This window comes from Scomber japonicus, chromosome 18, assembly GCF_027409825.1.
Source record: "Scomber japonicus isolate fScoJap1 chromosome 18, fScoJap1.pri, whole genome shotgun sequence".
NCBI classification, from domain to species: domain Eukaryota; kingdom Metazoa; phylum Chordata; class Actinopteri; order Scombriformes; family Scombridae; genus Scomber; species Scomber japonicus.
Genome location: NC_070595.1, coordinates 11,578,498 through 11,684,556, shown reverse-complemented (window position 1 = coordinate 11,684,556; position 106,059 = coordinate 11,578,498). Strand labels below are relative to the sequence as shown.

The 106,059-nt window shown below is 41.6% G+C and overlaps 5 protein-coding genes across 9 annotated transcripts; 3 read left to right on the top strand and 2 right to left on the bottom strand.

Annotated features, from left to right (window-relative positions):
- Positions 1-13,715: 13,715 nt before the first annotated feature.
- On the top strand, positions 13,716-47,501 carry LOC128378434 (trinucleotide repeat-containing gene 6A protein-like). 3 transcript variants are annotated; one of them, XM_053337952.1, is made up of 26 exons: positions 13,716-13,875; positions 16,103-16,154; positions 23,080-23,179; positions 30,226-30,535; positions 31,401-31,448; positions 32,907-35,000; positions 35,090-35,288; positions 35,413-35,882; positions 36,095-36,226; positions 36,376-36,549; positions 39,323-39,511; positions 39,707-39,876; positions 40,110-40,187; positions 40,458-40,625; positions 41,972-42,091; positions 42,665-42,802; positions 43,105-43,224; positions 43,347-43,521; positions 43,705-43,851; positions 43,954-44,124; positions 44,220-44,360; positions 44,969-45,076; positions 45,334-45,564; positions 46,153-46,223; positions 46,577-46,716; positions 46,890-47,501. In XM_053337952.1, the coding sequence occupies exons 5-26, from the start codon at positions 31,403-31,405 to the stop codon at positions 47,236-47,238; spliced, it is 5,631 nt and encodes a 1,876-aa protein (XP_053193927.1). In that variant the 5' UTR covers positions 13,716-13,875; positions 16,103-16,154; positions 23,080-23,179; positions 30,226-30,535; positions 31,401-31,402; the 3' UTR covers positions 47,239-47,501. The 3 variants fall into 3 exon arrangements, with proteins under 3 accessions (XP_053193927.1, XP_053193926.1, XP_053193928.1); XM_053337951.1 differs by having other exon boundaries at positions 45,331-45,564; XM_053337953.1 differs by lacking the exons at positions 13,716-13,875; positions 16,103-16,154; positions 23,080-23,179; positions 31,401-31,448 and having other exon boundaries at positions 30,428-30,535; positions 45,331-45,564.
- A 6,854-nt stretch (positions 47,502-54,355) lies between these two features.
- ndufab1b (NADH:ubiquinone oxidoreductase subunit AB1b) lies at positions 54,356-57,938 on the bottom strand. Its single transcript, XM_053339033.1, has 5 exons — positions 57,740-57,938; positions 56,146-56,265; positions 55,558-55,645; positions 54,743-54,858; positions 54,356-54,627 (listed from the first exon to the last, which is right to left on the bottom strand). The coding sequence occupies exons 1-4, from the start codon at positions 57,908-57,910 to the stop codon at positions 54,767-54,769; spliced, it is 471 nt and encodes a 156-aa protein (XP_053195008.1). The 5' UTR covers positions 57,911-57,938; the 3' UTR covers positions 54,356-54,627; positions 54,743-54,766.
- A 420-nt stretch (positions 57,939-58,358) lies between these two features.
- Positions 58,359-61,719, top strand: dctn5 (dynactin 5). Its single transcript, XM_053339032.1, has 6 exons — positions 58,359-58,511; positions 58,691-58,759; positions 58,862-58,980; positions 59,614-59,725; positions 60,513-60,615; positions 60,728-61,719. The coding sequence occupies exons 1-6, from the start codon at positions 58,464-58,466 to the stop codon at positions 60,823-60,825; spliced, it is 549 nt and encodes a 182-aa protein (XP_053195007.1). The 5' UTR covers positions 58,359-58,463; the 3' UTR covers positions 60,826-61,719.
- Positions 61,720-65,079: 3,360 nt separating this feature from the next.
- hapstr1a (HUWE1 associated protein modifying stress responses a) lies at positions 65,080-70,937 on the bottom strand. The gene is made up of 5 exons (XM_053339031.1): positions 70,555-70,937; positions 69,368-69,448; positions 68,684-68,751; positions 68,259-68,469; positions 65,080-66,537 (listed from the first exon to the last, which is right to left on the bottom strand). The coding sequence occupies exons 1-5, from the start codon at positions 70,748-70,750 to the stop codon at positions 66,221-66,223; spliced, it is 873 nt and encodes a 290-aa protein (XP_053195006.1). The 5' UTR covers positions 70,751-70,937; the 3' UTR covers positions 65,080-66,220.
- A 9,770-nt stretch (positions 70,938-80,707) lies between these two features.
- usp7 (ubiquitin specific peptidase 7 (herpes virus-associated)) lies at positions 80,708-104,169 on the top strand. 3 transcript variants are annotated; one of them, XM_053339026.1, is made up of 31 exons: positions 80,708-81,151; positions 85,349-85,453; positions 85,629-85,827; positions 87,389-87,527; positions 87,898-87,986; positions 88,087-88,195; positions 88,394-88,524; positions 88,962-89,016; positions 89,110-89,190; positions 89,504-89,594; positions 89,758-89,840; positions 90,144-90,253; positions 90,996-91,173; positions 91,970-92,114; positions 92,352-92,482; positions 93,340-93,474; positions 93,861-93,962; positions 94,239-94,344; positions 95,341-95,433; positions 95,599-95,666; positions 95,959-96,059; positions 96,613-96,766; positions 96,934-97,001; positions 97,775-97,883; positions 99,027-99,104; positions 99,917-100,017; positions 100,258-100,357; positions 100,734-100,853; positions 101,085-101,156; positions 101,279-101,369; positions 102,009-104,169. In XM_053339026.1, the coding sequence occupies exons 1-31, from the start codon at positions 81,070-81,072 to the stop codon at positions 102,113-102,115; spliced, it is 3,333 nt and encodes a 1,110-aa protein (XP_053195001.1). In that variant the 5' UTR covers positions 80,708-81,069; the 3' UTR covers positions 102,116-104,169. The 3 variants fall into 3 exon arrangements, with proteins under 3 accessions (XP_053195001.1, XP_053194999.1, XP_053195000.1); XM_053339024.1 differs by having other exon boundaries at positions 80,930-81,151; positions 97,781-97,883; XM_053339025.1 differs by lacking the exon at positions 80,708-81,151 and adding an exon at positions 84,281-84,322.
- The last annotated feature ends 1,890 nt before the right edge of the window (positions 104,170-106,059 follow it).

The window sequence follows — 106,059 nt, the reverse complement described above, 5'->3', positions numbered from 1 at the left end:
CAATCAACAGCACCAGTTTGCAATATTTTGTTTTTGTTTTAATGCTGCCAGTGAGAGTACCCGGTGGCTCACGCTGGTTTGTTCTGCTTAGATTACGCAGAAGACAAAATAACATTCAGTTGTGTATCATTTCATCTCATTCTGCTTCTTTTCTTATTTAAAATATTAAAAGTATTTTTTGTAAATGCATGTTTTGAAATAAATGTTTCTTCTGAGGGGCAATGGCTCCATAAGGAAGCTGTAGCTGAGCATAGTGCTATCCCCCCCCCCGCCAAGGTTTAAGTATATATCCACTACACTATATAGTCTGTCATGTTGTTTAGTCTATGTCCACCTAATTGTTAAAATATGGGTATGTGGTGATACATATATTTTCATCTCTTGTTATCGTTTTTTGGCCATCGTTTGTCCATGTGAGAGAGTGCAACACACAAAAGTAAGAGTTGGGTTTAGGAAGTAGAAGAAAATGTGTGTGTGTGTGTGTGTGTGTGTGTGTGTGTGTGTGTGTGTGTGTGTGTGGCTGCTGGTGTGAACCAGCTACTTGATTGTCCTGCTGCCATTGATATGGAGATGGAGAGGGAAGACAAAAACTCAGCCTCTGTGTGTGTCTGTCTGTGTTTGTGTGTGTCTGTGTGTGTGTGTCTGTGTGTCTGTGTGTGTGTGTGCCTAACTATATTAAAATCGCAGCATCATAAAATGTTTAGAGTGTTGTAAAAAATCGACGACATTTGTTAATGTTATCCAGAAGTAGATAAACAACACATTTGGGATGCAATAGGCAAAGCAGTAAATCAATAAAATGCAGAAATCAGACCCCATCATATCATAATCCACTGTGCTGACACTTTATCTCATGTTACTGCAATCACATTTAACACTGAATCCCCAAACGTGCCATACAATACAACATTTAGCACAGTAAAACATAAGATGCACAATGATAAGTGTGCAGAAACTCAGGCTTTCAAATGTCTTCACGCTATTATATTGTCCCAGATCTTCTTTAATTCCACATAGACATGGCAACTTTTCAACCACTCTTCTTCAGCACATTGTAGATTTTTGTTGCCCAGCACATGTAAAAATGTCCGGATGTGCCCATTGATGATTGCGTGATAAAATATCTGAACATAGAAATATTTACATGTGAGGTCATAAAAAAGTAGTGCCATGCTCCTTTTCAAACAAGTGAACAGCACAGTATTTACAGATTAACATGCATGTATGAAAAGGTGTTAACAGAGGAGGAGTGTTGGGGAGTGTGGTTGGTAACTGAGGGGTTGGTGTAGATTCACTCTTTAGCATTAACAGCATGCGCATCACACCATTTGTATTTCTGAATGTAAATGAAAATGAATGACTCCCACCTCTCATTGTAAAACTCTCACCCTCATCTCACCCTCCCCTTTATTTTCTTCCTCTCTTACACTCTCCATTTCTAATCTCCACTCATTTCTTGCTCTGTGTCTTCTGTGCTCACTGAGATGTGAAGTCTGTGCAACCCCTTCCCAATGTTATTCTCTCTTTCTCTTTCACATTTTCTCTCACCTGTCTGTTTCTCTCTCTCTCTCTCTCTCTCTCTCTCTCTCTCTCTCTCTCTCTCTCTCTCTCTCTCTCTCTCTCTCTCTCTCTCTCTCTCTCTCCCTCTCCCTGTCTCTCTCGCTCTCTCTCTCTCTCTCTCTCTCTCTCTCTGTTGCTCACATGCTCTCTCGCTGTCATTGCTGGTCTTTTGTTCTTGGCAGAATGAGAACCAATTGCAGTTTGGCACCGGGCCAGAATCCAGCAGAGATGGGGAGGGGAGTGCATACACACATACAAACACACACACACACACACACATACACACACACATATATATATACTTGCACACAAATGAAAGAGATTCTCATTAAGTCTGAAAGTAGAATATTAATGATTCAGGAACTGTTTTGAAGTTTAAAAGATCAATCTATCCATAGAAACGGCATGCAGGCATTCTTGTCTTCATCTTATAAAGACTGGAGTGAATAAATTTCAGGTGGTGGGAGCTGTTTGTTGTAGGCAAATATATATGCGTATACTTATTAAAGGTGCTGCTGAAGCAATTGATCAGTGTATGTGGCCATTAATACACCACTTAAAACATGCATCTTGGCACTCATAGCTCACAGCTCAGATCTAGAGACGTGCTTACTGTGACAACAATGAAGGAAAAAAAGGAAGCAATATTATTAATAAACACTGATGGACCTACAGCTTGAGTGTCACAACACCTCCCACACATTTTCTTGTCCAGGAAGGAGAGAATTATTGGCACAGTTGCTTTGCTGTCCTTGCTTAATCGACAAGTCATGCAAAGACTTGAATCTGCCCTTCTTCAGTTCTTTATATTGAGTCTGACTGTGTAACACCTCTCCAGGCTTTCAAATCTCTTAAAAAAACATGAGCAAGCAAATTATATGTTTGTAAGACATGCTATACATACTTGTGCAATACGTGATTTACACTATGAGAGGTTGTGGCCTCTGTTGCACTTTGCTCAGGTGAACAGAGAGATAGAAACCTATAAATAACAAATAAATAGCCCATACGTCCATGAGGCACCTTTATATTCTTTAACAGATTTGAGATGATATGTTGGGTTCACTGGTTGTGGCTCTTACTGTTTCCAAGCAACTACAAAGAAAATGTTTGAAGTACACCACAGATTCAGGCTGAAATGTGTCATGGATAGAAAAATGTTCTCCATGCAACAATATAAACACATTTAGTAACAACTCACATTAAATCCATCTGTACTGACACCAGTAACTGATACGGATTATTTCTGGTTGTAGAAAATGTTCATTTTTTTGATGAAAGAGCTCATGCAACTTACTTACTTCCTCCCTTCCTTCTTTCCTCTGTCCCTCCTTCCTCCCTCCCTCCCTCCTTCCTCCCTCCCTTCCTCCCTCCCTCCTTTCCTTCCTTCTTTTTCCCTTCCTTCCTTCCTTCCTTCCGTCTTTCCTTCCGTCTTCCTTCCTCCCTTCCTCCTTTCCTCCTGTCCTCCTTTCCTCCTTTCCTTCCGTCTTTCTTCCTTCCTCTCTTCTTTCTGTCTTCCTTCCTCCCTTCCTCCTTTCCTTCCTTCTTCCTCCCTTCCTCCCTCCTTTCCTTCCATCTTCCTCCCTTCCTTCCTCCCTCCCTCCTTTCCTCCCTTCTTTCCTTTCCTTTCCTCCCTTCCTTCCTTCTTTCCTTCCTCCCTCCCTCCCTCCCTCCTTTCCTTCCTTTCCTTTCCTCCTTTCCTTCCTTCTTCCTCCCTTCCTTCCTTCCTTGACTCGAGGACAACAGGAGGGTTAAAAGAAAAAAAATCTACTTTTTCTTAAGTCATGAAGACAAACTTCAAAAAAAAAAGTTGATCTTGATCAATAGAAATCATTGAGGCTAGCATTTTCTTCACCGTCTACAGACAAAAGTTTGGAAATGAGTCATTTGGATCATTAGTCTTTGAGACACTGCAGTTTAAAGTAAGACTAGTTTGTTTGTATGTTGCATTTTAAGCTAAATCATTTATTGTTGTCTGTGTGTCTCATGAAAAGTGTAATATCTGTGACTAGCAGTTTAGACTTTTGTACTTGACAGACTGCATGAGTTTTGGGAGGTTGGTCTGTTCATTTTGCTTATATAACAAAATATAACAAAATGTACATGTTGGCACCAAAGTCATCCAATAATATATCCAATAGATGAAAAATTATTTGAACCCTCTTCTGTACTTATACACACTCCAAACCTTGAATACTATGATACTACATTTCAGCCTCAGATCAAATGTCCTCAGCTATCAGACAGAGTGCTTTAACATGGAACGCTTAGTAATTGTAATGAATGTGGAAAAAAACACTGGAGAATCACACTTACTGTACAACAGATCTTCCCAACATGTTCTCCTCATGTAACATCTTTAGATCTCACCATTAAAATAAGTTTAAAGTTGAATTTGAGTGAAGCTGCTGTGAAAATGTTGGTGTGTGTGTTTGGGCAGACTGTAACTCTACACTGTTATAAATAAGTCATGTAGACACAACCTCTATGTGAACACCCGTCTCCTTGCATACACACATCAGAACTGATACGTACTTTTATCTCCTTCTTTTTTTCATCTTGTACACCTCTCTCTGTCACACACACACACACACACACACACACACACACACACACACACACACACACACACACACACACACTGGGTCCTCTTCACTGTCGGGGCTTAATAGTGTGAGTAACCAGGGTTTATTAGAAGGCTGCTGGGAATTATCATGGAGGACAAGATAGAGGGGAAAAGAGAGAAAGGGTGAGGAAGAGATGAAGGGAAGAAATGGTGAAAAATAGAGATACGTGATGAGAAATGAGTGATGAGTGATGAATGCGGGGATCTGCAGAGGGAGGAGAGAAGAAAGGAGAGAGTTGATGATAAAAGGCAGACAGGGACAAGATGAGGGAAATGTTAGGGGAATGAGTGTGTGAGGGGCTTTTGGGATGTTACTTGTGCACTGTAGATGAAAAAAATTATTGTCAAATACTTACTTAGGTGCCACAGTGGAAAAGTGTGAAAGGAAAGAAACCACTACACAACAGATACTGAATGTTCTATAATGTATCCCAAAATCGATTTCATTCAAACTCTCTTTGACTACCATGAGCAAAGTGGGAGGTTACACTTAGATCCCTCTAATTGTTAGATTATGTAGCTCCCATGTTCACAGTGTTGTACCTTTATGTTTTTCACTGAATCAAAACTATTACAATGTTGAAATGGTCAGTCATGTAAGAGCCAATGGAAAAGATAAATATGATCCAGGAAGAATTATCAATAAACTGCTATATATCAAAGTTAATGTTGTAAGAACATTCCTCACAGAGAGGAACATCATCATTTACTGTAGGTAGAAGGAGTAAAAGAACTGTTTCCTCTGAAAAGGTTTTGCAAGTGGATGCTTCACTGTGTGCGCATGCACGTGTGGTGTGTGTGTGTGTGTGTCTACTGGTGTGCGAGTGTACAAATGTGTGTGTCCAGATGATTGCTGGAACCAGACAGCCAATCATTCATCTTGAAACAGACGATAAGAAAAGGAGGACTGAATATTTAAATCAGACTTGGTCCATCATGATAAAACTAATCTGCATTGCTAACCAAAGGTCTACTGCCAATTTAGCCAATTTAGTGTGTGTGTGTGTACGCATGCATGCATGTGTGCATGCGTGTGCATGCATGCATGTGTACGCGTGAACACGTGTGCTCATGCCTGTGCACCATCCTGTAGAAATATGATGCATTGCATCTGGAACCTGCTCTGGCGTTGCCATGGTAACGCCCGTCACGCTGGCAGGCCCCCGTTGTGCATTCAAACACACATACACACACACACACGCACACACGCACACAGTGGTAATGAGAGACCGAGAGACTGGCAGCATGCCAGGACAATCTACACACACCCCTTCCCCCCATGCGCTAGAACATTCTGAGCACACACACACATTCGCACTTCATTTTGGGCTGCTGGCATGGGGGTTGGGGCAGTGTGTGTGTGTGTGTGGGACTGTGCGTGTTCGGCAAAGGTAGAGAAAAGAGGAACATAGTAAATTTCTTTAAATGAAAAAGCAGAATAAGAAATGGAATAATAATATTCCATCATCTCGTTTTTTTAAGCCTAAACTAGATTGAGAATAACCTTCAGCAAAATAAATTTAACTGAGCTCTTTGTGGCAGAAATACACAACAGGAGAGTTGAGAAAGAGGTCGATTAGACTTCTATGACGGCATTTAAAGTGATGAAATCCTTTACTGTCACCTTTGCCAGCCTCTCACTGTCTCTCTTTCCCCCTCTCATCTCCTGTGTCTGACACTCTCTCCCCTCCCATCACATCATTCTCCTCTTTGTCATTCACACTTTGAACTGCAGAATCACACACACACACACACACACACACACACACACACACACACACACACACACACGCTCTCTCCACAAGGGGTCTGCTGGCCCGTCCAGCATTAACAAAAGGCCAGCAGTGGCTCTGGCTCTGTCCATGACAATGGCTCTCAGGTCAGCCTGCATGCCACACATTACATTATGACCACAAAACTGTGCTTTCTGTTACAAACTTCCAGTAATGCGATAGTAATTGGCCGGCCTCCATTAGTCAAATGCTTTTTGACTTTCAGTACAAACCAAAGTTTCATTTTCAAAATCACACAAAGATTAGAAGGTTCTGTACTAACAATTTAAGTAAATACTTATGTTTAATGTTTTAAAAATTGTATTATTTCAACTCAAATGCTTCATTCTTCATTCTTCATTCTTTTTGTGTTAAATTGTACAAACTATTCATTTGTTTGGTCTTTAAATTTAATTTCTTGTGAAAATTGATGGTTCATATTGGATCAATAGTAAAAGTGAAGTTTCAAGCTCTACGATCTTTTTCAGACTCATCACAGACAGCATACATAATGTGGTTTAACTTGACTTTCTATGCTGAAATAAAAAAATAATAATTCTCTGTACATATTTACTTTGTAAGGCAGGAATTCTCCATCTCTCTCTATCTCTCTGAGTGATTCATCCTGCCATTACTCTGTTTAAATTTTTCCATGGCAGGTTAGTGATGAATTTTAGTTTTCCACAGAAAAGGGTGACCATTTGTGGTTTCTCTGATACGACAGCCCTGATTAGGAATAGCCTGATAAAGAAACATTTTGAGTGAATAAATGTCTTTGACTGTACAGTGCCAGCTGCTGTCTGCGGTTTTATCAAAACCTGTTTGTCTGCTTGCCAATGTTGCAAGTTGTATTTTTAGGGTTAAATGATATGCTGGTAAAAAAAGAGACACAGTCCAAATAACAATCTAAAAAAAATCTTGTCTCTCACACTGATATGTTACCTATGTGACAGCTTAAATGAATAGTTCAAGTGGGAAATATGCTTATTAACTTTCACTATGTCTGTTAGCAGTTGGTTTAGCACAATCAATGGAAACAAGAATAAAAAGCTAGCCTAGCTCTGGCCAAATGTAATAAAATCTACCTGGACCGCCACATCTAAGAAGTAGTCAGCATGTAATCCAGTGTAACACCTCTATTTGTCATCTCTACACTGTGGTTTGTGTGTAGATTAAACAACAAGATATAACTTCTTGATTAGAGAGCTTTTGAGGTGCTGGTAGATTGATTTTGACCAGAGCTAAAATGCCTGTTTCCGGTCTTTGTGCTAAGCTTAAGTTTCAATCTTTTCCTTTAATAAGCATATTTCCTCAAATGTCACACTATTCTTTTCATATTAAGTCTGGAAAAGTTAAAGTGGACTTTTCTGACCATTTATCTAATATACATTTTAAGATTAAAGTTTAGCTTATCTGAAGTCTTCAAAAAACAAGTTATAAAAAGTAACACTGGCCCCAAAAGTGAGCTCAGGCTGCATGCTTTTCCACTGAAATGCGCAAAGTATTTTGTGTTGGAGTGGCTGGCCTTTGAATGTAGACTACTGAGCCAAAAGGAGATTCTTCTTTTACCTCATCTCCCCTCCCCTCCTCTCCCCTGACATCAACCCCCACTCCCCAACACCTACACATGCACTCCACTGAATGAACAATACAACGGTGCCAGAGCTGTCTTTTGGCACTTTCATGGACTGATGTTAGCACATTGTGGGGTGCAGAGTTTTAGCATGTGACTGTATGTGTATGATTTAATGTCTCGGTGTGATTCCTGTACAGTGTGTATCAGTGTGTTTATGTATGCCAGAGATGAATGATAGTAAGACCAGCCAATCACTGTGCCCTGTGACCACTGATCTGCATGAGCTGCTGTGGTAATAGAGGAGCAAGGCCAGCATTGGATCAGTGATATGAATATAAATGAGGGGCAATTTGAATAAAGAGGTACATTAGAATATGTTATTCTGTCACCCAGCACACATATCAAGACTATCTGCATAATCAAGGCCTGGTGATGGATTATAGGGGCCTAAATGGAAAGATTTGCTAGGAAATAATGCAGTAGCTATCTTTATATATTGCAGAATAACCTGTAGTTGTGTGTATGTGTTGTGTGTGTCTGTGCAAAACAAAGTACACAAGGGTGAATGAAAGTCATCTGTGTGTAAAAATCACAAGCAAAAGAGTTGATGGATTAGGTTGGTATTATGTTTGTTGATGTGTGTGTGTGTGTGTGTGTGTGTGTGTGTGTGTGTGTGTGTGTGTGTGTGTGTGTGTGTGTGTGTGTGTGTGTGTGTGTGTGTGTGTGTGTGTGTGTGTGTGTGTGTGTGTGTGTGTGTGTGTGAATGCACTGAGAGCAGAAAGGATGAATGTTCAGGTAATTGGTTGAAGACCAGGTGCAATTTAGCCACAACAAATCAATTTCAAATCTTGGATCCAGTCAGTGAGAGAAGTTTAGAGATGGAGAGACACAGAAAAGGGCTCAACAGAACAAAGAAAATATCACATTTTGTCTCTTTTTTTTAAAAGTCTGTACAGTCAGTTTATTGCTGCAACTGTGCCAAAAAAAAAGAGTTCAGTTTCTTGTACGGATGAGAAACTGCTCTTGTGTTAACGAGATACTTTTGTATCAAGTATGTCATATATCAACGAGATACTTGATACAGCTCAACAAGATGTTTTTCAAATCACTTCACATTAATAACCACGCGGTTAGGCTGGAGGTGTAATAGCACAGTCACATCTACAAAATTGCATAGACGAGAATCACAAAGCCACAATCAGAAATCACATATAGCACAACAGTTACATGCAGATTAAGCAGATGTCAATGAATGGCTATTTTGCCATTAGCTATGATATTCTCATTATTAAAAAGTCAGTGCCTAATGATATTGTAGCCATTGGTTAGGAAAAGTGAAAATAATGGTTTATATGGTTTGATTAAGTTCTGTTTCATGCTTAGGATGGGTTTCACCTTAGGGTGTCCCAGTGTTGTAATTCTTTTGATATAAGGTCAATTGTCAAAAAACAATGGGGGTTTAGTTCATTGTTGGATTTAGATACTATAAAATGTCAGATGTAAAATAATCTTTAATGTCAAGGTTTCCCCTTTTGGATTGTAGCTATAGTTTGAACTCGTGCTGCACTTTGAAACACTTTTGACTTTACTGTGAGTTTGGTGGGTTAGTGAGATTTCTGTTTTCTAAAATATTACGAAATATTGCGAAACAATCATCAAATGACACCTACGTTTTTTTTTGTTTTAAGTTGCAGCTAGCCCAAACTTGCAGATTTTCAAATTATGATAAACTGTGTAGCGTTTGGAAAAGGCAAGACATATCTAAAATGTGATGTGACCAGTTTGTCTTATTTTCAGTCAACAAATACTAACTGACCCATCCAAACTTTAATGGGCTCTTTACTGTACACTGCATCGCCACACATTCATTTGAGATGGGAATTGCTGTTGAATTTGTTTGTTGTTTTCATGACGTGTTTTTATTTTTTTATGAGGGCCATTCATATTTTTAAGCACAGGGAAGATAACAGGGAAAAAATAATTAAGAGCATCAGAAATTCAAAGAAAGATAGAGCATAAGTCAGTGTGTGAGTGTCTGTGCATACTCTTGTGTTCATGTGTGTGTCTGTGCCGATAGAAGCTGAAGGAGGAGGGTGGAGGCAGGGAGACGATAATGACGTTGGAGAGGGAAAACATGAAAAATGAAAGGGCTGTAGTGGTGGTGAAGTGTAGACTGGATGGGGGGTGGTGGTCTGAAAGAGTGATGATTAGGATCAGACTCAAAAGAACAGTGAATCAAGAGGCTGAGCGACATTAGCATCACTGGCACACTTACACAAACACCCACAATACTATATATATACATATGGATTGCAAATTATTACTCATTTGTGGTTTTGTACATGCTTTAGAAACGCAGCAATAGGGGCGGCAGTGATTCTGAGAGGTGCAGTGGCAGCTAGTTTAGGCTGGATGGCTTGCAGAGGAAGTAATGCACTGCCTGCACATGCAGTGCGCTAGACACACACACACACACACACACTCTGCAGCACTATGAACACTGCAGCTTAGTAGTGTGCGTGTCTGTACTCAGGACAAGCCTATTACTACTTGACATGCAAATCTCTTTTCTGACCTTCTTCTGTCTGTCAGTCTGTCTCTCTCTCGCACTCTCACCCCCACCACATAATCTCTCTCTCTCTCTCTCCCCTTGCTAACTTTATTTTCCCTGCCCCTGCCTGCTCACTTTCCCTTTTCCTCTCCCTACATTCACATTTCAGTTCAATTTTCTATGCCCCTTTCTCTCTCTCTTCAGTTCAATAGTCTTCCCGTTTTTACACACTCTCTTACTCCTGCAGCTGCAACTGATCACTGTGCCCTGTGTGTGTGTGTGTGCATAACCCACAATAAAGCCACTTATGTGTGTGTGTGTACGTGCATATGCATGAAAGTGCATCTAAGGTTTTGTGGCAGTTGTGGTGATGTGTACACATGTGTGCAATTGCATAACATTATCGCTGCCTATGCTGTGTCAGTAAATGTGAGCAAACATGTCTGTATGCATTTGTTTGCCCAAGTAACCACAGCACTATTTCCTACATTTTAACTGTGTGTGTGTGTGTGTGTGTGTGTGTGTGTGTGTGTGAATGATTAAACCTTGGCTTGCTCTGTATACACGGCTCTGTCTGTCAAGGTGACTGCCTTGTCACAGACTATTACCAAACTCTTCACTGCCCCCAGTAAACCTATTCATACGTACATGTGCACGCACACCTAGCTGAGTTTCAAAACTGTAGATTTATTATTTTTTGTGACATGTGGCCAAAAAGTAGTTATTTTAAAATAAAAAGTATAAGCTAAAATATAGTTCTTAGTGTTTGTACTTGATGTTTCCTGAATATGTGAAAATGTTACTCTTTTCTTTAGCAAAGTGGTATTTTGCTCTACTCCATTCTGTCTTGTTTCGTCAAGGTTTTAACTACGACTGTCTCTGGACTTTTCTGTTTTGTTAGCTTAATCTCATTGTAGTTTGCTTCAGTACATCCTAAAACCAAAAAAACATCCCTTCTTCTTCTTTAGTGTGGTTGACCTAATGTTTAACCTCACCAAACTTCTGGGTTCCCATACAACTTGACCATAGAGAGCAACTTCCTTAAAGCCAACAATTAAGTTGCTCTCAGCTCTACAAAGGTTACCGGAATTTTCAAATTCATCTTCACCAAACTTACAAGATACTGAGTTTGACTTTTTCCTAAAGTGTAGTTTCATTTGGCACCAAATTAAACAACCCCCCGCCCTCCAAAAAAAACCCCCAAACATTACTAGAGTTGTGACTTCTGTGACCATCTTCTGTCACAAGCTGTTATTACTTTGTGATAGGTTTGTGAACTCTGGAATTTGTTTGCATGCTTGTGTCAAAGTGCCCCAAACCATCTGCTATCATGTCAGTTTGTCCAGTAGACTCTTGTTATGTTTTCCTGTCTACCTCCAGCATACATTCAGAACAACTGTGGGATTTGCAATGAGAGTCAGCCAAATAACATTGATGTGGGATGTTTGGATGAATTTATGAATCTGTTTTAGAAATTGAAATACAGTACAGTATGCTATCAAACATGCACTAGCATCCTGGAGCCTTCAGGTTGCCAAGCAACTAATGCTAAAGCATATCAATGTATGATTATTGTCATTAAGAAGTTCTCTAAAAGTCATGACTCCACGCTGAACTCTCAGAAAGATTTCAGTTCTTGACAACCTGCCATTACTTAGGAATGACGATGAGATAACAGCAGTAAAAAAAAAACATGGTAAAGCTGTTATACCAAGGATTTCGTTAGCAAGAAATGCCCCAGTTTCAATTAGATGACAGGTGGTTTATTTACAGTATAATCTAATCTCACTGTCTTTAATACCTGGTCAAATAAAATCATTACTTGGCAGTAAATGAACTCTGCCTCTCTGCCTCTCTCTCTCTCTCTCTCTCTCTCTCTCTCTCTCTCTCTCTCTCTCTCTCTCTCTCCCTCACAGTCAAATATACACAGATAAGGGAGGCAATTTGTGCACAAGGTTGTGGGTTGTTTTTGCCATTGGTGGGTCAATGGTCACTGCTTTGTTGAGCAGGCGACACACAGACACATAAACACCCACACACATATCACTGGTCTCTCCTGTAAGCAGCCATAGCCTTTGTGTCATTGGTGAAACGTTGGCAGATTCCACTCTGTATTTGTTTCTCTGCTGTTCAGGCATCTTTCTCATCTCTTTCCTCTCTGTCTCTTTAAAAAAAAAACTCATTTTAATGGTTGTTTTCTTATACAACCAAAGTCATGCATGGACAGTGGAGACAAGCTTATGAAAACAGTCCTTCAGTCTAGGTTTGTAAATGTCTCTATGTGTATGTCTGTGGCAGATATTTGCACTTTCCTTTTCTACTGTGCATACCTTCACACTCAGCACACACACACACACACACACACACACACACACCAGGTCATTTACATTTTGAGGGTGAGTTACAGCTAATGCAATTAAACATAATGACAGAAATGAGACTCATTATATAACTGTCGAGGACATTCTTATTTCAGGTGATATCTCCTCCACAGGGAAGTCAGAGGTCAGAGGTCACCATTAGGGATTTGGTTTTCTGCTCAAGGACACTTGAGCAAGGCGGATGCAGACTACTAAATGTCAATATGGGGGTCTGACTCAGGGTCCTCCTGCTGATGGTCTGTCTCCCCCTACTCTTTCTGAATAAATTATTAACGCTATTGTCTGGAATCTGTTGCCTGTGTTACCTTATGTAGTTTATGTTTGATGTGTGTCTTGCCGTCTTTCTTTACATTTCTAAAGGAATATTTGAATATATTCATTTTTTAAAAGACAATGTCTGTCAAGAGGAGCAGATTGGCATAAATGTGTGCAATTTGATGCCAACACATCCAACACACTGGTCCTTTGAAACATTACATTTGACTTCCTATGACCATTCAGTGTAATATGTTGAATATTAGCTGGACCAGGGCTGCTGCTACCATTTATGACATTGAGGTCCTATCTTCTATTTATTTATTTTATTCCTGGCAGTGTGTGGAAGGTTTTAACAGCATTTTAGACCTCCATTTAAAGGAAATAAAAGTACAGAAATTATATTGAACCATTAACTCAATAAGCTATGTGGAAAAAAACGAATTATTAAAACATACCTTCTTAAAGCCTTCCTTTTGGTTCCTGGTCATAACTATTTGATGGTGGTAAGGGGTGTTGAGGGACAAGAACACCTAAATGTGATTTCTGTACCTGATAAATAATAAAAAATAATCGATGGCTTCTGGTATATCTATTTCTACATGTTTCTCAGCCCTAAATGTTGTCTTTATTACATATGATTGATTTTTTAAAATTCTATAAGGAATTACAACAAAATACACGCTATTGTTTCCCTCTGACGCATTTGGTATCATGATTACGTTACTCACAGCATTGTTAATTTTAAGTCACAGAGCTGCTTTCCTTAAACTCTCAGGATACACTTTGCTTTATAAGCTTTCGATTTTCTAATTTCCCTTGTTACCGTTCAGTCACTTTTGGATGTGTTTAGCTTTCACAGTCAGAGGATGTGGTAGATGCGTTTCCTGCTCAGAAACACAGGCACATACACACAGAGAGAGAGAGAGAGAGAGAAAGAGAGAGAGCGAGCGAGAGAGAGAGAGAGAGAGAGAGAGAGAGGAGGGGAAAGCAGAGCTCCAGCGAGAGAAGGTTAGCCAGCAGCGAGTGAAGAAAATGGCGATCATGCAGGACGAATGCCTCCCCTCGTAGATGCTGCAAACGCGTTGAATTTTTTTTTTTAGCCTTACAGCCGGCTTTCATTTCCACTCTGTTGCACTTTATACTTCAATGAGGTGAGGTCTTTTTGATTGTGTGTTTGTTTGTCGAGCTAATGCACCATTTAAGGGAGCAGAGAGACCCGGGTGAGAAGTTTTAGTTGTTTAGTTTAGCCGCGACTGAGCTAAAGCTAACACCGGGTAAGGCGGCTCGGTTGCATCGCAGTTTGCAGTCTAAGTAACAAACGCATAAACAGGCTAATCAACGGATTGTGTTTGCTTGCAGGTGACTGTCAATTTTTAATAGCATGCTTGACAGGCGACGTTTGCCTTTTGTAGGCAGGTTAACCCAATTAGTGCTAACTAGTACGAGCATTGGTTAACCTTAGCTCGCCAGCTGTGCGTACATTTCTGTCAAAACGGATATTTCGTAAGATATTTTTTTTCCCATGGACTTATTTAGCCATACGCCATCATTGTTTATGGATTTCATGCTGTTGTGTTTATTAAAATAGCGGAAACGTTACATTTGAGGTAAAACGGGGTATGGTGGCGTTAACTAGCCACTTCGTAACGTTAGCTTGTAGCTAGCATTAGCAGTCATGCAAATTTGACGACGCAGGTTGATTCGGCGGAAACTCAAACAACTAATTGTCTGGCGTATTGGTAACATGCAGATAGGACACAGCTGTACAAATGGCGATAAATATTCAGAAGTGTGTTGTGAGTCGTACTATTGATGTAAATTTGGTGGGGGAATTATTAAAACCCTGCAGGGTTGTAATTCGGTTTAACACCCTCTGTCGGCAGAAAGGCTCAACATTAGATCTTCGATATGCTGGTTTTGCAGTCGTATTCACCTAACTTTTATGCACTGGTCCGACGACGCTGCAAACACGGTTAAGCCATATAAATGAGTGTATCGACTGTAACAAGACGCCTTGGCGGGTCTGTTTGTTAGTCTTGGTTGCGCTGGAAAAATACCAGGCTCGAGAGAAGCCATGTTGGTTAAGCTGTAAGTCAGGCAACAGCTGAGATAATGGCCGATCAGGACCCGAGCTGTAACTCTGACCTACACACTCACACACTTTCTTTATCTATCATTCTCAGACACAGATACAGACACACATACTCTCCATTCACCTTCCAGGCCCTGGTCGTGCATTGCCCTGTTATGTAGATCAACCTGCATTTCCACATTGGCTTCTTGAAATAGTTCTCATGTTACCGCAATTACTGACGAGTCTCAGTTTGTTTGTGTTTGCTTGCCCTTGCGTAGACTGTGTGGGTGAGGTGCACCTCTGTTAACCTGTGCACCACAAAAAAAATAAAATAAACTTGAGGCATTTAATGGGAGTTATGGTTGCCATTTCACTTAGCAGAGATGAATCAGGGACATCGGTCTGCGTAATCCTCTCCCATGTAGTTTTTACAAGGTATTTCCTAATCATAATAAACAAATACAACTGCATCACACACAGTGCCAGTGTAACAGTACATTAAATTCGTGTTTTGTTATGTACCTTAAGTCATTGTTCAATATGATTTTGGTTCAGAAGGGAATAATAGAAATTAATGAAATAATATTTTGGGCTTTCATTTTGAAAAAGATGTAAACATCCAACAATTAGTTCAAAACTATTTCTGAAACGGTTTAGTTGTGCTGTAGTTGAAAAGGAAAACAAACCGTCTGTTTCCTGCATGGACTCAGGACACCTGCTGACAGCTGTTTTATGCTGATTTATGGTCGCTCAGAACCGGTTGTTACGACGTGCTGTTCAACCACGACGGAAATCAAATGTGTTTACAGTTGTTTCAAACAGTTTCACTTGAAGGCGAAGTGAAAAGCAGAGAGTGGTTGAGGAAATGGTATACATTTGAATACATGAAAACAACACTTATTTCATTAATGATGATCACAGCGATGATACATGAGCATGGGTATCCAGGGTAACTTGTCTAAACCGCCCGAACACACATCCATGAGTGTGCTATCCACATGTTACAGCTGAGCAGTGCACAGCATGAACATTGTGGTTGGAACTGAAGCGCTAAAACTATTGTTCTGCACATTGGAGTTACTGGATTAAACTTTTGACAGTGATAGTTTGGGTCAGGGAGCGTACCAAACCAAGGAAAGTCACATACCAAACTGAACATCCTGTACCAAGTGGTCTGGGATTAATACACATACCATTACACCCCAAAAACACGCAGGCTGGGTTTTCCTATTTGTGATTGTTGTTTGTTGTTGTGGTAGTTCATATCTAAGAGATTAACCTTCTTGCTTATTCTTATTTTTCAGAGATTTGGAATTGGAAGCTGTTGCCACCAAAGAAACTGAAGCATCTTAACAGGTGAGTGTGCCACCATAAACACGTACACACACTAATTTGTATCTCAAGTGTGTGAGCTAAGGACCAATTTAGGTCACATTTCTAGCCACTTCTCTGTGAGTGTCTGTGTGTGTGTGGTGGTTTACCAAAGGGCCTGTGTGTGTGTGTGTGTGTGTGTGTGTGTGTGTTAGGGGGACACGGGATGGGCATCTGCTGCTTATGCAAGCACATGCAGTTCCGTTTGAATTGAATTGGAGGGTCTGGGTTGGTCTAGGCCGCATTGTGCTGAGTAAGCTCTGCTGTTTTAAAATCGCTAAATGAGAAGCCAGAGTCCTGATGTTTTGTGTGTGGAGAGGTGTTTGTGCAGCTCATTGTTTCCATACAGTTGGTCTACATGCAGCCGCACAAAAGAGCCACGGAGCACAACTAGTCCATCACTCCGCTCCAGTGGCCCTGTTTAATCTGTTTTCTGTTTATAGATCCTAAATCTGTTCATGAATCTTGTTATCATGTGCAATTTCCTGAATTGTTTTTTTTTTTTTTTTTTTTTGGGATTGTGCTGTAATTATAGACCACCAGTACATCAGCTCTTTAACAAGTATCACCCAACAATGTCGGTTGTCGTCAGTGTTCCACTAAATATCCACCCAATGTGATGTAAAACAAGTCAAGTGCCTCGTTTTTTAATGCTGATTCAGCCGCATTTCTCTTCAAATATATTGGTTGCGTGTCATGGTTTTAAAATATTATTGGCCAGTTGTCTTTAAGGTATTCTATTATGTTGGTTTGTGTTGTTTTTTCTCACATTGGGACATAAGTCTCAGCTGCATGCATGGAGTGACTGCTGCTTATTAATGAAGTGAGAAACTATATTAAATGAAATATTTTAAAGTCATGTTGCATTTGTAGTTTTATCGCTCCTAATTTTCCCACACTAACATTCAAATGATTTGCCTCTCAGGAATTATGTTTCATTTGATCTGAAAGAGAAAAAAAACTGGATACATGAGCCTAAAATACATTTCCTACAATTTAACTCCAAAATAACATTTGTTAGTGCCTAAATTAAATGGAAACTCTGTTTTTGTTCCATGAACAAAACCCTGCCAACCGTGCAGTGCTGCTTGAGGCTATTTCAGTTTCATCTCATAGTTTTTGGAAAGTGGTTTCACTTTAATGTTTAAAAAAAGAAGTCCGTCCTCAAGTTTACAACATTTGGTGGATGCTTCTATTTAAGTCAACTCACAGACAGTACATACATGTAATACATTTATAGCAATGGCACCAGTGGGAATTAAATCCTTCAGAGCAAAAACGGAATAAATCTCCAGCACTACTTCTCTGAGGCCTCCGAGTTATTCAGAAGAAATGTTTTGAGACACAGACTCAACATGCAGAATGCTGCATGTGAACATTTATTATTATCATACAGTAGGAAAATAATGTGTGCAGTTAAATTTGTTGTGACTAATCTTGCATTTTTACAAACTTTGACTTCATGGAACAATGTGTGCTGCATAGCTTGACTTTCACTTTTGATTTGTCATAGTAACAAAGTTTTTCACAAGTTTGTAATGTACTGACATCAGAGTACACTTATAGTCTTAAGTTGGATCAAAACATCCAACATTTACTCATTATTTGTAATTGAATACTGCAGTGCAGCTACCTTGGAAAAGTATCAGGTATTCGACCATTGCCCATGCTAGCAATAAGGCCACACCTGCAGATGGATTATGAAACTGAAAAAATCAAGGAGCCAAAATTGAGCAGTTCTTGCTGTTGACCTCTGCAAGCTTAGGCAGGATGCACAGTCCATTTTACACACGCATGGATGGGAGAAAGTGTCTTTCTGTTTTGAATTTATTTAATGTAGCTGATATAAGCTGTTATAAGTATAAGCATTTTCATAATGGTTTTGACTTAAAACCTGCATAACAAAAGTATCATATTTAAGTCTAATATTTCATTGGACTCCTGTCTTTCCGCTATTTAGCATTTATGTTACTTGACGCTGGTTAAGTGTAATGGCCTTTAGGAAATATTTTAACGGCTTGCCCCACCCTCCTCTGCCAGCATCAAAATTAAATAGCTTTTCCAGCCAGAAATATCATATTGCCGTTCTTAAGTGACCATGACCTGAAATGAACCGTCCTGATTTTGCCTGTTCTGTACAAATGGGTCATTTAAAACAGATAGGCTGGAAATGTCACATCTTTCAATGACGCCTCACAAAGCCTCCACTGTTTGTGACGAGGAGATAACGTGTTGTCATCCCCTAATTGAGTGATGGCTTTTCTGAACGGGCCTCCAGTGTTTGGCCTCGGTGAGAACATGCTAATGCAAATTGATGCAAATGATGCGGTGTTGTACATGCAAATTAGCCACGCGACTATCCTCTGTTTTTTTTTTATTCTTCAAGGACAGACAAACCCTTGTGAGTGTATGCGTATGCAAGTGTGTATGGGTTATGTTTGGGTGTATGTCTGGTGTGTTTTTGTGAGAAAATGACTACTTCCAGAAAGCTACAAATAGAATCGATACTCTCTTCCATAAATTTAAAAAGTCCTTGCCGACTTCACTGCATGAGTCAATACTGGGAGTGAAAAACACTCCTACGGGGTCTTAAGGATGGAGTAGTCTGAAGCCTCTGATGTCTGATCTCTACCTCCTCAGAAGCCCAAATATAGTTTGATTATTTTTAAAGTGTTTCAGCTTTATTTGACAGCAGGCAGAAAGGAGTTGACAGAAAGGCGAGTGGGAGGCAGAGGTAGCTTTTAAACTGAACCGAATGTAGCTCGTCCCCCAAAGTTAGAGTTGAAAGAAATTAAGCATAATATGTTGAATAAAGCAAAGGAATAACATTTTTTATTTTTTTTTTAAAATGTGAACCAAAATACTTTGAGAACATGGTGTACTCCAGTTCTCTTTGTTTTCCAGGACATGCAGGTTACCCTAAGTTGTTGAAGAAGTTATTAGTTTAACCTACGGTGCCGCGGTGCCGCAGAGCCGCGCATAACATCGCTAGTGACCTTTCACAACTATTTTCCTTGTCTTTCATCTGTCAGCTGCTCTTTACTCCCCCCCCCCCCCCCCCCCCCCCCAAGATGGAAAAACCAAAAGGTATTCGCTTAATAGTGGAATCAACTGTCCAGATTGTTATTTTATCCTCTTTAAACACGACAAAGACCATATTTAGAGACGAGATATTTTTGGAAAGCATCTCCTGTTCATCAGTCTGCTGATGTGTATGTTACAGTGAAACTGGCTACGCTTTGTGTTGTGAAATAATGCAGGACCTTGGTGATGGTTGTACGGGATATAAGATGAAGTGATGTTTTATAGTAGAGTTGAAAGTGAAATGGACTATTTTTTGCTGAGTTTCATGTTGAGTGAACTTGAAGTAAATGTTTCCGGTTGGCTTGATGGACTGACACAAAGATGAACCCATTTTAGGCAACTTGGACAGAGCAGAGTATAATTTAACTTACATTTTACTACAATGCTTCAAGAATATAATAGCAGTGACTATGATAACTGCAAGTTTATATATGCAAAGATTACTGCAGACACAGTTGTTTCTTCTAGCACCTTTCAGACAAACAAGGAAGGACAATTCATGTTTATTGCTTCCCTAATGTGTTTAGATTTGTATATTAACAGACTTGTATAACAATAAAAACAGAAAGCACATGGTCAGTGGCTGTACTTATTAACTTTGAGGTAACCTAGATTAAGGAAGAAGTACTGGTAATCCAGGTTAGCATGTTTCTAAAGCCACAATTTCTCCATGTTTTGAATCATGACCCACATATGGAATAAAAAGACAGAAGCAGTCAAAGTACAACAATTTTAGTAGATTTCTGAGGCAGTAAAAAAAATTAATAAAACCAGGGTAATTACTATTGAAGTGACTTGGTAGTCCTGGAAAAGCAAACGTTGCTATTAGTCCACCTTCCTGAACCCTGACCCCCGTCCTGAGGTGACTGTCCACAAGGGCTGCGTTCAAATCATAAACATTCATCCATCAAAAAAAAAATGTAAGAGACTGTGAAAGTGTGGGTGTGCTGCTACAGGCTCCAGTGAGATAATGAAACACGAACCACAAAGTCCAGCTTGATAAATACGACAACAAGTTTGAAGTCTTATCAGATACCAACACTCCACTGAGCTTTATAAATACTGTGAAACAGGATTTATCATCTCTGGAAAGTCGTTCTCCTCCCTCTCAATGATTACTAGCTAAATAGAAGAAATGACTCTCAATTAATCACGGAGTTTACTTACTGTAATTGCTGTAAGTGATAAATAATAGCCAACTTGCATTTACATGTAAAATTTTAAAGGCTCAATGAAACAGAAGGTAGAGTGTCTTTAGCTTGTGCACTGTGACAGATCTCCCAGTGAAACAATATTTTTGAGGTGCGTAGTTACAAGACGGATTTTGCTATCATAGTGGGCGGAGTATAGAGTAAAGTGTGATGTAGAGGACTGTTAACTCCACACACACCTCCCTCACCTGTTGTAAGACCAGGAGGACCTCTATGACATTGTTTTGGAAATTAAGTTTTCTTCCTCACTGAAATTCAAACACACAACTCTTCTTTTTTATCTCTCCATCTTACTTAAACCCATAAACGATGAAGTGTGGTTTTATATGATCAGTGTGTTTAGCTTCTGGCCCAAAGTGACATTTGATTGGATGCGTTTTTGTAAACGCCCTTGAGTGCAGGATGAGTCATCAAACATTTGAAAGTATTTTACAGGGAGAGAAAACACATAGATTTTGAATGGAAAAATACTGATACTGATTTTTTTTTTTTTAATATAATGAGACAAATGGATAGTTAAAACAGGGACACAGAATTAGAACCGGAAAGATGTATTTTTCATTTGATGGGGTCTTTACGACATGGCAGACGTATCCCTACTTTAAGATAATAAATATTTATTGCTCCTAATTGGACAGTTAAGTAAATAGCTCTCAGGAATAAAAACTTTTAGTTGGATTCATACAATAATGCATTTTACACTTTTATTATACTGATTGTCAGCTGTTAAAATGCAGGTTTAAATTTAGGTTTGTGTTTTTTTCTCCCTCAGCACCATCTGGCACTAGAATAGGATAAAACAAACCATAAAACATATTTACAATTGAAACTTTGATGTCTCCTGTTTCTCGTCCTTCCCTCCCCCTGCTCTGACTGCCTTGTTCTTCTTTATCCCTCCTTTTGCTTTTGGTGACTTGTGGAGCCCCCCCCCCCCATCCCTCTGTCAGCTGTAGCTGTCGGGGGATGGGCAATTGTCGGCCCATTCATAAACAGATGCTGTCCGTGGTGTGTGTGTCTGTGTGTGTGTGTGTGTGTGTGTGTATGTGTGTGTGCACTCCAGGAGGGCCCCCACCATGCTCTGCTGTTGTTGTTGAACCCAGAACCATCTGCTGAAGCACTTGATGGTTGGGAAGGAGCAGGGCTGGGCAGGAGACGAAAGGGGGGGAAGTGTGGGAACGGAGGGGGGGTGGTGACTAAAAGTCCTAGCAAAAAAAAGGGAGATTCTGTGTTAATTTACTGTTGAATTATAACAGATGAAACCAAACGGCTGATGATTTCAGATTATAGTAAAGGGAAAACATTTGAAAAGTGTCTGACTTTAACCACTTTTTATTAATGCAATGTATGTGGCTATCCCATTCTTGAACTGGTATTAAACGTTATTCTCTGGTCACTATCAGATTTATTGCAACTGCTGTTCTACATGCAACACTAAAACCTAAATAAAATGTAAAAGGCCTGTTTCTCTCATATAGATGTCCTATGGATATACAGAAGGCAACATCATAATCACTGATCATAACTCAGCTACATTTTCCCCCGTGCATATCTGAATATGTAAAACAACTGGCCGCAAAAAAGCTTGCATCACTGATTTATGCTTAAATGATCTGTTTTCTGATTTATTGCAGAACACTTTTATCAGCATCGTGTGACAGTTAGTGACATTCGACACCAACATTTCTTTGCGTTATCAAAGTCAAAAGGTGCCAAATGATCATAGGTTTAATGTTGCAGTCGTCGTTTCAGTATCTCTGTACGTCTGTCTGTTTATAGCAAAGGTAAGTGCTGTGCTGTAATCCCATTAACGGATTAGACTGCAGCCCGCAGCTTTCTCCTGCAGGCTAAATGGCACACCCACAGGGCCCAGTGCAGCTAAACTTAACACTCACTCAGGGAGAGCTACAGTCTGATTACAAACTAATAGGACACTGATAAGAAGATTTCCAAAATGAGCCTAAAGTAGTGAAAATGTTTTAATACAGATGTTTAAGGGTAGAATTCTCTCTCTAGTCTTTCTCTAGAAACCAAATGTCTTCATCTTGTTTTCATGTTGTTACCAGGCAGTGTAAGCTTTTCAAAATAAAGTCACAAATAAATAGTAATTCATGTGAAAGCGCTTTATCTATTAAAGCACAGCACCATAGACTGAAAAATGAAAGGGATTAGATTCATTCTGGATTAATTTGTCAAACCTTTTTTGTTAATAGAATGTAATTAATCAATCAAATAAAAATTCAAGTCGACTTTGAGTGGTTTGTTTTTTTTTGTCTGATTGATGATGTTGGATTTGTGAAGCATGAAAGATATCACTTGCTGTTGTAGGATCCCCTCATCTGTCAGTTGTCATGACAGTTTTTTTTGGTTCTGTATAAATTGATATTGCCCTTGTTTGGATTTCTGCTGCTGGATGTTGTCGTGTTTGATGCCAACTTGTTGCAAAAAGAAACCATTCACTCCCTTAAGTTTGGTTTGGGTTAGAGAGAATTGAAATCATCAAAAATAACCCGTCATCTCTGGTCCACACGCTTTCTTTCTCACACGTTGCCATTGTGCCTAATTAACAATAGCAATTAAAGTGCAAGTAATGATTCCTCCTCTCATATCATCCACAGGGAACACACCCACAGAGGGAAGAACAGTGGATGGAAGAGAGAGAGAGACGGAGTGTGTGACGAGGAAAGGAGGATAAGAAGATACAGGACTGGACAAAAGGTGAGAGAAGTCACGGCATTGTGTTTCATCTTTTCAGGAGCTGTGGGGGAAGTTGAATTTGTATTTAAAGTGTGAAATAAAACCTTCAATCAGTAGTTTAATTAATTTTATTGACATTAGAGTAGGTCTTGTTGTTTTTATTCATTTGACATTGTAAAGGAAGTTTGTTGTCTTTGTGATTTATTAGCAAACACCACTTCTAGGACACAAACATCTGTTCACCTTGCACAGAGCTATTTAAATTACCAATGTGTTGTTTAAAAAAAGTATGGTCCATTTGTCAGTGCTTTCTCAACGTGTTCAATTTTGCAAAGCACTAAATACAATTCTGCTGAGAAACCAAAGGATATAATTAATGTTGAATATCGACCCAATTCTAGGTAATATAAAAGGATCACAATAAACTTAAAATAGTATCACAACCCTCAGCGCTGCGGTTGTGTGGGGGACTGAATCTGGCAACACATGAGGAAGGAATAAGAATTGGCACAGTAGCAGAGCATGCTCCACTCCCTGAAGGCTTAACAAAGTCCACTCGCTGCTTGGCTCAAAAAACTTGAAAGAGAACGACCAAAAACACTCCAATTGATTAACTATTAAAATTGTAAATATTAAACTGCTCCACCACCCCCCCCCCCCCCCCCCCCCCCGCCCAAACAAACATTTCTGTCCGAGTGTTATCCCTATTTGTCTGCCCCTGCAGTGATATGTGCTTTGCTCTAATGACAGAGAGAGCTGGTGTACTTTGCCATGTGACGTAGTGCTGTTTTCCATTTGAATTGCTGTTACAGTTTCCATTGAGTCGTGTTTGTACGAGCTGACTACTGTTACAGCTGCAACTACTGTCATGACCGGCCCAGCCAGGAAGCCTCTATCTCTGACCTTGAGTGTGCCTTCATGTTTCAGTTGCTCTTTCTCAGTCATCCTGTTGTGTCTGGGGCTCTGTTTCGCCCTCTTACTATATTGTTAGATTTGGGTCTGTGTCTCAGTACAAACAGGCAAGTAGTTCAAGTGTCAGTTTTACCACTGATTGTGAAGTAACCATTCATTGTCACGGTGGCTCTTCCCTCCAGATAATTTGGTTTGTCTGACAAAAACAAGCAGTTTTTGATGTTGACTGTGGGATTTGGCGTTCGCTATTTTGTCATTTTATAGACCAAACGTATAATAGGTTAATTAAGTAAATAACCATTAAATTAGTCAGTAATGACATGAATCATCAGTTCTATACACTAGAGAGAATCAGGACAAACATGCATAACTTGTTCTCAGTGGTTTGAATGCATCTGAAGTGTTGAAGTGTTTAATCAGTGATATGAACATGTGAACAGATGCGAGTACAGCATGATAATCAGCAGGAGTAAAGCTGATTGATGGAATCCCCGGTCATTAATTAATTTCAAGAAAATATAAAATAACTTCCCAACACAAGCCTGTTATCTGCCAAACTGGCTGTTAGAGCAGATATGAGTTATTTAAGCTTAAAATAATTTCACAACCCTCAGTGCTGCAGTTTTGTGCAGAGACATGAATCTGGCAATACATGATAAGAGTTGGCGCAGCATGAAATAGCAAAGCATGCTCAACTCCTAGTCCACACACTGCAAGGCTCAAAACATCAACCTGATAGGTAAAAAAAACAACATTGTTATTGATGAATTTTTAACAGTGTCTAGAGAAGTTCCTGAGAAAGCGAGGTGGAAAGCACTACCACTGGCTGTGGGAGGACAGGTGACTGTAGAGTGAAATAGATGACTGATTAATGAGGACAACCTAGCAAATGAGTCATAAACAGAAACCTTAGGCGTGCACGTTTGCACATAGTTTCTTACGTGTGCCCCTCAAAACCCCTCCCATAGTTGACATGACATCAATGGGGAGCATGACTAGTACGCTTATCTGCTACTGCACATTTACTGCAAAAGCAATCTCATGTAGTGCATACTGTTTTGAAAAAGATGCAGACATACACAATACACCACAACACAGTCACATGTGCACTCCCGTAAATTACACCTTCTCTTCTCTACTCTTCCTCACGCTCTTCAATCTTTCATGTTGAACTTGTGCGAAACTAGAAGCCGAAGCAGAAAAGATGCAGACTGCTCGCTTTCACTCCCAGGTTTCCCCGCAGACTTCTCTATAGATTAAAATGAGGTTTTATATGCGAATGAGACACTGGCATTCACTTCTCGTGTTGTTATCTTGCTCGGACAAGCCCAAAGGTGCTGGGAGTGTTTGGGAACGTTGCCTTAACAACAGGGTCTTCCCTAACAAGAGCTCTTTTTCGGTTTAGTTCAGTTCCAGAAAATAGATTAAAGGTTGGGCAGCTCCAACAAGGATTAAATTCAACTGAGTTTACGGATAATCACATTTTTTAATCTGTCAAAAGTACTGTATAGTATGACCAGGTTGAAGACACGGAAATACACGCCTCAAAATTAAACATGTCGGTGAGTATGAGGGATGTTTGACAATTTGCTTGTCTGAGCTAGAGCAGATTTTCAAATCCAGCAGTACAGAGGCAGGATCAGAAGACGAGGAAACATGGCCATGTATGAGGAATGTTCCAGTGTGTATTACTGCCCCAATTTTTGTCAGACATGCAATTCTGTGCTGACCAAAACCCGGGAGAGACTCAGCAACCAGACATCTCTCTGTTTAGGAGCAGCTGAGATTGACACAAAAATGGCAAAAGCAGGTGCACCTTTAAAGGTCAGTCCACGTTAAGTGAGCCCGGACAGGTTAGGCTAACCCATTGTCGCCAACTTCCTTCACTTTTTAAGCAGTGTGGGAAGCAACAGACGAGACCTTTTCTTGGTCTTTAGCCTGTACTGTACATTTACTGTGAGATTAACAACTTCCTGCTAACCTTTTCCTCTGTTCCGCTCACATTCACCGTCTTTTCTCTGCCACTCGTACTTGCTTAACCCCACCCATGTTGCACACACACATTACGCACAACCCTGTTCCTTAAAGCAGCTACTCTGCTCTTATAACAGCACCTTTCGTGTACATGATTGAAGAATGAAGACAGGGAGGATTCTGGGATTGGATGGTAATGTAGTGTGTTGTCATGGTTGCAAAATATGAGTGAAAATCTTTTATAGTCCATTTCAATTAATGGTTGCGTGAAATTTTAGCAGTGGTGCTCACTCTGCCACTGCAGAATGAATACAGGGGAAACACTATCAAGTGAGTCTCTTTTAAGTTACAGATGAGATGAATTTTACACCAATACAGGACAACTATCATTTATCTCCTCGGGTTATGTTTATTTATACTAGTTATATCAGCCACTCTCAGCGCAGCCTTAATTTTCTGATTTTATGTCAGTGAGGTTTGTTTTTAATTAGTGGTGCTGAGGTTCTGATGTTTTACTGGTATGCAAATTATTTAAAAATATGTCAACTTTTTGACGACAAAGCATCATGCTTCAAATAGATTTTGCAGTTGCTATGCAACTGCAGGACACATGAAAAGTGCCTCTAGCTAAAACCAATGTTCAGTTGACTGTCACTAAATCCAGTGTGTTTTTAAAACTGTGCAAAGCTTGTACAATTCATCTTTTGTCCATATTGGTGTCTTCAGTAATTGTTTGGCTTCACTTTCTAAACTTAGAAGAAATTATCTTAAACTTTACCCATTTCAGGCAAATTGAGCTACCCCTAAACCCAAAACACACTTGTTATAAATGGGGAAGGAAAGGGATCAAAAGATGGACCTTGAGAAGTTTGAGATCATTGAAAAACCAATGAAGAGTCAGCAGCCCGCCTCAAATGTCCTTATAGAAATATCTGCATTTATCACAGGGTTTGTCTCTGTTCAACAGACATTCATTCAAAAAAAAGCCCACTGTGTCTATTCAGATGTATCTTGGTTTAGATTCACCTCTGTTCCCCTCCTACTCTGCAGGTTAGTTTATGTAACTGGTGAGGTAGACAACAGGCTCGTAACTCTTTCTCATTGCTTCATTTTATTGTTCCTTCACTTCTATCCAATGTTTCAGCATGTTGTCCACATTGTTCCTCCAACACTGGTTTCTTTGCTTCTTGCTTTGTCTGTTAAACTGAGTACACATTGTACTGGATACATGTGCCACTGACTTCAGGAGTTTGACCTCTTTGCTTTTTATACATGTTAGAAGCTGCAGCTGCATTCCTCTTACATCAACCTCAATGACAGGCTCTCATCGCCTCCCCGTCCCTCCTTTTTTCACATTCCACTTCTCCTTGTCTTCTCCTTTTTTTCCTTCTCTTATTCTTTTGTTCATATTTCTTTCTCTCTCCCCAACTCTCTCACTCTTTCTCTCTTTGTGTCTTGTCCCTATACCCCCCCCCCCCCCCCAACACCCCTCCGCCCGCTCTGTCTGTAAGATGATAGCAGCAGTCGGGTAGCTGCCAACTCCAGGGGCCTTAATGAAAGCCATTCTCAGATGGAAGCAGGGGGAAAGGGGAACAAACTGTACACTATGTACTGAGCTGCGGCAATGATCATGCTTATGCACACTAGGTTTCAGTGATGTTAATAGTGATGTGCGGTGTATATAATTTCCTAACTAGCTAAACAGATGACTAAATAAATTGCCCATCCAAGTAAAAATCCTTTCAATTTTAAGACTTACCTCAATGTGTAGACACATTACACCATACTGTATAAACTGGGGATTTTCATGCATGGAAAATAATTGCTCAAAAATATTACCCCAAACTATACAGGCATATCCAATAATGTCTTAATATGTGATGAGCACCTCCCTTTATGTGAAGTGTTAAATGTCTTTCTCCATTATCTTGATTTGCAATGCCTTATAAGGATAAACACTTTGCCTGCGTAGCTGCACTGAATCAGATGCTTTGGGGTTGACAGAGGACTTTCTGTGTAAGAAGGTTGAGTCAAGATTCTTTGAAGTAAACAACTCGGTTTTCTGGATGGGCCATATTACAGCTGGGAACAGGTGCTGGGAGGGGGCAGATCTACCGTGTGGGCAATGCCCTACCTCTCTCCTCTTTCTTGTTTTTCTTTTGATTATTTCTGTCTTTTGGTTAATACTTCCCTTTCTTGTGAGTTTTTTTGTGATGATATCATTGTCCTGTCTTTTTTTTGTTTGGTTCCAGAGGGCGGCTAAGCAGCTTCTGGCAGGCTTTATGTTTAGATGCTGGCTGTATGCCCAGGTTTAGCTAGTGAGCTGTAAGTTAATAAAGGTGGAGTTTAGCCTCAGTTAGGTGCGTCTTGTCAACGTGATGTTTTTATCGCATCGGTTGCTGGTTTACATGAGAACTTTTTCATATTAATTGCTATAGCTAGATTACATTGACTTAAATAATAATAAGGTTTCTCTTAGCACATTAAGCTCACCAGCTGGCACTGAATATCAAAATCAATAAAGTTTGTAACGCAAGCTCCAACCTTGTAACACATGCATGCTTCATTGGATCAGCACACTTGCTCATTGTCCACACATGGGTTTGTTTGTTCACTTATCATGTTGGCTAGTGAACATAGTGGTTGCTATTTGAACTCAGGGTTTATAAATAGACCTGTGCACTGCTGCTGCAGGCAGAGAGTGCTACCACACTTGCTAACCTGCACTAAGGAAAGGTCAGGAGACATGCACACGCTTTTCTCCTTGCTGTCAAATACACTGGTCCACTTTCACTGAAGGGTGTCTGTGTCCCACTCCTCATTGCTGATTCGTGCCTTCCTTCCTCCTTTGATTGTCTGCTCCTCCCTCCCTCACTTTCCCTCACTGCCTTTGTCCCCTTACTATTGCTCCAGAGTAAGAGGACGGTGTTGCCAGCTGTAAGCCTGTTGTGTAACTCTAATCAAGCCTAGTCTATACCCCCCCCCCCCTCCCCCGAAGGTGTGTGTGGGGGGGTCTCAATCCTCCAATCACTCTTTCTTCATGGCACATTTTTGACAATCCTAGCTGACGCACAGACTTGTCTCACACTCTTGTATCATAAGCAGGCGATTAGAGATGGGAACTAATTTGACTGCTTCAATGGGAGAATAGGGAAGAGAACAGAAGGACGGGAAAGGCTTCAGGTGTTCAGACTGCAGTAATATCACAGACTATTTATCACCAGTGCGGTGGCACACTGGAAGTGCTGCCACAAAAAATTCTGGAAAAGCTGTAGGCCCTGGCTGCAGAGCAAACACCAGTTGTCCCCCCAGGGTAGAGATCAGTGACTGCAAAGACGACATCAAGCAAACCAAAGAAGAGCACAAGAATTTACTTGAATTTTGTGCAATTTAGTAGTTCAAGACATGATTCGTGGCGATCATGACTGGATCACAAGGAATGAGAAAAGTACAATGGCTTACATCAGAGTTTATAGTGCAGCAGAGAGACTGCTCTCCACTGCTGGAGATATGACGTTAGTAACACAATGGAGCACTCCGTCTCCCCCTCATTTTGTAATTCTCATACAGGCAGGAGACTTTTATTTATTTATCTATCCATTTATCTTGACCATTTATTTAATTGCAAGTTATCTATGTCAGTTTACTAAGGACACCAGTGAATAGTTTCGCACACAGTATACTGGAGCAAGAGACTGTAGTGCCCTCTTTTCTGTTCATTCAATTGAGAATTGTTTTGAATCGAGAAATTATTTTGAATCTATTCGGACATCCAAGAATTAGTCTGGTTGAATCCTCAGATTCCCAAAGATTTACATCCATAATCACTGCAGTTACTCAGGCTATTGATGATTGCACAAAGCAGTCATATTTTCTGTAGCTTGATCAGGTAAACCCTACCATCGTCACCGCTTTACAAAGTTAGTAAAATAACATCTGCCTTTTTAAAGTGTATGAATTTGTGCGTCACATCTCAGTTGCTATGGATTAATATGAAAATATGTTTATTCTGTGAGAAAGACTAGTTACCTTTCATAAACACTGGTGGGGTGGATTGGTGATGATGTGACTGAGTGATTCACAAACTATATTATAGTATTGTTTTTTTTTTTCATAATGGACACACACTGTATGATGAATTAACCTACCTTTTTCCCTCTTTTCTCTGTTTTAATCTGCAGTGCCAGAGTATACCAAGTCCAGGCAGACTCCTAAATCTTAACCACGCCCCCCCTTCCCCCCCTCCCACACACAAACACACACATTCAGTCTTCAGCACGTCCTCAGCGATGCCAAGGAGGCCCGATCAGCCTGCTGCCCACTCTGAAAAGCCCTGCCTCTTCACCCCAGACCCTTGAGGCTGTGCCCTCTGAGATTTGACGATTGACCTCCCCCTTGTCGACCTGGGAACCAGAGGTCACCTGTTCTCCACTGAACCCGGGGAGGCCCTCCTGCCCAGTCAGGAGCCGCAGCCACGTGCCGCACTCACAGGTAAATTATGAAAAGAAACAAAAAAGCAAAAGCAAACACACTGTGCATTACATTCAAAATTAAATCTGTGTCTCTAGTTGCATACAGAGATGCTAGCCCACACAAGCACACTGTCTGCCAATAAGCACAGTGTTGGATAAGCAAGGAAACAATTGGATAATTACATTTAAATGGCAAAAAATGTTAAAAATGTGGGTGTGTTCTTGCTCACAGACCATGATGAGGTTTGTCATCTACTTCTATCCTGAATGATTGGGATATCATTAATTCAGAGAGGTGGCTTTTCTGAATGGCATCTTTCACGTGATTCACTTGTTTTGAAATTAATTTTTGGCTTTTGAATTAAAACACATTAAAATTGCTGTAAAAAGTTATTTTAAGCAGCATTTAAGGTTGGTTTGCTCTGAATTTATATCACAGCTGTAATATTCACATTGGAACATTGTCTTAAGTGTGTTTTCAGAAACAGTCTGAAACAGGTTGTGCTGAAAGGGAAAAACATTCAAATCGGTGATCAGCATCACCAAATTCAGCTCAGATTCATCACTGCATGCTGAGACCCAGAGTTACTTCACTTCAAATAGTTTATTCATTACTTTGTATTACAATATGCATACACAACTAACTGCCAGCAGCCAGCTGTGTCTGTTTACTAATGCTCTGACTTGCAAGCCCTTCTCACTTTGAACCCCTCTGACTGTAACACTCATATTTTCTCCTGTTTGCTTGATTCCAATTGAATGATCTTTCTGTCTTAATTATTTTCTTTTTTGGTCATGCACATCTCCCCACTCTGTTTGTTTTCTGTCATTTTCTCTAATTCCCTCTAAGTCTGTTTGACAGTCTTTCCTCTCTCTGTTTCTAGGCATGGCTCCCATTCGGGATTCCGTCAGCCACTCCCCTAATCAAACAGGTGACTACACATTACCTATCTTCTTCCCCCTTCCTCTGCATTTCATTCTTCATCCCAGTGTCTTACTTTGGCTCTCGACTGAATAGACACAGTCTGACCCGACCTTGACTGATTATGTATTTTATTCATGGTATATCAGAGAGACAGAGAGACATAAATGAGTGTGAAAGGGTGCGAGAGGAGACTTGGCAGCCGAATAGGTTAAGGGCCACAGAGAGCTGGCAACCGTATTATGTGAAAGTGAGAGACACTTGGAGTGAAATGGAGGAAGAGATGGGCTGCCAATTGGTTCGAGGGACTCGTGGTTGGTAGGTCACAGTTTTGGTCTCAGCAGCGGACAGCTGGTGAGGAAATGGGAAAGTGAGAACAGAAATAAGCGGTAGATGTTGTCATGATGGAAAAATATGAGGACTTGACCATGAATTCTTAAATGAAAGCCGGTATTTATGTGATGAAAGGGTGCTTAGCAGCTTCAGAGCCATTGCTTTGGGCATGTTGGTCTTTTATACTTTAAGTCCAGGGGACAGGGACATCAATAGGGGGAAATCTGGCACCTCTAACTCCATCTTTCTTCCTTAGTTGCTTTGTGTTTTTTTGGATGCTCTCCTTTCAATTATTTTGTCCTCACAGCATTTCAGATCACCAACTTTCTGGCAAAAAACGTGAAAGAATCATTTCTATTTAGTCTGTTTGGCAAAAAAAACAACCTCAACTATATTATTATCTAACATTGTTTTCAACACTGACAAAGGTTATAGTACTGACAAAACATTAAAACACATCTGTTGTGAGTTATGATCAATAACATCTTTAGACATTAAAAATTAGCTTACCACAGCAAATCATTGCAAGAATGCTGACAGTATACTCAGAGAGTTTCTGTGGTACTGAAATTCAGGTAGTCGCCATTATGACTGATTGTGTGGATAAAAACTATGAAACCAAGTCTTTATCTTTTCAATCGCCACCGCCACGTCTACTCCATTTCCTCTCATCACTCCCTCCATCCTCCCTCCCTCCCTCTCTTCACACTCAATTGCCATCTCCCCTATGCCCTCCATCTCTTCTCTCCTGCTGATCTCCGTCCTCCGCCTCCCTGAATCCTAGTTTATAGCTTTGGCATGCTTTTGGGTCCCGCTGTGGTGACAAAATGGTGGCAGCTGCGTCCAGACTCAGGCCTGGCGCTGATCACACCCTAAACAGTTGGACAGCTGAAGCTTGGAGCGAATGGAAGAATATAAAATCAACTGTGAATATGAGGAAATTTAAACCACTTTGGTTTTATCATTTTAATTTTGTTAATTATAGTACATCTCATTGATATAATTTTTTGACAATAATTGAGTTCCTTCTGTCAGTGCTTTACTAAATTTACTCAGATTTTAGTTTTCAGCAGCGAAAGAGATTTAGTTTTTTTAAATCGCTAATTGAAGTCATGTGCACCGTTTCTCTTTCCAGGTCTTGAGCATTCGGGCTTGGATTCGCAGTATGAGCCTTCTCCCTGGTCCTCTGGCTCTCCCTGCAGCAGTGACAGCAACAGCAACTGGGGAAAAGTCCTAGTGGACGGAAGTACCGACAAACCCAACAACCCTTCTTCAACTAACTCTTCCGTCTGGCCCCCCTCCTCCTCCTCATTCTCTTGCTCCTCGTCTTCTTCCTCCTCTGGCTGTGGGTCAGGATCAGACCCTGAGTTGGCATCAGAATGCATGGACGCAGACTCTAGCTCCTCGATCGGCTCAGAGAAAAACCTCGCCGCTGTTGCTGTGACAACAGTGATGATGATGTCAGCAAATGCTTCTTCCTCTGTGTCTTCTACGACTTCTTCTCCCTCTTCTATGGTGACTTCTGCCATGATGGTCGGGGTTTCAGTGAACGGAGACAGCAACGGCAACAGTCGTCAGGTTATTAGCGGAGGAATGGGAACCATCAGTGGTGCAAATAATGGAAATAATAACATCACGGGCCCCTCCCACTTCTCCGTCGCTGGGTCCAGCAGTATTGGCAGCAATAACATGGGTAACCACAACAACAAGCTTGTCAATAACAGTGGTGTATGGGGTACCCAGTCAGGCAGCAACATGATCACCACCGGCGGAAGCACCCCCTGCATCAATGGAGGGTTAACCCAAAACACTTTAAACCCAAATGCCAACCACGGTGCCTGGCCACAGAATCCAACCCCAAGCCCAGTGTCCCAGGGCCAACGGCCTCCACAGGCTCAGGGGATGAGTTCCAAACTGGGTATAGCTCCCCAACAGGGCCCCTTGCTGGGCTGGGGTGGCATGGCAGCTCCAGACAACAGCAGTATGATGGAAGACACTGAGGTGAATAATGGTACAGCAAACAGCAAGGTGTTAGGAAGCAGCAACAGTGGAAATGGTGGCCTGCAGCCTACCAACCTTAACACTGAATCCAATGGACCAAATAACACTATAATGATGAATACTACTACTACTACTACTAACGCCACAATGACCTCTAGTCCACCAAACTCTACCGCCTCACCCCAGCTCAGTGGGGACTGTTCCTGGGGCTCCATTGGAGGAGGGAGTGGGGGTCCGCTGGCCAATGGAAACCCCACATCAGCCCCCCAGCACCCCCAAGGAGAGCTGGGAGGTCCTGGGGCCTTCGGTACGCCTTGGGGCGCAACTACCTACCCTGGAGACAATTGTCCCCCAAATGCAGACACTGTGAACCCCCAAAACCCTGCCTTAATGCAGGCTGGGAACCCCCAAATCTCCTCTACTGCTGCTTACAAGAGTAATAATAACCACAATAACACTGGGGCTCCACGCTGGGACCAGGGGCCTGCCAACAACCCAAACCAGCCTCAGAGCAGCTTGTCCTGGGGTGTTGGCTCAAATCAAATCCCAGCCTCTGCAGGCCAAACACCAGGAACTGGGAACCAAACTACAATGGGCCCTCCAGTAGGGATACCTCGCCCCTGGGGAAGCAGCGCATCCTCTTCTTCCTCTTCCTCATCATCCTCTTCCACATCTAACAACAAGATGTCAAATGGAGAATGGGGATCAACAATTCCTGGTAACAACCACACAGATGCTGGAAGTCATAAAGGAAGCGCTGCCAACAATGGCTGGAAAAGCCTGGAGGATGACGCCATGGGCATGGGAGGCGGGGGTGGAGGAGGAGGAGGAGGAGGAGGTGGTGGAGGAGGAGGAGGAGGAGGAAGCCATAGTTTAGGCAGTGTGACTGGAGGATGGGGTCGCTCTGGAGGAAGTGAGGGAAGTGGCGAGAGCTCTGGAGGCCGATCCAGCTCAGACAGAGACAGCAGCCAGCAAAAAGGGGTAAACCGCAGAAAAGGTAACCTTACTCCAACAATAGTAACAAATGTGAGCAGGGTTGATCTGGACCCAAGGGTTCTGTCCAACACTGGATGGGGACAGACGCCCATACGGCAGAACACCGCCTGGGATGTCAATTCTCCTGCTAACAATCAGCACCAGGCTTCCAGGGGAGACGAAAGAAAGCATAGCAGCGGAGGCTCCGGATGGGGCACAGCAACACAGGCAGCTCCTTCCCAGACCTCTGGAGGTATGTGTGTAATCTGTGTGAAGCTTGGTTTTTATGGACATAAACAGAAACATTGAAAATTAATTGACCTCTTTCTTATATATTTGCAGGTTGGGGAGGTGGGCCAGGTAGCTCAGGCCCAGATACAGGAGGTTCTGGCTGGGGAGAGCAAAGGTCAACCTCTGGTTGGGACAGCAAAGTCCCAGCAAGTGGAGGAGGTGGGCAGAGTGGCTGGGATGATGGTTCCAGCTACAAGGGGGGCAACAACAACAGTAACACCTGGAGCAACAACATAAACAAAGATGACAGGTAATTTCAGTCCATTATAAAAATACGAATTATAGATATGCAGAAATGTTGTCTGCATTGAATTTAAGATATTTTAGTCAGTTGTTCATTTTATAGTTTTAAACAAAAAAACTTTTTTTTCCAGATCCAATACATGGACTAATGCACCCAAACCGCAGCAGGGCTGGGGTTCCAGTACTGGAAATGGAAGTGAAGGCTGGGGTAATGGTGGAGATAATCCTAGAGCCAGGGCCAACAACCACTGGGGGGAGCCCCAAAAAGGTGCAGGCTCAGTGGGCTGGGACAGCGACAGTGACCGATCTGGCTCTGGATGTTGGAGTGAGCCAAGCCGAACCAACACCAGCAGCAGTAACACCTGGGTAGGGAGCGGAGGATCAAATACTCCAGACCAGAGCACTCCAAACCCAGGCTCCAACTGGGGCGACTCCCACAAAGCCAATTCTCAGAGTAAGAGCCAGGGCTGGGGTGAGCCAACCACTAACAACCACGGAACCCAAAACTGGGGTGAGCCGAATCCCAAGACATCCAATGAGTGGGGAAAAGGTCCTGAATCCAACATGTCCAGAGGCAATCAAGGCCCTAACAAGCCCACAGGTAGTTATAAAGTTTATTCATCAGAACCAGTGACTGGAACAAACATTTCAGTTTGTTTATGAGCCTCATTGTTGCATGTGTATTTATTTAGTTATACTATTTAGTAAGGGACACTGTGGTGCTCCAAATATGGATTCTAACTGAGTTACTGTATATTAATGCTTTTTAGTGGAAGACAGAAATTTGATGAACCACTTTCATTCTTCTTTCAGGATGGCTGGGAGGGCCCATTCCCACAGGTGGTCAGAAGGAGGAAGTGGCGACTGGGTGGGAGGAGCCTTCTCCAGAGTCCATCCGTCGTAGGATGGAGATCGATGATGGAACTGCAGCTTGGGGAGACCCTGGTAAAAACACTCACAGCACTGTAAAATTCTTTTTAAAAAAGCTGTGCGAGGTCTGCTCAAAATCATAGGAATTTGGAGGCTGCTTATTTTCAGCTGACGACTGTCATTTTTAGCTGATGACTCACCATCTAATTAAACTTTCCTCCTAGGTAAATACAGCGGTGGATCTGTCAACATGTGGAACAGGACTGGCCAATCAGACCAGGAGGCGATGGGTCCAGGCCCATCCTCTCAGCACCAGTCCCACCCAGCACACAACACAATGCATCCTCCACCACAGCCAATGCAGCAGCCTGTCGCCCAGGACAAAAGCTGTAGTTCTGGTAAGTGGGAATATGTGTGCATCTACGTACAATAATAAATTAGTTCTGATCAGTCAGGAATAGATGTGGTTTTAAATATTTATAACTATTTACAGACTGTGTGAGCTGAAATGCACAAGAAGCCTAATTCTCCTTCACAGTAATTCACTACATGTTTACAGTCAGGTGGGAAAGTCATTCAAATATGCAGTGATTAAGTTCATATGGAGGAATAGTGACATTAACTGTACCAGAGGCCACCACATTTGGGTTTTTACAGCTAAAATGTTTCTTTTGGGATCTTGCTCCCGGACCTGCCTAGCAGGCTACTTTTTTCCACTGGCTGGCTTCTCCATATCCTTGTGGAAAGCCTTGCTCTCCTGAATGAGAGTTGCAGTGAAATCTTACGCTTGTAGTGACAGCGGGTTTCATTAGCTTTCAGGTAAACATGGATGCACCCACACATTGTTTTAGTTATAAGATACAATATTAAAATGCATTTGAAAATGTATAAAGTTACCAGGATATAAGCCGGTTTCTACATGTTAAAGCAAGCCCTCTAGTGCAGTCTGTAAGCCTGAAGAATGGATAAGAAGGTGCAAGACCCTCTTTTTGGTGAAGGACTTCAAAGGATTTCAATTAGACCGTGCAAACACAACATGGTTGGATGCACTCACAAATGCATACAAAAGCATATACAATTTTCACAGAGGCATGAAGAAAAAACAAACACGCACAGCCATTCTCCTTCATCTCCCTACGGTGTTGTCTATGTTGAGGGCTTTTTGTAAAGCCGGTTGAGTCATCCCTTTGGAATGCTAAGAGCATCGATTTTTCTCGTCTCTCACTTGCCTTTTTTTCTCCTCCCTTTCTCTCTCACTCGCCAATTCTGCTAGCTGTAGAAACGAAAGCTTTTGTGAGGTTTCAGAGAAAGAGAGAGACCATGAGAGGGTAAAGGACGAGGTCTGGTGACTGAGTAATAGGAATGGCATCAATGTAAGAGATGGGAAAACTAAAACGAGTAAGGAAGCTTTTTTGTAGAAGTGGGCTGAGAAGGGGACCAGAAGGAGGGTTTATTAGGGTTATTCAAGGTTGCTGACTAGTGAGCTAACTGGAGCTGCAAAGTGGATGGATAGGAAGGGTGGGGTGAAGTAGACAGCTACTTCATGAGGGAAAAAAATCCAGTTATAGATTTTTTTTTTTTTTAAACACTGAAAACAGCAAGATGGCTAACTTAGAGAAGATTATATGGGCAATAGATACATACTTGGACACACAATTGAAAAATGGGCTCACTCTTGTACACTAACATGTTCTGTCTTAAAAATACTTAATTTTTCATCTACAAATGGTCATACACACACACACACACACACACACATACATACATGCAGAGACAGACATTGTGTTTGTCATTCCCATTTTATTCTTGTGATCGCTGATTCGCCTACATACACAGGAAAACATAGCTATAGATGCTGGCCAGGGTTACAGATTGTCAATTGGTGTGTGTGTATTTATCTGTGCACTTGCACAGAGGGTCCAAAAATAACATCCACCGAGTGCCAAAGTCAGGTAAATGTTCCGTTTGGCAAGTATGACTCAAAGTTTATCTGCAACACTGGCTGGTAAATGTTTGTACCAAAAAGTGTTTATTAATTTGGCTGGTAGGAAAGATGCTTGCCCAGTTGATTTTTTCATCTACCACTCCCCTGGGTAGGTGACTCAAAAAGTTGATTTCAGACAGTAATAGTCAATGGTTACATTAGCGTCAGTGAATGAATGTATGTTACAGTCAGTATACATGTGTCTACCTCTGTGTGTCTGTCTGTTTAGCTGTGTGCGCATGTTTCTTTGTGTTTGTATGTGCAAGCACTTGTGTTTGTGCATGCCCTGTCACATGAGGGACACTGGAGCCCGAGGCCACCCCATGATCTGTCCTATTTTTACAGGGAGGTATCCCTGGCATCTCCCCAAACGCCTCTTGTGGAGGGAGAAAGTAGCGGGTCTGGGTGGTTAGCTGTAACAGGAGCCTTTTGACCTCATACAAACACTCACATCAACACAGATAGTCTCACATTTGAAAGTGTATAAGGGCCCCGCACACACATCTACATACCCACAAGAGTTAAAGTAATCAACACTTACATAAGCAAGTTGACACGGGGTTCCCCACAGACATGAACATGGCTCTCTCCTCAAGCTGTGTTCTCTGATTCCAGCAGAGAGAAAAAACAATCAACTTGCATGATCATTGTAGTGTAAATATTAAAATGTAAGTTTAACTCCAATAGTGAATTTATGCATCTACATTGATGCCACTGACCTTCCAACTCGTGACCAGACATGCCTGATTTGGTGACTCTGAATGAGGAGAGCTGTGATGAAACAAATAAATTTGTTTTTTTTAAAACCATATCAAGATTATTTGATAGTGTGAGAACATTCTGACATTTATTGTTGTTGCTGCTGCTGACTGACCGTGTCAGACTTTGTGTACAGTGACATCACATGCATACTCTATATGGTAAAAATAAACATTTACATATATAGGAAAAAGCAAACGTGAGGAAGAATGTTTAGGCCCTCTGTGTATATATCAGCTTTTGGATCTCAAGATAAGTTTTGTCCTAAAACTGGTCGACAGTTTTTATTATATGAAATCCATCCACTATAGGTGTTTTTCATAATAAATTAAATTAATGCAAAGATGATGTTTAGTTTAAGATGTTGGTTTAAGACTCTCTGAAAGTATGTCCTCCTTCTCATGTTACTTGCTTCTCTTTTCCTCTAGGTTGGGGTGAGCCCTACCCCCAGCAGAAGGAGTCCTCAACATGGAGGGAGCCTACCACTGCTCCGCCTGTGACAGTGGACAACGGGACTTCTGCATGGGGGAAGCCCATGGACAGCACATCCAGCTGGGATGAACACAGCAGGGAAAGCAGAGAGTCTGGTTCGGGATGGGGCAACCAGCATAAGTCTGGTAGGTGCACACATGAACATGAATATTCAGCAAAAACCTGAGTCTGAAGAGAATTCTTAGGTTAAAACTACTGTTAACTCTGACCCGTCTGTGGAGAGTAGCAGGAGAGAGAATTTTTCTTCAGGAAGTGCATTAAAAATTAATAACTGAATCGCTGACTAGTATTCAGTTTCTAACTCTTCCCTTCCACTTCAGTAGCTCCAGGTCCCAAGCCCATGGAGACATGGTGTGGTGAGGAGGTGTCCATGAGCAACAGCTGGGACCAAGAAGAGGAGGTGGAGATCGGCATGTGGAGCAACAGCCAGCAGGACAACAGGTCTCATGACCAAAACACCTGGAACTACAAGCATAAAGGCTCCAACAAGGTTTGTCACCTTAGTGTTGCACATTTGTTCATCTCAAAAAATTAAAACATTTACCCCTGTTTGAAGCAAACACTTGCTGACATGAAAATAAAGCAGTTTAATGTAAAATGTGTACTTCTCTTAACCATGTGAATTTCTGACAGAATAGCAGTAGTTTCATGCTTGAAATAAATGATGCTAATGGGTGTCTGCAGTTACTTGTATTGTTAATAAATGTGTTTGGTGTGTTTCAGATGAACAAATCAGTCAACAAACAGGATGAACCATGGATGAAACCTTTCATCAACCAGTTCAACAGCATGAACTTCTCTGTGAGTACTGATTCTTATTGTCAGTCATATTTTTAAATGACTGCGTTGTTCTGATGTCTACAGATCTTATGTAAAAAATGTATGTTGGAAACAAAAACAAACAATATTATCATGGCAGTAACTTTATATTCATTTTCATTCAACTTTATATGCAGAAGTGTGATTTCTGTAGTTTTGTAAATGTATTATTATTATTTAAGATGATTGTTGGATTATTATTTTTGCTTTTCTGTTTCTATAATCCGATATCCTTGTCTTGTCCCCTTTCAGCGAGACTCTCCTGACGACTCCATGAAAACAGGAGGAGGGATGATGCAGGACAAGCGTATGGACCTGGGCGGTATGGGAGACTACAATGGAGTGATTGGGAAGAATCCCGGGTCTCGACACCAGCTCCACAAGGAGTCTGCCATGGATCGCAGCCCTTACTATGACAAGGTAGGCAGAAACACTGCTGTTTGCTGGGTGTATTAGCAGTGGGGGTAAAAACATTAGTACACAGAGGATTGGTCCTTCTGCTGTTGTGGTGATCATGAGGTAGGTCTAGAGCATAAGACGGGTCTCTGAAGACATCTCGTCTATGAGCTGCCTCAATTGTGTGCCACTCTCAGCCCTGTTGTGCCCCATAGTGGTTGTTTTAACACACTACATTTGATGTGAAGACTATTGAAAGGGATGTTTCATTTGGTACTTTGTGTTTGCATGACCTTGTATCTCATCCCTGCTTTACAAATGATACAAATGATGCTTTGTTACTTAAAGGCAACAAAAACAAACGAAAGATGACCACTAACATGCTACATTCAGGGCTTAAAGGTCTCAGGCACTCTCACCTGATTTCAGGAATTTTTATGTTTTAAATGGATATAATACTTTTTTCAGCACATTGTACACATTTCCTCCTGGAAAACTTTTCAGGCTCACAAATCTTCCTCATCTTTAATCCCTGTAAATTGTTACAATAGCAATTGACAGTTTTGCGAGTGATTTTGTAATTAGGCAGGTACAGTAAAGATTCATTCCCTTAGAAAGCTATCGTGGGTTTGTTTGGCTTTGCTGCTTTTACTTCTGCGCTTAAAGCTGCTTGCTCTGCTCTTTCACGCTTTCCTTCACTGCTCACTCTCTCTTTTCTGTCTCCACACTACTCTCTCCTCTTACTCCCTTTTTCCAAAATTAACTCTTTTCTTCCTTTTCTCCTTCCCTCTCTGCCTGATGATGTGCTTCCTGTCCCTCTATGCTTGCCGTCCATCTGCTGTGCACCTGGCCTTGCTTCTGCAGCTGTCTGTTTCCCCCTCTACTTACGATAGTCCAGCTTCTGATGGGCTCTCCTCCAATCAAAGCGTGAGCTTTCCCCCTTCCAATTCTGCTAAGCCTATCCCTTGTCACGACTCTGGGCCGTTTCCTGCCCACTCTAGTCCTGGGGCTGCTCGACAGGTGAGTGTTGAAGGATGAAGAGGATGTTTTTCGTTAGGCCTTGAGTCTGTGTTTACGCTCTGCCAAATACTCTTGGGATACTAATATCTGTCACTTCCACTTAAAAAATCGACATGAATTGAATGTGTTTTTGCTTGCATTTTATATGGATGGAACTCCAGCAGGGTACCCATCAAAAAGTTGTTAAAATGTCATTTTCAACAATGTGACATTTAATTTTTTATTGTACTCCCTAACGACTTCATTAACAGCCTGTGCTCACAAATTGTTCAGCTTGTGTTTCATTACATTGAATGAAAAAAAAAGTGTTTCTTTGTTGACCTTTACGTGTTTGTGTCTTCCCTGCTTAGAATGTAAACCCTATGTTGGGTGGCAGCAGTGTAGCACAGGGCCGTGGCGGCCCCCAGTCCCAGGTCCCCCCCCAACCCAACCTTCGTAACCAAGTGCCTCCGCCCATCCTGCCCTCTCAGGTAGCACATATACATAAAACACATTTCTTTTTTTTACATTTCATTTATTTTTATCTCAACTGTGCAGCAACATAGCTGCCATTGCATCTTCTGCTCATTATGTTTTAGGCTGCTGAGATTTCAACTCAATAGTTAAAATTTCGGTAGTACCCAAGTCTGTTAGGAGAGAAGGTTATGATCCAGAGGACAAAAACAGTAAAAGAATGATCTCATTAGTTCATGATTTGGGTTATTTTATTCACAGTCAATGATGTCAGTTAAAGATTCAATGTAAGAAGCTCTGACAAATTAGCGTGTTTAGTCATCAATTCATTATATAATTATTGACAAATCAATTTGACAGTGCAAAGCAGTTTGATAATGGTGAGACACCTGCTAAAGAAGGTGTAAGAGACAAACTGCATTCTCTACCAGACAATAATCCATTTTGCTATTCACTTTCTCTTCGCCCTCTCTCTCTCTCTCCTGCTCAGTTTGATTTCATGTAAACACAATACAATACAACAAAAAAACCAAAATGATTATGATGATTGTAATAATGGCCACTTAAACAAGAATCTTGTCTGTGTTCAGGTCCCTCCATCCCTGTTGAAGTACCCAGGAGGTAACGGAGGCCTGAACCCTCTGTTTGGCCCTCAGCAGGTGGCTGTGCTCAACCAACTCTCCCAACTCAACCAGCTGTCACAGCTCAACCACATCAACCAGTTACAGGTAGAGTGATGGAAACACTTAAACACACATATACACACACAACCATGGAGAAAATTAAATGAAAATTTTTGCTGTCTGAATATATCAAGGTTTTAGATTTATATTCAGTGCTGTGTTGCCATGAGATGCTGCTCACTTGGTGCAGTTTTTAGGCAACACAGATCAGACAATTATAACTGTGTTACAGGATTACAACATCCATATTTGTGGTACCTAATGAAAAATGTTCATTTCTATGAACTGAAATGAGTCAGATCAGCTGTTATTTACTTTTTTCCACCTTAACCTTCCTCTGTCTGCAGCGTCTTCTCCTCCAGCAGCAGCAGCAGCAGCAACAGCAGCAGCAGCAGCAACAACAACAACAACAACAGCAGAAGGCTCAGAGCCAGAGATCCATGCCTGTGGGACGACAGACTGAACCGGTATGTGTGTGTGTGTGTGTGTGCGTGCGTTGTTTTACCCACAATTAAAGGATTTTTATTGCAGAATACACCAGTGTCTCTGTGGGGTTGTCTCATTGGTTGTTTTCATCTCCCGTCCTTAGACACGTCCTATTGGTTCGTCTCCATCAATGATGCAGCCGCCACGGCACCTGGACCCCTCCCTGCTAAAGCAGCCCCCACCCCTCAAACCGTACATGGATAACTACATGTCCCACAATACCCCTGACATGCAGAAGGATGCTGCAGCTCTTGGATCCTTCAGCAACTTCCCTTTAAGTATGTTATCTATCATTTTTGAAAATGAATTAGTCATTGCATGCACAGTACCAGTTAAAATTTTGCTCAACAAGAAATTCTTTGTAAAATATCTATTATATCATACATTTGAATTACGTAAATTACTGACTGTGACATTTCCTCTCTCTGCTGTTTCTTCTGTTCCTCCATCATTCCCATCAGGCTTGAACTCTAACCTGAATGTATCCCTGGACATGGGTGTTGGTGGTGGTAGTAGCGTAGGCGGAGCTGTTAGCTACAAAGAGCCACCCCAGTCCAGAATGAAGAAACTTTGGGCTACTGACCCTCTGGAGCAGAACAGCAAACCTGGTACAGAAGAACCTATTTGTGTTTGAACAGTACATGCTTGTAGCATCAACCGAGAAACTCAAAGTGCCAAGTTTTATGCTTACGAAATGTTTCATCCCACAGGTGCTATGTCGTCTGGGCTGCGTCTGGAGGACTCTCCCTTCTATGACTTCCTGTCTCCTGGCCCATCTCCCCTGAGTCCTCCCGGCCAATCAATGGGCTCGGTGGGCGATGGCTGGCCACCCCGTGCCAACTCCCCCCCGCCCCATGGAAACACTGTCACCTGGCCCCCAGGTACACCAGCTTTCACATACAAAAACACAAATACAAGGAAGATGTTTGCATTGAAAACCGCTAATCGCTGTGTATGTGTTTGTGTGTGTCTGTAGAGTTCCGGCCCGGGGAGCCTTGGAAAGGTTACCCCAACATTGACCCTGAGACTGACCCTTATGTGACCCCCGGCAGTGTCATCAACAACCTCTCCATCAACACCGTCCGCGACACAGACCACCTCAGGGACAGGAACAACGGTAGGTTATGCACATGGCAGACTATGGTTGAGTTTTAATCGGGAGTTACATTTTGCAACTGATACTAAGTTGGTAATCTCTTATCCGATCTGGATCCCCTTTTTCGTTTCATTAGCAGTGATCAACATCTAACACTTAAAGGCAGTGAGCTTTTCCTTTTAGACAGGAACTTTATGTTTTAGTAGTTGAAACTGTTATTGGATCGACTCTAGCTAACTCACATTAATTTCATAAGTTGGTCAGTGAAGCCAATGTCTGCTCAGCCAAAGATTGTTTATTAGAGAACGAAACACCACTCACTTACTCACTTTGTACCATGGCTGGGAGGTCTAATGAAATAGTTAAATTGAAGCAACTGCTACACTGCTCAGATGTCAGGTTATAACTGGGGTTTATTTCAGATCTCAGTTCAGTCTGCATGTTTTATAACTTATAAGTTATGTATAATTTTCATTGCATAAAAATGTTGGAATGCTAAGACTTAATATATTTAAGAGGTTTGAAAGCATTGAAGGTTGAGGAGCGATGTTGATGCTGCATTCAGATTTTTAAACCAACAGCCTAAAAACACACTGATGTGCACTAAGCCTTCTCTTTATGTCGCCCAGGGCCATCCTCATCACTGAACACCACGATGCCTTCTAACAGTGCCTGGTCATCCATTCGTGCCTCCAGCCACAGCGGTTCCCTCACCAGTACAGCACAAAGCACTTCAGGTGTGCACTCCTACTTGTTATTCAGCTCTTGCAATCTATTCCGATTCCCTTCGCCTCTCAGGGCAAATCATTTTCACAAACTTTAAAACTGTTGAATCAAATCACATTCATAGATCTGTTACCAGAGGCCAAACCATGTGAGACATAAATGATTAGATTAAAGCTTTCTCACAGCAGAGGGAGGTCCAGCTCACTTCAGACAGAGTCCCTTTCCCTTCATATAAAAGCCTTCACTTTGCTGTCCTCTGTCCTAGCAGCCAGACCCAGTGAGTCAAAGTGGTCTCCCAGCGGCGGTTCTGTGTCTAACTCCTCCCTAGCCCATGAGCTGTGGAAGGTCCCCCTGCCTCCCAAGGCGCTGTCTGTGGCGGCCCCCTCCAGACCGCCACCCGGCCTCACCAGCCTGAAGACCAGCCCTGCCTCCTCTGGCTGGGACAGCTCTGCCCTAAGACTGGGAGGGTGGGGCTCCACTGAGTCCAGATACACACCTGGTAAGAACAGAGACACACACACACACACTATACTGCTACCTGCATAGTACCTGTATAGTACTTTTGAGGCAGACTGTGAACAAGAGAAGTAACTCACGAGCCTTAGATCCACACATCCACAAATAACTTATTATTGTTACCGTTATTTTGTCCAGTGTCAGTTTAAAGAACACTTAGAGGGATTTCAGAGCAACATCAGCTATATATGAAAAACACAGCCGTCCCTTTTAAGATGCATTAATCCTAAAGCTTGCGTTCTCATTATCACACCAAATTGTTATGCATGTCCAGTATGTGCTCAAGATTATTAGAATGTATTAACTGCCTTTGAAGATTCATCTTAATGTCTGCACAGAAAGAAAAACGATCAAGTTCTGATTAATAAGACTTGCTTTCCAGACAAGTACCGTGAATAAGCCTGTATGAAGATCCTCTTTAGGTAGACATGCAGGAGTACTTCCTCTAGGTGTGAGCCAGTTGCTGTATTTTAGACATGTTAAATGACGGGAGGACACTTATAAGTTGTACTCGTGACTTGTTAAACCTTTGTGTATTTGCACTAAAATCCAGCTTTGTGTGTGTTGGCAGGTTCCAGTTGGAGTGACAGCAGCAGCTCAGGGAGAACCCAATGGCTCGTTCTGAAAAATCTCACACCTCAGGTACTGGCACCAAAGTGCTCACACAAATACATGAATGCATATGATAGATGTAACACTCTCATGTGCATCACACTTTTAGATATGTGCTTTCTTCCCTCTGGTGAGTGATTCTGTGACACTAGTATTATTATTAGTATAGTGAGTATTTTAATGTTTTTTGAACACTTTTCAGTATTTTAGCTGTATCATTTTTCAGTCATCCGTCTTACACATGGATCTGCTTCTTTGTTAATCAATACAGCCTTTCATTACAGGCTTCACTTGTGCTATTTGTGCTTCAATTGTATTTTCTTCTGTTTAATGTGCATGTAACAAACTGTTTATCCTTTTGTCTCTGTGTGTTTGTGTCACAGATTGATGGCTCTACCCTGAGGACCTTGTGCATGCAGCACGGCCCTCTGATCACATTCCACCTCAACCTGCCGCACGGTAACGCTGTGGTATGCTACAGCTCCAAGGATGAGGCCGCCAAGGCCCAGAAGAGCCTGCACATGTAAGGACATCAGATGTGCCTACAACATAAACCCTTTAGAACTGTATTAAAGCAGCTATTCAGAACTTACAGCTCATAATGACATTTTGACCTGCTCATTCAATACTTGACTCAGTTCTGCTCTTCCTGAAGCTGATGGCATCATTACTCATTGTTGTATCATATCTCTGCAGGTGTGTTTTGGGGAACACTACTATTCTGGCTGAGTTTGCCAGCGAGGAGGAAATCAACCGTTTCTTTGCACAAGGGCAGTCATTGGCCACTCCCTCCTCTGGCTGGCAGACCATTGGCTCTTCTCAGAGCAGAATGGATCAGCCCCACCCCTTTCCCAGCCGCGCTCCTGAACCTAACCAATGGAACAGCAGCGATCTCCATAGCTCCTCCCTCTGGGGCGGGCCCAACTATTCCAGTAGCCTGTGGGGGACACCCAGTGGCACCGAGGCGGGGAGGATCAGCAGCCCTTCTCCAATCAGCTCCTTCCTCCCGGTGGATCACCTGACAGGGGGTGGGGACACCATGTGAACCGCCTGCCAATCAAACAGGCTGGGGGAAGGGTCAGTAGAGAATTATCAATAATCAGCAGAAGAAAATATTGAAAAAAAAAAAAAAAAAAAAGTAGTTATAAACGCAATGGCACTAGTTGGACTCTTTCTCACTTACAAGATATTCAACAAAACGGGGTCTCCCCTGTGGAAAACAAGTTACGTTTCTCTCTGCACATATGTCCACTTTGTTTTAGCCCAAAAACATATCAGTCGGAATACTTGAATCATGCAGGCCAATTCTATAATGTGAACGGATGGATATTTGCTTCCAGGTAGTGCTCTTTCAGACCGAAAAAAGCTTCAATCGAGCTCATTATTATATATATATTTTTTGTTTCATTCGTCATGTTTATTTGAATTCCAATTTTTTTTTATTTTTAACGTTTTCTTTTTGTTTCGTTTTTTGTTTTTTTTTTCTTTTTGTTTTCTTTTTTTTTGCATTTGTTTGCTGACAATGTTGGAGAATGAGCTTTTTTAACTTTGCACTGAATGTGGTTTTTTCTCAGTATATATAATCTGCAATATAGAGGGAGCAGCCAGTTTTTCCAGTGTAGCTGTTTACTCATTGAGGTCCTTACCGTATGTGTGTATGCGTGTGCACGCGCACCTGTGTGTGTGTGTGTGTGTGTGTGTGTGTGCGTGCGTGTGTGATTGCGTGTGTGAGAGTATGTGTGCGCTCCTCTCTGCCTTGGCACGCCTACCTTACTGCGTTGTCGTGGAGTTCAAGATCAACAGATAGTTAAAAGAAGAATAAAAGCTGACTTAGGAGGATTATCTGGTGATAGTAAAAGTGACATTAAAAAGTATTGCACCAATTTTGTTTTAAAACTAAAGAACGTTGAGCTCTGCAGTGCAAAGGACTGTAGCCGCAGCTGGGACTAGCAAGCCCCGCCCATCCTAATGTAGGGGGCGGGGCCTATCTAGCAAGCCCTCCCGCAAGCCCCCTAGTGGGCAGGGGGGGAACAGCACTTTCAGAATAGGCTTTCAATGTTTTGGAGGTGCCACACTGCAACCTCTTGTTTACAAGACTTAGGAGGCGGAACGTGTGTTCATTCTTCATTTTAAAGAGAAGATGGAATAAAATAGAAAAAAAACACAAAAAAAGAAGATAAAACAATAAAAAAAAACTTTAAAAAATGCATAAAACGAATTTAAAAAAAAAAGGACAAAAAAAAATTTAAACTCTTATTGAGGATGAAGACAATGCTTTGTAACTCTGGGAATTCGGATCAGTGTTTTTGGCCATGGCGTTGGTTATTTGAACTATTCCTCTTTGTCTGCTAAATAACCAGCAATGGTTCTCAGGAAATCAAGCCAGTTTTCCCCCCCTTGTAGTTGAATAAAAAAAAAAACTACTACTCCTTGTAGGAAAGGAAAATCCAACTTCTAGCACTGAAAACTATGTATAGGTCTGTAAGTTTTTTTTTTTCTCTGCCAAATAACTGCTTTAAGCTGGAGAAGCTCAACACACTGCTTTCAATATGCTGTCTTTTGAGGGAGGGGGGATCCTTGAGTGTGTTTGGGGAGGGGGGGGGTTGGAGGACGGGCTTTATAAATCCCAACGCTCCCTCTCTCCTCCTCCTCCTCTCCTCCTCTCCTCCTCCACTCCTCCGCTCCACTGATGTAAAAGAAATCAAAGTGGGGAGTGTTTATTGTGTGAGTGTGTGACTGTCAGTGGAAATGTTCTGTCTTGTCGGACTTATAAACCAAGAGAAAGGCGAATCTGTATCTATGCATACTGTAGCCTCTCACATGGCCTACAGAGAGGCGTTTTTTTTTTTTTTCCCTTTTCTTTTTTTTCCCATGTCTCTCAAAAATGTTTTAAATGTTTCATTAAGAACAACAAAATGCGAACTATGACTTGCTTTCATTTTTTTTCTTTTTCTTTTTTTAAAATCGCTCTCATTGCCACAAATGGTGTTTTGAAAAAAAAGGAAAGAAGAAAAACTTTACAAATCTTGTTTTGGTTGAAGATAATATTTTAACAGTGCAAAAGTCGTCCACATTTCATTGCCTTGATCCTAATTGTGTCCGAAGATGCAACAACAAGTCAAGTGGCTTCTACCTGTTTACAAATAGAATATGATTGTATTGTTGAACTGTTTTTTTTTCTGTTTTTTTTTTTTTTCCTTTTTTTTTTGTTCTTTTGGGAGGGGGAGGGGGGGGTACTCATCTGAAGTTCTTGACCTGATGAATTGTGTGTGTGTGTGTGCGTGCGTGCGTGTGATAGGATGCTCTGTACCGGCAGATGTGAGGTCTACCGCTGGAGGGGAAAAAGGGGTTTAATGCGGGGGGAGGGAGGGGTTGCATGAGTGTGGTAGAAACAGTGTGAATGTAAATCCACCAGTGGTGTTTGTCAAAAATGAAAATGGAAAAAAAAAAAAAAAAAAAAAATACATGTGTGAAATAATAGATTTACCTATCTAGCAGTGATTGTGTAGTTACTACGATGCACAAAATATTCGGGGAAAAACAGAAGCTTCAGAGAGTGCGTGAACGAGAAGTCAGCATTAGCGAAGCCATGGACCTTAATTTTCTTTTCTTCATTGTGAACTGATTCTGTTTAAGCCTGTCGTGTGTGTGTGTGTGTGTATGTGTGTGTGTTTTCCCCCTCCAGTATAGGTTTTTATTTCAGAAGTACTACAAACGTTGGCTTTAGTTGTGTTTTTAAGTTTAGTCGTGAATATTTAACAGCTTCAAAGCATATGTAGTGAGACAGAATCTTGAGTATTAGCCAGACTTGACAGTGGTGTGTGCCAGTATTGAACTGCTCTCTACCAAATAATTCAATCATACAAAATATTAGTTTACTTAATTCCAGTTTTTTTGCTTAAACTATATATTATCTCTTATTTGTGTTCTATTTTCCTTTTTTTTTTTTTTTTTTTTTTTTTGGTTTAACAAATGTTATCAAGTGGAACATCTGAACCATGTTTGTCATTTGTTTTTGTTTTTTTTTGAGTAACTTAATTGACAAATTGAACTTGAGGAGCCTTGGATTTTGCACTTGGGTGGATTAAAGGAAAAGGCAGAGCGAGTGGGGAGCAAAGCCCAGACAGGAGGGTCAGACAGGCGACAGCGGAGTAGTTTGGTTTTTCAGGTCTGTCTGAGGGGACTAGGTGCGTCTGTGACAGTATTGTGACAGGGTAACGTGTGTGTGTCTTTATGTTCTCAACTGAAGTGGAAGGTGTGTGTGTGTGTGTGTGTATGTATGCGCGCGCTGTGGCTAGAGAAGATGGTGCTTTTGTTGGTCCCAGTGAGGGAGTGAGAGAATAGGGAGGGTGTGAGTCGCCCTCTCCTTGTTTACTTCTCTCTGTTCACTGGGCCGGCCAGTCAGAGCGGCGACCTCGCCACGCCGCCCGCGCTGAGCCAGAATGTAGCTGAAAACGGTTTTTAAAGTATACGCGAAGGCCGAAGCCTCGATCTGCCTTCTCCGGCACCTGATCAGCCTAAAAAATTTAAAAAAAAACATGGAACCACCGCACAGAAAATCAAACACAGTAACCGACGCTCGTCGTTTTTCATATTCGAAATAAGTATTCAACTACTGCTTTGACCACACCTTGGTTGTCATGGTAATAGATTTGGTTGGCTGTTCCCGTGTTGACGCTCGCATCTTGAGCTTGACTGAAACGAGGCGGGGCTTCTCGTTGGCCTGGTAGTGACTCAGGCAAGGGGAAGTGACTTGTGATCGGCTGGTTCTTCCTGGCTTTTCAGGGACACAGGGTTACACTTGCCTCTCTGCTGGCTTATCCAGGATCAGCTCTCTCTCTCCAACTCCCTAAGCTTAACTACAGGAGAGGAAACCCACAAAACTGACAGGAGGCAGGTTAACTCTATATAGTCTTTATTCCCTTTCCGCTCTTGATGAAATTATTTTACACTTCGTTCATTCTGATTTTTGGCGATGCAGCTTTCCTAGCACTAATCCGGGAGCAGTTTTGCCCCTCCTCCGTATCCTTACTTTCACCATGAGTGGGACAAAACTGATCCCTGGTCAGCAGCTGAGGAGGCAGCACCGCTCTGCTGTTAGAGAAGGGACAAGCAACGTCTGTAAAATGCCTCTCATTGATGTTCATGTTACTGTTTAGGTTCCCAGCTTAATCTCGCCCTGTTTCCGTCTCGTCCGATCTACTGTTAGTGTATGTGTGTGTGTGTGTGTGTGTGTGTGTGCGTGTGTGTATGGGAAGATGCAAAAACCCAGTCTTGTGCAGAAAAAGTGTATGTTCAAACACATTATCATGCCAAATTGAGGAGGGAGGGTGAGAGGGAAGGAAAGGGATTAATACTTTTTTGGGGGGGTGGGAGGGGAGGGGGGTTGTTGTTGTGTATGTGTGTGTATGTGTATTTAAAAAGCTGGACAATGTTAAATGCTTGAAGAAAAAAATGTCATTTGCAAAAGGATGATGTGAGGAAAAACCTTTTTTTCAGTGAGTGAAAACCACCATGAGCAATGTACAATCCCCAGGGCTGCCAAGCAGCTTCCCGACAGGGCCAGACGAGGGGAGGAAGGAAGGAAAAGAGTGTAGGAGAGGAGGGAGGCTGGCTGGTGATACTCTACTACTTTTTAATATTTAAGAAAAATAATGTGACTCTTTGTTTTTCTCTTGACTTAACTATCCTGTGAGCAAATGCTATATATCATAATACACACCCAACGGCTCCTACTGTCGATCAAAAGCGCTACGGCTATTTTTTTTTTTTTTTGTGACTTTACACACATTAAAAAAAAGCAAAAAAAACAAAAAAAAAACAAAAACTGTGAGAATCTGCTGTCTTTTTTGTCATTTTACATTTAGTATGAATACACACAAACCCTGAAAAGCTTTAGTCTAACCAGCACAAAGATGTGGGTGGGGCGGGTGGGATATCGGGGTGGGAGGGTACAGCGTTAGAAGGGGCGGGGTGGGTGTCGCTCAGAGAGACTATGCAGTGGAGTGTTGAACCCAGGCTTCCATGTCCACCTTGGGTTTTTTGCTTTCTTTTAAAACAAACAAAAAAAAAAAATCCCAAAAAAGTTTTTAAAAAAAATAAAATACAGCTGAGATGGGATTCCCAATAATATTCCTCAAACATGTTGTGCCATCGTTGAATCGTACTACTAGTACTACTACTACTACTACTAATAATAATAATAATAATAATAAAACTGAAAAAACCTTTATTACCTAGCAACCGTCTGGCCAGTTGTAGCAGGAGAGGAGGACAGGTTAAGATTTGCAAAGTCCATTTCTTTACTTTCACAGCTTGTCTCCTCGATAAGCCGAGAGGAGCGAGGCCGGTGAAACTGCAAATTTTACACAACTACAATGTTTTTTATAGAGATTCTATCAATTCACAGTGTGTAGTTGGATCACCTGTAAACCTATTATGCACATTGCTTTGGGAGACTGTTGAAACTATATATATATATATAATATAAATAAATATATATATATATACATTATGAGAATATAAACGTACAGTGTCTATAATCAATGAGAGGAAGTCTTCCTCTCTCACAAACAAAACAGGAAGTACCTTTTTATTTTCAAATGTCTTCCTCGGGTCATCAAAGGATTTTATCTTAAACTTCGGGGGAAACTGCACTTTTTGAAGGACAATCTTTATTTGTATGGGTATAACAATTGACAAAAACGAAGTCGCCTGATATTACAAGGTATAGAAAACCAACTCCAGTGTGCTCTAATAATGAATGTCTCCTCTGATGCTGTCTATTTGTTTGGTTTCATTTAATCTTTTTATTCTCCTTCCTTTGTTGCTTGGTTTGTTCTGTATTTTTTTTTTCTCCTTTATTTTTTTCTGGATTTTAGTGCTCTTAAGAGAATCTGTACTAAGGTGTAGAGTAGTAGGTAGTGGGTCTTCTGTTGGCTGTACTCGTATACTGATTACTGTTTGTAACCCTTTGGCTCCTGCAGCCAGCATACAAAGCTGTATAACTTGGGTACAACCCTCAATAAAAGACTAACAAGACTCAGCACAGGCTCCTGGACTCTTTGTCTCCGCTCGTCTCTTTGATAGAGGATGAAATGTGAAACCGCTCTTAACCATTTCAATTTCTACTTAAAGTCTACCTAATATTACTGTGCCATTTCCTCACATGATATTACTCTGCTAGATCATTTCCCATCTGTGGTCAATTTCTGGTCAAATTGATTATAGGTCACAAGAATTGACTTTTACAAATGAAGCTTCCTAGGATTTATGTCTATAAATATATTTAGTGCATCTCACTGACAGTTAATAGATCTATTCTTTAAGTAAACAGAGTCCTTACTGTGACTGAAATAGTAAGTGTGTAGTCATGGTGACAATTTCAAAAGCTTTGTTGACAAGTTTTTCATTTTAAAATAAATTGACTTTTTAAAAACATTTTCTGCACTATGAATACCAATGTTTGGTGCTGAATTCCTTTTGTGGAACCAATATGTACTCATGCTTGTCCTTATCTGAACTGTAACAGTTGAGTCTGTAGATAAAATACTGTGTACTCTGTAGGCTACTCTGCCAGGCCTGTGGAAACTCTGGAGTTTTTTTTTTATCTCAATGAATTGGCAATAAGTTATGAAATGTTATTCTTTCAGTGTTCAGTTTTCCTGCGGATCAACTGGCAACATAAAACATGAAGCGTTCTTTTGGTTCAGAAGATTGTGTGACCCTAACACTGTTAATATGGTCATCTCAAAAACATGGCCGTGTCCGAAATGACCCCCTATTTATTATATAGTGCATTACATTTACCTCCGCCATTTTGTGTCAGAATGCTGAGTGTAAATATCTCCACTATTCCACCATGGAATGAAATTTTTTTTGTCAACAATCCCATAATGCAATGCTCCACACTTTAAAGATGTGGAAACTAGCATCGCATGAATCTAGAACTTATTGTGATGACACAAAATTATGACCTTGATGAAGTGCAGGCTATTGAGTGAACTATTTGTCCACTATAGGGAATAGTGTGTGTAAAGGAGTGATTTCAGACACAGCCCATGTCTTTATTTGTAAAGCTGGCCTTTTGAAATTAACATTAACTCATTGACAGCTATATCACTTGTTCATAATAAATTAAATAGCACAACAGTGACACAGCCTTACATCATGTGTCTTTATTGATCTATTCATGAGAAATTATACATCGGAATCACAGGGTGGAGCTGGAAGAAAAAAAAAATCCAAACTGTGATATAACCATATTTTAATATTTAGTTTTTTATCTCCGAGCTCCTGAAGCACATGTTCATTTAAATACAGTAGAACACAAGACACGGCAGCTGACAACGATGATGCCGTAGAGGACAGAAGAGCTGATGGGGAGTAAGTGGAAAATATTTCAGTGCCCATCTGTCTGTGGGAACAAACCTCTCTGGAAGAAAAAGGAAAAACATCTGTTAAAAAACTACATTTGGATTCATTTGACTTGATTGAATTTTATATTGATGGATGATTCCACAAGAACGAGCTGAGTGAGGGAGACTTACCTCGTAAGTGATTAATAGAACAAATTATTCATAAACGTCCTTCTTGTCTGCGATGTACTGTACAATCCCCTCAGGAGTCATCAACTTCTCTGCTTCTGCGTCTGGGATCTCAAAGCCTGCAGAGGAAATACACAAATATCCTGTAAACACACTACACACACCTCTGCTAACAGCTGGATACACATTCTGCAGCTGTGAGGATATTAAATAATCAAGAAAACTATGCAGATACAAATCAAATTAACAATTCTCACACCACCTTAAATGTGATTAAGCAGCCACATACGGACAAAACATGTCAATATTTCTCACAATTGTTTCATTTAGCAACTAGCAATGGCAGAAATGAGGAAAACCTGCACTAAATAGGTGAAATCTAGGCACACTGACAGTTCTCTCATATATAGAGCTCTCGTTTATCTCAGAAACTCCAAAAAAGGTTAAATTCATTCAGTCAAATGTGGACCAACAGTTACAACATGCAACATGTCAGGTTTGTACCAATGATCTGTATCTTTATATGAGAGGCTCAGTTTTTCTGTCTTAGTTCACACAATCCTCAACTCACTATTATATGATTCCTGAAATGTGATTTTAGGTTTTACACTGCTATATTTGACCAGTTTATGTTAAAAATATTACTTTTACATATAGTACTTAACACACATTAGCCTGCAGGAAGAAAACATGACATCTTCTTTATCTTTTCTATATTTCTGTATTCACCAAGTCACTTGAATCCAACATTAAGGTTCCTCCCTTGCTGACCTGATGCCTAAACCCTCAGATAGGTTGTCATGCCAACAGATACTAACCAAACTCATCCTCCATGGCCATAATGATCTCCACCTGGTCCAAGCTGTCCAGACCCAGGTCTTTCATAAAGTGGGAGCTTGTCTGCAGCTGTGGGGGAAAGAATTAACACTGGCATCAGAAATGTCACTTTTCAGGATTGCACATCTATCTTACTGCAAAACTGTTTGGTTCTGTCTCAGAGCCAAGCCACTAAATCAATGCAGATTTATTCCTCCTGCACTCTGCTGGCTCATGTTATAAAAGCATCTTCAACTCATCTGAATATGAAACATGGATATTACAAACAAATACCAAAAGGACCTCCATTTTAGCGTTATTACTAATCATGAACTAGATGTTAAGTGAAGAACTCTGAGGTTAACTGTTTTCTGTCTAATATAGAGAAATAATAAGATCAGCTTCACTTGAAGGTCAGGAGGTGTAGTGTCTGTATATTAAAGTGCTTTCAGACAAATTGCAACCTAACCACAGTCTGTAGCAGAATATCATTAAGTAAACAAACTTCCTGCAAATTCTGTGTTATTTAGCACTTGAGCTAAATGTGAGCAGATGGCCTGAGAGGAAGTCTGGCTCGTTGGCGTTCTCACCTTCTCGGGGTTAATCTTGTCGTAAAGCTTGAGGACGTACATAACACGGTCTTTGATGGTCTCTAGAGTGAGGGGGGGCAGGTCTCCATACTGTCGGCACAACACACCCACTGAGGGGACCTGGGAAGGACAAAGAGGGACGAGGAGGTGGGGGATGACGAGGTGGACAAGAGGTCACGGAAAGGCAATATATCGGTCAATGAATGAGGATGAAGGTGTTTATACTCAATTTCCATGTGTGGGTCAAACTGTTAACATGCAGCATATAAAAAAGTGATACACACACTATTGTTTATATTAGATGTACAGGTGATTGAGTTAGTGTATTCATTTACTTGTTTGTTTTGTTATTTACTTCTATTTTATGCATGCATTAATAACAACTAGGTGAGACTAATGTACAGTCACTGTCTCGTTACCAGGTTACACAGATCAACAACAGGAAGGCATCAGCTCCTCAAACTTCCACACAAAGCTCAAGATATTCCTCCAGTCTTCAGATGACATCATTAGCTCCAAGTGCAACACAGAGCCAACGTCTACATGTGGTCTTTACATTACATTGGTTTGGCTGCCCTGTACATGTAGGACCTGCTCAGTGACTTCAGCAGTCCAGTCATACCTCTCAGGTTATAGAGGTCAGGACTGTGTGACATCTAGACTAGAATAAGATCTCCTGAGAATGTCTTTTGTTGTTTTTATTGTTGCCATATTCTATGAAAAAAGAACCCAACTAAATGCAAAAGCAATATGAAAACTCTAGAATCCACTCCTTTCTTTTTTTACTCATTTATATTGTGTGTCCGTGAGGTGGATGTGCAGTTCATCACACTCTTTGCTTTCTGTTTTCTCCAGTATTATGGTTTCATTGTTTACAATATGTATATGATTTTCCTACGTGTTGCTCCTTTTCTGCATTTATACTGACACTAATACATTTAATATGTACATGAAATAAAACAAGAGCTCAGATGAAAACGCCTTCCTGAATGTAAAAGCACATGGGGGTTTATTTGTAATGAAAATAACTACATTCAACTATCTCGCCATCCCTCTAAATATCCTGACTGGTGTAAGGTCATTCAAGGGTTTACATAGACTAAGTAGCTACATGTTGACATCCTCGCTGCTGCAGGTTAGCATCATAGCACTACATCATGGTCTCCACCCCGCAGAAAAAACAGCTATTTAACTCTCACCATTACCAAACACAACACTGAAACAACATGTAACATTGCGTCATGCTTAACAGGCAACGCGTGGTTATCTTTCCTTTGGCTAAAAAAATAAAGTATCATTGGAGAAAGGGCGCGTAGGTTAAATCTAAATATGTGTATGTTGCAGGTGAGAGAGCAGCAGCACTAATGTGTGTCAGAGAGCTCAATAACTTTGTCAGTCAGCTAACAGGACACACACGGATGTGATGTGAATTATTAATATGTTTTAATGATTTCAGGCTGGATTTAACACCAATATCTTATAACTTTTTGTTGAATAACATGCTTGCATGCCTCCTTTAAACTCCAGCAGGCCATGTTAGCCGGACGGTTTTGAAAGACGTCGGTAGGTCACCGCTAGGCCCCACGAGACTCACCCGGCTCTGCGCGAGCGACCGCGTCCTCCGGCTGTCTACGGCGAAGGAGAGGGGTCGGTGGATGGCTACTGCCGGGCCGGCCGCGGCTCTAACTGCCAGGTTACCGGAGAGGAGCCTCAGCGAGGGCCGGGCGAGCGAGCGGGCACACTGCTGCAGGACACGGGCCGCCATGACGGTGAGAGAAGTGACGTGAGGAGCGAAGAAGAAGCTGGGTCAAGGGCTCCGCGTTACGCATGCGCACAAAAAGGCTGCGTATTATTTTTGTAAATGCTTTTTTTAAAATGCTTCCCTGTTGTTATTTTCTTGTTTAAATAAGTCAGATACATATCACTGTAAGCTTATATGTTTATAATAAAGAAAAAAATAAGTGCTAGGATGTATTTCAGGAAAGACCAATCGACTACAGAGTCATACTAAGGATTAGTTGTTAAATAACCATTTCGCTAAATGATTTCAAAACGCAGGATAACTAGGCCATTGATCTACATTATAACTCTCATATTATGTATTTAAAGCATAACAAATACCGACAAAATGTTTCCGTTGTTTGGTTTCAATCGGTTTCAATAAATCCATCGATGATGTTTGCACTCGACTCATATGGTCTGAATATCCAGTCATTAGTCGGCAGAAGAAGAAGAGGCCGAGCAGAAACAGACAGATGCGTTAGCTTTTATTATTGGACTATCATCAGTCTTCAACATAGCATTTCACATTCGCAGCCATGGAGTTGTCTGAAATACTGTACAACAAAGCGGAGTACATTGAGACGGTAATATGCATGATTTGAAGCCGCTGTTAGCTAGTTGTTTGCTAATCTGGCTAGCCGGTAGCTGAGGGCGTAGGGCGGTGGATTGATAAGTGAAATCATTGTTCGTGCTCGGTTAAGACAGATAATTAGAACAGAAACAGGCTTATTCAATATTAATACGATATGACCTTTTATTTCAGGCTTCTGGCAATAAAGTGAGCAGACAGTCGGTGCTGTGTGGGAGTCAAAACATCGTCCTGAATGGCAAAGTAAGGGAAACACACACCAGGAGATTTCTACAGTGAAATATAGTAGAGCAATAATGTTTTTCTCTCTTTGAGGTGTGTCATATATTTGTATTCTCTCTGCAGACTATTGTCATGAATGACTGCATCATCAGAGGGGACCTGGCTAATGTCAGGGTGGGGAGACACTGTGTTGTCAAGAGCCGGAGCGTCATAAGACCACCTTTCAAAAAGTTCAGCAAAGGGTAAATCAACCTTTTTTCATGTTTGATCAAATGCTCAGGCTAGTGTTGTCAGCAGCACATGATATCTTTTTTTGAATGAAAATGATGCATAACGTGGTAATAATGTGTATATGACAGTGATATAGTCACTGAGAATAAATGTATAATCTATATGTAAAAGGCAAAAACAGGCAGAGGTTATTATGCTTTATTTAATGCAGAGCAGTCAAACATGGTCAACAAAATGATCTTACCTGTAACACAATATTTAAAAATGTTTTAATTTTAAATAATATATTTTAATATTACTGTATATAAGGAAACCAGGAGGAGCTGGAGCCAGCAAAGGTTTGACCAAACAACTAATCAGTTAATTGAGAAATAATAATAAAATAATATACAACAGATGAATCGATATTAAAAACAATCATTAGGTGCAGCCTCAGTTTTCAGTCAGTCAACATATTGATTATTTCCATGTATTGTTCCAACTTGGATTGTAAGGTGTCTGGTGTATAACTTGCACATCATCAGGATATATAACAGGTAGAATTGCAGGTCTGTTTTTGTGAGACCTAATTTCTAGGAACTGCAATCCTGTTAAACAAACATCAGAACTAAATCTCTCTCTCTCTCCACCATCTCTCCCTCCAGAGTGGCATTCTTCCCGCTGCACATCGGAGACCACGTCTTCATCGAGGAGGACTGTGTGGTCAACGCGGCACAGATTGGTTCCTACGTCCACATTGGCAAGAACTGTGTCATAGTGAGTGGGCTGAAACTACACACACAAACACGCGCAACCGAACTGATCTACAGGGAAAGGAAAACTTACTGAGGCAGAGACATAGCTGTGCCTGGGTGAGCGGACAGAAACAGAACACTTGCCTGTGGCCCAACAGTCACATGGTAGTCATGTTGAGACGTACTGAACACTGATGGCAGGCTATTTTATTCAGACTCAGACACGAGTTGTGTTATGAATTGAAACACATTAAACTAAACCATTTATTGATGGTTGAGCATATTTTTTTGATTATCACTGCTTCACCTTGATTGTTCATTGGACACAAAATCAGAATGCTGTATGAAAATGAAGCTGGGTTTAAAATGTTTCATTGAGTTTCCAGAAATGCATCTTTGGTTGCGGTAGAGCAGCTAGAGCCCAGTGGCTAATTGCACAATCATGTCTTTGTTTTTTAAATAATTTGTTTTGCATTTCGCCTTTATTGAACAGATTACAGTAGAAAGAGACACATTTAAATTTGACTGTTTTTTTTTTTGTAAACAGTTAAATCATTTAGCCAATAAATTATTTAGGCAAGAGTCCATTAGACTTTGCCAGAGCCCTAACAGTCAAACCTGAAAGGACAGGTCAGATATGCAGCTAAGACTTTATTTTATTAGGTGACAATTTCACAGCACTTTGTCTTTTATCAGTAGAAAACACCATCATGTAAATATCTTCTAGAGCAAACATTTGAACTCAGCCCAATTGTTGTCCACCACTGCATTTGACACAGGAGCAAATGTTTAACTCGCTGTCTTTACAGGGTCGCCGATGTGTGCTGAAGGATTGCTGTAAGATCTTAGACAACACTGTGCTTCCTCCTGAGACTGTGGTGCCTCCTTTTACTGTCTTCTCCGGATGCCCAGGTCAGCCGCAAACCCCCCCCCCAAAAAAAACCCCATTATCACACCCCTGTCTAACGTTTGTTTCTTTCACTTGTCTGTTTACTTCAATCATGTCTTTTCCTCTCTTCCTCAGGTCTATTTTCAGGGGAGCTCCCTGAGTGCACGCAGGACCTGATGATCGACGTGACCAAGAGCTACTACCAGAAGTTCCTGCCCCTCAGCCAGATCTGAGTACCGCCTCCCAAAACCTTCAGTGTGGCCCGCCCACTCTCCACCTTTTTAGGGTCAGGGTCACTGAAGGGACTGAAATGAACTCTGAGAGCTCAACTTCTGTCCTTCACCTACCCAGAGGCCCTGAGTTTCTCTCTGCCAAAGGAAAAAAAAACATTTAGTCCTGTTATATGATTCTAGTTGTTTCAGCATGTGGAGAGCACATCATGAATATAATGTAATACAGCTGCACAGGCTCCAAACTGCAGTGTAAATTCACAAAGCCTAGAAGGTGTTTTTACTAAACTCTGTAAAGAAGGGTCATGTTTACCACCCACTACTCAGTCTTAGGTTGCCTCTAGAGCATACAGAAAAAAAACCTTTAATCCCAATACTTTGATTTTCTAAAAAGAGTACTTTTGTGTAATCTGACATTTTTTTTCCTGGTCAGTGTGCCATGGAGAAACTCAGGGACCTCTACAGGGTTGCTGAAGGAGACAGAGGTCAGTTTGGAGGAAGTTGCCTCTTTGATGAAGATGAGGATGTGTGGAGGAGCCTTGAAAGGAAAGAAGTTGAAGGATGGAGGTGTTTGGAGGATCTGGCAGCGCGGCTTGTAATATAGAACACACCCCCCCTCGGACCAAAACAGTTGCAGCAACAGTTGTTTTGAGGATGCTGACAGGGCAGCACGCTCACTGAAGTACTCTGTTGTTTTATTCTCATTGTCCAATGTGTGTTTGTTTGCTTTCTCCTTTACGGATTTACACAACCTGGAAAAACTTATTTAATACTGTTTCAAACAATCAAATCCACTACAATGTTAATTTGAATATGTTGTGTGCAGGATAGCCCTCATGTTCTGTGAGCATACAATAGGAAGACAACACTTTCAAAGCAGCAAATAAATATAAATGCTTGAAAATGTTCTCAGTGTGGTCTATGTGCTGCAATGGAAAGCTATTACCTCGTCTTTATGTTTATCATTATCATAAATCAACACTATTTTATTTTTCTTTGGAAGTTTCTTAATTGGTAGAAATGCAGAGACAGGCGGATAGGACTGGACAGAATCAGGTAGTTTTCATCAGTGTGTGGACATTTAAAGTGCGTCACTCCACTCCAGTGTGAAATCAGGATATGTAGCCACTGTGACACCCAACATGTGGAGAAAGGTAAGTCTTTCTTATGTGGTCCTGTAGCACCACACAGTGGTCTGTAGGGGAGCTGCATGCTAAAAGATAAATGCTGACTTTTATTTATTCAAATGAGTTACAGTGTGAGATGTTCTTGCTTCAATGGTCTCTTGTTAATAATGTACATGTCAAAACTCATTTTATAAAATGATCACATGGGGATAATTATAATGTATCTATTCACAACTCCTAATATTCTAGTCGCAAATTCATTAGATCCATTAGTTAAGGAGAAGTTTGGAGGAGTTTTAGTGTTCATTAAGTGTCCGCTGATCTTTAGCAACTGAATTAATGAACTTTATTTATATAGCACCTTTCATGCACAGAATGCAGCTCAAAGTGCTTTACAATTCAGCAGCAAAAACAAACAAAAACACAAGTTTTAAAACCATACACATACACAAGAAAGAAGGGAGAAAAATAACAATGAGTGTTACTATTTATAAAATAGCATTTACACAGTTTCTTTGGAAAGAAAGAGGAAACAGTGCAAATGTGATGTCCCATTTTTCAAGTTCGAGAGCTGCGAGTCAACAGATTCTTCTAAAAATGTTCAGCTGTGAAAGTTGAATCCAGATTCACGAGTCAAATAAATCAAAACTCTTGACATTTTCCATTTTTAATGAAACAGTCCATCCAATTGCAACTCAATGGTTTTATTTCTTTTACAATGTGAACCACATATATCATACCAACAATTAAATGTTAAGTATATAGATTAGCCATTTATTACTTTTTAAACAAGTAAGTATCAAGAAACAGCTGATAATAGTGTTGGCTCCAGAGACACGTGGCATGAGTCAGCCTTTTTCAAACACTGTGGATGAAGGCCGGTGACTGGCTCAGGGGGAGAAAAGAAAAACACAAAGTGACCCTCGAGTTTAACCAGGGCTAGTCAGCAGGGGTCAATGCTGCAGCTCTCTCTGCAACAGCGGGACTGCAAAGACAGCACATAGAAAACTCTTCAGTCGAGCCTTTAAGGAAAACTATCCATGTTAGAAGTTTTAGTTTTATTCTTCCTGTCAGCAGACACTTCACATCATCTTCCCTTTAACTGACATGTTGTCACGCAACAGAAACTCAGGGAGACTGGAACCACTCGTCTGTAGATAAATGCGTCATTTGGTTTCAGTCAAGAGTGCTACCGATGCCAATGTGGAGTGTTCACACACAAAATGGTGAGTAAAGTGTCTGGAGGAAGAAGAAGAAGAAGAAGAAAAAGAAAAAAAAGAATATTTAAAAATGTATTCCTGTGACTTAATGAAGAGTGTGAGAGCCTTCAAGATTCACTCCATCTCCAATCCTCTGTGGGTCCTCTGCACCGTATTCTCATAGGGTCGAGTCCCAGAGATTACGTGACTTTTAGGGTCTATGTTCCTATTTGAAATAAATGGATCCTTCCTATGATACATTATTCACTAGACCTGTGATAGCTGAGGCTACCCAGAATTTACAACACTTTTTTTTTTTTTTTTTTTGCTAAATGTACATTTTTAAACCCAAAAAGCCTCACCAGTGATTACTCGTCCACACTCCGTCACAGTCAGAGGCTCTCTGTAGGCAAATCAAATCTCATATTTTTTCCTAAAAATGAAGATTAACATTTTTTTTCAATCAGTCTTATTCAGTGGTTTCACTTGTTACTCCTTAATGCAGAACTCTTCATTTTGACATAGTTCATCTCTTTTACTGACTAGTCAGCAAATTGTGTAGGAATAAAAAAAAGAAGAAAAAAAAAGCCAACCTATAAACGCAAGAAATTAAATCTGTGAACAAAATGTAACAGAAGTTAAAAACTGGCATGCTTTATACAACTAAAGAAAACCTGTGATCCAGGTCATAGAAAGATGAGAGGGAGTGAACAAGTCAACAAAAATGAGGGAAAAAGGGAAGGAAACATCAACATCTCCACAAGTCAGCTACTGAGGGCAACACAGAGAGTAAGTCGAGGGTTTTTACGCCCTTACTGACAATTTTACTTTAGCACCACTACATTCGGGCATCACTGGAAATATTAAGAATGTATTTACCAATTAGACAACTAAAAGATTTTTAACCTCTTACACTTTGTTAACTTCCTATGCTAAACCAAAGCATATTGCATGTAACAAATTAGTCTGTTGAGCCCCACAAGCGAGATCTCGTATTTGACGGAATCTTTTGTTAATACCCTAAAAATGAGCCGAACACGTTGTACGATACCAGTTCACATTACTTTACTCAATAGACCCTTAAAGATTTCTGACTCGTGTGACATCAGTGTCTCCCGCTCTTTGCTCCCTCGCAGAAGGATGGAAGGCAACAACCATTTCAAGAACGAAACAAGCCTCGAGTTGCGTCATCCTGTACCAAGTAAAAGCAAACCCATCCACGTCTCCTTTTTTTTTTAATGCACACACCCCTTTTAGAAAAAAATAAAATAAAATAGTAAAAAAAAAAAAAAAAAAAAAAAAAACAGGCCCTGTCTTAACACCCAATCTGACACTCTCCGGCAAAATGATCCCCAGTGACTTGTGTGCGCTGGCTGACATGTTGGTTTGGGAACATTTCTGCTTTTTTTTTTTCCTTTTTTTTTTTTTAAAGCACCAATTATCTTCTAATAAGTTAAATGGTCAGTCATACAGGGGAGAGGATTATCTGAATACAGCTGGATGAATACAAATAAAGCTCACGTGCAGAAACACCCCACAGTGTGATCAAACATTTTTGAGGGGTTGTTGAAATTAGAGGGGGTGTATGTGTGTGCGTGTGTGCATGAGCTCTGTTTCTAGTCATACCAAGTACTGACCTTTTTTTTTTTTTTTTTTTTTTTTTCTAAGCACCAACCGGTGAGTGATGTGTGATCGGGCCAAAAGCAGGCCTGTTTAGCGCTGGACAAGGCTACATCTGGGATTACAATGGAAGAGCCGATTTTGTTTTGCATGAGTTAGAGGTGAAAGCTAAGTGCAAAAAATCCTTATTGCAACTCATCAGAATAATCACACAATCACATAAACAGCAGCTGCTTTTGTAATAAGACTAGGGCGGGGTGAGGGGGGGCGAGGGTGGGGATGAGGGGGGGTGGGTGGGTGGGTGGGTAAGGGGGCGTCGCAGGCAGCAAACAGGCTGTCTGAGAAGCTGTATACACAAAAGAAAAAAAAATTTCCTTTCCATTATCCTTAACAAATACAAACAACAACAACAACAACGACAAAATAAAAAGGTGGAGAAAGAACACGAAATTAATTTGGCTATCACTGCTGCAAACAGTGGCGAACAAACCTAGAATTTTAACACTGGTGGTTGAACTAAAAAAAAAAAAAAAAACGGACAACGGGCTGAACTAAAAATGAAATCGAGCCACTGTTGAAGCAGAAGAGTTTAGCAGAGAATAAAGTCTAAATGTCCAACATCAATAGCCTGCTATTGGTAGTTACATGCCGTCAATCTAGAACCAGAGAAAGGGAGACTGGTTACAAGCGACACGTTGAGGCAGGACGATGCCACGGATTTTACTCCTACTGGGCGATTTAGCTCCACCACTGACAGGCAACGCCGACTGAGAGCTGCAATGATGAAGTAACAGAAAAGAACAGGTGGGGTTGTTTTTTGTTTGACGCAGAGGTGAATGTCTGACAGGAGTTGGGTCCAACAGTTTTGGCAAGCAACTCCGTTCACTGAGTGAGACGATTTTTGATCATGGCCCTCACTTCCTTATTAAGGTGGTGGGTGAGGATGAGTGAGGTTAAGGGAGGGAAGAAGGGCACAAATGTGTCAAGGATCAAGTGGCTTTTACTTTTTTCTTTTTAAAGCAGCACAGTGCATTTTTCACCCCGCTGAAAACTGTCTGCGTCCCAGAATGAGTTGGTGTCTTCCTCTGTTGTCTCCTTTCCAGGGCAGCGACGTCTGTGGGGTGTGTGGGTGTCGTTCCAGACCTCCCAATCGACCGAACACACACCTGCACACAGTGTTTTGATTGCGGATCAGTGATTTGAAGTACTAGTGTAGTACTAGTGTATGGAAAGGAGACAAGGAATAGATTCATCCAACATTTGAATAGACTGATCTGAGAACCTCCAGTCCCCATCTTTAGCCCAGATTCTTTTGCACAGCCAGGGATCCGAACGTCAGTCTGTCCATCTGCACATCTGTCCACATAAGCCCATCCATCCCCCTCTCCTAGCCTTGGCTTTCAAGGCTCCCCCCCTCCCCCAACCCCCTCACACACATAAGCAGGCAGCACATCAGATCATCCTGTTGCGTTTGTGAGTAGGGGAGTCTGTGATGACGTCACTACACTGGGTGGAGTTTCGTTTCCTGGTTCCTCCTCCTCCGGCAGAGGCGGAGCCTGTAGAGTCCAGATGCAGTGCCATCTCCTCTGAGATGAAAGTGTTCAGGTCGACGTCTTGGAGCCCATTACGTCTGCTGCGGCACACCGGCCCTGAGCCGGAGGATCCACCACCGCCAGTGCCGCCTCCGTTACTGCTGCTCCCACTAACGTGGGTGGGGGACCCCGGCGCACCGGAGCGCACACTGATACTTGCCATGGCTCCACTCAGACCTGAGGAAGGAGGAGGAGACGGGATAGATAGATAGAGGAGAGAATAGCAACAGAGAATAGAGAAAAAAAAAGACACATAAGCAAACTCCTTCATACAAATCTTGATAACCTGTCCTGTTTAAAAAAAAAAAAAAAAAAATTATACAAAGGCACATTTTTGTCAGTTCTGGTTTCATTTTTCTGAGAGCTTTTTAAAAATGTAAAAAATCATCTTGTCAAATGTTTTTGCATGACGGCTACATACATTCAGCATTTAAAAAGGACTGTCGTAAACACACACATACACACGTACTTGACAGGACTTAACATCATTAGTCAAAGTCACTTGCTTAGGCTGTTATTTCATTCCCTGTCCTCGTCTCCAGTTTGGATTTCAGAGGAGAACAGGAGTCACAAGGTTCAGGCTGCTTGAGAATGGGATTGTTCGGATGTTTGCCACGAAATAGCAGCTATCTCTCTCACTCTCAAACACTCACACAGGTCATGTCAAAGTTTATGCTGAACCCAACAAACTTTTGTCCCACAGTAGCTAATAAAACAGATTACTGTTGGGAACAGTGACTATATGAGACAGGAAAAGGTGCAACATCATACGATACTGTAGTAAGCCCATCAAGAAGGAATTTCTCTTCCCTGAATGTAAGAGCCACTGAATGCCGTCCAACTGACTGATTACACTATGTGCTGTATTCCTGTTGTGTGGCTTTCTCATTTTGAGTCCAACAGATCCACACTGGTCTTCACCTCAGTGGTAATATTATGAAAACACACAGGAACCAGTTTTGAGCTACAGATCTGTTAAAAACACATGAATGTTCTAATCCACGTTTGGGGATGTTGCCAAAGAACTTGTGAATCTGATTGTGAGGTTGCAGCTGACTTTTTTCCCCCATAGAAAATCTAAATGATTGTATCAGTCTCAGCACACACAAACATTGGTGGTGAAATGCAAACGGTATCTGATGACTGAGAAAGGAGACACACTGAAACCTTCTGACTGAACTTGCATTTCTGTAACCTAAACCAGCAAATGCCTAACATCATCCACAGTGACCTCAGCAACACCCGAAATGACCCAGTAAAAATGTGAGACGCTGAATATTCACTTGCGCTGACATAACACCAGAACTACCAACACAATGTAAATTAACTACAATTAGAAACAGCTTAATCCACATATGTAGAAACACCTACCATTAAAATAACTTGGCTCAGTGAGGCATACTGTCTCTCTCACACACACACATACACAAAGTAAGGCCCTCTTTCACTTTTGGCCAGTACTGCAAAACATTCCCTTATCTCTGAGCCACATGTGGCAGTGGGTGATCACTGAAGGACAAGTGCTCTCTCCCTCTCCCTACTGACTGACACACACACACACACACACACACACACTACATGGAACCACAAATCCCAATAAAAGATTACTAGAAACCATTTCCAACTCAGGAGACAACCTGATTTAGTAAAGTATCCAGTTTACTTTTCAGCATATTGTCCCGTCATATGAATGATCATATCTCACACCATCAATTTAGAGTGCCTTGCTCAATCTTGCATTTATTAAATGTGTGGAATATTTGGGTTTTACACACAAAAACAGATATGGTCTTCTAAATCAGTACCAGTGATTTTCTATCCAACAATGTAGATACCTCCTGAGGTGTAATTAAAGTTTTTTGATGGCGTCTACAATGACCACTGATGTGTAAGCTTACCATGCAGTGCTATGGCCTCCCTGAAGGGCTGGAGGTCTGCTTCCACAGATGAGCCAGTCTCAGCTGGTGAATTAGCTCGGCTAGGGGCCACCATGGTCAGCCGGGTGTTGGCCCTGCCAGTTCTGTGAGGTGGCGCTTTCCCACATAGAAAGCTGATAAGATCCTCCCTACGTATGGTTCTCCGGCGCTTTTTCACCCAGGCCAACATATCCTGCAATACAATACAAGCATTTTTCATCCATGATTTTGCCAAGGTTTCATATTTATTAACATTGAAGTTCTACAATAATAAATTATTTCATCCCCCAGGTCTATAAACTTAAGGCAGTTTATGAACATAACCGGTAAGTATAAACAGCGTACCAGTCTATGTAGATTAAACAGAATTCTAGTCCCTAATTAAGCATATAGAGGGAGAAACCAACCTTATTACGGCGTTGGTGGCCTATCTGGATGCCCCGGTCAAAGCTTCTCTGATGGGCCTCCACACTCTCTGCGATGGTTGAAGACATCATAAACATACCAATCATCATCATGTATGTCAAAGCAAAATGTATGCAATCTTTAAAAGTGACAGTATTTTGGCCCACTTGTGAAAACATAATTATTTTTAACCAATAGCTAGTGACTTCCAGAGGGTGCCAGCTCTTCGCCACTCACTAGCACTAGTAGATAATCTACGTTGGAATCCTCTGCCCATTTTTGGGAGATAACCTGCCAAAGCGAGAGTCCAGTCCAATCTCATTCTTACTGCTACAAATAACCTCTGTTTCACTGGTGGATTCCTGACATTGTTACAGAAAAGTTTTAACCTGTAGTCTGTTTTAAACCACACAATGAATGTGTCTTTCACTGACATACAAAAGCCTACAAGCTCTGTGACAGACTGATCAATATGGGCTGATAAGGGTGATAATGACCATGTTTGTTTACCACATGATGGATACACCTGTCAATAAAAACATGTCTATGTTTATAAGTACAATGACAGGCAGCCACAGAGCATATTGATAGAATTAAGCACAAAAAGCAACTGTAGGAGTGGTAGGTGACAGATCAATAAACCCTGCTCAAAGGCACAGGGCTAGAGTGGAGAGCAACTTAGTTACCTTTGTAGAGGTTGGTAACTGCTGTAGCAGCATTCTGAAATGGCACCCACAATGACAGGCCCTGCTGGTGGCATACTCTGTCTGTGAGAGGAATGGGAAAATATGTTTGGTTTCTATACATGACATGCAAACATAATCTCAAAGCAAGAAGAGTTGTTTCATGGAGATTAATGTGACCTGAGGACCACAAAACATCTGAGAGGCACAACAGCTTGGTGATATAGGGTCGAGGTGAAGATCATTCTCATTCGCCATTTTGTCTTGCATCTACAATTGCAGAGACAGGGTTTGGCATAAAAATAACTGTCAGCCAGCGCTAGATGGCCAGCTTGGCAGCAGCTTGTTTAGCAAGAAAGCACCGACACACCAACTTAACTGCCCTCTCAGCAGTAAAGTTGCTAAGCCATGTCAAACAAACATGCCAAACATGGATAGATCTAACACGTCCAGCTCTGTCGATATGGACCGCAACTGAAGGACTGAAAACTAACAGCCCTTGCAGACTGAAGACAAACCAATTTTTTCCACAGCGAACCAATAATATCCTCGCCATTTTGTGATTATAACGCTGGCTACACGTTGCTAAACAAACTGCTCACTCAGCAGCAGACCGGACGTTTAAAAAGCAAGTGGGCGCTTTGGTGCTGGTTAACTCTGTGTCTTTGTGGGACATATGAACTAACTAACTAATAACGTCCGGTATAACAGATGGTAACACTGACAGTGTTCAAGAGACTGTCATCTGGGAATGTCGCGTAGATACGATTGTTGTTACCATCGCCATTTTGTAACTAACTTAGCTTGGCTAACCGCTGCTGTCTAACTTGGGTGTCAACAAGCTAACATTAGTTTATTGAAAAATATATTAGGGTTCAGTTTTAGCTACTTTAACTATATATGGCAATCTAAATGAGGTTGTTACACCCTCGAAATACATTTATAACAACAGATATCAATTCATAACTCATATTTGTTTAGCTAAATTTAGCATTGCAAAATCAGCTGTTAACGTTACCCTGGCTAGCGAGTTTGCTAACGAGCTAGTTAGCATTGTGCCGCTAGCGTTAGTTCACAGTAACAGCTCAGGTTAGTCAGTAAAAGCTGGGCTGCGAATCAACAAACCAGAAGTACACTGACAATGTTGGAAACACTGACTGAACAAGCACACAGATAGCGCCGGTTTTAACCTTTGTATAACTGTGCCACAGCAGTGGCAGAGTTCTGAAACAGATGCCACAGTTTCTCATGGTCGTTATCGGCCTGCTCCTCGCTCGGCTCCCTCTGCTCCGCTTCGGCCAAACACTGCCGCTCCCATTTTGAGAACCAGTGCTCGGGTCCGTGTTCCTGTATCTCCGAGTCTCCGTCTTCTTTCTTCTCCTCCATTTAATACACCAAAACTCGGGGGGAAATGTACCACTACGTGTTAAAGGTTGAATAACTGGACACGTTGTTACGAATTATGTGAGCAATTTCATGAATACTGTTACCGTTGTTACTATTTCGCACTATAATATCTCGCAACTCGCTATTGCCACCATCTGTGACGAGAAGCTTAGCTAACTATTTTTCTTAGTTGCCGACGTCGGGATATATACAACGCAAGCTACCCTGTTATGCGCTTCATCCCGCCCCTTCACTGTAAAGTCTAACGGCAATTGGCTATATAGATACTGCAGGGCGGGCCTGAGCCCTGAGCTCAAATTTTATTTGGCTCTTAGACATGTCCATCACAACATTGCCACAAAAGAACCTCAGTGAAAATTCCCTATTACTAAAGCTTGCAGGAGAGTGCGAGTTTTGTCATGAAAACTGCTATTTATAATATAATATAATATAATATAATATAATATAATATAATATAATATAATATAATATAATATAAATATAATATGATATAATACATTTTTTAAAAAAAAGCTTTAACATAAACCATAACAGAAACATAAAACGAGATAAATGAGAGCGAATCAGACAGAACAGAAAACAGCTAAGGCACATTATGTCAAATGTAGATGCAGTATCATTTTCCCCCACTGGATGGTGTCATTGATACTACTCAAATAATGAAGGATTGTGCATTTTAGTCATGGACCGTCTGGTTGTGGCTCTGCAGATAATGTGACTGTAGTGTGGACATGGACACTCCCTTGATAATGGGATACATTGTGATTATATTTGATCTGTTAGTGGTATTCAGTAGTGAGTACACAATGACATTAAGATTGCCCTACACCAGTGAGTGAAATAATAAGCATATACTATATGAATATCATTGCATAAGAAAAAAATAGAATAGCATCAAAATTGTACATTTCAGGAATTAGAATTAGTGACACTTTTCAGTTTGTTTTGTACTGAGCAATTAACCAGTTGACACATTCACACCCCTATGCGAAAAGAGCAACAAGATTTTTAGTCTATATGAGCCTACTTCAGGAATTCTAAATGAAACACCTACAACTGTAGATTCTGCGAACCCTACTTAAACCCCTCAGTTTGTTTAACACAATAATATATAACTTGTTTTGTTTATTTAAATACTGTCATTCAGTTGAATATTTAGGCTGCATGAGCCTATCATTTTCATGCAGTGCAGCAACCTACATTTACTAATGATGTAAAAATAAAAATTAATAAATAGAAAAAAGTAAATTCCACTAAATAATAATGACTAAGTAAATAAGTAAGTAATTAAGTAAACAGACTTTGAATAACACAAGAACAGTGTTACACTGATTGTAATTTGAATTATTTTAAATAATGTAGACATTTTTTAAAGCTTTTGTGAAGTGATAAAATACTGCCTTTAATGCCCTTAATAAAGATGTGTTTCCTGACACAACACACACACACACACACACACACACACAACACATTTTGTGTACATTTCTACAAATAATGTAATGTGTTGTAATTACCGCAGAATTCATGACATGTACTCACTGGCCAATTTGTGCTGCTTATGTTAGTGAATCAGAGTCATCCTAAATTGAAAGATGTGTGTCCGCTATTGTAAATTAATATACTGCCATGCCCCCATTTCTCCATATAAGGAAAGCTCAGTTTTGAGTAGTGCAATTATGTTTTAGTATGTGAAATCACTATAATGATTTTCCATGTTACTGTACATGATGTAAGTGAGCCAGATGAAATATTTAACCTTTATAAAATGGGGAATGATAAAATTTGTCAGCGCTTTTGTCCATGTGCCATCATCATTATTGTAACCTTCAAGTCCATCTTATGTTCATTAACATTAGCCCAATTCAGCACTGCCATCATGGGGAAGGTTTGGGATCACAATATGCCACATGACCTACTTTGGTCATGCTCATACCTAACAGTCCACTTCTTTGGTCCGCACCATGCGAGAATGTTAAATTGCATCATTTTTTTTAGCTCGGTTTGTGTTCACAAAGGCTAAACTCAAATGGACTTGTAAACAAAAGCCATGTGAGTGGAAATTAGAAGATTACAAGATTTATTTATTGTCATTTCTCTGTATTTTCACACTCAGAAAGAAACAAGACGGGGGGGGGGGGGGGGGGGGGGGGGGGGGGGGGCAACAATCCCCTAGCAGTTTCAATTGTAGCCTACATAATGGAGCATCATCAGTTTATTTTCATGTTGGTCTTGAGCTAGAGTTCATAACAGCAGAATTTAGCAGACCACCATATCTCCTTGAATGAGTGAATGAATGCATATATAGCCCTATACTGTAGGCTACATAAATAAAGTAGACATCAAAAGTTGCTACCCTTTGAACAACAATGAATATTAGCCTACAAATGATAAATATGATATATTGTAGGTTAAATAATGACATGTAATTGCAATCAATTAATGAATATGAAAATAAATAAATGTATACATGGCCCTATACTCTAGGCTACATACATAAAAAAAACTGAATATAAGCATGGTGCATTTCTGCCATCATGCATAAGGTTCCTGTGATTGGTGTAATAGGGGTTCATACCCCCCTCCCTGAGCTACTACCTTACTGTGGTGGAGGGGTTTGCGTGTCCCAATGACCCCAGGAGCTTAGTTGTCGGGGGCTCTATGCCCCTGGTAGGGCCTCCCATGGCAAACAGGTCCGGGGGGAGGGGCCAGACAAAAGGTAGCTCAGAAAACCCCAATGACGAGCAACATAATTGGTATTTCGTGTCCCTTGCCCGGACGCGGGTCACCGGGGCCCTCCCCTGGAGCCAGGCCTGGGGGTGGGGCTCGGAGGCGAGTGCCTGGTGGCATAGCCCGAAGAAGGGACATGGGACCCCACTCCCACACACCCACCACCAGTGAGAGGGGCCAAAGGGGTCGGGTGCAGTGTGAGCTGGGCAGCAGCCGAAGGCAGGGACCTTGGCAGTCCGATCCTCGGCTGCAGAAGCTAGCTCTAGGGACGTGGAACGTCACCTCTCTGGTGGGGAAGGAGCCTGAGCTGGTGCGTGAGGTTGAGAAGTTCCGGCTAGATATAGTCTGCCTCACCTCGACGCACAGCAAGGGCTCTGGAACCAGTCTCCTCGAGAGGGGTTGGACTCTCGTCCACTCTGGAGTTGCCACTGGTGAGAGGCGCCGGGCAGGGGTGGCAATACTTATTGCCTCCCGGCTTGGTGCCTGTATGTTGGAGTTTTCCCCGGTAGACGAGAGGGTAGCCTCCCTCCGCCTTCGGGTGGGGGGGACGGATCCTGACTGTTGTTTGTGCCTATGGTCCAAACAGCAGCTCAGAGTATCCTGCCTTTTTGGACTCCTTGGAGGTGGTGCTGGAAAAGACTCCCTCTGGGGATTCCCTTGTTCTGCTGGGGGACTTCAACGCCCATGTTGGTAGCGACAGTGAGACCTGGAAGGGTGTGATTGGGAGGAACGGCCCCCCCGATCTGAACCCGAGCGGTGTTCAGTTATTGGACTTCTGTGCTGGTCACACATTGTCCATAACGAACACCATGTTCAAGCATATGGGGGGCCATATGTGCACTTGGCACCAGGACACCCTAGGCCGCAGTTCGATGATTGACTTTGTAGTCGTGTCGTCGGACTTGCGGCCGCATGTCTTGGACACTCGGGTGAAGAGAGGGGCGGAGCTGTCAACTGATCACCACCTGGTGGTGAGTTGGCTCCGATGGTGGGGGAGGATGCCAGTCAGACCTGGCAGGCCCAAACGCATTGTGAGGGTCTGCTGGGAACGTCTGGCAGAGTCCCCTGTCAGAGAGAGTTTCAACTCCCACCTCCGGGAGAGCTTCGACCATGTACCGGGGGAGGCGGAGGACATTGAGTCCGAGTGGGCCATGTTCCGTGCCTCCATTGTTAAGGTGGCTGACCGGAGCTGTGGCCGCAAGGTGGTTGGTGCCTGTCGGGGCGGCAATCCCCGAACCCGCTGGTGGACACCGGCGGTAAGGGCTGCCGTCAAGCTGAAGAAGGAGTCCTATCGGGACTTTTTGGCCTGTAGGACTCCGGAGGCAGCAGACAGGTACCGGCAGACCAAGCGAAGCGCAGCTAGGGTGGTCGCTGAGTTTGGTGAGGCCATGGAAAAAGACTTCCGGACGGCTTCGAAGAGATTCTGGACCACCATCCGGCGTCTCAGGAGGGGGAAGCAGTGCTTCGTAAACACTGTGTACGGTGGGGATGGTGCGCTGCTGACCTCGACTCGGGACGTTGTGGATCGGTGGAAGGAATACTTCGAAGACCTCCTCAATCCCACCGACACGCCTTCCGGTAAGGAAGCAGGGCCGGGGGACTCGGGTGTGGGCTCTCCTATCTCTGGGGTGGAGGTCGCCGAGGTGGTTAAAAAGCTCCTCGGTGGCAGGGCCCCGGAAGTGGATGAGATCCGCCCCGAGTTCCTCAAGGCCCTGGATGTTGTGGGGCTGTCATGGTTGACACGACTCTGCAGCATCGCGTGGACATCGGGGGCAGTGCCTCTGGATTGGCAGACTGGGGTGGTGGTCCCTCTTTTTAAGAAGGGAGACCGGAGGGTGTGTTCCAATTACAGGGGAATCACACTCCTCAGCCTCCCTGGTAAGGTCTATTCGGGAGTGCTGGAGAGGAGGGTCCGTCGGATAGTCGAACCTCGGATTCAAGAGGAGCAGTGTGGTTTTTCGTCCGGGCCGTGGAACAGTGGACCAGCTCTATACCCTCTGCAGGATCCTTGAGGGTGCATGGGAGTTTGCCCAACCAGTCCACATGTGTTTTGTGGACTTGGAGAAGGCATTCGACTGTGTCCCTCGGGAAATCCTGTGGGGGGTTCTCCGGGAATACGGGGTATCGGACCCCCTGATAAGGGCTGTCCGTTCCCTGTATGACCGGTGTCAGAGCTTGGTCCGCATTGCCGGCAATAAGTCGGACTTGTTTCCAGTGAGAGTTGGACTCCGCTAGGGCTGCCCTTTGTCACCGATCCTGTTCATAATTTTTATGGACAGGATTTCTAGGCGCAGCCAGGGTGTGGAGGGGGTCCGGTTTGGTGACCTCAGGATCGAGTCACTGCTTTTTGCAGATGATGTGGTCCTGTTGGCTTCATCAGACCGTGACCTCCAGCTCTCACTGGATCGGTTCGCAGCCGAGTGTGAAGCGGCCGGGATGAGAATCAGCACCTCCAAATCCGAGGCCATGGTCCTCAACCGGAAAAGGGTGGGGTGCACTCTTCTGGTCGGGGATGAGATTCTGCCTCAAGTGGAGGAGTTCAAGTACCTCGGGGTCTTGTTCATGAGTGAGGGAAGGATGTAGCGGGAGATCGACAGGCGGATCGGTGCGGCGTCTGCAGTAATGCGGACTCTGCACAGATCCGTCGTGGTGAAGAGAGAGCTGAGCCGAAAGGCGAAGCTCTCGATTTACCAGTCGATCTTCGTTCCTACCCTCACCTATGGTCATGAGCTTTGGGTAGTGACCGAAAGAACAAGATCGCGGGTACAAGCGGCCGAAATGAGCTTCCTCCGTAGGGTGGCTGGGCTCTCCCTTAGAGATAGGGTGAGAAGCTCAGTTATCCGGAGGGAGCTCGGAGTAGACCCGCTGCTCCTCCGTGTTGAGAGGAGCCAGATGAGGTGGTTCGGGCATCTAATTAGGATGCCTCCCGGACGCCTCCCTGGTGAGGTGTTCAGGGCACGTCCCACCGGTAGGAGACCCCGGGGAAGACCCAGGACACGCTGGAGAGACTATGTCTCTCGGCTGGCCTGGGAACGCCTCGGGGTCCCCCGGGAAGAGCTGGACGAAGTGGCTGGGGAGAGGGAAGTCTGGGCTTCCCTGCTTAGGCTGCTGCCCCCGTGACCCGACCCCAGATAAGCGGAAGAGGATGGATGGATGGATGGGTTCATACCACAAATGAACCAAATTCCAGAGTTCACTTGCAAGTACACAGAGACCACCTCAGTGAGGTGGACCAGTGTCTACTTGTTTGGTCCACACCCAAGGTGTCGGCCTGCATTCACACCAACCCAAACAGACATCAACCAGGGGGTAAACACACCAGAGTTCAATTCAACCGGACAAAACAAAGTTGGTGTGAATGCAACCTTAGACTCACAGGTCAGTCTCGACACTCTCATAGACTCAGGACAATTTCCCAGGTTTCATTGTTAAAACTGGGTGGAAACAAAGAGTTTTAGAAGAAAAAAAACCTGCACTGCAGAACCTGCAGAATTCTGTAGGGTGGCCCTTCATACCGGAGCAGTGACATGCAGTTCAATACCGAGGAGAGTGGAGGAGAACATCATTTCAAGTAAGGTGTATTCTGAACAAAATTTAGTCTAAAATCTATCTCATCTTTGTTATTCTCGCCGTGCATTTAGAGATCTCTGACTATCTGGTATCACAAGACTAGAATACACTGTGCATTGAGCTGTCTCAGAATGGGGCTTGGATAATTGTGTTTTTGAGTGATGACTAGCAGCTTAATCCTGCATGGTGTCCATTATTACCCAGGCTACTGTAAGGTTGCATGGTCTTTGTTACACACACATACACACGTACACAAATTCTTTCTGTCGCCCTCATTTTGCATATCACTTAGGTACAAATTAGCATGTACAAATTACAAAGATGTTCATATTCTCTATGTCTCTCTCTCCACCTTGTATTTTTTAAAGTGGTTGGGAGGCCAACAACATAACTTTGTCTTAATGTTAATAAACATTATAAACATCCACCACTTGTCCTAATATTAGTTCTAGAGTCACAAAAGTCATCCTAAGGCGAATATAACAATATAACATAATATAATATAACATCACAATCCATACAATAGTCAATGAGAATTTACATGTCTACAGCAATGCTAACATGTAGTCAAAACAATATGTAATAAATGAAAATCTTGATCTGCAGTTGGCAAAAAACTGCAAAAAAACTGCAAGAAGCAAGCATGACCCAAGTGCATAGAATTCATCCCCTGGGGACCATGGGTCTCTGTACCAAACTTCACATCATTGAGATGTGCAGGTGTCAAGATATTTCAGTCTGGACCAAAATGGTGGAAAAAGCACTAAAATGTAAAGTAATACATTATCCAAAAACAATAAAACATCTTTTTGCTGTTATTGTTCTTGTTGTGTCAAATTTCAGTAAATCAAGTCACAAGGGGATTCAGGTTGCTGCTTTTTGGCCCCTCTTTCCAGGTTTCCAGCTGACCTGTGTTGTTGGTTTGCATTTACAGTCATCGTGGTTGATTCTCAGAATGAACCTGCAAGCACAAAAAAACCCAACATTTAAATCAGAGCTCCATCCACCACAACAAAATGTATTTTGGGTTATCTAATGCTTACAACCCCCATTTGGAAAAATGCAAGCATTTAAATTTTACACTAGATAGTTCCACCTAACCCATGCATGCATGCATCCATCCATCCATCCATCTCTATACTAGTTTAATCTGGATGAGAGGTGGGGTACACTTGGAAGAGTTGGCAATCTATACAGTACGTCAGAAATAATTAAATCTATTTAAAATAATATATTCCTTGACTCACTAATTGACCTGAAGTACATTGTCAGACTGTGGGAGAAAAAGCATAGCGATGGAATGGTAAATGGTAAATGGATTGTGCTTATATAGCGCTTTTCTCTTTTTGACCACTCAAAGCGCTTTTACACTACATCTCATTCACCCATTCATACACTGTTGGCATGGGCTACCACACAGGGTGCCAACCTGCTCATCAGAGGGAAACTAACTATTGATACAAATTCATACACCGTTGGTATAGCAACAAGGTTGAGGTTATGTGTCTAGCTCAATGACACATAAACATATAGACCGGAGGAGCCGGGAATCGAACCGTCAATCTTCCTATTGGTGGACTACTGCTCTACCTCCTGAGCGAGCAAACTCACACAAGGACCCTGGCTGGCCGGCAGATGCAGACTTTGAGGCAACCATCTTACCACTGAGCTTTTCTTTAGCCTAGTGAGGTTGGTGATTACAACATTTCCCCACTGATACACCTCACATCCCTCATCGCATACATTGTTGGATAATTTTATATATAATCAATCAAATGGATATCAAAACAGAGAGACTTAAATACGTAGGCAACTTTTTCCCATCCCTTATACACCATTTTAAATGGTCACACAAGCTGAGTAAATTGAATGATGTATGCTTGCATCTCTCAACTTGACAAATCAATCCAGTGAAGATTCTCTGCCATCCTGTCATTGGAGTCAACTGAGGCCAAGGTCATGGTTATCCAAGGAGGACTGAATCGAGGACAACTGGGTTTGGATATTTGAATATGCTTCTTCAGTAACTGACTGGGGAGTTCCAGCCTGGGACTCCCAGGTATTAACCTCTGTGGGGTCAGTAATAGCCTACCACTTAGTTTATTAGTGCTCCTGGCTGTTGCAACAACAGTTGTTAGAGTCCAAGTCTAAACCACAGTCGCTGGAGTTAGCACAAGGCTTTCTGTTCTATTCAACATAAAATTAAATGTATACTTAAGCTCTACAGTACATTGTCTTTTCATGATTCCATAGAGTGGGTTTAACATGTTTTTGATTACTTTTATTTGATTTAGTTTAGTTGCCCAGGACACCAGATGTGCATGGACTGGCCCTGATTCAGTGGTACATGTTTCTGTCTCGGCTATCTCTGGGCTGTCGCGGTTTTCCCATGGATGTAATACATCCCTGGGTTTTCCCATAGGTTTTCCCAAGCACGCTCCAACAATGAACCCAGAGCGCCCCCTCGTGGACGAAAGAAAACACTATCTATCAAATTACTACAAGAGAAGCATCACTCATTATATGCCATAAACATTTCAGTATGGACAGTATTAGGCCTACAAAATGAAAAGACAAAAATAATGCATTGGATATGTGTGTCTCTGGTCATTAAACAAGTTGACAATAGCTTATTTGGACGGAGGCTACATGGATCTGGTTGAATATCAGGTGTATGAAGTCCTTCTGTGCATATTCCTCAACCTCTGTAATAGTGTAATATAGGGTCTTTCAAATCAGATTAATCGAATACACCCAAATCGTACTTTGCCCATCACATAAGTTTCTTTCCACATATAGACAACACATTTGACTGCTTTCGTGTTTTTTTTGTAAATGATTACAGGGCCCAAATGCAACATGTAGGCCAGATTGTGAGTCTCATAGCCAAATTCCTATTCCATACTAAGTGTTTGTTTTTCTGTTTGATTTCCCTCTTTTTTTCCCCAGATGCTCACGTCTGATCCCTCGCATGGATGTAAACCTGGCCGGGGATGGGCCAGTGTTTGGATCTCCATGCGGATGTGACATTTCAGAGAAGAGCGCGACCGCCATTTTGAGATTTACAGGCTCAGGCTCAACACATCACACACACCACGGGAGGAGCGGGTTGAGGGCCACACACAGCCCAGGCTAAGCGTTGTATGACCGGGCACATTCTTTCATCAGAAACAAGAGGTTAGCTAGAAATGCAACGAGCTGCCGTGTTTTGTTGTTTATATTGTTAGGGGTGGTTTGGGGGAATCGGTTTATGTCGGGCTGTTGCAACTCTCGTCTCCGCTAACTTCCAAATTAACATTAGTGCTATTCCGTATTGGAAACTGGTTTGAATGGATAGCTTTTTCCTCCGCTCTCCCCCAGACGAGGGACAAACGGAGGAACACACGGACTGGGGATATCGCAGGCAAAGTTGTTGAATGTGTGACTATAGCAAATGAGCCTTTGTTTTCATTGTTGTTGTACCTATATTAGCAGTTGGCTGCCTAGTGTCAGGTAGCTTAACGCTAGCTTTAAGCAGGGTATTTGTTCCTCCCGGTGCAAGTCGTACTGTGAGTTGTCTCACTGCCCCACATTTCCCGGGGTGAAGCCGGATTGATTTAGCTAGTTTCAGCGGGCCTCCCTCCTCGGAGCCCCGGCCCATCCATCCCAACCCCCCCTTCCCCTGTCCCCCCCACCCCCCCCTGCCGTCAGCCAGCTACTCGCTACCCACCAAAGGCGCCGAGATTGGGCGAATAGCGAGCAAATACGTCCGCGTTTCTCTACCCGCTCCCCCGCCGACCTCCCCTCCTCACTCCCCGGCGCTGACAGCGGACAAGGCCGAGGTCGCGACAGAGCAGGCCCGGCCGCCAAGGCTCGACCTGTCCACCCCACCTCCGCATCCTACCACACCTCACCAACAGCCCAGAACCCGGTTCCCTGCCGAGCCGGCCCTGGACAAGGTCGAGGGTAACAGAGATAGCAGGGAGCACCGCATCACCACCACCACAACAACAGCTGCCAACATGAACCACCACCATCACCACACGCAGCAGCAGAAAGCCGGCGAGCAGCAGCTCAGTGAACCGGAGGACATGGAGATGGAAGGTAAGACACGGCATCACGCGGAGAGTGAGCGGGCACTTTACAACCTTATTCGCTATAATTTAACAGTTGCACGAGAAAAAGCATGAAGTTGTTTTGGTGCAAGCTGAGCCGAACTTTACAGTAAACACAAGGCCCGAAGCTAGCTCGGATAGCCGGCTGCATTTTTGCTGATTGTGCGTCCGTTGCAGCATACTTGTGTGGAGCTGACCTCATTTGCGTTTTAAGCTCGCTAGCATGTATTTCTTTCTGTATGCTTGCACATAACGTTACTCCAGAAGAGCCGCTCTTCATCCACCACTCATTGTTAAGAGTAGTCACACAAATGATTCATTCGGATCAGTCACTGTTTTCCACAAGAACTGTTAAAATGTGTTCACGTTAGTTTGCTGTAACAACTTGTCAGATGCAGTTTTTCAAATTGTCACCGTTTAAATCATAGAGTTCCGGGCCCACCGATCGTTCATAACCGAGCTAAATGTTTGTAAACACTGTGGTTATCTTGCAATTAACATGGAACCATCACTAGGTAAATTAATCGTGCTGCTCTGCCTGCACTGTGGGCTCTGGGTGAATCCTGACAGTTTCGACATCTCCGTTAATCGTCAAAGTTGGCTATTCCGCACATAAAGTTAAGTGTAGGTTCTGTTTTCGTACCGGTAACGTTAAAACGATGCCCGTTAATAGCCGTCTGACACCGCAAGTTAACGTTAGTGTGTTAGCATCGTGTTTGATAGCTTATACACGATATGTGGGGCCTGCAAATATCGGTCAAGATTGCAGGGCATTTTCTGTCAGTTGGCCCGCTAAAGCGCCAAGTCCCTAAATTTGACTTTAATCTCTGCAGTAAATGCGTTTATTGCAGATAGCGTCGGATATCTGTTTTATTATCATTTGTGTTAAGTTGGTAAAAACGTAATGCACATTGCTAGCGGGGCAGCTAATTCTAAGCTAGGCATTTAGCCTCAAGGCCCGTTTCGGTGCGTTTATTCGCTGACTAGCATGCTAGTTAGCTGATAGCTAACAGTGGCGGAGGGGGTGTGTGGCGATCCAAAATGGTGGCTTGTATTTTGCAACGTTCAGTTTGGCTGTTGCGCGAATGCTAGGCCTTGAACATTTGGCTCGCGTAATATTTTCCCGTTGCCTGTAATTGCTGTCTAACGGTATAATGTACATAAGTTATTCTGGTTGATATTTTTCTTTACCATTAATCTTAGCTTGTTAGCTGGTACTAGGCTTTCTAGCTAATGGTAGCTAATAACGGCCTGCAGATGAATCTGTGGCTAGTGTTTGCTAGATAGCTAAGTGGCTAACGCAGATGCGTCAATCCCGATTTGCAAAATTGACAATGATATGACAAGTTTAGCCATTTATGTAGAGATAACGACAATCTAAAACGCTGGGAGTAAGTTATGTTTCTGTGTAGCCGTTTGTATGTTGACATTTGACAATGTTATTTGAAACGTGCGGCAGTGCTGGCAACTAGCGGCAGTTGCCTCTGCGGTAAGCCAGGCCCGCATAGGGGCAGCGCGGGGATTTGCTGCTTCATTGTATGGAAGACCAAACGGCATGGAGCTCGCCATTTTTAATGATCAGTGTTTTTGTTACTCCGGTTTGAAGTCAGGACCACCGCTGCTCGGGTATAGCAAGCGTTTCACATAAAACATTCACCTCTCTCACATTTTAATTACGTTTTTTCTGTACTAATATCAACTTTGGGCCGATTAGAGGCGTGTGGGAGCCCTCAGCATCACTGCGTCATTTAGTCCCAGTGATTTTATTATCTGTTCTCGCTCTCTCACACACCGTTACTCGTTATTTGGTAGCACACAATAATGCTAATCTTAATGAGCCTTAGAAATAAGCAAATAGAAACAACCCCAGGTTCAATTTGCATTTATCAGTTATTCATTTTATTACTTGTCCCATAAGTAGCAGGTGCATTCAAGACTTCCTAACCCTTTAGTTGCTGGTTCACCCTTCATGGCTAGTCTTACAGTGCAGACTTACAAGGACAGTAAACAAGTTGACATGGTAAAACTCTTCACTTTTTCTGAGTGGATATAGCAACACAGAGCACATTACGTTCATGGTTTGAGGACACATACAGTTGCAGTGGCATTACTCCATCATCTGATCTGCATAGCTCAGCATTTTATCTGTTTTGCCACAGCAATGAGACCATGATTTCAGAATGTTAGTCATACGGTCAATCGAATGTTTATGCTTGTAATAGCTCTCCAAAAAGTTGAAGATTATGGAGATGATCAGAAAATAAACAATTTATTATTATTTGTCTAAAGAAATCTTTTACAAAACTCAATTTCTCTTGTACCATGAAATGACAGTTTATGATTAGTGTGCTAGTAAATACATTTTTGAGTCAGGATTTCATTCATGAAATTGATGCGTGTTGTATATTGTTTTAGAGGTGTTTCATACTTTTTCTTCACTGGTAAATGATCAGAAAGTAGAGAAACTGAGCTTTGTGTGGACTGATGCATCACCAGCATTTCAGCCTCATAGTGCCAAGTCATTGTAACAGGATTAGCTGTGCTGTTTTAACCTTGTTACTGCAGGTTAAACACACATCTGGATTTGTTTTTCAGTTTGCACAGCATAAAGTTGTCTCACAGGAGAAAATTGTTAGTGATGATTGAAAACTTTTACTTGCAGTTTTCAGTCCACAAGAAAAGATTAGAATACTACACAACTTAAATGGAAAGATATGCTTTGTACTTTGTATTAGCAGACATTCAGATCAGTTTGTTTTTCTTGGAAACCTGTTAGAAAATAATAAATCGGTCTGTTGAGATGCGTGTGATCTTTTTCGCTTTCCAGACACCTGCCCAGTGTGTAAGTTCTACATTAAGTCTGTGGTATTTTTGTCCGATATGAAATCCTACATCCAGCTCACACAGATTTCAGTGACTGATCTGTCAGTCCATATTTCTCAGAGGTTTCATGATAGACTGACTCAGTAGGCGGGACAAGAAGTTGTCACACAGTTGACTGACAGCCCCCATTAGCAAAGTGTAATCCACTTGGGGAAACGAGGTCAGTCTCCTGGACATGGAGGACTCGGTCAGTAATGTTACCTGGAGACACACAACTGACACCACGGCCACTGCGTCTGTCAGCTCTGAGGAAGACAAGGAACACAGACACACATGTGTAAGAGACAGACTGACACAGCGATGCATTTAGAGACATTATGCTCGGAGTGATCATATTAATACTGTTGTTTCTCTGAAGTTGTGGCCTCCAGGCCATTACTGTTATCATCACTGGATTTAGGCAGATTTCAGTCACTCCTTGAAGTCTGCACATAGCTCCTCTGATTGTGTCATCATTGTGCTTTGGTAGATGAGACTGTGCATCGAGCCATCTCATGATTTGCCAGGGATAATTGTCGTTCTTTTGTGCGCGTGTGTTTTTGTTGGAGCGATGACTTGCAGCTTAATCCTGCATTGTGTCCATAATTACCCAGGCTACTGTAATGTTGCATGGTCTTTGTTACACACACAGACACGCACACACACTCTTTCTGTTGCCCTCGCTCTGTTAGACTGGGAAAGAAGACCTGTCATGCTGTCTCAGCAGGGTTTTCCCTGTAAAATGTATGAAAGGGGAAGGGAAAGATCACTGCATGGAGATGGAGAGAGTAGTTGCACAATAACTGAGTTTTGTTTTTTCCAACCAAACAAGGTTCTGTCCTAATTGATGCTGTGTTTTGCCTTTAAATAATTCCTGCTACTTAAAAGGTTTGTGTATATTCACAGAAATTAGGCAAAATAAGATTTTAAGAGCTTCGGTTATAACCAGTTGAAGTTTTCCTAATTTTGACAACCAGAACATGAAACTACATTATCTAAATTATTCTAAACATGTGATAGAGCTGTACTGGTTTGTATACTCATATTTTCTTTTACTAAAATGTTTTTCAGAAATCTAGCAGATTATCGGTCTTAGCTTAAATATTTTTTCTATTCCTGGATCGTGACAGATAAATATGGATTAAAATGAATTCCTAGTCAGACAGAAACTTTTTTTCAGCTCTTGATGCCATATTTCACATATCTACAAAGCTATACCTCTTGCTCTTATAGTACAAGCAACAAGTTTGAAAACAGGTTCCTATCCATCATAGCATTAACTGTCTGTACAGTCTTATCACATTGTCCCTCTCTCTATGTGCAGCTGGGGACACAGACGACCCTCCAAGAATCCCAGCCAATCCAGTGATCAATGGTAACGTGGCCATGGCAGATGGACACAACAACACAGAGGAGGACATGGAGGATGGTGAGGAGCAAGTGCATTTACACAAACAAACAAAGTTACAAACATTTTACTCTTTTGCTTGTTTCGATGATGTGGAAGAAGATGTTCCAAGTAATGATCCAGGCGTAACATCATTTTGTGAATGACTCACTTGATTAACTATATGCCTACCCCTCCTCCCGTCATCTTTCCACAGACACCAGTTGGCGGTCAGAGGCAACCTTCCGGTTTGTGGTGGAGCGTTTCAGCCGCCTCAGCGAGTCGGTGCTCAGCCCATCCTGCTTTGTCCGTAACCTTCCATGGAAGATAATGGTGATGCCCCGCTTCTACCCCGACAGGCCACACCAGAAGAGCGTGGGTTTCTTCCTGCAGTGTAACGCAGAGTCCGACTCCACGTAAGTGTCTTGGTTGGGATTCTGGGGGAAACTGTGTAGATGCTCAGACACACCGCTAAAATGATTCGTTTAGGATTTATACTGCAGTAAAACATTGATATAATAGTTCCTGCATCAAGTACTGCACGGTTCTGTGTTTGATTACTTTGAGTCACAGTTGATACAGTGGTCGACAGAAAGACTTTATATCAATTCAAAAATGTTTAAATTTATGTACATTAAGTAAAGATATGAAGGAGTTGCATAAGGATTCCTTTTCCATTTTTACTGTATTGATTTTCTAGCTGAATATCAGGGCCTGTTGCAAAAAAGCATCCTCACAGCATGATGCTACCAACTCTTTGATTCATGGTGGGAATGGTGTGCTTATGTGCAGTGCTTTGATTATGTTAAATGTAGCTTTATACTATGATGCTCAGAAAGCTCAGTTCTGCTCCCATTAGACTATCATGCCTTGTTCCAATTTGTTAGTCTCCCACAGCACAGCCAGACGAGACGTGTTTTTTCCCCAGTGTTTGTCTTTGCCACTCTGTCATAAAGCTTTGACTAGTGACGCATCAGTGCAACATTAATCTTACTCACGGCACCCTGCAGCTTGTTCAAAATGGCCATGATCTTCTTGTTGCCTTCCCTCACTGATGACTTGACAGGCAGGGTAGGCCGTTTTTGGGGGGTTCACTGCTGCACCACCTTTCTTTTTTATGATTAAATAATACCCTGAGGAATATTCAGTGAAAATTGCATCCTTGTCAATAACCTTGTCCAAAAGAAGTAGTCTTTGGTCTTGATGATGTTGTTTTGGCTAGGAAACTGACAGCTGTTAGACCTTCCAAATTCAGAGTTCTATATTCTTTCTTTGTTGCTGCTGTGATTTCAGCCATTACTTTCTGGAAAGAAGGTTACAAATTCTCAATTTTGTTTGTGATCATGGCTGCCTAATTGTTCAGTCAGGTTAAAGTATTCTCAAACATACAGTTGATCTTTTTTTACATGTCAGCAGCCTTTTAACTAAAAGGTATTATTTAAAATCACCACCAAGACATTGACATGAAATTAAGTTGAGGCCTCGTCTTTTTTTTTTTTTTGTGGGTAGCAAATAGTTGGCACTTCTTGTTTTAAAAAAACCCACAAGCTACACGTGTGAAACACAAGTTTATAACTGTGCATGAATCTCAACGGAGCACTGACAGCTCATTCCTCCACCATGGCTGCACAATACATCTATATCTATCATTGCAGTAATAGAATCCAGATCTGTCTCAAAATACACATCATTGAACACATACACCAGAAATCTTTTATTCAGAAATCTTTTATTGCAATTGGAACATTTATTTCCTAGCCTGTACACACACACTTGCAGGGAAATGACACAATTTTTTAAAATGTTCAACTAAAAAGTAAACCACCAGACTAATTCTGTCGAAGTGGCAAAGCTATTTACAGCAGGTCAGAAATATGTCAATTCATGAGGTTGTTCATGAGGAAATGGACAAATTAAAAAAAACTCCTGATATGAAGAAATCCTTAAAAGTAATTTATCTTTTTCTCTGTGTTTCAGGTCATGGTCGTGCCACGCACAGGCCATGCTGAAGATCATCAACTACAAAGACGACGAGAAGTCTTTCAGCCGCAGGATCAGTCACCTGTTCTTTCACAAAGAGAATGATTGGGGCTTTTCCAACTTCATGTCCTGGAGTGTGAGTACAGAAAAAGAAATTGATCAATGCTGAAGAGATTTGAAACGAACAAGGCAAATGAATTGTAGTAGCCAGAGATGTGACAAACCCATAGAAACACTGGCTGCCTATTTTAGAGCTGGTAGAGTAAAATGCTGTCAGAAACCGAATTTTCATTTGTTTGTTGATTGGGTGGATAAAAGAAGCTGTGCTAGCAGGCCTGTTTTATTTTTGTGCAGTGTAATCCTATTTGCTCATTGTCTGTTTGGTCCTCTCTGTGTTTGTCTTTTGTGATGAATAAAGGAAGACAAATAGAAAATACTAATAAATGCTGTTTTGTTTCTTTCTTTCTGCCCATCCTTATTAACTGCTTTTATGTGTTGTGTTTCAGGATGTTACTGATCCAGAGAGGGGCTTCGTCGATGATGACAAAGTCACATTTGAAGTCTACGTCCAGGCCGATGCCCCACATGGAGTGGCGTACGTAGCCTTTCTATTTTCTACATTTCTACAGTGATCCCAGGTTATATTTTCTCTGATTAGAATTATAACACTAACAAACACTTGTCTCTGTAACCAGCTGGGACTCTAAGAAACATACAGGCTATGTCGGACTAAAGAACCAGGGAGCTACTTGCTACATGAACAGCCTGCTACAGACACTCTTCTTCACCAACCAGCTACGACGGGTACGATTTCACCTCTGTGTGTCTGTATGTCTTAGCTTAGAGTTCTAAAAAATGTGTATTTTGTCATTAGTCAAAATTAGAAATGGTGTAGGTTGGCACAAAATGGTATAAATAAGTAACTCCAATGTAAGAGTCATACCAAGTACACCTATTGGACAAAACTCCTGGTGTGAATCGTCTGGACTCCTCTCTTCCTAGGCGGTGTACATGATGCCCACAGAGGGAGATGACTCTTCCAAGAGCGTTCCCCTGGCACTGCAGAGGGTTTTCTATGAGCTGCAACACAGCGACAAACCCGTCGGCACCAAGAAACTCACCAAGTCCTTCGGGTAGTGTATTTCAACTTTCTTTTTTTCTTGTAACAGACAACTCTGTCCTCAGTCCTCAGATGACAAAGATGGAGGCTTAAATGACAAAGAAAACCAATATTTATTCATTTTGGCTCTAGTGGTGTAATTGTAACATTTTTGGTCTGTATTGTCTTGTTGGCATTGTAATAAATAAAAAAAAATTGAATATGGAGAAAAAGTGAGGTACTTCAATACAATTGTCTTCAGTCGAAGATTTTCTCATAGAGCTTGATTTGTCTGCCTTTTTATTTTATTCAATGAACAGCCTTTGAATAGCTTAAATTGTAGTTGGTATTATTACAATCAAAGATCATTTTTTTGTAGTGTGCTTGTCAAACTTAGTTCTTTGTAGGATGTTACCTCAATACATGTAACCTGTAGCCATTGTTTTTTTCTTTTTCTTTTGCTTCATAAAGGTGGGAAACACTAGATAGCTTCATGCAACATGATGTACAGGAGCTGTGCAGAGTGGTGAGTTCTCTCGTACTGTCTTAAAGAATATTAATATATGTACGTGCATGTGTGCTAAATAATTGACTGACTGTGCGCATGTGTGTGTTTCAGCTCCTGGACAATGTGGAGAACAAAATGAAAGGCACTTGTGTTGAAGGAACCATCCCTAAGCTCTTCAGAGGAAAGATGGTGGTATGTTCTCTCCCTCTCGCTCTCTCGCTCTCTCACATCCCTCTCTCATTCTTTGTCTTTCTTGTAGAGGAGGGAGATGTGTGCAGCTTATTTGTAGAAGGTAGAGATTTTCAGACTTCTGTATTGCACAGTAATGATGTGAAGTGGTTGGACTTAAGCAACTCAGCTCAGGATGTAGCCTGGAAAAAGCCTCAGTTTAAGAATAGCAGGAGGTAAAATAAAGACGTGACCCTCTTAGAAATAATCTTTTTGACTCAACAATTGAATCATATAGTCTGACTTCTGTGGGTCTGTGTCTGTTCTCAATTTCCAGTCATATATTCAGTGTAAGCATGTGGACTACCGATCGGAGCGGATAGAGGACTACTATGACATCCAGCTTAGCATAAAAGGAAAGAAGAACAGTGAGTACCATCATGAACACAACTATAATCCATGCTAGTACAACCATGTGTAATCCTACATTATTTTTTTGCCCACACTGCCAGCCCTGTCATAATGCTACTCTTTTTGTCATTTGCAGGTCTTTATTATCTCTGTCTCATACATGCTCTGTTTATTTTTCAGTCTTTGAGTCATTCAAAGATTACGTCGCAACCGAACAGTTAGATGGGGACAACAAATACGACGCAGGAGAGCACGGCCTGCAGGTGAGGCTTCACAATGACTGGATCAAAATAATTGAGAATGAATCGCTAATTTATCAAGCGGAAAAGCTGGACTTCTTTTTTTATTCTGAATTTATGAAGTGCTTCAATTCCAAATGTGAAAAACTACTCAGTCCTTAGTATTAGCACGGAGGACAATGAGACACAGCAAACAGAGTGGGTTATAAGATTCGAGGAATGTGTTTGGGTTGAAATAAATGACTTAACGCTGGAAGCATTCATGGTGACCGTATGAATGTCATGGAGCTGTCCTGACCAGATGGCTGTGTATGTTTTGTGCCACAGGAAGCAGAAAAGGGAGTGAAGTTCCTCACCTTCCCTCCGATCCTTCACCTGCAGCTGATGAGGTTCATGTATGACCCACAGACCGACCAAAACATCAAGATTAATGACAGGTAGAACAAACACACCGCGCCTCAACCCAAATGATCCTTCTTTTTTTATTGTGCTTACATGTATATTACTTTTTCAAATGTATAAATACACTGCCCAGGATTAAAAAAAGTAGATCTCTCCCTACAGAATTATAGACACAATGCGTCAGTGGCTGGTGTTCAGACATTATTTCAAAGAAGGGCTAGTCCATATTAACATAGATTGAAGGAGCATGTCTATTTCTAGAAACAGCACTTGAGCCTGCATGGCCTGACCTCCTCTGCACCTAGACAGTGAGAAAGTGCGTCATTTAGAGTGTTTCCTGTAGGCAGTATTGCTCCGTTTAAAGCTTAGTGGGAGCTAATGGTGTTTTAACAATCCACCAGGATAATGTGACACTCGGAGCAACACACACACCCGCCATCCAGAATAGCTAATTTTCCTCTGTAGCGTCTCTCACAAGCTGTGAGTCATCCTTGCGACGCTGCCACCGGCACCCAGCCCCCTGAGGGCTTTGTATACATACACACACAAATCTAGGATGTGTAGATATGGGGTGATCTTGTTCGCTTTCTTTGTATATCTATATTGCGCCTTCTCTTAATATTTGACCCTTTTTTCCCTGACCCATCCATCTTTCATATCTTCCGCTTTCCTCTCCAATCTTTCATTTTCTATCTTCCCTTTCTTCATCTTCTCTCCACATCCTCATCATCCCCCTGTCTATCCCTTTGTGCCTCTCCTTCCTCTTGTCCTCAATAGGTTTGAGTTTCCAGATCAGTTACCTCTGGATGAGTTCCTCCAGAAGCCGGACTCCAAGGACCCAGCCAACTACATCCTGCATGCAGTGCTGGTTCACAGCGGGGACAACCATGGCGGTCACTACGTCGTCTATCTTAACCCCAAAGGAGACGGCAAAGTGAGTGTCAAGGAACCAATAGTGAGAACAACTTTTTTTTACACACCTTTTCATCAAAAATTCTGTTCACATATGTCTTTGGAAGGGACATGTTTAGTCTTTAGAAACCCTGGCACAAATTTCTGTCTTAACTTGTCATGAACCATACCATGGGTGCTCAACCTCTGTACATATGAGATCATTTTAAATACACTTCTTCATTGGTCTAGTAATGAGCTAACTTGGATACTAAAAAGACACGACGAAGACAAATTAATCCGTCTTAATTCTTGAAGGATATTTCGGTCAGGATATTTTACCACATGAAATATGTACATAAAGAATGAAACTCAAATGAAAACTATTATGAAGAGCTTAAAGCTAACCACTAAAATGATGAATATGCAGAAAGTAATGAGTGTTAAGCAATAATATCCAACTAGAGCTGAAGCGATTCCAGCTTTAGTTGCTAAATTTGCACGTGACAGTTTAAACTGCACAGTTCAGTCCCTGCATTACAATTTTTTTTGCAATTCTGGAGTAGCTGTATGTCTCACACTCCCTCACCTACTAAACCCCTCATTACTGATAGGTGATGTCAACAGGTTGAGCACCCCCTGTAATGGATGCATGCAGTGTGTTTTTGTTATTCAGTCAATTAATTAGTTGATATTGGAGTTGAATTAAAGCATTTCTCAGGATAACTTGACATAAATGGTTGTCGTAAGTTCTTTTTGGTTTTCTTCTCTCCTTCCTTCTCCTTTCATGCTCCCCTTCTATTGTTATCCTCCTCTTCCTCATCTCCTCCACCACCTTCTCTATCTCTCACTCTCTCCAGTGGTGTAAGTTCGATGATGACGTGGTGTCACGGTGCACCAAGGAGGAGGCCATAGAGCACAACTATGGTGGGCATGACGATGATCTTTCAGTGCGCCACTGCACCAACGCATACATGTTGGTCTACATCCGTGAGTCCAAGCTCAGTAAGTAACACCCCCCTTTCTTTTTTGTCTTTCTGCCAAACATTAAAAAAGGAAAGGTTTGCATCTGAAACTGTACATAAACAGGTAAATGGTTCCCCACACTCAATGCAGCCAATGTGTCGTTAAGTACAGAAGTTTACTGTCATAGTTATTATCGTAAACACAGATACATTACAGTCCTGCATCCTTTCTGCCTCGTGATTCTCATTTGGACAACCCCCACCCTCCATTTTCCAGGCGAGGTGCTCCAGCCGATGACTGACGTGGATATCCCTCAGCAGCTGGTGGAGCGTCTGCAGGAGGAGAAGCGGGTGGAGGCACAGAAGAGGAAGGAGCGCCAGGAGGCCCACCTCTACATGCAGGTCCAGGTAAGGATCCAGGGCCGCTGTTCATGTGATCTTGTTGCTATTTACAGACTTGGGAGTACCTCGGTGGCTGCTTTTTAATTTTAGAGCTGTACTGGTGCAGAGCTGCTTTGTGAAGGCTAGGAAGGAAACTGTCTGTCATTTTGGCTTTATTTAGGATTTACAGAATGAAAGCTACAGAAGGAAACTAGAAGCTTTCCATCGTTTTTTGCTGCATTGCTTTGATTTATGTAGGAGAGTTAAGTCCTGCTGATTCAGTGTCAGCATGCTGAAGCAGCAGACTGGGCTCTTACATACTGCAATGTGAAGGATGCTGCTCATTATATCGAGCCTGCAATGGCGCAGGACAGCTAAGATATAGAACTGAGATGGGACTTGATGAAGTCATGCTAGCTGAGCTGCAGCTGTGTGGTCAAGATTACAAGTAAAGCAGTAAGTGATAATGAGGAAACGGCTTGTTACAAGATAAGAGGTTTATCCTGTTCAACGATGTTAGCTCCACTGACTTTATTATTTAGCTTTAAGTGAGGACAAAGGGCTAATGTCTCTCACTACTTTACTCTGGAGAGAATTAAACAAATGAAAGGAGAATATGCGAAAACTCCTTTTGTGTGTGTGTGTGACTAAAACGTGGGCTTGATTTCTCTTTGATTTAGAATTTCTGAATGTGTGGAAAACAAATGCAACCACAGTGATCTAGTTAGATGAGGTGGTGTCGGAAACTGGCACTTAGCAAACCTTAAATCTCCATAATCTCAATGATAAAAACCGCAAGTCAGAATAAAACTATCAGCACATGAATAGTTATTGATTGAACTTTTTTCCACAAGCATTTTCCTCTAATTTTCCTCCTTTGGTAGATGGTGACAGAGGACCAGTTCTGTGGTCATCAGGGCAACGACATGTACGACGAGGAGAAAGTGAAGTACACAGTCTTCAAGGTCCTGAAGAGCTCCACGCTGCAAGAGTTTGTCCAGAATCTCTCCCAGACCATGGTGAGAGGCTTGTGTGTGTGTGTGTGTGTGAGTGAGTGTGACTAAATAAACAATGGAGGATGTGTGTAGTTCCTGTGCAGACACTTTGTTACTATAGAAGCCTTAAGACTAGGTTTGAGCACATGTCCATCAACTTCAGTGCTCATTTTTAATGCAAGCTCATCCAGGTGCAAAATTGCTGAAGAATAGATTTAAGAAGGTTTTTAGATGATTTGATGAGCAGAATATATTTGGAGTTTAGATTTGATCAAATGCTATCTCATCTAATCTTACTTTCTAAGGTGTGTACTGTGTACATACAGACTGCTCATTGAACTTGATGTGTTGCCAGTTTTGGCAAGTTTAAACTAAGAGTCAGAATCAAACATTTATTGATGTGCTTGCAGGGTTTCCCACAGGACCAGATGAGGCTGTGGCCCATGCAGGCCCGTAGCAATGGAACCAAGCGACCTGCTATGTTGGACTACGAGGCTGACTGCAACAAGTCGGTAAGTGGTTGTGCTTGTTTGTGGGTGTAACCTGCAGGTACTTTTTAGTGTTTCAGTTCGTCTGACATTTTGGACTATTGTCATCTGCTCTCTCAAGCTGACGTTAACCCTGCCTCACTGTATCACAGGCACATGCACCTTATAATACATTTTATGCACTGCTTTAGTTGGAAGGAAAAAGCAGCATGTCAGCATTTCAGTGGCATTATATTATAGTGTTATTGACATTAGAGAATATGATGGTTTTTTAAAACTGTTTGTGCATATTTGTTTCAGATGATTGACTTGAGTGACAATGAGAACCCCTGGACAATATTTCTGGAGACGGTGGATCCAGAGATGGCAGCCAGCGGGGCCACGTTACCCAAGTTTGACAAAGACCGTGAGTGTCTCCATTTTAACGTTTACTTTGTAAATGGCATTTGATTCAGAGAGCTCAGTGAGTCATTCTTCAAAAGAGTCTGAGGTTAGTTTAAGCTTATTGCATGCAACATGACCTCTACCGTATCCAGGTTCTTGTTTGTGTTGGCACAGAATAGGGCTGTCAACAGATATTCTCAATTTGATTATATAATCAAATTGTAAACAACAACAACAACAACAAATTAATATTCTATTATGGGGGGGAGGGGCTACAGTGGCTGTCTGCCTCATGAGTTACAGTGTGGGCCACTGCACTGAATGAAAGACAGGAGTCACACAAAGTCACTTTAATTGATTGAAAATGAAATGTAGGTCAAGCTGAAACAAGCGAATAATTCAACAACAACTGTGTGTGGTAATGATGGCGGAGAGTTCACTACTCATCTCGGCCACAGAGAGCAATTTTCACTCCAAGGAATCTAAAAGGCCCCCTTTAGAAATACTTACTATTTTGATAACCAGTATGAATTTTACTTGACCTAAAATCTATAAAATAACATATGAATGAATTGGTTTATTTGATTTGTTTAGCCTATTTTGTAATGTGTAGGTATGTAGCTCTTTTGAAAGACACGTTTATTTTGAAATAAATGTACCAATATAACCACTCATGGGCAAAAATTCAAACTTGTGTGTTTTTAATTGAACATAATTGTGTCCAGTTTTGACAGCCCTAGCACGGACAAACCACAACTCTAAATACTACAAGTGCTCTGATCACTGGGCTGTTACTGACAACACTGTGGGGAACTGTGACTAATGTAGTGGGAGTAGTTCTCTGTGTTTAAATTTAACGCTAGTTGTAGTCATTTAAGGTATTCCTCCACCTCTATAACAACAACGTCTTTGTGAGGACTAAGTTGTTTTTCTGATCATTCTTCAGTAACCTCTCACTACTTTGTGAGAGCTTCTCTATCTTTATTGATTTTTTAAAAAATGTTGTCTCCATTTTTAGATGATGTCATGTTGTTCTTGAAGATGTATGACCCCAAAACCAGAAGCTTAAATTATTGTGGACATATCTACACACCTATATCCTGCAAAATAAGTAAGTAACACCCAGGCTTGTTTTAATCTTAACACACTAGATCACGTGTTAGTTTTAATAGCATCAATTTGATTGAGTTTGCTGTTTGCCATAAAGAAAACCCCCCAACAACAATGATGTTTAACGATTAAATCATATTTCTGTCCTTCTTTTCTGTGTAACCAGGAGACCTGCTGCCAGTCATGTGTGAGAGAGCAGGGTTTCAGCAGGAAACTAGCCTTATCCTCTATGAGGTGATCTATTTATGTAGCACTCACTTGCTGACACATTCCGTTTGTCTCTTTCTCACTTGTTATCACTCCTCACGCTCCTCTCTTCGCACTCTTGTTTCCGGCACACGAGCCCCCCGTCTCACAATCCCTCTTGTGCATATTTTCACACAGTCACTTGCAGCATCTCCTTTTTTTCCTCTCTCACACTCCTCTGTACTTCTCTTGTTTACATATTTAAACAGAATAGTTTCGTTTTGGCTTTACAGCAGGTGACTACATTTTCCATTATATCTTATGTGTGTGTGTGTTGCAGGAAGTAAAGCCCAATCTAACAGAGCGGATACAGGACTACGATGTCTCTCTGGACAAGGCCCTGGACGAGCTCATGGACGGGGACATCATTGTCTTCCAAAAGTAAGACAATTTTAAATTAAACTTCAGATGACGGGTGTTTAGTAATGCATGTTAGCTAAGTTATACTGCCCACCACTGTTACCCTAAATGTTGCTGTACCTTTTGAGATGAACTTAAATTTTGTTATTTCTGATGAAATATGAAGAAACAACCCAAAATGGAGATAAGAGAGGGGGGTAAAGAGAAGTGTGTGACATTTGTAGGAAAATCTTACTCAGAAATGTCCTCTGCAGGGTTGGGGATCTGTCACTTTTTAAATTTCCTACATTATTTCAATTCTTTATCACACTCTCTCATCTCTCTCTATTGCTTCATATCCTCTTAATTTCCCTCACCCAACCTGCCTCCTTTACCTCCTGTCTTGCTCCTTTTCACTGCACCCCCCCCCCCTCCTCCTCCTCCTCCTGCTACCTATTCCTCCATCTGCCTTTGGCCACATCTGTTTCTTCCCTCCTATTGTTTTTCTTTTTTTTTCTTCCCACGTCCTCCTGCCAACACTGCACATTCTGTCCCTAAATTTATCCTTTTTTTTTTCTCTCTTCTAATCCTGCAGGGACGACCCAGAGAACGACAGCAGTGAGCTGCCTACCGCCAAGGACTATTTCCGGGACCTCTACCACCGAGTGGATGTCATTTTCTGTGACAAGACCATCCACAACGACCCTGGCTTCGTGGTCACACTCTCTAACCGCATGAACTATTTTCAGGTATAATCCTCACAGATACTTAAAGTGAATCTTTGAATACTGGAATTTATTGAGCTTATTACTTGCTATTTTATATATGAAATTTGACACATTTCCTTTTTAAAACTGACCCAAATTGAAATCCACAGTGACCCCCGTTTCTAATGTTTGTGCTGCGTGTTTGTCAGGTGGCCAAGACGGTAGCGCAGAGGTTGAACACAGATCCCATGTTGCTGCAGTTCTTCAAGTCACAGGGGTAGGAGGCTTGTCTCATTAACACTCTCACACTCACACACAAACAACATGCCCCCAGTAATTATTTCACACGAGAGTCAAAACATGTGTGAATGTCGCCATAGTAATGACACACAAATCTATACCTGTCTTTCTCACTGTATGTCGGGCCAGAAGCATTAAAGTATAAGACGTACGGATGTATAACTGGTAAATGAGATGAGGCTGAAGGAAGAGCTTTTACTGCTTGTTTTCTTCTTGCTGTGTGTTATTTGTTCCTATTTAAAAAGCATGAGATGTGAACTTGCAGTGTTCAGTGTTACTTGAGCATGATTCCTTCCTGGTGTAAAAATGGCACGAGGCTCGACATACAGAAAGAAATGCGTCATGTGAACAGTGCACTCTCTTTCTCACGGCTTGTCATGTTCGCCTTTTTGATTTGATTACTTGCGGTTGTCAGTTGAAATGTTGCGTAACCTGTCCCCCCCCACCTTTCTTTGTTGTTTTTCCTCTTACTCCTCCCACTCTGCCTCCTTCTCCCTCTCCTCTTCTCCTCCTCCTTTTCTTCCTCCTCCTCCTCCTCCTCTCTGTCTCTGCGCCTCTCTGAATTTTCTTGTCTTCTCCTCCTGTTCACCTCCGTATCCCTCTTTTCTCTCCTTGTCCACCTGTCTCTCTCCTATCCTCCTTCGTTCCCACCCCCTCACCCCCCACCTTCTGTTTCTCTTCTCTTCTGCTGCCGTGCTTCTTTCCTCCCCTTCGTTGTCCTCCCCCCCTGCCTGGTGGTGTGGTGGCCAGGTACAGGGACGGTCCAGGGAATCCTCTCAGACACAACTATGAGGGAACGCTGCGGGACCTGCTGCAATTCTTCAAACCTCGGCAGCCCAAGAAACTCTACTACCAGCAGGTATGAGTGGTTTGCCAACTCTGGGCCTTCTGGGGTCTAATGTGTTTAATATATTTCTAGTTTTCTTTCACACATATACCAAAATTGTTAAAGGCCAAGAGAGAGCTTCTAGTGCCCCAAAACGTGTTATAAATCAGTTCCTGTAGTCCTGTACTGATTAATTAGTTGCTTTTCACTGTGTCCCCTGTTACTCATCATCTTTATTTCCTAGTCTTTGTCTGTCATAACATTTCTTAGTTTTGGGTGTTTTCATTCTGTTCTGTATTCATCTTTGTTATTCTGAATCTTCATTAGTATAGCTTCATGTATTTTTTAAATTTCTAAAATGATTTTACATTTTCTGGCAGAATGAGGACAGACAGATGGTTTATCCTTTTTCTTTCGAATTAAAGATGCTTTCTGCATTCTTGAAAGTTCAGCACAAAAACTGCTCTGTTTAGTTTTTTGTAGTAAGCCATGTTTAGGATGGAGAAACCATATTTATGGCACATGCTGAACCGGTAGATATGCCAGCAGGGGGGGTATCTTCTGCCAGGCCAGCTGCTCGTTATGATGTAACTGAGTCTTTTTAGCTGATAGTCTAAGCGGAGCTAACAAAGCTTAGGCTACCTTGGTTATCAGCTAAGGTAAACACGACAGTCCATCATCCTTCATGGCTATATTATATACTTAATGACACAGATGGTATATTCCAGCCTTGCTGGTGATTTGAGACTCTTATTTGTATGGTGTTTGTAAAGGTAAATATGAACTAGAGAGTCATGCAAATTAAAAATGCAGCAGACACACAGCATCACACATTTTCAATTTGAACCTCTGGGATCTGAATTATGAAAACACATTCATAAATCACTGCATCCTGTCCAAATGAATTGTAACAGTTCACACTTAAAGGAGAAGTAGGCCAATTTTTAGATGTGGAGTTAGAAAGAGTTTGGCTTGCCAAGCTTGTGTAGCCTGCTCATCCTCTCTGCTTGAGGCTACATAGGCCACAGGTTAAACAAGAAGGAAGAAGAGCAGAATTAAAGACTTCTCTCTGGTCCTGCCACATTACTTTGCTCATGTTTATAGAAATGTAATGCTCAGTAGGGTGTGTACTGTGCAAAACTGTGATTCTTTTTTCTCCTCTTCATACATTCACAGTTAAAGATGAAGATAACAGACTTCGAGAACAGGAGGAGTTTTAAATCCATATGGCTCAACAGCCAGTTCAGAGAGGAGGTAACATAAACACACACACACACACACACACTTTTTATTCCCACTTAATGTGTGACAGTCACACTCTCCCTCTTGAGAGGAAGGAACATATCACTACAGTCAATCTATCAGTTTTATTTGAAGTGCAGACTCACCATGCAGCATGATCCCAAGACACTTAGGCTACGTTCACACTGCAGGCCTTAATGCTCAATTCCGATTTATTGCTCAAATCCAATTTTTTGTTTGGCTGTGCATATTACACTTTTAAATGTGGCCTGTCTGCGGACTGCTATGTGAACAGCTCTCACTCCTGAAGTAACCCGCATGCTCTGTTGTTCAATAATGACGTCACACACAGAACAGTGTTTACGGAAGTGAACATGGCAACAGCAACAGCTGGTGAAGTTCCTGGTAGTTGGCAGATTTGTGAGCGGATGATGTTAAAAAGGAGGAAGAGGAGAAAGAAAATAAATACTTTAATGATGTCTATTTTTGTCTGCGGTGCAGAACTTTTAACTTTTAACTTCAGTTCACTTTTAACTGTGGTGTGAACATAGCCTTATACAATACAGAGGACAAAACATACAGCAAGCAATTTAAAATAATAAAAAATCAAATAAAGCCACACTAAAAACAGTGGCATTCTTCACACATTGAATTAAGTCTGGACTAGTAACGTCATTTACACGCTAGTTGAAATCACTCAGTAAAATTCCTCTCACAGCAATCAACAATAATTCAGAAACACTCTCCACATGTAACTACACACGAGTCAGTTGTGTTAAATGATATGAGCAGAGACATGAACTGTGGATATGTTCTCATTGCAGGAGATCACCCTCTACCCTGACAAGCACGGCTGTGTGCGGGACCTTTTGGAAGAATGTAAAAAGGCAGTGGAGCTTTCTGAAAAAGGCTCTGAGAAGCTCAGGTAACTCACCCTTCAAGTGTGAAATATACTTACTAGGGTGTTGATTTCACAGTAGTCATCATTTTTTCTAAACCTGTTGTCTTTAATATTTGTCGTACATCTTCCTCTAATCATTATTTTTGTAGACACATTTTTATCTTAGTTTTTTTTTATACATGTATGATTTTTAGGCTCTGCAAATCCGTTTGTCTTTGAGATCAGCTGTAGAGTGTTAATCCTCACTTTCTGTCTCCTCCTCAGGCTGTTAGAGATAGTAAGCTATAAAATCATCGGGGTTCACCAGGAGGACGAGCTGCTAGAATGTTTATCTCCGGCTGCCAGTCGCACCTTCAGAATAGAGGTAAGAGTGTGCAGTGTTCCCTGTGCGTCTGTTCTTGGTTTCTCTTCTCTCTTTTAGTTTATTTTTACTTCCCTTTTCCATTTTTCTTCCACTTAAAGAAACCCCCACCCTGATATCCTGACAGTTAGTTTTTTTTTGACACAGTTTGCTAAATTTGTCTACACAAAAAGCCACTTTGGCAGCATCGTTTGCAGAACTAAGATTACCTAAACAAACTGATCGGTTCTGGCTGTAAGCTTCAAATCTGGTGCATCTGGAATGTAAGAGGGATGTCTAAAATGTGGTTAAATTGATCTTTAAAGTAGCAGGATAATGTTAGAGCTGTCCACACACTCCCCTGAAGTTGTAACTCATGTATTCATCTTCCCTTTCACAGGAGATTCCTTTGGATCAGGTGGACTTGGACAAGGACAGCGAAATGCTAATCCCTGTCGCTCATTTCCACAAGGAAGTCTTCGGCACCTTCGGGATCCCCTTCTTGCTTAAGATCAGACAGGTGTGTGTGTGTGTGTGTGTGTGTGTGTGTGTGTGTGTGTGTGTGTGTGTGTGTGTGTGTGTGTGTGTGTGTGTGTGTGTGTGTGTGTGTGTGTGTGTGTGTGTGTGTGTGTGTGTGTGTGTGTGTGTGTGTGTACGCAAATATGTGAGACTTTCCCACTTAACATGACTTGATTCTCTGTATTTATCTGGTCGTTTCCTTCCTTGATTGTCACCCCGCCTCTCCCCACAGGGTGAGTCATTTCGGGAGGTGATGAGGAGGATCCAGACCATGCTGGACATCCAGGAGAAAGAATTTGAGAAGGTACAACACCTTTCTCTGCATACACAACCAGAAGGAATTACCTGTATTAAGTACGATTTAGAAAATGAATATTTTCAGTTGAATATTTAAGTTAAGTAACATGTGTTTTGTGTGTTTTTCAGTTCAAGTTTGCGATTGTGATGATGGGCCGGCATCAGTACATCACTGAAGACGAGTACGAGGTCAACCTGAAGGACTTTGAACCACAGCCAGGTATATACTGCTTCTGGGAGTGCTATTTATATAAACACTGCTTATGTTACTGTACCAATGGTGGGAAGTGCAGTCAATACCAATGATTTTATAGACAGCATGATTCATCAATAATGAAAATAATTTAGGTGGAGCCCTAGTAGATAACTTCTTAATCTGAACACCTTAATTTACCTCAAGATCTTCCTGGCAGATAATTATATTTCAGACTTTTTAATCCTTTCTTGGTGGACAAAGCAGGCTTTTTGTATTTCTAAAGAAGACAGAAGACGCCTTTAGTGACTGTTTGCTTTCACTTGTGGAAAATGTGACTCGGTTTGATTAAATTGGGAAATCGTTGCCACTGGTCCCCATATTTGTCTTGCGATGTAATGCAGCAGTGAACTGCCAGCTGGAACACAAGGCTTCCTTTTGTCTGTAATTATACATAGAGGACCGCTTTATGCTTTATTAGCATTTCTTAAGCTTAAACATTCTGAAATAAAATGACACCTGCAAGATGATTTTACATCAAATTCAGAAACACAAAAATAGAAACATTACCGCAGCAGTTATTAACACCTTTTCTGTCTCTGAATGATCAAACAAGGAGACTCGACATGTAATGACCTCTCTGTCTCCTCCTCCTTCCTGCTGCAGGTAACATGTCCCACCCGCGCCCCTGGCTAGGGTTGGATCATTTCAACAAAGCTCCAAAGAGAGGTCGCTACACCTACCTGGAGAAAGCAATCAAGATCCACAACTAAAGCAGCCCGCCCTTCCTCCTCGTCCTCCTCCTCATCCTCCTCCTCCTCCTCCTGCTCCGCCTTCCTCCCTACCTACCCTACTTTAACACACCCATAACCACAGACTGTAACCAACTGTGTGTGCGCGTGCGTGTGTTTGTGTGTGAAAGACTGTGTGGGTATGCGTGCGTGCTCGTGTGTGTGTGTGTGTGTTCATCACTTTTAACACCCCGCCTGGACACCTCTACAGCTCTACACCGGCACTATGTCTTCAGCGATACGGATCTTGCTGCAGCTGACGGATTATTCTTCAACCACAAAATAAACTGCACCAACCACCTCCTGACTGTTTATTTTGCTGTTTATATCTTTTCTTTTTTTTTAAATCGTCTCCCTCTACGTTCGAGGCTACTTTTTTGTTTTATTTTTTTCTTTTCATTTTTTTTTCTGGCTTCTCTTAACTGTTGGCTGCCTGTTTTTTTGTTTTTGTTTTTTTTTCCCCTTTTTTTTTGTTGCCTGTCTGGAAGTGTGAGAAATGAAATTGGATTTTAAAATGAAATAAGCGGAGACGGGAGAGGAAGTGGGACACAGTATAAATAAATAAAAAAATATATATATATACATAAATATATATATATATATGAACTTCTAGACTTAGTTTTTTTTTTTCCCCCTCTCCCATGTCACTCACCAGCTTTTTTTTTTTCCTTCCGTTTCCTTTTTTTTTTCTTGGGTTGTTTTTAAATAAAGAGTTGTTTGAAGAGGCATCATGCTGCTGTGTGGAGAGTTTGATGGAAGGATGTTTGCGAGGACTAACTGACAGAAAAAAAGGGGGAGAGGGCCCAATGGCCATTCTGCAGATACATTTTTTTTGTTTTTTTCAAAAGCGGCTGCTAACTGGCGTCCATCCTCTTTTTAAAATGCCTGAGGCTCACTAGTTGCCCTGATGTGGTTCTTATATTTTCTGTTCCCATCCTTTAGTGCAACAAAAAAAAAGAAAAAAAAAAAGTATTTCCAAGTTTACACACAATTCTTTCTCACTTAGTTTTGCTGGGAGGTAAAATAAATGATTTTTTTTTTTTGTCTCTTTCTGCCGATCTTGTATAATAAAAATAAGAATCCACAGCATCTGTTTAAAAATAAATGGGGAGAAATAAGGAAGAAAATTTGTCTGTATTTCATCTTGCACGTTGGCACTTAACGTCAGAGGTTTCTCAGGACTGGCAAATGTACATTTTGGCTGTGATGATTTTTTTTTTTTTTTTGAGTTGCTTAGTGATTTTAAAGGAACACACACACACACACACAAAGACATTACACCCTCCTTGATTCTCTTCCTGTTTGTTATTTGGGGGTTTTCATGTCTTTCTCAGTCATTCCTCTGAACACATACACACACACACACACACACACACTCTCAAAGCTTCGTCTTCTCCCTCCCATCTTCTCTTGATTGAAACTGTCGCCTCCAGGTGGTTGGGAGCAGTAACTGCGCTGTGCTTTGATAGGGAGCTGCAGACATTTAGAGCCCCACAGGTTTGAGGATTTGTGTAGAGACAAAACCAGCATTGTAAGAAACACTTTAAGCCCTATGAATTTCTTTTTCTTTTTGGTTGTTTTATTTCTTTTAAAGCACAGATGGAATGCTCCCCTAATAGCGCATAGCTGGCTCTGTAAAGACAACATTTAAGAATTGTATATTTAAAAATATGAACGTGTAAAATTTAAGAGAAACACGCGCCTTTGTTGTTGGGTACAAAAGGAGCCAGGTGTTCATATTTCTTGTGTGTAGGGTTTATTTTCTCCTCTTTTTTTTTTTTTTTTTTTTGCGTTCCTGATGTACCATTGACGATTTTTTTCTGTTACATTTGGAATTTTTTCTTTTCTTTTCAAAACTAACGGCATTGGTTTTGTCTTGTTAAAAAAGTGCAGTACAAAGATGACCTGCAGAATCACACCTTAATTTGATCTTTTCCAGTTTAAAATCCTCAGTGTAGCAGCAGTGTACGACAACTATTCCTGTATATTGCCTTTTTGCTGGAAAATGTATGTTGAATAAAATTTTCTATAAAAACAAAAAACACTACTCTGCTGCTTGTCCATACGAGTGGTCGATCAGGACAGAGATCTTATGTAAGCATCAGACGCAGAAGCTTCGTGAAGGTCATTTTTCTCAGTGAGGTCAGAGGTCACCACGGCGCTGACAGTGTGACATCTCATTCAGTTTCTCGTAGAGTGCTCAACATGCTGCCCAGCCACCTGCTACTCAACTTCACATTTTTTGATTCAATTTCAATTTAAAGCCCCCCCTCCACTGAAAATTTTGTTTTGCTTATTTTTACTTCTTTTGGATGTTTGAGCTTCACTGTGCAGAATGATGTTTGTTTTCACATTCATTTGCTGAAGGGGGTGAAAAGATCTTCTGCATTCCCGAGTTTTAAGACGTGTACCTATGAGCGGGATTTGTGACATCACAACAGTTATGATCCGGTATGCAACTTAACAGAAAAGTGATGTGGGAACTTGATGCCTGTAGTTCATACACACTGAAAATGGACTTTAAAGTGAAATAGGAGACAAATTTAACAAGCATTTAAACCTTTGACTTGTCTGGAGGGGGTCATTAGTCTATAACCATATGATACCACACCAACATGCTAACATGCTAATGCTAAATAGGCTGCGCATCATGTTCAAAATCTTGGTGTAGCTTATTAGCATTCTAACATTAGCTATTAGCGATAAACACAAAGGACTATTCCAATTGTGACATTTCACCAAAAACCACAAATGTCAACGTCATGGTGGCGATAGAGGAAATGTAAGGGGATAACAAAAGTCTATACGCTTCATCCTGTGGCAGCAATAAATGTCTATACAGAGTCTCTTGGCAATCCATTCAGTATTTGTTTAGATATATCAGTCTGAACCAAAGTGAACCCAGACTGACCTACATTGCCACCCATATCCATATAATGCAGCATTCAGATTGACTTGAGACCAGTTGTGGTTGAAAATTCATCATTAAACACATCTCACCACAAAGTCCATTTAGTAGCTATTCTACAGCTTTTGATCGAAGCAAATCATCTTTGCCAGCTAATGGCTTTAACCCAGTTTTCATAAAAATGTAAATTTCAGTTTTTGTGAGCAATTTAAGGACTAGTCATTCATGTTGGCTTAAAAGTTGAGACTAAAAAGAGGATGACTGGTGTGATACAACAGAGAGCTCCTGAACAGCTACTTAAACTGTTGGTTCAGACTCCTGTGCAGTTGCAATTTTGGTTTATTGAAGGTAAACATCCAATTTACTGTGACTTCTGTAAAGGAGATGAAGAAAAAAGACAAAACCAGAAGAATATGATAATCACAGCAGAGTATCAGTAACACATTTTGCCTGCCCTCATTTAAACATTATCAGTGTGTTATGAAGCAGAGGTCTCATTTTTTTTTATCAATGTACATCAGCAAGATACCTGCAGATAGTTCAATGCAGACATGCTCAAAAATATTCAAAGTGTCTTTATGTAAACAAACATTTGCACATAGAATTAGCTTTTCTTTCAACATTACATTACAAACAATAAGTAATTACAAGAGTAATAGAAACAACATACAATAAATATTATTTTGCATTTTAACACTAATAAGACATTTTGATCCAATTTCATTCTGGAGCATTTCATTTCTGATGAATCAAAAACAAAAAAAAAGCAAATGTCTCACTTGTGTTCTCCGCTCTGGTTGAATGTCTTTGTTTTAGCTTGTTTGCTGTATTTAATCTTTTATAGTGTTTATTCAGACATTGTGACAATCCTATCACACAAACAGCTGGCCCATTTAGAATTCAAATGAGCAATCCCCTGAAGAATTTGAACTACTGTAGGATAAAGTCTGTACCTTTATTTCAACAACATTACCTTCATGTATGCAAAACTTTCTGAGCAGGATAATAGGAAAAGTTT

Excerpts from the sequence above, each read along its gene's own strand:
- LOC128378434 (XM_053337951.1), top strand. The coding sequence starts at position 31,403 with ATGGCTCCCATTCGGGATTCCGTCAGCCACTCCCCTAATCAAACAG. Across the intron at positions 35,883-36,094 it reads AGGCCCTAACAAGCCCACAG|GATGGCTGGGAGGGCCCATT; the intron begins GTAGTTATAAAG and ends TTCTTCTTTCAG. Across the intron at positions 40,188-40,457 it reads TCAACAGCATGAACTTCTCT|CGAGACTCTCCTGACGACTC; the intron begins GTGAGTACTGAT and ends GTCCCCTTTCAG.
- ndufab1b (XM_053339033.1), bottom strand. The coding sequence starts at position 57,910 with ATGGCGGCCCGTGTCCTGCAGCAGTGTGCCCGCTCGCTCGCCCGGCCC. Across the intron at positions 56,266-57,739 it reads GGTCGCTCGCGCAGAGCCGG|GTCCCCTCAGTGGGTGTGTT; the intron begins GTGAGTCTCGTG and ends TGTCCTTCCCAG. Across the intron at positions 54,859-55,557 it reads GGCCATGGAGGATGAGTTTG|GCTTTGAGATCCCAGACGCA; the intron begins GTTAGTATCTGT and ends TTTCCTCTGCAG.
- dctn5 (XM_053339032.1), top strand. The coding sequence starts at position 58,464 with ATGGAGTTGTCTGAAATACTGTACAACAAAGCGGAGTACATTGAGACG. Across the intron at positions 58,512-58,690 it reads AAGCGGAGTACATTGAGACG|GCTTCTGGCAATAAAGTGAG; the intron begins GTAATATGCATG and ends CTTTTATTTCAG. Across the intron at positions 59,726-60,512 it reads TTGGCAAGAACTGTGTCATA|GGTCGCCGATGTGTGCTGAA; the intron begins GTGAGTGGGCTG and ends CTGTCTTTACAG.
- hapstr1a (XM_053339031.1), bottom strand. The coding sequence starts at position 70,750 with ATGGAGGAGAAGAAAGAAGACGGAGACTCGGAGATACAGGAACACGGA. Across the intron at positions 68,752-69,367 it reads AGTTACCAACCTCTACAAAG|AGAGTGTGGAGGCCCATCAG; the intron begins GTAACTAAGTTG and ends CAACCATCGCAG. Across the intron at positions 68,470-68,683 it reads GCCACCAACGCCGTAATAAG|GATATGTTGGCCTGGGTGAA; the intron begins GTTGGTTTCTCC and ends ATTGTATTGCAG.
- usp7 (XM_053339026.1), top strand. The coding sequence starts at position 81,070 with ATGAACCACCACCATCACCACACGCAGCAGCAGAAAGCCGGCGAGCAG. Across the intron at positions 92,483-93,339 it reads ACCTCTACATGCAGGTCCAG|ATGGTGACAGAGGACCAGTT; the intron begins GTAAGGATCCAG and ends CTCCTTTGGTAG. Across the intron at positions 93,475-93,860 it reads AGAATCTCTCCCAGACCATG|GGTTTCCCACAGGACCAGAT; the intron begins GTGAGAGGCTTG and ends ATGTGCTTGCAG.